Here is a 127,088-nt window from a genome sequence, read left to right on the forward strand (position 1 = left end):
TCTCCCACTGAGCCCTTCCTCCAAGTGGGGCGGGTGGTATCATTTCTGTTAGTATTTCACCTCTCATTTTCTGTTGACCAGTTCCTGCTGATTCTATTGGCAGCCTGGCTGGATAAAAGTTATTAACACATGTAGATTTCCCTGCAAGTGTCACTCTACCCAGGAGCCTGTCCTAAAGACAAAGAGGATGAACTGAGAATTAACCAGCACCCTGAATTACAGCAATTAGGAGTACTTGACATATAATAGCAGGATTGTTCTGAATCATTTCTCTCTCCAAACCTTGAATTACTCCTCACTGCCAAGAGATGTGAAATTTTGTTTCAAAATGAATTCCCTGCTAAAGAAACTGACTACCCACCCCTACACTCTGTGTTTTAATAGATTTATGCCTCCGGCACTTTGGCAAAGACTATTAGGGAAATGATTTCCTAGGTCAGCCAGTGCAGTTGAGTCCGCTGCTCACTTAGGAGCCAGCGGTTACCAGGGCTCTGTGCAATTTTCTCTCCGTCTCCTGGTAAATTGACTGGCTAAGCCGAGCTGTTCCAAGGTTCGCAGTTAGATTAAAACAGAAAACGGTCTTCCAGCCGAGCTGCTGGTTTGAATCCATTGAAAGTGCTTGGGCTGGTTCTGGCTGAAACATTTCAATATTTCAATGTTAAAAATGATAACTGGGAAACAGGCTGATGGCATTTGGGTGACATTTTTCCTTTGGTTTTCAACCAACAAGGCAGAGCTGGGCTTAAGTTTTAAAAAGATTCCAGGGTTGGGTTGTTGTTTTTTCTAAATGTTTCATTTTGAAAAATACGGCAAGCCATTTCAAAAAGATGATGAAATGTTCTCCTGGGGTTTTGACCAGTGCTAGCGAGGTCTTGGTTGGAGGGTGTGAGGCAAGGGGTCCGTGTGACAGACCCGCACGCTTTCCCACACACTTGGTCGGCCCCATCAGTGTGGCTCGACCTGGGAGATCCCACCGATGGAAGATGGAAGGAGTTCAGTCTCTATGGCCCACCCAATCCTTGGCCTCCCAGCGGAGACTCCTAACAGCTAGCAGCCAATTATAACAGTTGTTTTTGTGATGTCACTGAACATGCTGACTCATCTATTTTTGGTCACTACTCCCTCTCTCTCTTTCACTCTGTCTCCAGGCCTGTCCCTGCCTATCTATCTGCCACTGTTCAGGTCCAGTGCTGCACTCATATCATGCTCAGCGTGTCATCTGAAAGCCTAGGTTTAAACTCAAGACCCTGATGTCAATTGCTCTTGCTTTGCATTTGAATACCCATCAACCGCTCAAGGACGTAGCCTCGTAGCCTCGCACAGGGTAATCCTTCACTCTCCAGATGTCAGACAGTCCTGATGGACGTCTCCTATTCCCTCGGCTGTGTGCACGGCAAAAGCTTCTGTGTGCCTATTTCATTCAATGGGGGGCAGATCTGTGTCTCTGGCAATAAAAAGCATGCTGGCTCCAGCGCAGGGAGGAATGCTAGCCTGGAAATGGCACAAGAGAACATGGGCTCAGGAGGAAAATGACAAGTTAGTGAAAATGCAAATACGACATGTTCAGCTGTTGGCAACATACTATCGCAGCCAAACTCAGTGATTTCTAACTTGCTTCACCTGACTCCTGTTAAGGAGGCTCAGAAGCTGGTCAGATCTCACAGAGGTGCACCTTAGAGAATTAAGCTTCGTATCATCCCCATGAGGCATTGTAGACTTTACGAAGGGAAAAGACCTTTTAGGGCTCCTAGCCCATCTCTGTCACACAGTATTGTTCCCTGTTGCACTTTTACACTTCTTGTACGTCTACAGGTAGCTAAATACTTCACATCCATTTTGCAGATGAGTAACTAAGCACTTTGGGGCAGGGCCCATCTTTTTGTTTTGTGTTTGTACAGCACCGAGTAGAGGGGGACAGTAAGCTCTTTGGGGGGACAGTAGTTTTGGCCTGTGTCTGCACAGAGCCGAGTAGAGAGGGGACCTGGTCCATGACTGGTGCTCCTAGGCACTACTGCAATACAGATAATAAATGATACTCACTAGGGAGGTTTGACTAAGGACACAAAAGCCAGGAGTGGAACGCAGGAGGCCTGGCTCACAGGCTTGGGCACCCGCCAGGAAGTGCTCTAAGTAACATGAGCAGAGCTGCTTGTTTTATTGTTATGTCTTTAACATTTACAGAATTTATTGACTTATAAAAATCTATCTGCGTTTTTTGCAGAACAGTCAATCTAAGCTGTTAAATCAGAGCTGCTCTTGTCATGGGGTACTGGGCTACAGCTGAGGAGATCTGGGTTTAGTTGATGAGATACCACAGCCCTTGAGCTAAGAGAGGAAGGTCTTTTCACTCAGGAAGTAGAGGCTCATGCTTTTAGACCGACAGGTCCTGAGTCTGATCCCAGCAGCTGATGTTTATCTGTGTTAGGTCCTTGTATGGTCTCTGTAGTATCTGAACTCCTCACAGTCTTTACTGTATTTATCCTCACAAGAGCCCGATGAGGCAGGACAATGCTGTTGTCCCCATTGTCCAGAGGGGGATCTGAGGCACAGGGAGTCTAAGCGACTTGCCCAAGAGCCACCCAGGAAGTCAGTTGTGGAGCAGAGAATTGAATCTGGATCGCCGGTTTGTGCCCTACCACTGAAAATTCTCTCCTCAGGCAGGGGCATTGCGTTACGGTTGCTGTTATTTTCACTCTCCCATTCCTCTCCGGACAGCTGGGCGCTGTCCAGACTGATAGTTCGGAATGCGTGGAGGACTGGCTTAATCCACTGCTGGCAATGCATGTTTTATCTTATTCGCCATTAGACTCCGGCTGGAACAAATCAAGTCTCAGGTCAGTGCTGACAGTCAGAGCATCTGCTTTGAATCCATCCCTTGCGTGGTTGCACCTGTTTTATCTGAAGAGAACTTGACACCGAAGATAAATAATCACAAGCAAAACGGCTGAATTAGCTGCAGTGTCACCTGCAGGGCTGAGGCGAGAGGAGACTGAAAGAATCAGGGATTGTCTGTGGAGAGAGGACTGGCCTGGCCCCTTAGCTACAGCCCTAAGCAAGGGGGGTTGCATAAACAGCACCACTTCAGGATCGGCCCCAGCAGTTACCCCGCCAAGGTACAATGGCTCCTCTGCCCGGCTCTTGCTCTCAGGAGGAAAGCAGGTTACTGCAGCCTTTGAAATTGCCTTCCCCCACTGCTCCTTTGGGATTGGGGGATGGAGCCCTGTAGTCTGGATGTGGCTGGTTCGACTATCTGGGAAGCCCTAATAACCACATTTGATCCTGCATCACCTTTGCCAAAGCATAGCCTCTCCAGCTGCTCACAAGAGAACTGCCTCTCGAACACCATCCACCAAAGAGAAGAAGAAGCTGGGATGCCAGCTCTGTGCTCCTGGTGAGCGTTACCATCCTTCCTTCCACAGGCACAATTAACTTCACAGCGAAGCCATTAACTGAAGACACTGCAGAAGACTAGCTCAGCTTTGTAACTTTCCCAGGCACTTATGCAGATCACTGCACAGTAATTAGATATTGACATATCTCCTCCCACACCTCTCCCTGCCTTCAAGCTCATTAAAAGCGATTCTGTAGCGTGGCTCCCCAAGGAGCTGGCTGCCAGTGGCTTGTGAAAGAGAGAGATATTTTCTGTAGCACAAACAGTCTCACCAACATCTGGGTTTCTAGACAGATAACGGAGACCTGATGTGGCTCTTTCCAAAATGAACTGTAAGATGGACCAATGGGATGATCTGGCATAGCAAGTCCAATGGATTTACCAGCAGCCTGCCCTGGTCAGGGTGGGTGGGATCAGTCAGAGGGATCTACACCCAGGTGATCCGCTCCGCCAACATGGGCATTGCTAGGATGTGTTCAAAAATAGTTATTTATGTTGTCACCATAGAAAGTGAGATGGCTCAGAAGGTTCACAGCTCAATGGAGTTGTGCCGGATTTATGCCCACGTACTAAAGCAGAATCAGGCTCAGCGTTTTCCTAAGAAGCCCTTAAAGCTTTTTTTTTTTTAAAGGACTCCATAGGGATATAATTAAATCTCACCTGCTGTAAACAGGTGCAGTAGGCTTGGTGGGCCTCCTTGTATGTGTGCGTCCCAGCTTCCCCCCGAGCACAGGGAAAGAAGCTACCTTCTGCAGCAAAACAGCAGTCTCTGATAGGGTTTCTGAGTGAGTTGCCCGTCCCTTTAGAGCACTCACAGGGCATGCGCAGCTGCTTGGCTCGGTTACCTGCTGTCGAGTCGCAAAGGCGCCACCATGGAATTTTAGCGCCCTTTCCCTTTGCTGTCATTTACACCAGCCCCTGGAAGGTTGGGTATGAAATCTGCTCCCTATCATGGGCTCAGAACATCCCCACATCCTGAATCCAGCTCCAGATCTCCCATCCAGGGCCCTTCTCTATCAAAAGAGCCAGGAGCTTGGAGTAGCCGAGTTCACCCGACAGTAGCCTCAGTCGTGCAGCACAGATCTGTGCAATCTGGAAATGGCTAGTGAAGATGCATTAGCTAGGTCAGTTTGCTCTATGCCCAGACAGTCAGATCCCCATCAGGCCCTGGGCCCAGTTTCCAAAATACTCTCACCCAAAATGTATCCAGCCCAAAACGTCTCAGAGGAACCCTCAGGAACCAAGGTCCTTTCCTGGCTGCACAGGAAGGGTGTTACATATATTTGGCCCTGTAATTGCAACATTTAACGGGGTAAATCTATGGCCTTGTGATCCAGACTAGGAGAGGGGAGTTCAATGCTTAGCTCTGCGTGGCCTTGGGCAAGTCACTAATCTCTCCGCACCTCCGTCCCCATCTGTGAAAGGGGAATAATGATCCTTCCTTTGGCTGACTTGTCTAGGAGGCAAGTTCTTTGGGGGCGGGGCCTGTCCCACTATGTGTATGTACAGCACCTAGCACAGAGGGGCCCTGATTTTCATTAATACAAGTAACGAAGAGTACCACAGGTAAGTGGTGAGAATGCAAAGCCGGCACTTTGCACTGGGGTGGCTCTAACCCTGCCTCTCTCTAGCAGCCCTGCCTTTGGGATAACCCAGCTGTTGCAACTTAGCTGCTGTCTGGGTATGCTGCTGCTCCCTGAAACTCTCCAGGCAGAAGCCTGGATGTGCAGAACACCCCGTGGCAGGGCGCTTCTCCTTCTGAGCGTGGCTCCGACTCACGCTCGGGCAGTCCTCGTCTGGCCCGGATTTCAAGCATGGAGCCGTTCGAGGGGAGCCTCCCAGGAACGCAAGGTGCTTTCCTGTAAGAATCATGCCCAAGACAAGTCCTCAGCATGAGGAGAAAGGAAAGTCAATGGGGTGCTGCTGCTGGGGAGACAGCACTTGTTCCGAGAACCCGATATCATGTCCTTTGTCTGCGTTCACACACGTGCATGCCGAAAAGACCAAGGACTCTAGGAGACAGAAGGCTACACACTTCTCTGCTCCCACAGCTTAGCTGTGTGAGACACAACCCATTTCTGAGCCCACGCACGCTACAGCCTGGTTTTCCTTTTCTCCCCTGTGCCAATCAAACTGTTATTCCCCATTCCCTCCCTGAGCTTTCCAGTGTCCCCATCCCCAAAGGGTCCTGCAGCCACTTCTCAGGCTTCCAGCTGGCTGATAAGACTCTCTGGCCAGCACCTCCCAGCAAACTCTGGCTACTCTATCCAGTCCTAATATGTGACACTCATCACCATAGCCACTGGAAATGCCACAGGGGCTCAGAGTACCGACGAAAAGATGAAGAGAGTTCTCAGGGTCAAAGACACCTGTGTGGGAGCGGATCAAAGATTTGTCATCAGAATGTTTATTTCCAACAGAAAAAAGCTTTTTTGCCAGCATGGAAATTTCCACGCAAAACATTTGTTTTTGTTGAAAAATGTTTGAGTTTATATCAAAGGCTGGAAATCACCGCAGGAATTTTGACATTTTTCCTGGAGGAAAAATAATCATTTCCTGACGAACTTTAGTCTGTATCTTAGAAACCACATTTATTTTTGAAGCATTGTATGTAATGGTTGATCTCACACAAGCTTTGTATTGTCTGCTCGGTCCAGTGCAAAGTGGTTCGAAGGAACGAGCATCGAGCTGCACTCCGGCACTGCTGAATTCCACTCCCTGCTATGCCACTAATTAGCAGTTCACCTTGGGCCAGATATGCAACTGGTGTTTGCCTCAGTTTCCCCATCTGTTCAGTGGGGATGTTTCCTTGCTCCCGGCGTGCTGATAGCATGTATGTAAAGTGCAATATAAGTGCTAAAGATCATCAGGAGAGACAATCTCCATTTCTTTACGTGGGGTTGATCATGAGCCAAGCAAAAAGACCTCCATTCATTGCAGTTCTTGTTGCCTTAAAAGAGAGTTACTGTTTGCAGAGCATGCTGAGATCCCTGTCTAGGAAGTGCAATGATTATCGTCTGTTACAGTATCCTAGTCTTTTATCTGCAAAGAAATTGTGGCCGGAGAGTTGAGAACAGAGCAATTTCAGTGTCAAAAAAGACCATCCTAACCTGGGAAGGTGGGGAGAGCGTGGTACCCAGGCACTGCGTGCTAAGTGGCTGGGGTGGAGAAACAAGCTGCAAAGGATTGGCTAGCACAGGAAGGAAATCTGATAAAGCCACTCGAGAGCCAGCAGTATGAACAGTGCGGCATTGCACAGCTCCAGAGCCAGCTCAGAAGGGAAGACGCTGCTCCAGTCTGAGTGCCTGTGAATGCAGACAGTTGTGTGCACCAAAACCACACACGCTGCTCCAGTCAGCTTGTGTCTCTTTGCTTTCAGCACTGCACAGCGCAGGCAGGGTTTCCAACAGGACGAGGGAGAAGCTGCTCCCGCTTCTTCTTTTAACCAGGCACGCCAATTGGAAGAAAGTTGGGTAATTACTTGGCTCTGGGATACTGGCCACAAATAGATGATTCAAAGTCAAGGAACAGTCTCTGAAAGGGCCTGAGCTTGACACTCTTAGCCAGCAGGACTACTAGGCTATCTCCAGAGCCGTGCAGCATATCCAAGCTAGGGCAGAAACTCTTGGGAACTCCTTGGGACCGTATCCCCATAAGGAAGAGCCCCAGAAGACAGAGAGAGCGTGCAAGAGAAAATAAGGAAACACCGTGGATTCAAAAGCAAAGCGATAGCCCGTAGCTGGTTCCGGACCAAACTTCCAGCAGGTGCATCTCTGTTCTCAGACTGGAGGAGAGGCAGTGTTGGAGAATATACTGCAGGGCATGATCCTGCCCTGGCCAGGCTGGGGTGCACCAGGTGGCCCAGTAGGGCCATTCCATCTCTAGGGTCCTTGCTGGTGTCTGGCTAGCCCTCCTCTGCTGGCTTCCGGCTGAGAAAGGAAAGCCCCAGAGCTCCACGCTTGGGTTCGTGGCCAACAGCAAAGGCAGGAAAAAAGAACAAGGGAAGGAGGGGTAAAGAAACTCCTCTGAGAATGTCCGACCAGGAGATCGAGGACTTTGAAGTGGACAATCTGTCCGACACGTCCCGGATGATCCCCGGCCTCCCTCCTTACGACATGGACGACCAGCTTCTTCCCTTGGAGCCCCGGAGCACCTGCTGCTGCTGGGCTTGGACCCTGCTGATCGTCGCCACGAACTCTCTGGTCTTCCTCGTGAACTTGCTCCTGGTGGTCACCATCTTTGCTGTCGTGCTGCTGCCGACGATCGTGGTGGTGTACTTCGGCTTCCAGTGCCACTCCCGGGTAAGTGAGTGTGGTCCGGCCCCTGCGTGGGCCTTGGCACCCCGAGCCAGGACAGGGCCCCGGCTTCCCTGGGATTCTTGACTGAGCTCCTCTAAGGAAAGAGGGCGGGACAGTGGCTTTAAAAACCAGGTTGGGATTGCTGAGCTTTAGCTTAGTTTTCCAAAGACGTGGTTGAGGAGGGGGGAGAGAGTGTGTGTGTCTGAGTCAGTGGAGGTGAGGGACAAATGGACAGACAGACAGAATGTGCTCTGGGGTGTGACACCTTTGCACACCAGCCATTGTAACTGCTTCCAAGTCGCCCAGGAGAACTGACTTTAGCAACAGGTCCCCTGTAGGGCCTGATCCAAAGCCCATCCAAATCTCTGGGAGTCTGTCCTTTGACTTCACTGGGTGTTGGATCAGGTCCTTATTTGAACCCTTGCCAGGTGCTCCTTGCCTTCTCCTCTGAGCAGAGGCCACTAAGGTGGGATTCACGGGTGGGAGCCACGGGGTTGGTAAGAACCTAAGGAATAAAAAAAGCTGGAGACCAACTTTCTAGAATAACCAGTCCCACCCCAGAGTCCTCGCTTGAGCTGGCTTGGTTTTAAGTCGATTCCTAGGATAGAAACAACAGATTTTTTTTTCTCCACTAGTAAAATATTTCCTAGGCGAAAAAAAACCCGGTTGTACTGTTGGGCCAGGCCACTCTGAGCCTGGCGTGAGGGGTGGGATTAGATAAACTCCGTGCACTGGGGCAAGCAAGCATCCCCTCTCCTGCATGCAGAGAGTTTAGATCCAGCCTCTGCGGCTTGAGATTTCAAGTTCCCTCTACACCAATACTTGAATCTTGACAAAGAAATCTCACCTTTACCCCGTCCGTCCCCAGCTGCAGGATTTTGTTCCCTGGACAGCGGGCTGACAAGCTGGCCGTAATGATTCATAAAGAGATTTTACAGCAAAGCACTCCCCACTCGGGCAAAGCTCCCGTAGAAGATCATGGCAGTTTGGGGCACACAGCTGACACATGGGTGGACCTTTGGGGTTTACATTGCCCTGCAGCCTGTTGTGCATTCGAGGGGGTCCCCTCTGCTGGATGCATGTGGGGTGACTCCCATTCACAGGGCATGATAGAGAAACATAGTGCACCAGAATTCCATACGTCCTTTGATCTACGGCTCGCCAAGCACCTGACAGACGTCCCGTGCACCCACCTTCCAGGTCAGGCAGCACCCAAGTTACACGTGTCGCCCAGTGAGCCAGCGAAGAGCCAAGATACGAATGTAGAGCCCTGAGCCTCTGTGGCTTTTTGCCTTGTGTTGTCATTGGCGCGAGCGCACAGGGGTCCTCTGTCTAAAGGGCTGCGTTTTACACCCGGTGCACACTGGTGTAAAAGGGCCAGGCCAAGGGGGATGCATGACGCTCTTTACCATTTATTCAGCATACATAATCGTTGCTTCTTCCAGTGCTGATTTCTTCTCTGACATGCAGATTTAACAGAGGCCGTGTGTGCAGTTTGCATGATGAGGCAGTCCTGGGCTCACATACATGGCACTTGTCCTGTGAATTCCTTTGTCTGGCCATCTGCAAAATGCCCTCAGTGAAAGGGTTAAAGCAGTTCTCTGGGATGCTCTCTCCTATTGGGGCTCAGTAGCTGATGGGACTTCCCCCGCAGTGCCGCAGGGGATCTCACCCCTGCCTCAGAGGTTGGGCTCCTACCCAGCCCTGGCACTCAGTGCAGGACTAGACGGGTGCTAGTCTTTGGATGAGATGTTAACATGGAGGTCCCTTTGGGGTTGAAAAGGGGGAAGTGAAAGATTCCCTCTCTGTGGCATTTGAGGAGAGGTTTGCAATAGCCCCAGTGACCTCGACACAGGGCTTTTCCCTAGAGCTGTGTAAAGCTTCCTGTCTCTGAGCTGTGGGGTCAAGGCCAGATGTGTTTGCAAACTTCAGCCCCTGCTTGGGGAATGGGAATGCGGCTGGGCTGAGCTCTGTTCACCCAGAGAAGAAGCCGGCAAGCATCGCATCCCCTGTGTCACACCCTCATCCCCCAGCCCCAATAACAGCATCCCCTGAGTCCTGACAATCATAGGATCCTTCCCCCAGCAGCCTTCAGGATACTAAGGGGATTCCCTGGAGCTTGTGGGGAGATCCCCAGTCAAGTCTGTTTGTCCCCCTCAAACATCCAAATGAATCTGGAAGTCTCCAGCCCCTGTGACCCGAACAGCTCGGCTCAGCTTGTCCTTCCTGGTGTGAGCTGACCCCTGCACAGCTCCCATGGCCCACAGGTGCTGGGGGGGCTCATGTGGGTGAACCACACATGCCCCCCCATATAGTGTTCTTGCCTCCTGGGACACTGGCAGGTTGCAAGTTGAGCTCTTGCTGAGCACATGACAGCTACATCTGCTGCATTTCCCATCTCTTCTCATCTCACCTTGACACACGGGTCTACAGCAAACCAACCCTATTCCGCACGGAAGTTCTTTTTACCCAGTCTAGTCCTGTTTTTTATGGGAAAATTCCAACTCACCTACCTAAAGCAGGCTACATTGATGTGCCCTCTGTGAAATACATTGGAGACCAGAACTCCAGATCTGAAATTCTGAAGGAGTTCAGCTTCCGATGCAAATCCAGAGCCAGATTCAAAGCTCGGATCTGTCTTGTCTTTAATTGTGTGGGGTTTCATATAGTGAGAAGAAATTGGGTCAGTTTCCAATCTGTTTCGTATATTTTATGTGTGTCAGCAGTATTTGAGCAGGTCTGGAGGAAAGGCAGGTTTCGGTATTGCTGATTTCTCTGAGGGCCCAAATCTGAAGACGTCAGTTAGTGTCTACTCTCCGCTTGCTTAGGCAAAATTCCCTTTGAAGTCCTTGGGAATTTTGTTCAAGGAGTGAGAAAGCCCTCCAAGATTTGGCTCCTTGTTATTCAAGGAGCTTTTGCACCAGTTTTACCCCAGTGTAACTCCACTGACTTCCCTGGAGTTCCTCCCATGTGAGACCAGAATCAGGCTCTGCAAGATGCCAGTCATAGGGGACCTGTGCTTTGCTCCACATAGGAAGGGTTTAACCCCTTGAATGCTGGCAGGAGTGCTCTGGATTCATTCTGACACTCCCCAGTGTGCTCGGGAGCTGTAGGTCTGTCAGGCGTCATTTTTTATTCCTGTTTTAATTAACAAGCAGCCAGCTGTGACACAGATCAAGTAAATACACTGCCTGGGTCGACAGAGAATTCTGTGTAGCTTCAGTTACTCACTGCAGTTTGCATTTTAATGTCACAATATTTCTCTGCAACTCCCCTGCACCATCTACACTACAGAGGCAGCGATAGCAGACGGCTCACAGTCCTCCCCTGTGATTTGCAGCCTCCCCCCCATGGACTTTAATTTGTTTTGTTAATTTCATTTTAACTAAGCCCTCTTCCTGCAAGTTTCATTCTCTGTGATCTATCTAATGATAAGAACAAGATCTAATAAAAGATACACACACACACACACACTCCCGTCTTGCAGATCTGGGCCGGCTTCCCAGACACATGGGCTGCAGTTTTTTATTTATTCCCATTGAAAAACTCATTTTGTCCCCATTTAGTACACTGTCTCTGTGCGTGTCAGTTTCATTTGGATGCTCTACTCTTGAGTGTTTTGGGGGATTTTTAAAGAATGTTTATGGCTTTCCATTTCTCATCGTATTTTCCTGTTTTGCTCCAGCATCATCTGTCCGATGTGGGGATATGATATGACCCTCTCTGTCCTTGTGCCATCACACATTTGTTTTCCTGTCTGGGTGAAAGGAGACAAAAGAATATCTTGGCAAATAAAGACTAAGGCCCAAACCTTCAAAGGTATTTAGGGAGCTAACTCCTGTTCAAATCAATGGGAGCTAGGCACCTAAGTACATTTGAGGATCTGGGGCTAATGCTCCTATCCTGCTTTGAGAAGTGGCGGGGCACGGTCTGGAGTCTATGCAGAGCTCCCCTGATATGAATGGGGTACCATGTGGGCAGAGGGGGGTCACAAATGCCAATCTCAAAGCAGGATCAGGGCAGTGTATGGCTTACATTTTCAAAAGGCACTAGTGATTCTGGGTGTCTCCATTCTTGGGGTGCCCATCTTAAAACACCTGAAAAGGAGCTGGACTTCAGTCAGTGCTCAGCACCCATCCTCTGAGAAGGTTTCCATCCAAATACTGATCCAGCCTGATGACGAAAGTAAACCTCAAATGAGAGGACAAAATCTAATGATGCTGCAAGGCTAATGGAAGCCAGGCTGCGTCACTCTGTAGTGTGGAAGGGATTAAAGTCACAAGAGCTGATAAAAAGTCAGAACCTACCAAACGCTGCTCTGGTTTTTGCTACTAGCCTGAACTCCACAATTCGTCAGATGCTTAAAGATAGCAATAACCGTAATAACGATTCAAGATACACAAACAAGACGAAGTCATTGTGTGACCAGTGTCCCCGGATACGTCCAGTGAGGAAACCTGCAACCTCCAGTGTTTTCTCTCTATGACCCTGACCCAGCACACTCTGAAATCAATGGCAAGACTCTCATTTGACTTCAGTAGAGGTGGGTTAGGGTCTAAATTATTAAATATATTGTAGTTCATAAAAAGCCTTATCCAGCTCCCAAAGACAAGTCTTTCCATTGATTTGACTAGTAGTTGGATCAGTCTGTATAATGTGCTCAATTTGGGCTCCAGTCTCGGGGGTCCGATTCTGCACATATGCACGACCTAATATAGTGCTTATTACCGTGACTAATCCATTGAAACCACCCGGGAATACTGTGTTTGCAAGCCTGGGATGTAATCACCAATCAGTCATTGTTAGAAATAAGCTGTGTAGGAACTCATTTCTTCTCTCTCTCTCTCTCAATATTAGGGATGGATCCTGAATGGCTTACTCAGGGAAAACGCCCATTGACTTCACTGTGAGTTTTCCCTGCAGGACTGGGCCCTTAAGTATTGTCAATTTCAAGTATGTCCCAGCCTCTCATTTGCTCCCTGTCCAACAGATCCTAAGCTAAGAGCACCCACCTCAGCCTGATTTACTCAGCTCTCTGCACTGAAAAATATTGAAAATAAGTTTTTTCCCTTTTAATAACTTAAACTGCATCTCCTACTTGATCTGCCGCCTCCCATTGCGTCCCATCTTAGTCCAGTTTCACAAAGCACCTGGGAGTAGGGCATGAGAAATTATCCAATCCATGCAGCAGGGTGACTTTAGAGGAGGGCTTAAATAAGAAGAGAGAATTAGAAGCTCTTATTATTAAATAAAAAGACACCCCTGGGCCAGATAGCTGGTGTAAATAGTATAGTTTTATTGACCTCAGTGGAGAATGCAGCTTAACACCAGCCGAGACTTGGCCCAAGATTTACCTTCAGAAACACTGAGCTTGGGAGTTTACCTCATCACCTATTATCCTCAGAAGCACCTCTACGAAATGCCTAGTATGGTCAGGAACATCTGCTAGCCAGAGGTGAGGGCTGGATGGGGTTAGTGCTGGCAAAATCCAGGCAATCTCAACATGGAAATAAATCACCTTCAAAAGATTAAACTTGCCCGTAATTAAAATATGGCATCAAGTTAAATCCCTGTGGCTTTGTGCCCAAAAAGTCTGCATCTGGTTAGCCTCCAGTTTGCACCAGCATAACTCCATTGAAATGAACAGAGTTACTCCTGATTTACACCAAGGTTAGTGAGAGGGGAGTTACCTGCCCGCTTCTCTCCACTCTGACCATTGAGCTTGTGCCTCTGCTACACACATTTGGCCCTTAGCATACAGAGGGCAAGAGGACACAAGGTGATGTGCTTCTTTCCAGGCTCTGGACATTTGCTTTGCACCTTCCTATTACTTTGCCCACGGCAAAGAGTTGGGAGTGAAGGCATATTTCACCCTGATAGAAGCCTGCTGTGAATGTTAAGAGTCTGTTCTGATGCTATTTACCAGCGTGAGTGTACGTAGAACTGCACAGATGTAGGAAATTGCAGAGCAATCATGAGAGAGAAAGAAAAAGAAGAGATAAAGTAACTAAAAGTCTAGAAAGGCGGTTTGAATTGCACTAAACCTGTACTGACAGAGGGGAGAGTTAACATGGAAATGAGAGGCTAATACACAGGAATAAGAAAAGATAACAAAAAGTTATCAATAAGTTTGTGTAACAAAGGGAGGTCGAAGCTGTACTGTCCGGGGCTGGAGGTGACTGTGATAGGATCAACCTTATGAGCTTCCCACTTGCAAGTAATTGATCACTACGTGCTGAGAATATTGCCTTAATAGAGATCTGTTACTACTGAGTAAGTGAATCTTAATCCAACACAAAATACTCTCAATCCGTTGCTCTGAACACAAACGTTCAGGACCCCGATGCAGACTGACAGGACCTGAAAGCACAGAAGCTAAGGGTCTTGTCTTCCTTCGGCCCTGGGGAAGCCACCACTGTTCTTAACGGGAGGCGTTGATCAGTAACACCCATTTCAGTAAACAAACGGCCACCGGTTGGTTGAGAATCTATCGCTGAAATAATAACCCCTCCTACCCGCACGAATCAATGCTTTTGTTCAGCAAAGAGACACTCACTGCCAGTGGAAACTAATGTGGCGAAAGGATCTAAAGCTTTGGTTGTAAATACAGCTAACACAGGGGCACTCAACCTGTGGTCCGTGGACCCCTGGGTATCCACAGACTATGTCTGAAGATTTCCAATGGCGTCCGCATCTCCATTTGAAATTTTTTAGGGGTTTTCAAATGAAAAAAGGTTGAAAACCACTGATCTAACAGATCTCTGCCACCCCCCCAGGATCAACCCTGGCTAGGGGTCGACACCACCATGTTGAGCGATGGACACTTGACAAAATTACTGTACTTAGTGACGGACGTGTGGGGGTGGTCATGTCATTCAGTCATTCAATTTTGTGAAAAATTACCACAGACCTCAACATTTTTACCACCCTGTGTACGGACACATTGCTGACCCCGACCCTGGCCAGCTACCATAGGGTAAAAGGCGTTAAACTGTGTCTGAGCTAGGTGCAAAGTCTGGTTTAGGAGGAGTTCGTGAACAGGATCATAAATAATGCCTTTCCCCTGAGTCTAGACAAAGCCTCAGGGTTTTGCACATTACAATGCTAAATGTAGGATGTCATGTAGCCAGTCAGCCAGCCCTCCCTTCTTAGTGTATGGGCCTGGGAATCAGAACTCCTGGTTCTCTTCTCAGCTCTGCCACTTGTGATCTTGGGCAAGTCACATAATTCCAGCCTACCTTATTTTTCCTATTTACTCACGTACCTCACTGGCATGCTGTGAAGCTTAGCTAAGGTCTGTATAATGCCCTTGACCTCCCGGAGGGTGTGGGTGGGCCGTTGCTGGTGCTTAGCAAAGCAAGAAAGGTGGACTTTGTGGTTCGGGCACTGGGGTGGGACTCTGCTACAGGCTCCCTGTGTGACCCCAGGCCAGTCACTCAATCCACAGAGCACACCTGTAAAACAAAGATAATAGTACTTCCTGTCTCCCCTCCTTGTCTATTCAGACAAGCTCTTTGGGGCAGGGACTGCCTCTTACTAGGTGTGTGTCCAGCACTGAGGGCCCTGATCTTGGTTGGAGCTTCCAGGTGCTGTTGTAATAACAGTATATGCCCCAAACCACATGCTGTCCTTAATGCCCCAAGAGGATCTCCTGTGGGCATTGAAACAGTGGAAGTCCAGCCCCTGAATACACCAGCCCAGGGTTTCCCCAAGTCCCAGGGATGCTGCGACGGGATGCGTTTGGCCGTGTTCAGTGAATGCCATGCAGACATCCAGCCAGAGCAGACGTACGTTCCGTGAAGCAGCTAGTTCGTCACACAGAGCCTTAGTGCATTCATTCGACGCTCTTCGAGACGCTCAGACACGCAGAGAGCATACTGTTGGCTGCAGGCATTTATCACCGTGCCCGAGGGGCGATAAAGCCTGGTGATGTAGTATGCAGCTAACGCACCAAGGACTGAAAGTGGCCGGCTCCCCCTGCCTCGCGCTTTCCCTGAGATGGTTTTGCTCTTTCAGTAGCTGACATATGCGCGGTTCCGGGCATTTTAGCTCGTCACGTTTACAGCCCTGGAATGTTCTGACAAAGCGGCGAGCTGCAGTTATTACCCAGCGCATCCGTAGATCTTGCTAGCTCATGAACAGAGAGGCCTTTGTCGTGGTAATCACTGCTCAGACGTCGCTGCTGCTAACAGACATAAAACTAATAGCCAGCTCTGGCACAGAGCCAGATGTGCCATTGAATTGTCCAGCAGCACCCCAATCTCTCACCTGTCTCCTTACCCCTCCTGCTAGAACGCTTCCTCCTGCAGGAGACAAGCAGCCCCTAAGGGATCTATGGTATTCCTGAGCGTGTGTGAAGGGGGAGAGGGGGAGGCAATCCAGCTGTAGGTTTCTTGACATCTCTAGTGAGCAGTCTCGGATTCATTAGCCTTCACGGCTGCTCCGTTGTATAAAAGATACACCCCCAAGGGCTGGGCTGCAGTACCCTGCCTCTCACCGAACAGTCCTGGCGCTGTGAGTCTCCATCGGGAAGACCTGTGGAGCAAGACATTACTGGCTATGCATAGAGCAACCACAATCTGGCCCCAAACCGGCTGAATGGCCAAACCCAGCCTTCTGTAGCTTTCCCCAAAGCCTCTGCCACTGGCGACATGAGGTACGAATTGATTTCCTACCACTCCCTGCCTGGGATTGTTGGAGTTATTTTCCTTCTGCCACTCAGTAGCTCCTCAGAGGAGGTAAATTGCTAAACTGGGCATCCAAGGGGAGCGCTACCTAGTAACGAAATGAACAAATCACCCAGGCTTTGTCAGAATGAGTCTCTGCAGAACAGCGATTGCAGCCGGGTGCATCATATTGTCTTTGGTGCAGTGTGCATTTGCCTTGTAAACACGGAGGCGTCTGGCTCTCGACATTGATCTCCCTGCAGAGATATGGAAGTTTATCTTTATTCCCCTTACCTTAATTTCCTATGGTGACTTTTTAAAGGGAGAGAATCTCATTTGCCTAGATGTTGATCCCCATTAGAGATGGGCCAGTTGGTTTGGAGCAGATAAAAACTCTGCCCTATCCCGAACAATGGTCCCTTCCTAGAATCAAACCAGTGCAGTTCTGGAGGATCTGAAAAGGTTTCTCCTCTTTCACTTCTGCATGCCCTGGTGCTGCCCAGATCCAGATAAATCTGGAAGAGACTGACTGCCATGAGAAAACTTATTCCCTGTCATGCTTTCCAAATATCAGTACAGGACTCAAAGCAGAAGAACTGTCAATCTCACCAGCAAGCCTGTTCTCCTGAGGTTTGTAGCCCACTTTAGCAAACTGAAGAGCTCCTGGTAGCTGGGACAGGATGCTTTATGGATAAAGCAGAACGGGAACGTTATTGATCTCCACTGAAAATGCTCCACTGGTACGAGCATTTGCAGCTCCACTGAAGGGAATGGAGTTGCAGCTGCTCACATCAGCATTCAATATGTCTCAGAAACTTCTTCAGTAATAACTGTCACAGTCTGTACGTGCATCGTCCCTCTTTTCCCTAACTCCGCACAATCCTCCCATACTCCCATGGCTCTCTCGCCACTCCGGACCTTCAGTGTCCCCGGCCCTCCCTTGTGCCCCAGGGCCCTCTTGAAATAGATGACTCTCTGCTATTGTCTGACACGTAGCGTGACGGCTGAGAGGTTCATAAACTCAGAGTCCAGAGATGGGCAGGATCTCTTTGGTGACCCAGTCCATCCCGCTGCCAGTGCAGGAATGCCCAAGGAAACTGCTTTTATGACTTCTTGTTAGCCAGTGTGGTGAAACAGGAGTTTACTTTTGTTGCTGGTCTGGTATAGCCTACGGGGGATTAGCCACCAGTCTTGGGGGTGTATCTGCCCTATTTCTCAGCAGTTGGTCCTGAATTTGGCATCCTGAGCTGTGACTCACTGTGGCACGGTTACACCTTGGGCATCCCAGTCCTTGTATTATCACCAAAAACACCGGATTTAAAGGTTAGTGGTTCTTTACAACCAGTCTCAACAAATAAAGAGTTCTTCTGATCCCAAAGGACCAGCCACACACCCAGGTCAATATATAGCTTAGATCTTACCCAAAAATCACACTGTTGCCAATCCTTTAGTATCTAAAATCTAAAGATTTATTCATTAAAAAAAAAAAAGAAAGGTGAGAGTTAAAATTGGTCAAAGGAATCAAATACATACAGTAATTGCAAAGTTCTTGGTTCAGGCTTGTAGCAGTGATGGAATAAACTGCTGGTTTGATAAGTCTCTGGTTGCTTCCAAATCATTGGATGGTCTTCAGTCGACTGGTTAGAATGCTCCCATTAGTATAAGTTCATAGACCAGAGGGTTCGGAAGGATAGAGGCTGGAGCAGGATAGAGGCAAAATGGAGGAGTTTCTAGGGCCTTTTATCTTTTCCCCCGTTGTTCTTACTGTGGAAAATTACAGCAACAAGATGGAGTCTGGAGTCCCGTGGCAGGTCCCATGTCCACGCATTTCGGCTCGTCACAGCAGGAAATTCCACTAAGTGTAGAGGGGTGTTTCCCATAGTCCGTTGTCAGTTAAATGTTCTCTCGATGGGCCATTCCATTTGAATAGTCCCTCCAAGATGTGCTGCCTAGCTACCTTGTGGGCTGTACCCCAGGAGCAAACATTTGAAATCCAAGTCTAGAGCCAATACTTATAATTTCAAATACAAAAGTGATTCATGCGTGCAGATAGCACAGTCATAACCAGCAAACGCTAACCTTTTCATAGACACCTCACTTGACAACCTTTGTACAAGATTTTCTGCAAATACATAACAGCGGTTGCAGCAATGATCCGTATGGTCATATTTTGATCAGAGAACGTCACATGTGCCTCTTCAAAGCCCTGGCACATCAGGCATGCCAGGTACCCATGACTTCTTGCAGGCGGCGTGGGTCCTACACGGAGGAGTCTATTGACATCTCAGACCCAGACAGGAGATTCTCTGTGGAGATAGCTTGGATGGGGATCTCTCCCTGCCCCCTCAGGAGGTTTCATTGGCAGACATTCCTTTGTGCTGACATTTTCCTAATGCAGGTGGCTGCGGATGCTCCCAGGCTCTGTTTACCATGAGCAATCCAAATCAGGTGTGAGCTTCCTAGTCAGTTACAGCCCCTAATTACATGTCATGCTTTCCAAATACCAGTACAGTCTCCCACGCTGCGTCTTGACAGCGTCTTGCATCGACTCTAGCATTTTGCTGGGCTAATGAAGCCCCATGACTGCTAGCTCGGGGATTTGGATCTGGTCAGGAGAGGTGGAGCGAGAGGTGGATGGAGTGATTTGCAGCGTGTTTACTGCATCAGCCAGTTCCCTGATGCCTGAGCTGAGATCCTGCCTCGCAGCGCAGGACCCCTGCACTGACAGCCCATTAAACCTCCCGTTACATGTCCAATCACATTGGTGAGCTTCCAGTTGATGGTTCCCTCTAGGCCTGACCTGCCTCCCACCTGATCCTTTGATGCCTAGTCATTACCCACAGGTTCTTCTCTCCACTCTCAATCGTTATTGTTTAAAAATGGAAACCATTTGGAGAAGGCATTTTTTCACCTTAGCTGCGGGGACGATCCATCTCCCAGCTGGTGCCGTCAGGTCCCCGCCACTTGCCAGCCAATACCGAAAGCTCCTCGCTTTGCCTGCAAAGTGCCTTGGCATGTTTGTCTTAGGGAATTCCTTGTGGGAGAAAACGTTCCCAGATATCACGCTCCAGCCCATTCACCACTGGCTTTTTTCATATTAATTATTACAATAGAACCCAGGGGCCACCGTCTTGGACCAGGACCCCTTTGTGGTAGTGTTGTGAACTCAGAGAACAAAAAGTCCGTGCACCAATTGTTCTTATCTTACCCCATTTGCTAAGGGCAGAGGCTGTTTGTGTTCAAACGAGGGCTTCCCCGCCTCTCAGACGATAGGCTCCCTTGTTCCCAGCCAATTGGCTTCCTTCGCATCATCCCACTGGAAGGCCACATGGCTGGATGTGTCAGGAGAATGACTTCCCCGCAGGCCAGACAGGGGGGACGTGTGACTCAGATTCTGCTCCCACATACCCTGGACCACTCAAGTCAATAGATTGTTTGCAGTATTGTTGTAGCCGTGTTGGTGCCAGGATATTAGAGAGACAAGGCGGGTGAGGTAAGATCTTACCTCCAGACGTGAAGAAGAGCTCTGTGTAAGCCTGAAAGCTTGTCTCTTTCTCCAACAGAAGTGGATCCAATCAAAGATATGACCTCACCCACCGTGTCTCTCTAAGGTCAATGAGTTACCCTGGATTCACATTGGTGTAACAAAGCAAAATTCAGCCCCTTATTCCAAGCCCTAACTTCTTTCATAAGAGCACAGGGAACACTGGCTGCTCACGCTTCTGTCGGCCCAAACATTGTCTAACCTCCGGTTTGCTCCCCTGTGAAAATCCATCTTTAAGGAACATGCTTTAAGTCACAGAGGTGGAATGGCTTTGGAGAGCTATCAAGAATCGAGCTGGGTGACTAAGCTGTGGGGCTGCTCTAGAGATGAAATGATTAACTGCGCTTCGGTGGTGCCTTTCACGCAGTGATCGCGAAGAGCTCACGACAACTGAGCTTGCTCACTTTGCACATTGGGGTGTCACCACGGACGTCAGAGTCACTCCTGATTTGCACTGGATTTCATTCCAAGATCCACCATTGCCAATCAATTCAACAAAGCTGGAAACAGAACTTGCTCCTTAGAGGAGCCATGGAATGACTGTGTGACCTGGGGCAAGTCACTAAACACCTCCGCGCCTCAGTTTCCCCATCAGTACAATGGGGATAATACATCATCAGATTCAGTTATCTTACAGGAATGTGATGGGGCTTAATTCATGCTTGTGAAATGCTTTGAAAGCTGAGGAGCTGTAGGAGTGCAAAGAATTAATAGTTTTAATTGCGGAATCATTAGGAGTGGGACAAAGCCTGCTTTTCTTAGTAAGTCCTTACTCAGGGAAGATTCCTTTGAGAATGAAAGGGTCTGGCCTTTTATTATTGTTGTATATTCATAAATACAGGCTGTTTTGTTCTAAGCCTGAGAAAAGCTAGATAGAAGCCGTGAACCAGCCTCTGTGACACCTCACTTCAAAGGGAGTTTCTCTTGCAGCCATTATGGCAGGAGCTATTTCTGAAAGCTCCAAGGCAGATGAAGTCCCAGCTCTGTATTGGTTCCTCTCCTGCTAATAGACAAAACGTTGGATGAATAACACTCCTCTGACATTTTGACCTCAATTATAAAAAGAAAAGAACAGAATTAGATGTGAAATTCAGCCAGGTAGAAATGCAAAGCGGCTTTCTGTGGCTGCTGCAGGGGCCAGGAAATGGGCTTGATGTTCATACAAAGGGTAATTTCGTTATAGATGGCGAAGTAAGAACTGCCACCCCAGATCAGACTCGTGGTCCATTTGGTCCACTGTCCTGTCCCCAACAGCCACCAGTACCAGCCCAAACCCTTCCCCAGTGGCCTCAGCCCCTTTTCCAGGTTCAGACAGGGATCCTCTCCCCGGGATCCACTCCCCACATCCATGCTATGGATGGGCAAACCCGGGGTGAAGGCTCCCCTCCCACCTGCACAGAACTGAATCCAACTGAACCTAGCAGAGGTTCTGAAATGCTGAGCCAACCCCGCAATCATTCATTCCAGTTGTTGCTCCTGCCTCTTCATTGCGGACTTCTGGCCCCGACAGGGACCCAAACACCCTGAGGTTGCCCAGGGATGGGGAGCTGCTGCCTGGACGCGCTGCCCCCTTCTTTTCTCCTGAATACCGGGTGTGGCTATTGCTGCTTGTGGTGTGTGCCTGTGTCTCCCCCAATCTACCCACCCAGTTGGTGTCTCTACTTCCCAGCAGTTCCCTGTGACGGAGACAGTCCCGATCCCTCCGTGGCCATTCAGCAGGGAGTGGGGGGGGGGGCATAAGGGGTCTGTCCTGCTGTTCCTAAGGGCCCTCAATTCCCACAGCAGGAGCAGGCCATTAGCTATTACAGAGCATCCCATTTGTCAGTCAGGCTCATGTGGAAGTGTGGCCTGCCTGTGATCACAGCCAAGGCCTGAGCTGGGACCTTCACAGTCCACAGGCGGTGGCTGCTCTATCCCGGACCCCGGGAGGCACCCACCCCCTTCTGGCTTTCTCCAGAGAAGCCGTACTAAGCCGATCTCTCAGCTGGAGGCTAAGAACCAAGAGGGGAGTCTTTGGCCTCATTACGTCCTGTTCAGTGCAGCCATGAACCTGTCAGACCTGGGGCTGGCTCCCTACCAGCCAGGGTGCGCCTTCCTTGTCAGCCAGCTCCAAGACTGGGGAACCTCTTTCAGTTCCGCAATGGCTGCTGAAAGGCTGAGATTCACCCAGCGAAAGGCCTATGTCCCCCTCAACACAGGGTGTAGGTGGGACTCAAACATTGCACAGACCCCCTGCTGCATGGGGATGAATTTCACCCCCGTGGGGGGCTGTTGTTACCATGAAAAGGTGAGTTGTACATTCCCGCCAGCTCTTTGTTCCCACCACCCCGTCAGGGAGAGGCAGAGGTGTGGCCGTTAAGGAGAGCAAATAGGTTGCCATGAAGACATTATATTCACATGCGTGTTGATTTGTTTAAATTCCAGTCCCAAGGAGGCTATTTGGAGTTTTTCTTTAACTCAGCGGATGGCTTGTGAACATGCCGCGTCAGCCCCACTCCCCAGGAAAAACAGCTTCCTGCAGGCCTGCTGCAGCGATGAATAACCCTCAGCCCCACAGAGCCCGGGCACTGATTGTCGCAGAGGCTCACGATCAGTAGTCGTTCAGTAAGTCTGCTGTTTTTATTATTATCACCAGGCAACAGCCTCAGGCTGAAACGCTCAAGCGGGGCCATGAATATTGGGTGCCTGGCTGCCTCCTGATTTCTACCCACAATTCCGCTCAAAGTCAGTCGGAGCTGGGGATGCTCAGCCCCTCTGCAAATGGAGCCCGTGGGAACCAATGGGTCATTCCATCCTGCCGTGTATGTGGCTGGATCAGACGCTACATGTTGGCTCCCCGGAGCCAGAGGTCCTGTACCATCCCCGTGGCTTGTTCTCTTTGCAGTGAGCGAGTGAAAGGGGGGCGCTCTCCCCAAAGAGCAAGTCCCCCAAATTGGAAGCCTGTGATGTGCATGCTACTGAACAAGGCCAAACCTTGTTGCTCCTGATGTCTCCTGTTGCTTTCCAAAAGGGAAAACGTTAGCCCACAACGGCCCTGGTATCACGGCCCTAGCTGAAAGGGGGACATGGGCCACTGGGTTAGACAAACATCCCTTGACAGGGAGAAATCAGCCCTTGGTTTCTCACACAGCTGTGCTCTGGTCACAAGCGAGCTGTGGTGGCTGCTCTAGAGATGAAATGATCACTGCGCTTCGGTGGTGCCTTTCATGCAGTGATCATGAAGAGCTTACAACTGAGCTTGCACACTTTGCACACTGGGTGTCTCCATGGATGTCAGAGTCACTCCTGATTTGCCGTGGTGCGAGTTCAGAGCCAGGCCCAATGTACACTGCAACCCTCTGTGGGCGAGATAGGTATCTTTAACCCCTGCTTTGCAGAAGGGGAAACTGCGGGCTTTTCTACATGGGAAAGTTATTGAGAAATAAGCCTGAAGTCAATGGCACAGGCAAGAATACAACCTTGGGGTCCTGAATAGACCAACTTGCCCCTCTGGAATGGCAATGTTGGGACTAGAAATGGAACAGAATTTGAATTCACCTGCTTTAGATCTTTCATGGCATATTTGTCCATCAAGATATGGATTCAATTGCTCTCCAGACATGGCTGTTGTGGGCCTGGTTCTCTGATGCCCTGCACCTTGTGCTCCTGTGTAACGAGTGCAGCAAGGGATGTGAAGTGCTACCGAAGCAGAACCACAGAGTTTTGGTGCAAATGAGTGCACACGGGCAGGGTGACTCAGAATCGGGCCCTGCCTGCATGAGATATAATTGACATATATTTGGAAATGAGGCCTTTTTTACGTAACGCAACATGCCAGCCTTCTTTAAAGTGTTGTTAAATGATCCCAGGTGATTTTAGCTCTTTGAGTTGTCTTGATAAGAGCCAGGATTGATGGCAGTGACTTTAAAGCAGCTCTTCCCAGCAATTTGTGGTGATTAGGGGATTGTCTCTAAAACTTCACTGGAAGTTTAAAGACCTCCCTGTGAATTTGTTCTGAGTTAACAGAGGATGATGGGCAGATTTCCACTGATGGCTCCCTAGGGGCTGGAGAATACAGCCTCTCGGAATAAACCAAAAAGCGACTTTCTATAGCTTATCGCTCTTGCCTTTAACAGCCAAGAAAGGATATTTACCAAGTGCCACAGTCATTTAAAGAATTTGCATCGGAACCAGCTCAATGAAACCAATGAGACAAGAATCACTTTCTTAATGTGGCTTCAAACTGTGTTCAAACGTAAGTACCCAAAGGCCGAGTTTATCTTTAGAGATATCTCAGGAGGAGACCAACATATGTACAGGGTTGCGATATAGCAGGCCAGGACTGGTGTTTGGGAGGATGTAGAATCTCCATCACTGGCAGGTTAGACAAGCACTTGTCAGGAATGGTCTAGATAAAACTTAGTCCTGCCTTGAGTGCAGGGGACTGGACTAGATGACCTCTCAAGGTCCCTTCCAGTCCTGTGATTCTATAAACCGTGCAGGCATCTGCTTCAGCTTTCCCTGCTCTTTGGAGCTCCAAAACAACCACTTTGAGGCCCACTGCACGCATCTGGCAACTTCCATTCTAGTCTGATCTGATCTACCTTCTGATGGTAGGACTGCTATAATCACAGTAGTACCCGCTGTCACACAGATTGGAGAGAGAGAGAGAGAGAAAGGAAGGATGAAGTTCTGAATCTTTGCCTGGTGGTAGGGCCGAAAGAGGACATGCGAGGAGAAGGAAAAGCCATGTGCTGGAGAAGATCGCTCTTGTGCATTACACATTAATAATCACCAATTACTGTTGATCCCACTCTGGAATCAGAAGCAAAGCCCCCAAGGTTTGAAATAATGAGAGAGGAGCGTCTTCCCGGATTGCTGTCTCAGTTGGAGATAATAAAAGTACAACACGCTGAATGCATTAAAAGATTTTTTGCTCCTCTCGTTCCGAATTATATGTATAAAATGATCTCTCTATCTCAGAGGAGTCTTTTGGAAATTTGCTATTACTGATTGTTTGGTTCTAGCTTTGCCTACATATGCAAAGACTTTGTAAGTCACAAAGCCAGCTACAACTAAACATGTTTTCAGTGGCCTTCCTTAAATTCAGGCAGGATCCATAGCTGTGAAGTCTTTACAGGGGAAGAGCCGAGCTCATGAAAGACTTGTCTGATGCCATTTATTCAGTGCTCGTATCTGTGCTCTCGGTTATTTCCTCACAAGCTTCTGGCAGGTCCACCAGAGAAGATAAAACTACACATTGTGTGGACATTGTCTAATTAAATAATAGCAGGAGTCCTCTAGAAACACTTATACTGTCCACAACAATGTAAACCACGAACATTTTTTAACAAGATGAATAGTAATCCAGGGACTGAACAGTGGAGACAGCTGTAATGAAATGCCACTCACCTACTACAAATGGCTGGTTAGGAAAGCGAGAGTAAAATGCAACACATAAAACAGCACTTTGTGCTGGCTGGTCATTTGAATAGTTTAGCAGAGAAAAACATTAGGACAGTCTTTAGATCTGAGTTATAAGGAAGTGTTTAGTAGATAAATGGATCTACAGTTAGCTAGCTATATCTATTTGAAAAGAATTGTCCCAAAGAGTTCAGAGACTGTCCGTCTATTGTGTGTCTTGATTGGCACAAGCTGAAGTGGTAACTGTATCTGTAGAGCTTAACAAAAACCAGACAAGCCTGAAGCAAACCCTGGCTGAGCTTCAACTGGAAGACCACAAAGACCGCACCCAACTGCTGGGAAGGTTCAGATTCAGATTTCAAATCCCTCTGTTCAGGCCCTGGAGTTTGATGCTGCCTATGATAGAGTTATATTGAATCCAGTTCCAAATCTGGAGTTTGGAACCCTGCTTCTGGCTTGGGGCCATCTCTTAAAAGAGCTGTAATAGTGCACATCCAGGAAAATTGCTCGATGGATGGGAGCCTAGAGATCTAGTAACAGCATTTTAGTCCCGCAGCTGTTTCTGCAGGGCTGAAGTCCATTGGGAAGTCTCCTTTTAACAGTGGGTAACCATCTGAGGTTTAGTTGGAACCTCAGGAGATGTTTGCTTGTCCTTGCAATGGCGCAAGTCTCATAACAAGCCGTGCCATGTGCTATGCCTGTCCGGCGTGAGATCCAGGAAGAGAGCTTTTGACGCCGCTGACTATTTTAGGAACAAACTTGCCAACACAGGAGTAAAAAGAAACAGGCGACAAACCCATAGGGAGGAAAACAATAGAAGTGAAAACAGAGAAGGAAGGCGAGTGCAGCATGTCACTGTGACAGGCACTCCTCCCTCCTCCCCAAGCCCAGAAGGGAGAACACACAGCAGGCATGCCCATTACATCAGAACTGAGCCTCAGGAGTGCATGAAGGAGCTGGGATGCTTTCTGCAGCTTTGCAACCCATTTCAGAGCATCCTGTTTAAATAGCCCCTTGCAGAGATAGGCCACAATAGCTCCCTATGGCACCTGTGCAGCCCCATTACCATGGTACCTCACAGCCTTCTCCCTAGCCAAGGAGGGAGGGAAGGACCTCATTTTACAAATCAGGGAGTGAAGCAGAGAGAGACTATGTGACTTGCTCATTGCCCCATGGGTAGTCCGTGGCCAAGCAATGAATTGCCCTAGCCGCTGGGCCATCCTTCCGAGGACCGTGGCAGCCTTTCTGTGAAGCATGTTGTCTATTGTGTGACCCTCACCCCTGTTCAGAGAACCAGCCCAAGGCCTCTGCACCACGCAGGGCTCACTCATTGTCCGTAAAGGGATTTTGAGCATCTCATTGGGCAGGTTGCAAAAAATTGCTCTTTGCAGAAACAGCTGCTGCTTGTCCTTGAAAGTTCTGTGTTAGGGGAAATTTCTGTCATCCTTAACTCGACAACATCCCCTCTGGTGGCTAAGGGCACTAGACCATGGCTCATGAGACCAGGCTCTGCCCCTGAGCTACTGGGTGACTTCAGGCAAGGCAGTTCCTCTCCCATCCTTTGTCTTGTCTGTTTGGCTATAAGCGCTCTGGGCAGGGCCTGTATCTCATTATGGGTATGTACAGACCTAGTGCATTGGGGCTTCACTCTTGGTTGGGTCCTGAACATGATACTGTAATACAGATAATAAGAGGAGCTTTGGTTGATTAACAAGCACAGAATTTGGCCCTTAGGCCAGGATGATGTTGAGAAAGGACAAAAGGCTGGTCTGGAATTTGATGCAAAAGCTACCGACAGTTTTTGGAAGTTTAGGCTTTGTTATTCTTTCCAGCCATTGGAAATATTGAACAGATCAGGTGCTGGAGACCTGCAGGAGAAAGAAGAAAGATGGTTGAAAGGGAAGTGGCCTGGGCTGGCAGGAGACAAGTTAAGTGGGCTATTATTTATTATTGTTTATATTGCCGCGGAGCTTAGAAGCACCAGTTATGAAGCAGGGCACCACTGAGGCACTGTCCAAATCCAGAACAAAGAGAGGTCACTTCTCCCACAGACCTTACACTCGAAGAAGAAGAGACAACAGGTGGACACAAGACAGGCAAGTACCAAGGAACAATGAGACAGTGTTGGTCAGTATGACAGGCTGTGGTCTCAGCACACCAGCAGCCTAACCATTGTTAAGCTTTTCTTAGGGATCCTGGAAAAGGAGAGCCTTAAGACGGGTTTGGAAGGTGGATAATGCATTAATTTTGTGGATGTTTATGGGGCGCTCCATGGGAGAGGTAGCATGGGAGAAAGCAAGAAGGTGCTTGTTTGAAAATTTAAGAAGGGGGCAATGGAGGCTGGGGTCATGGGCCAATCGGAGGCAGGAGTCGACCTCTCAGTAGTGAATGAGAGATGATAGGGTCAATGGGGATAGGCCGTGAAGAGCCTTGAAAGTGAATACAAGCAGCTTGTGTAGAGGGGTGCCATGGTCAAAATATCTGGCTAGGAAAGTTACCTTTGCAACAGCAGCATTCTGACTGGATCTGAATGGGGCAAGACTGTATTTGTCAGGGCCAGAGAAAAGAATATTGCAGTAATTGAGACCACGAGTGCGTGGACAAGAGGGGTAGCTGCGTGGATGGGCAGGAAAGGCTGTATCTTAGAGACGTTCTGCCGAAAGAATCTGCCAGACTTAGATATAGCCTAGATGAGAAGACCTAGAGAGAGGCCTGAGTCAAAGATGATGGGCAGGATATAGGCAGGTTGGTGGTATTGTCCACAGTGAGGAGAAGGGAGGTAGAAGGGAGGACTTGTGGGGGGATTAAAAGCTGTATTAGGAAGAGATGGCTAGGACAGCAGGGGAGGGAACATGAACATCAGAAACAGAGAGACTGAGCTAACAGCTCTGCAGCTGCTATAAACTGACATCACTCTAATGAAATCAACAGGGCAGATGCCCAGCTAATGCAAAGCAGCATCACTCCATTGGCTTCAGTAGAGCTATGCCGATTTACATCAGCTGGGGATCTGGCCCTTTCCTTTTCAAAGGCTGAATACCGTCTGTTAATTGATAGAGGTCACTCTTTGAACTGCCATCAGAGCCACAAAGATTGAAGGTTAAGTGCCCCTGGAAATTACTGCTGTTGCTGGCCTTTCCCATCTTGGCTTTGGCTTTTGATCCAGCCTAATGGTAATTAGTGTAAATAGTTTTGACCCAAAGGCTTTAAAAGAATCATGAAGTGGCTTCAGATGCTCTCAGCCCCTTTCTTTTATAGAGCGCTGCATGAAGCTAATAACAAGGCACTTGCAGCTGGGAAAGGCTCCCCTGCTGTCTGGAGTGAGTAGCATAGAATTGACAGCATCTGGCAGGGGTGACTGAAGAGAGCACATCAGGAAGATAGCGTTGCAGTTAACGGTTCTCCCAATCTCAGAGGTCATGGGCAGAGTGCTGCTGGCTTTGGGGGGAAAAGCCAGAGAAAGTAACCGAAAACCAAGGTTCTAACAAAAAAACCCAACCCTCCCTGTTTTTTCTGTGCTTTAAATGGCAGGATCAAACAGTGGTAAATTAATCTGCTTAAAAAAAAATCATAGTTAACAGCCAGCATGAGAAATAAAGATCAGGGCTTGGAAATTAGGAGCGGAGTGGCTGGTTATTGCAGAAAACTAATGAGGGTCAATGTGATACTCCCACAGAGGGAAATGGCTGTAAACTACATACAAACTACAGAGCAAACTACATACTCTAGTCACTGGATCCTCTGGCAGGGAGCTGAGAGGCTACAGCAAAATGGTCTGGGTCCCACAAGCCTCACCACTGAGGGGACAGATGTGTGTGGCAGGAATGAATGAACCAGACGCAGCAGATAGCTGGAACCCAGCCATCGGGAAAAGGGAGGACGAGGTGGAAAAAACTGATTTTTTAAAAAATGGCCTTTTAAAAAAAAGAACAAAAGTTTTTGCAGAAAACTTTAGTTACTTTCAACAATTTCAGTTTTTTTCAACAAAAAAGCAAATCATTTTTGAGCTTTAGTTGGCTTTGATGTTCAAAAACCAGAAAGTTTGGGGGTTTCATGGAAAAACTAGAGAATTTCACCCCCACCACCTATTGATAAAAATGCTTATCTTTCTCTGACCAGCTGTAGTTCAGAACCATCCCAATCCCTTTGAATTCAGTGGGAGTGGGGTGCTTACCACTTTTAGGCGCCTTCACGAAACTCAGCCATAATAATTATCTTGCTTCCATAGCACCTTCCATCCAATAGACCTGTCTTCTGTTCCTAGCTCTGCTACTGACCTGCATGACCTTGGGACAATCACTTAACCTCTCTGGCCTTGTCTGCACTAGGAAAAGAAGGTGTGTGGTTTTTAACATGTTAGTTAACTCGTGGTAAGTAATGTGTTAAAATTAGTGTAGACAAGGCAAGTTGCAATTGTCACTCATTAGCTGGTGGGTATGAATCCCCCTAGTAGTGTTAAGTACCATATACGTGCTGTTGTCTTTGTTCTTCAGCCCCTGCAGTCTGCAGAAGAGACCACCCTGTCCACAGCCTGGGGTGTGCTTGTGTATTTAAAACGACCCTGGGCCACACAGCAGCTTGGTAGAAAGTGCTGAGAACCTGGTGCTCTGCAAGGCTAGACTAGCTGAAGGTATTATTGGAAGGGTGTCTGTGAATGCACCTTTAAGGGGAATATGGAGAAGTGCCTCTAGATGGACACAGGTGTTCATCAAGGACCAAATCATGGCCACCTTATTCAGGGCTTGGTGCACACTCTGAATACCCAGTCTGTGCACTCCGGAGATCCCTCGGGGTCCATGCCCCAGGGCACAGAGAACCACCCCCCAAAGGGACCAGGGAAGCCATAGGGGGAAGGGTTACTTAGGAAATCTTTGCTACGCTGCAGTCAGAGGGGACTTTGGGGGGAAGACTGGGTATGATGCTCCAAAGGGCAGTTGTGTGTGTGTGTGGTAACATCTTTTCCCTGGCTGGGGCATTGGCAACAGGGATTGAACCGGGGATTTCTGGCTTTAAAGCAGGAGTTGCTACTGCCTGAGCTACCAGGTACAACTCTCTTAGGTGAGACTGTAGCGGACTCCTCAACTGCTGTGGGGCCCAGCCACGACTAGAGGGGGATAGAGTGGCACGTTGAGTGGGTGTGGCTTACATTAGCTTTGGTGAAGTGGATACCAAAACCAAAAGGAACCAATGCAAAGTCCCCACAAGGGAGCACACCACGCTGAGCAGAACACAAAGGGTATGCCTACACTGCAGGGAGGAGATGTGATTCCCAGCCTGGGTAGACGGATGCCTGCTCGCACTTTTTTAGCTAGAGCGCTTAAAACCAGCAGTGTGGACGTAGTGGCATGGGCAGCAGCTTGGTCTAGCCACTCGAGCTCGGACTCAGGAGATTGGGTGGGCTTGGACTTGGGTGGCTAGCTCAAGGTTTCCAGGAGATAAACTGTCGCTGTGGAGCATAGCAAGAGTGGTGGTAAGTGTAAAGAAAGATGGGTCTCTGGGGTAACCGGGACTGTTCAGAGCTTTGGTTCAGTAATGTCTACAGAACGGACTCCAAAGTTCTTGCAAGGGGCTGCAGGCGAGCTAGAGCTCCGTACTTAGCAGCCAAATGTGCACTGAAAGCTTTCTAACCACGCTTGCAGTGGCTGGTGCTTCTGCTGCTAATGCATAAGCCAGACAGGGTTTTGGGTTGCAAAGGGATTTTCCCAACAGAATGCTGGGCCTTTGTTATTCACTGCTTTATTTCTGCCAGGAAATATTCTGAGCCCAGGCCCTTTCATGGGAATGACATTTAATCATGCACGCACAAACACGTACAAAAACAATGAATTGGCAACCTTGATGAAAGGATGAGAAATGATTGCTGGCGAAGCCCAGCGGGGAGCTGCATGAGCTAAGGCGCCCGTGAAGTGGAACCTGCTTTTCCTTGGGGTCCCCGGTCTTTGTTTGGTTGCCCTGCTAATTTCTCTGCTCTTCTGAAGATCGTGCTGGTGTTTTGCTACTAAAGCGAAAGGTGCCAGCAATTTCACTTATTGGGCACCAACGCTCGCAGTCCTCTGGGGACATAATATAGTAGGGGCGGGCACGCACCGCCCAAGTAATCACTTAATGGGCATAACAACAGCAAGCAAACCGTCATTTTCCTTCAACATTCAATCCGATGAACTCTAAGTGGCAATATTACATAAAGTGTGACGGGGGGAAAGCAAGGATCTTATTGGTTACTAAACATTCACCTTGGAAGCCAGGGAAATGAAAGCAAATATTCAAATTGTTCCCTTCAAAAGAGTGCTTGGTTTTAATGGCCTTTGGTTGAAAGCTTTAATGGCGTAAAGCCATTTTATAATAGCAAGATGAGGAGGTAAGAGGCAGAGGGTGCAGCTCAGAGGCAGAGGTCCCTGATGTGTACAAGAGGAACAAGAGTCTGAACGTCAAGAACAAATTGCCATTTAGTTTCACTGCTTATACCAGAATCTAAGAGGTTGACACGAGTCCACCAAAGTGCTTAAGTACACGCTTCTAGCCCCGTTGAACTAGTCTTTCATTAGGGACATGGGATTGAATGGATGCTCTGTCTCATACAGCTGGCTCACTAGACCAGCAGCCCTGCTGAGTGCTTCTCTTTAGACTTCTAAATGGGTTAGGTTGTCAATTATTAAAGCAGAAACACGATTAGCCAAAGGTTGAGTATCCTAGGGGATTGATTATTATACTCGGGCTGCTGGATCCAGCCTAGGCTGGTCCCAATACAGGCACTAGTTGCAGATCCATCTTTGGGGCTGTTTTTTTTTTTTTCTGACCTTCTATTCTGGGGAGAGGCAAATTGTTTCAGGAAAAATGCAGAAACCCTGTTGAGCCTTTGCATGATTTTAGGACAGAAGATGCGCTGAGATACGCCTGTTTCTGAAATGCTCCAGGAACCTTTTCTTTTTAATTTGTTCCATTCTGTTCTATCCTATACAGGCTCTTACACCTCACGTCTCTCATAGGACCCAAGGTCCAGATTAGGCACCTAACTCCTGTGAGGATCAAAGTCCAACTGTCTTTTTTCTCCTCATTTTCAATGTTCCTGGCTGCTCCTGCACTTCCTGATTCCATCTGAAAAAGGAGCTGGAAGCATTCCTGAGCAAAGCATTTCCCATGGCATTTCCTCCTGGGATGGGTACTGCAAGCCTCAGGGGATCCCCCAAACCCCCCGCCCCCTGCCTAAATCTGCAGCCCCAAGAAGTTCATAAAAGCATCCAAACTCGGTGGTGTTTCTCTGAACCCGAACACTGATCCTTTTGAAGTTCATCCATCACTGGATGAACTCATGTAGCCTGTTGGAAATTAGTTTCTTGTACGGGGCTGGACTTCAGCCGCTCCATTCCAGTAATGAAGCATAGTCAGTGCTTCCGCTGCCGTGCTTCTCTTCCAGGGACACAAGGCTTTCGGAAAGAAGAGCAGAGGGTCCTTCATGCCCCAGGCCTTAGCAATCCCACGCCTGCTTAAGTATTGACCTTTGCCCTCCGATACCAATGTTACACGTCCTAATTAGGCCAGTACATTTTCTTTTCAGGCCCAGGCTTTGGAAAATTGCCCTTCTTGTGTCAGTGTGTAATGAAGTGCAGGGTGATCTCTGCTCCGCTGTTTTCATCCTCCTTCACCCAATATTCTTCCTCCGCTCACCTCATTAGCGTTTTCCTTCTGACAGCGTCGGTGGCATCCGCTTGGCGTGAGCACTCCCAAAGCCCTAAGCTGTACGCCGAGCAGCAGAGGCCAGGCAGAGTACGTGGGAAGCGGGAAGCAGTGCAGCAGGCTGTGTGCGGGGCTCGGGGTACGTCTGCGCTGCAATCCTGGACATCAGGTGTCAAACGCGCCAGCTCCCCGGGCCGGCACTGGAAACGGCTCTCCCGCCACTGCTGAGCGCCCGGGGAGTGCTGAGCAGCAGCCAGGAGCATGGAGGGAGAAGCAGCCCACTTGCATGAGTGGCAAAGCAAAAGCGGCTGCTGTCAAGTCCTTTGTGATGCTCCTGGATGAAAGACACAGTAGTGGCTTTTAGCATATTGTTGCCCTTTGGCCTGAGCAGTTAGCCAAATTCTAGGGCTTTTGCAGGGTTCTTCCCATTAGGTGGAGAAATCAGTGAGACGACTCTGGTCTGGTCTTGTATAATTGTGTTGATTTACACAAAGTCCTGCATCCCTGAATGCAGCAGACACAAACCACAGCAGAAACCCCCAAGTCCGCCACTCCAGTGAGCTGTGCCCAAGAAGCTCCGTCTCTGCTTCTTCTCCACGTCACACTCACAAGTGCCCCTCATCGCTTTTTGCCTCTACCACACAACCTGCAACCGATACCCGAGCCCCTGTGTTTGCAAAGCTACCCGGGCTAGCTCTGGCCTTGCCGTGTGGCTCAGTGCCTTGGTGGCTACCATCATTGTCTGCAGGTGTTTTTGCTGCATAAATTGTGCCTTCTGCTGAGTTTTTAAAAGTACTTGTCCCTCCCTTCCTCCCCCATTGGCTTTGTGTTTGTCTTTGGATCTCAGACTGGTGCTGTTAACACCTTTCGGCATAGCAATATGTATGGGACAGATTTTGGCACCCTTACTCATGCAGAGTAGTGCGCATAATGCCTTACTTATTCAAGTAACGCTACAGAAATCCTTCTGGAGTAAGGCATGAGTGAAGGGACCCAGATCTGGCCTTATCTTTGCCCCCTGCACAGCAGCGGGTGGCTTCATTCTGGAGAGCAGGTGCGGCGTGGCGAGGGAGTCCTGAAATCCTGCTCAGCGCCCATCGCCCGGTCGCCAGCCAGTCGCTGCGGGAGTCTAATAGCGTGAGCTGCAAAACTCCAGGTCCTGTGTGAGGCCCAGCTCAGATTAGATGATCACAAAAGTTTCTTCTGACCTTCTCAGCAATGAATCTATGCAGTGGGTAAAAATAAATAACCCCCAACAACCCGGCACATACCGCCCAGCTCCTAGCTTTACTCCTCGTCACACCCTAAGGCCTTGATGCCCCCCAGTGGTGCTGGCACATAGTCTGAGGAGAGTCTGGAGTGCGTTGTCCCAGTGGTGTTGGGGGCATGGCACACGGAAACCCCTGCTTAGGAAAGGGGGGAAATGACCTTTGGGATTTCTCTGACGTGGCCGTCAAAGCACCTGTCCTCACTGCCCCCAGGTTCCGGTGCAGCACAGGGCTCCTGCTCTTTCTAGCCTGCTTTCTGGAGAGCTAGAGGTGGGCCTAAGTAAGGGGTCGCCCCCAAGAGTGAGTCAGAGACTGGCTGTGATCCAAAGTGACAACTCCTGCCCTGCTCCCCACTTGCTCCGGGGGTCAGGAGGAGCCAGGGCTCAGAGAAGTGTTACCAGCTCTCTCCTGGCTCCCACTTGGCTTTTTAAGGATTGAAATTTGCCCTCTGGTAAGGCTTTTAGTCCATTTATGGGTGAACTTAATGAGAGATGAAAGCGCAAGATGTGGACTATTTCAGGGGGCCAGCACTATCCAAACGTCACTGCACCCACAGCCTTCCCAGCGCACTGCAGTAATGACCACTGAGCTGCAGCCCCCCGCTATTCCAGCCCTGGGCTCCCCACGAACAGCCCTGACGACACCCCTCAGTCCTGACCTGCAGCCCCCCGCTATTCCAGCCCTGGGCTCCCCACAAACAGCCCTGACGACACCCCTCAGTCCTGACCTGCAGCCCCCCACGATTCCAGCCCTGGGCTCCCCACGAACAGCCCTGACGACACCCCTCAGTCCTGACCTGCAGCCCCCCGCGATTCCAGCCCTGGGCTCCCCACGAACAGCCCTGACGACACCCCTCAGTCCTGCAGCCCCCCGCGATTCCAGCCCTGCGCTCCCCACGAACAGCCCTGACGACACCCCTCAGTCCTGACCTGCAGCCCCCCACGATTCCAGCCCTGGGCTCCCCACGAACAGCCCTGACGACACCCCTCAGTCCTGACCTGCAGCCCCCCACGATTCCAGCCCTGGGCTCCCCACGAACAGCCCTGATGACACCCCTCAGTCCTGACCTGCAGCCCCCCACGATTCCAGCCCTGCGCTCCCCACAAACAGCCCTGCCGATGCCCCTCTGTCCTGACCTGCAGCCCCCCGCTATTCCACTCTTGCCCCTCATGCCCCACCTTTCTGTCAGTTCATCTCAGTCCTGATGTACCTACTGCTGTTTTACTTCCCCTGCCTCTCCCCCATTGCACCTTTCTCCTGAGCTGGCCCAAAACACCCCTGTTCTCCCACCCCACAGCCAAACCAGCAGGGGATGGTTCACACCTGGGAATTCAAATCCAACACCCAGCTCTCTCCACGCTCTGGGGTTGGGCAGGAGGTTGGGTTTGAGGTTCCAGTTTGGGCCCACCTCTGAGTTTATCTGTGACAAAGTTTCAGACCTACCTCAGAGGATATGTAGTTGAAGCATCTGGGTAGCAGCATTTAGTAACACCCCCCCCCCCCCCGCATCGGGGCTAACTTTCCATTTTGGCTCATGCCACTTGCCTTCTGCAAACCCTGCTGAGATTACAGAGGCCACCCCACAACCCCCTCCCCCCAAATCCTTTCCCAAGCTTGGACCTGCAAAACAAATGGACTGAGTCGGTGATAGGGGACGTTGATCTGGTGCTGCAGGGGTTAAAAATCCTGCCTCACCAGGGACCCCACTAGGCTTGCGGTGGAATGGAAATGTGGCCACCAGTGAGCACCGCTGCCTGCAGTCTACTAATTAGGGCTAATGGCTCATCACAATCCACATGGGGGACATTAAGCCCCACTTCCTCCGAGGGCAGCTCTAAAGCAGAGTGAAGCGGGGGCTGGCTGGGCTGTTAGGGTCTGCCCTGTGCTTAAAAATCAGCAGCATTTTGTCAGTGGTGGAGGGTCTCTTGTTAGTTGCAGATGCCCCAAGAGACTGTTCAAGAGATTGTTTCACTTGGTCAGCAATGGGGCGAAACCAAGGGGCTGGGGGTGGCTCAGGGCATTGCTAATAGGATCCAGAACCTATTGAGCCTTGTGTGAACCCAGCCCTGCGTGATAGCGACTGAAGGCTGCTACTGTCTGACAGGGCTGAGTCTGGTCTCGGTTTGCACCGTGACCTGGCCCTGGCCCTGGCGAGAGCCTTGCCTGCTCAGGATGGGGCAGGGCAGGGCCATGCTGGGGGAGAGCAAGGTTGCTTTGCTGGTCTTTGTGCTGCACCTGTTCTGTGGCCTAATGGAGGATTATTTCCGCCCAGAGGCCGGCATGAAGTGCAATGTGCTGACTGCTTCCTGAGCAAACCCCATCTGCCTGGGTCTCTTTTAAAGAAGGCTCCCCCTCTAGTCACTGCCTGCCTAAAGCAACATGAACCCCTTTAAAACAAACTCTCCACCCCTCTTTCCTGGGTGCTTCTGTCCCCGCAGACACACAGGGCTTCTTCCCTGATCTATGACTGTATAGTAATTATATTGATTACTCGATGCCCAGTTCTCACTCTGAGGCTTTGTGGGGTCTAGTCCCAAGGTGAGGCCCAGAGATATTAGAATTATTCACACTCAGGACAAACCATTTGAACCGGCAATCATTTTAGTAGCATGACTGGTAAACACACAAACCCTCCAACCCAAACAAGTTGGTAGCAATAACAGAAAATTGGTTGAAGTCCAGTGTCATAACAAACGTAGAGGCACTCCAGCCTTGAGGTGAGCTAGAAGCGATGAGATGGATGGTGACCCACGAGGGTCCGATCCTAGCTCTGGCATGCCACAGGTCCCGACAGTCTAGGCTGTGGCAAGCTCTGTTATAGGGTTCAATGTCCACCATGAATATTCATAAAAATGTCCAGCCTCCTCCATCCAGATCTAAACTTTCTCACCCTGGTAATGTTGGTATGTCCTTATCCTATAAGTTCGGATATGACTTATTGCAAACTCATTAGCATATATGTCAATTGGTTGCTATAGCCATTTTGTGGTTGAACATTTGCTTATGTTCCTGTCGTAAAACACCCAAACTGACATGAAATGATTTCTTGTGGTGACCTGTCAGCAGTTGGGCTGACTTGTTTATCACAGTGTTATGCCTGATGTCTTGTGATTTAAGGTCACTTCTTGTTAACTTACTTAGGCTAAGGCTTGTAGGCTTCATATCCTTACACTAAGAGCCCAGCTAACATCTTACAGGTTTGGGCCAGCCCGGTAGGTCTCTTGCATTACTGCCTTATATCTTTTATCTATAGGTTACAGGGGACTTGTACAGCCCAGGGCTAATGTAGCCTGTGTCTCTAACACAGCATCATTTCATGCAAATCCCCATGTGACGAACCGTTCCTGGAGACGGTGTGATTGACGTGGCTATGCGGGGGCGTGACTTAGGGGCACAGCATGCTTTTGGAATCCTCCCCTTTGCTGGCATGGGGTGGCAGGCATGGGGCACTGATGACCCGCAGAGCGGTCTGTGCAGAGGCACTTTCCGCTTTCAATGTGTTTATAATGGTTGGTGAATTTGTGCCACATCAGGGCACCAGTTAGACCCTTCCATATTACAGGTCTCTACAGACTCACATATATGATGGGCATGAACTGCAGCGCTCGCTGCTCTTCCAGTCCTAGGCACCGCTCCCCAGCTTTGCCAATGCACCTCAAGCCTGTTCGGCAGCACCCCTGCTGGTCCAGCACTGCGCTTCCCACACAACAATGCACGCCTGACCAGCAATGCTCACTGCTAATCCAGTCCTGTGCCCCCACCTAGCTCTGCCAACGCCCCTCGATCCTGGCCTGCCTCTGCTCCTCGTGCTCTCCTCACAATCCCCAAAAGGCCCATGTAACTCTGCCAAAGCCCCTCCTTTCTGACTTGTGACAACAGCCGGGGCTCTCTGGAGCACAGGTTAGCAGTTGTCACTGCAGCATGTGCCCAGCATCTCTAAGGGTATGTCTACCCTGCAGGCTCTCCATGTGTGACCATGCGCAAAGGTGCCCAGACCTTCATACAGCCCACACTCAGAGCCTTTCGCCGTGCACCTCAGGGCAAGAAGCTCCCGAGCTGGTGAGCTCAGGTGGGTAGAAGTGCAGGTTGAGCTGCGACCTGCCCCCTCCTCACCCACTTTGCAGCCGGCTGGTAGCAAGGGTATGGGTCAAGCCTCGCCGGCACTGCCATTCCCACAGTTCCCTGCACACATCCCTGTGTACCTACATCTAAACTTCTCACTCGCCCGCCGTGCACTGGAAGCTCCCTCAAAGACTAGGCTGGAAACATCAGGACTGTTCCCCACAGTGTGATCCACCAGGCAGGATTTGAATCCAGGTCACCAAGCGGTGAAGGAGTGGGGCACTGACCCACTCTGCTATTCAGACCCCGGATCTCAGCAATAGGGAATCATTTAGCTACAATAAAAAGTGTCCCGGAAGCATTGTCCATAGCTTTCCCTGTTTCTTCTGCAGAGGGTTCTGAACTGCATGGAATTAATACAGAGACATTAAAAGGCAATTCCTATTAGACCTACAGACCCCTAAGATGAATCAGCTGAAAACATTCTGCAGTAGGAGTCAGGGAATGATCATTTGAATATTTATCACTTACATTCAAATAGGATAATCGGACTGTGCTTGGGCTGTGAAGCGAGTACATTACACTAGCTGATAAGGGAGAAGAGTGAAGAGTTCAAAAACCAGAGAGGAAAATAGCAGAGGAGGGCTGTCTAACGGGGATACTATTATATCCTCCAGCTCGGTGGGAGAAGCCAGTGGGGTCAGCTGTTCTCACCAAGTCAGAGTCATTTCCCAGTCATGTCAGTGGCAATATCGCACATTTCCAGCACTCCTTCCGCCCCTCATGATAGCGATGCTCTTTGAAATGCTGCTGCAGTGCTGGGGGGATTATGCTGAAGTTTTGTTGTGGGCCTGGCTTGGTCTCTCGGCCTGTTTTCCGAGTGGAGATCACGTATGTGTGGGAAGGGCTAAGGAGGCCCAGCCTGATGTGACTATTTCCCAGTGCTGCAATTTTGTTCAGCTCCACACGGTTAAGCAGTCTTGAGGTAGATCAATGATTTACATGCAAGATCTCGGTCCACAGCACATGCTATTGGTGACTTATTGGTGGCCCTTTTCCAGTCATGACATGTCATGAAAAACTCCAGGACACGTTTTTTTTGGCAAGGCGAGGGGTGTTATCCCCACATGTCTCAAATACCATAGGGGTGGGGGACCTTTTAGAAACCAAGATAGACAGTCTTGAGCAAATTCCATGCTGGGTGATTCTGTTCTGCTCATCCCCTGACTGTTCCAATTTGATACAATGTCCTTCTTTACTTCCTATCCTAAATGGCTGTGTAACACTCCAGCTCACTTTCTGAACAGCTTCCATGGTCCACTCCAGCTGTGGCTCCTATTTCTGCTTGACAAGCATTTTTTGGCAGGAAAAGCACAATGTGAATGTGCCAAAAACTCCATCATCCCCACCACTGGCATGGCTAATAGTATCTGATTAACACGCTATTGTTTTTTATTGAAGAATATAAAGTATCAACATGCTCCTGATTTGTAGCAGGCCGCCTATCGGGGGATGTATTTAGTCTCCAGACTGCAGGCTGAGCCTGTTTTATTGCCAAAAGGATATAACACCTGTCAGATTACATGTTTAATTAGACCATTATGTCCATGTCCCTCGCTTGTAATTCTGCAGACCTGTCCATTGCTTAGGTAAACACATATTTTTTGCCATCTGACAGGTTGGGTCATTTTACAAGGCCCCTGTGAAAGGAGGTTGGTTTGATGGAGGGGTGGGTAGGAAGGGATCTCAGTCCAACTCCTGGGGGAGAAGCTTCCAGGGTTTCCCACAGCACAGTCAGTTCCCACATAGCAGGAAGTAGGCAATGTCTTTAGGGCCTGATCCAAACTCCTTGGCAGGCAACAGAAAGACGCCTCCTTGGATCAGTAGTACAGCATCATAGAATCACAAGAATGTAGGGCTGGAAGGGACCCCAAGAAGTCATCAAGTCTAGCCCCCTGTGCTGTGGCAGGATCAAGTAAACCTAGACCATCCTTGACAGGGGTTTGTCCAGCCTGTTCTTAAAAACCTCCAGTGATCAGGAATAAACCAAAGATCTCACGGTCTAGGGCTTTCCATTCAGCATCAATCACGAGAACTACCGTCACTTGGCGGGGTGGGGGTGGGAGGAGAGGGCTAAGCAAAGAAATGTTTCATCCTGAAAAGAAAACTGACATGCTTACAGCCTTAACCACTGGTTTGGGTGCCCTCTCTCCCATCACACATGCTTATTCCACCCCCGCTGGTGTACACATTAGGAACTGAGTCAGACTTTAATCAAAATGACATGAAGCCGCACAGTTTGTTCACAGCCCAACACTACAGAACAAACCCTAGTTCTGGTGTCTAATGACATAAGAGACAAAGAGATAAAATAACGTAAGAGAGGCGCAGATTTAGGACTCAGATGCAACAAAGGCAGCCCCCCTGCTGTGTGGCAGGCACCGGATAGCGAGTGGGAAGGTGGGAAGAACTGACATTTTCACATAAAGTTCTACTTGAGCTGCCTGAACCCAAAGAGCTCTTCAGGGTGTCTTTCGCTGCTGAGTTCACTTGGATCATTGGTGCTCAGGTGTGAGCACTGGAGGATGCTTAGCCCAGGGGATAATGGCCAGACCACAAAGTCAGACCTGCGGTTGTCCAATTGACTGCATCCACGTTGGGTTGACAATCAATAGTGTGAGGCGCTCTAGACCTCCTGGCTCCGTGTTCCACGGTTCTGAGTGCTGCACTGGAGGAATTCCACCCCGTCCAGCTTCTGGCAGAGTGGGCACAGTCTCGGGGCATCACCAGACTAGGCATTGTGGTCCATGGTCTACCAGTATAGATTCTTCAGAGGTTAATTTTCTCCCCACACTAACATCCCATCTAGTGGGTCCCTTCCTCTGTCAGCTTCTTGGAGACGGCATCATAGCATTATAGATTTGGGGTCCTGGTCCCAAAATCTGAGATTTTACTGGCCTTGCAGTGAAGATCCACTAGCACCCTAGTTACAGCTTCAAGCCAGCTGGCAGCATGCTGGGGGGATGGTGCCCCAGATGCCATCTGTTCACCACCAGTTGTACAAGTGCTAGAAACATTACATGTATAGCAGGGCACATGTGAATGTGGGGTGCAAAGGCCAAACCAGACTTTGTGAATGGGCAGGTGACTTCTGGTTGAATGGGAGGCAAAGAGTAAGTAGATGGTGAGAAAATAGTTCCCAGGTGGAATTGTGGGAAAGCCTTAGAGTACTGTCAGCCCTCAAGGGGCTTAGGTCCACATCCACATTGCAGATTTGTTGGGTTACCAGCTCAAGTGTTGGTAGTCCTCAGGCGTTAGCCTCTACCACTGGACAAACCAGTGAGGGAGAGGTTTTGGGGATAGATGGGAATCGGGGTAGGGCCAACAGTAAGAACCTGAGTTAACTTTGCAGTGAAGACAAGCTCTTAGAACACGTTATCAGGTCTGAATGCAAACTTTACAGCTGGCTTGTGTTTGTAAAGGGCTGAACCACAGCCTGGGATCGGAATACATTATTGTCATCTTGTTTGCACTGCGATAGCATCTAGAGACCCCAGGCAGATATCACGCCCCCATTGTGCTAGGTGCCCTACCCACGTACAAGGAAAAGATGGTCTTTGCTCCAAAGATCTCACAGTCTAAGTAGGGCTCACATTCCTTGAAAGCTCAGACTCAGGACAGGCCTATGCTAAAACATAAGTTTGCCCCAGCAATGTAGCTCAGGGTGTGAAAAATCCACATCTCTGAGCAACGTAGGTAAGCCGGCCTAACCCCCAGTGTAGACTCTGTCCACCAAGACTCTGCCTCTCCCGTCGCTGTAGTGGAAGCGTCTGCATAGTTGCACTGCTGTAGCGGTTTAAGTGTAGACAAAACCACAGAGTCAAACTATGCAGCCCAGACCCATCCAGTTTTAGCTCCCTGCTGGAAACAGAAGGGTTTGCAGGCACTTATGACAGTGGGGTTATTACCAGAAATATTTGCCTCTTCTCTTCTGAGGTTTGTCTGGCACTGGCTCGCGTAAATATTGTTAAAAGATGGACTGTTAATGTTAAACATCCCACAGTAGGGATTTCAAGTTAGCTGGAACCCAGCCACACTACTACAGAATACAGATGGAGAGGAGAGCTACCTAATTTGCAGGCTACAGTACAAATGCATTTATACCCTTCAAGGTCTCTCCCCTTAAAAGGACGGGTTGGGGGGCTCTGCATCTGATCTATTGCTTGTGTCATGTACTGAGAACCCTTTTTCTTTGTGCTAAAGGGAAAAGGCCCAGTAGGAAGGCAGACAACACAACAAGTTGACATGCCCTCTGCTGAGAACCTGGCATGAACCTTTCTCTGCTTGAAGAGATTTTATTCCAACTTCAAAACAATGAGGTTACAAAATTGGACAAGGTCATTTGCCTTTTAGCAGCTGGATGCATCGGGAGGTATGGGGGGAATCCAAAGATAGTGAAATTTGGGAAGAAGGATGTTGAATGAGATTTTTATAAAAGCTTCTGATTTACTTGTGGTGGTGGGAAGCTGCCTGCTTCTAAATAGCTTTTTTGGCTGCCCTAGGAGGTTTCAGAGGTTTGCTGTTTGCATTTTGCTTCTCCTCATTATGGCTAAAGCTGCCTGAATTGTGCAGTTTAGTTTGATACCAAGGCCATGAACTGCACAAAAAATAAGTAAACTTCTTAGTACTTAACATTAAGGTTTTATTCTTAATAAACCTGAGAGGTTTGTTGGTGAAATCGACAAATTTCTGACAATCAATGTGTCATAAAAGACTCTAAGTTTTAACCCCGTGAAGCAACCAGGCGAATGCTGGTTAATAATGATCAGAGACAGGCAGAACCAGAGATGGCTTTGGCCTACGTTTTGCAAAACCTCACTGGTGGGAATTTGGTGTTAGCAAAATCAAAAGCAAGGTTATTTAGACTTGTTCCTGTTTTTTCCAGACACCCACAGCTCATTGGGTTTGGATGAATTGCTCGTTTTGGCCCCGTTCTCACAACTTTAGGGACATGGGAGTGCACTTGCCATGGTGGGAAACTCTTTTAACTGTGAGCTTAACAAGTTCTGCTCCAGATTCTGCTCCTGGTATTAATGGTTACAATTCCATTGAGAACAGAGCTCTCCACTGACTCTATTTACACCTGTTGTCTACTCCGTAATGCATTCTCTGACTGGCTATTCCAGGCCAGAACTTTGGGAGAGCCTGTATGTTGACTGTGTTAGTCAGTGTGGGAGCTAAGGACCCCAAGAGAACCACAGGGTCTGTCAATATCCCACATCCCCAATCACCTTTCTATTCACCATCACTAAATTCTGTCTTTTCTCTAGCCCAAGAGATACTCTAAATAAGCCTGGTCAGCCCAGGGCTGAATGGGGTCCAGTGTGAAATGAAATGCAAAGGCCCTGAAGGAGGAATGCGAACCCAGAGGGAAGGTGTGGAAACTGCATCAAAGGCAGCTGGCAGAAAACCAGCCAGCCAGTGAAACAGTTCAGAGCGCTTTACCTTTTTGAGAGATGGCTTCATTTGACTGAATCAGCTTGGGTTGAGTTTTAATTTCTTGCTTGGCTGGGTCTAAGATCTTTCTAGTGGCCAGCCGCTTTCAAGCTGGGGTGGGATGGGGAGGGGGAACATATCCTTGAGCTTTCATTTGCTTCCGTCACCAGTAATCAAATGACCTTGACATCAACCCCATTAGCTATTCTCAGAAAACATCCTCGCTCCCCTCCTTACCTCCTATTAATTCTGCATTAATTGTACAAGAGAGTTGCCAGCCGGGGGATGGGGGGCGAGATTAAAAACATAAAATCAGCCATTCAGCTCAGTGCATCGGGGAGGAGGGAGAGAGAACCATTTTGAAATGGCACGCCCTTGAAAATGAGCTCTCAGCTAGGAGAGTGATTGAAAGAGGTCAGCGCTGCAGAGGTTGAAACCAAAGGGTCCACCAAAGAAGGCTTTTCAGACAAAACCCGCAGCTTGTAACTGACCAGTCAAGACTTCCTCCAGATTGAAACCTCGCTCGTTCCGGGAGCTTTGGGGAATGCTTTTGCTGGGCTTGGATTGCATGGGCTGCCGTTTGTTTGTTTGTTTGTTTGTTTGTTTGTTTGTTTGTTTGTTTGTTTGTTTGTTTGTTTGTTGTGTTTGGCTCAGTTTAGGGGCCCGAGTGGCAGCACCGTGTGGACAGGATGCAGCAAAGGCAAGGGACAGAGGGCTTTGCTCGGCTGCAGTTCAGCCTCCAATGCAGGTATGACTTGGCACGGATGAAGCACTTTGCATTTTCAAAGTGCTTTGTGTGAGTAAGTGCCAAGACACCCTTGTGAGCTAGGGAAGTGAGTGAGCATTAATGGTGGTGCAGCAGGGATGACTTGCACCAACCAGGGGTTAGCAACAATGCATACAAAAATCTGATAAAGATAAGCCCGCCTCTCCCCTGTAACTCCCTGCTGAAATAATGCTAGGGAGAGAAGGCAGCAGAAAAACTCTCTGTATCTATCTCTCTAGCTCTCCTTCCTATACCCCTCTGTGGTATCTAACAGCCCCTTCTTCCAGATGTATGAGTTATAAAGAAATGTCCATTGGCTAAATATGTATGGGCCATGCATTAATTATGCCTAGTTGAAACCATCTAGGCTGGAGGGTGTCATGTTTTTTTACATACAAATGGTAATCAGGTAGGTCCAGACCCAAAATGACTTTTGTTTTAGATTAAAGAAAAATGACAACAAACATTAGCCATAATAAAGTCTCCATGAGAGAGAGCACAGTATGTGCGTTCCCTCCATAACCGGGTGCAGCAGCTCTGAGAACAAAATGGCTTCGCTTTCTGCTCATAAGCAGAGCAACATCCCCTTCGGGGCAGTGTGAGTTAGGTTTTATAGAAGAGTCTTTGTGCTGACCTTAAATGTTGGGTCTCCTGTGACTTGACAGCCTCCCTGTGAAATCATAAACCTAGCCCACAAACTGAGCCCAAGTCACGAGAGATGAGACAGCAAGGATTGGAACATTAAGCTCCCCCATTAAACTCTGCGGTGCCTGGACCATTAGCTTAGAAGGCCTTGAGTTCCAGTTCGTAAGCATAGTGAATTGCTTCCAGCTGAGAGAATATCCCTGTATCCCTTTGTGAGTATGTCAGTCGGATCAGAAGAGAAAGCCAGGGACTGCCTTTTCCATAGCTGGAGAACACAATTATTTTCTGCCTTTGAACGGGTGCAGGAAGGAACTGTGCTCTGGCAAGGCAGTAGCAGTTTGGCGAGCACATTCCTTCTGTCTTTGGGTTGATGCTTTTCAGTGCTTTTCCTTTACTTATAGGTTGCCCTTTACGCTGCGTGGAGCAAATAAGGATTGTTTAAAACCGGATGGGTTGTGTTTGCTGTGGGGACACTGAGAAAGAAAGAGAAGCCTTCTAAAAGGGAAAGAGACGGGGGAAACTGCTGTCGTCCACTCATGCAGAGTGTACGGGTAGCTGCACTTGGAACGCCTGTTCTTTTTATTAGTGTTGTAACGGTGCTTAGAGCCCTTAACTGAGATGGAGGTTCCATTGTGCAAGGCACTGTACAAATACGTGGTGAGAGACAGTCCTTGCCCTGAAGATCTCCGAGTCTGAGGAGGTGCTGGGTAGGAGAAAGGGATCTGATATGTGAGCAGAAGATTGAGAGCTAGGGTAGCGCTGATGTGTGCAGGCAGTGTGTGCCAGGGCTGAGAACTGAATGGATGGCTTGGCTGGGGGTCCCAGACCGCTGCCTTAACCACAAGCACATCTATTCCCCCCTTCCGCCTCCTCTTTCTCTGTCATTAGAAGCTAAGATCTAGCTGTATTTTCTTTATTTTTCTATCATTGTCAATGTGCTTTTGCAGCCCGCGTCACTGTAGCATCAGGGATCTTTGTAGCCAAAAACTAGCAAATACAAAAGTATATTATTAGGGATGAGTCAATACAATTAACATTTCCTGCTCCATTATCTGCATGCAATGCCCTGGCCTTGTAATGATGGTTGATTAACTAAACGCCTGATTAAAGAGGTTCTGTGAGGCAGCCTGGAAATTGCCAGGCCTGGCTTGGAAGAGAGAGGAAGGCTGGTCTTGGGGCTAAGGCGCTGGATGGAGACCCAGGAGGAGTCCAGTTACTGGTCTGTGGGACTTTGGGCAAGTCCCTTCATCTGGGCAGTGCGTCTTCACTGCAGAATTGGCCCGGGTGATCAGCACCTGGGTTAGCCTCGCTTGGGGATGAGCAGCCACGCTGGAAAGCCCTGCTGTGCTACCGTGTCCTCCCTCGCGCTGCACTCTCCCGTGTGTGTTGCTAGGACTTCTGGGGACATATATCCCATGGGTCTCTGTGCTGCAGTAAACTGAGGCCCCCCCTAGGATTCTTTCCCCGTGAATTGCTGAAGAACCTGTTTGCCCTTCTGGACACACGGCGGGATTGTGGGAAGGCTCAGGAGGACTATCAGCACTGGAGTGGGTTAGCCTCTGTCCATAAAGTGGCACGTGACCTCTAGGCTAGCTGGGCACCCCAACATTCAGGGGAAAGGGCTGTGTGTGTGGATAGGAGCAGGCTTAGGGGCAACACCCAGGCAGCCCAGGCTAACTGTACAATGTGGACACCACCTGGTGTCTCAGCTCCCTTCTGGGAACAGAGCTAACTGTACTTCCTTTAGCTGTCTAGCCTGGGAGGTCTTTGGGGCAGGGATGTTTATTCTGTGTCTACTTAGCACGGTGGAACCCTGACCTTGGCCGGGCGTCTTGGAGCCATTACAAATAGTAACAGGATTCTGTTGGACCCCACCTGCAGTGGGGATGGGCTTTTTGCAGGGAGCATTTTGCCCCTAATACATGTAGGCCACAGAGCCCGGATCTCCTGATTCCCAGCCCCGTGCTTTTCCACCCCTTCAGTTGTGGTATTATTCAGCTTTGGGGCACGGTGCTGGTTTCTGAAGCGCTTTCATGGATCGTGCTGTCCCGAGGGCCCTCGCTGTTGAGTTTTCCGGCTGTGCATCTGGTACAAAGGGCACTAGCTGTGTTTACAAACAATCCTCTGAAATTCCTATTAAAATCCCATCGATCCAAGTGTCTGGCTGCCGGGAGCAGCTGTCTGGCTGAGAACAGACAGACCTACTTCAGGCCAGGGCCGGTACCTACTGGGAGCCTGCCAGGAGACTGAGAACACAAGAGTGTGATGGCGCTAAGGAAGCCTGGCTTCTGCCCCAGGCCTCTGACCCGCTTTGCCCTTTCTCCCGTCTCTTGCAGGTGCTGCACTCCTCCGCCGACTACTGCAAAACCATCCTGGATGACAACAGCTCCTCTGCCCTGATCATCCTCGGCTTCGTCATCATGTCCCCGCTCATCGTGGTGGCCATGGCCGTCTACTGCAGCCTGGCACGGCGCCTTCGCCTCTTCCTGTGCTTCCAGCCCTACGCCCGGGCCGTCTACAAGGGGGTGAAGTGGCGCTGGTACGGGGAGGGGGGGCTGTGCAACTGTGCCAAGGAGTGGAGCACTCAAGTCAAGGCCTGGGTATGAGCTCGCTGAAGCGGCTCCCCCAGGCCCCTCCCCCCAATACATCCCCCCTTGGCACCTACAAAGTCACCAGCTGGAGTCCCGGTAGGCATAGGCTCTCAGGGTCCCTAGGGCCAGAGGAATGTAGCTGGGTCTGGAATGAACCCCTCTGTACCTAGGCCTGTAACCCTCAGCAGGTTCTCCCCATTGTGATGGACAAAAGCATGTCAAAGGGGCTTGCCCTCCTCCTACTTATGCAGGGCCAGTCATGTCCCTGCTGGCACCGAAGAGACAGGACTCACTGACATAGAAAGGGGGATACTTCATTGAGGCTGCTGGACACAGACAGACCCTGTGCTTCTCCCTGGCTCCCAACTTCGTGCAGCTCGGTCTCAGAACACGGGATCTCCTTATGTCGTGGACTAGACTGAGCAGTAATGGAAGGGGCTGCTGATGGTGCCGTGTGCTTAAAATGCTCCGTCCTTTGTCCCAGAGAAGTGGCCCCCTGTAAACCACACATTCAGCCAGGATGTGCCCCCCCCACTTAGAATCCTATTGTGGCTGCACAGGTCTCTGGCCCCACAAATGCACCTGTGAGTCTGGGCCTATACGACACTCAGGAGCCGTCACCTTGTTGCACTTTGACTATGTCCGTCCCGCTTTGCACAGCTGCTTTCGTAGCAGGTGATAATGGTGACTGTGTTCCTTTGTGATTAGTGGGGACCAGGTGGCTTGGGGGATCTCTACCGGGCTGTGGGTACCTTCCCCCCAGGGTGCTGGCCTGAACCCTGCCTTCTTCGATGCTGGTTATTGAAATCTGATGGCCACGCAATGGCCTGCTAGACATTGGGTATTGTCCAGTGCAGTGTTTCCCAGACGGTGGATCCCCACCTGCCACTGGGTCGCAGGAAGGTTCTAGATTGGTACGGAGGGAGGGTTGCGGGGGGTGTGTGTGGAGAGAAACCTCGCCCCACACTCACCCCGCAGAGGCTGGGACTGGCTCCGCATTCTGGGCATTGATGGCGGGGCAGCTGAGTCAAACCTGAGTGGTGCTGCGAACTGGCGGATGGGGTCGCAGGGCCCGGAGCAGGGAGCTGGGCCCAGCTCTGCAGGATAGCAGCCGTTGCCCCCCACCCCCTTGGGGCCTCCCCTCTGCAACCAGCCAGGATTTGGTTTGGGAGACTGGGGGACAGGGGTTACTGCGGGTGGTCTGTGCCCCTTCGGTGGGGGAGGAGGGGAGGAGACAGCGGCAGTGGAGGAGGACCCTGCCTTTGATTTTGGGCCCCTCCCATGAATCTGGACCTTTTGTAGACACAACGGCGGGTCTGAAAAACAGACAAAACGCAGTTGGCGGGTCATCGTAGTAAAAAGTTTGGGAACCACTAGTCTAGTGGACAGGGCTCGGCAGCCAAAAGCCACTCCGGCAGCTGGCACTCGCTGACCCATCTCGTGCCCAGTCTCCACAGACAGGCCAAGGGTTGAATGGGCCACAGAGACGACATTCCCCACCCCAGCGCAGAGCTGAGGCCCGTCGGCAGGGCAGTGCAAGGGACGCGGCCCTCACTGATATCCCAGATGCACCTATAGGCACAATGGGTTTCATTCTCCAGGGCTCTCCGGCTGGCACCTTTCACCCGTACGAGGGGTTTGTTTCTGGGGGAGGGGGCCACACATTCTAAACCTACCCCTGCAAGAGATCCAGCCTGGGTTCCCATCCTCACCCGGTACCGGAAAACTAACACAGGGCCTGGTCCATTGCCCAGCAACGTCAAGGAGAGTCTCTCCCTTGGCTTCAGCTGGCTTTGGACCAGGCCTGAGGAGGGCCTTTCCGAGCTGGATGCCATTGACCACTGGAAGCTGTGTATCCCCAGTCGCCGTTGTTCTTCTGTCCACTGTAACCATTTCAATTGCTGATGTGTAAATAAACCCCACGCTGGGGGCTCTGCCGTGGGGGCCGCTCTTCACTTGCTGTCTGAGCACCGGTGGTACAGGCTGTTCATGTGTGATGCCCATTGTAATGTCACCGGGCCATTGGAGCCCTCACTGTATATTAAAGACTAATTTATGTATTTTCCCTGGGCTTTGGTTTTCATTCTAAGGGCGTAAGGCCCTGGGGCCATCCCTGGAAATGCCATGGAAGCAAAGTGACCATGGGAAGCTGAGGGGGGTGGCAGCTGAACACCGGACAGCAGGAGAAGGCGAACGCCATTGGGAATTCCATGGCAAACTCAGGTTTAGTTCCCCAAATGTGTGCGGTCAGCAGATGGGCAGCAACCGGGCCCAGTCCCGCCTGAGGAATACACTTCAGGAGAATGGCTAGGGGCCTGGAACAACTGTTGGGGAAGAGCGATCACTGACGATCTTAGGAGACGAATAAGAGGGGACGTGATCAAAGTATTACTGTGAGAGCAACGTGGAGGCTGTGAGGTCTGTTCCATGAAGTGTTCTGAGATTTTTAAGCTTTCAAAATTCTCTGTGAAGGCAAATTCCCCCAACACATCCACTCTGGGTCAGCTGAAATGTTGCGTTTTCAGTTCTGTCTGTTTCATTTTGTAGATCAGACAACATTTTTACAAATTTGAAATGAAAATTGTTGCAAAACAAACAATCAAAATGGTTCATTCAGAAAATGTCAACACATTTCCCCCTGTTTTTTCCCCAAACACAACGCTGGTAAAATTGACCTGATTTTGTGAAATGGTTTGATTTCAATGGAACTGTGTATTCTGATGGAATATGGGTCCGTTGAAGTTCCTTTGGCTATCTTTAATTGTTGCTCCTTTGGCCCCAGAGGTTAGACAAAGCGGGGCCTTGCAGGGTTGCTTCCATGAAAGGATGAGAAATTGATGCTCTGAGGCAGGTCTGTTCTTGGGGCGATCTTATTTATTTACCCAAGATGCACACAAAGTCCTGTTTCCCTGAACACAGTAGGAACAACCAACAGCAGGAAGTTTCCTTGCTCAGAATCCCCAAGTCTGCTACACCAGTGAGCTCTGTGCCCAAGAAACTCTGTCTTTCCACTTCCTCTCAGGGTCACACTCACAACTGCTTCTCCTGGCTTTCTGATGGCTTTCTCTGGCTTTCTGCCTCTAATGCACACTGGCTGCAGAACCAATATCCTAGCCCCTGTATCAGGGTTATCAGGGCAACCCTCTCAGTCCACACAGCTTAGCTGCGACCTGCCATGTGCCTTGAGTGGTCCCTCCATTGCTTGTAGCTGTCTCTAGTACATAAAGGGGCTTAATTTTTCCTTCTATGGAGTCTGAAAGAGTGCTTGGCACAGCCATTGCAATTGTTTTTGGATCAGAGACCCAACGGATGGCAGCCATTAGCAGCTTTCAGTGTAACAGTACAAATAGTGAATGGGATCAAGAAGGTGGATCATGATTTTCCATTCAATCCTGGCTCATAGTATGAAAACAAGGGAACATTCAATTAGATTGAGAAGAGAAAAGGAAATACATTTTCTTACCATTGGCCTGTGCAACATATTGAGGACAAGAGTTTAGCAGGATTCAAAATGGAATTGGACATTGATATGGGAAACAAGAGCCATAGTTAGAATAATAAATATTACAAATAAACAAGAGGTTTAGAAGGGCTCCAGGGCATAAACCAGCCTTTAACTATTGGTGGTCAGGAAGACATTTCCACTGAGCTCAGGTCATCCCATAATTGCCTACTGCAGGGTTTCTTGAACACACTGTGAAACAGCCAGTGCTGGCCACTGTCAGAGACAGGACACTGGATCAAGGCTGTATCAGTCTGGCAATTCTTGTGCAAGTCAGTGCTTCAGTGATGCTTCTCCCCATCACCAAAGTGGCAGGGTCCTCAGTGAACAAAGGTTAATCTCAGCTCAGCTGCCTCCTGCTTTTGCTCAGGGGAAGGGCTGGAGGAGGGGTTGTTTGGATGGCAGAAAGGGGAGGGTCCCTGGGAAGTTTATGCTCCTCACATCAGGACAGAAAACTCTGAGGAACCCCTAGCTAGGAGGGAGAGAGGAGTTTTCTGCTTTCCTTTTTGTAGCGTGAACTTATTTTGCTTCCCCATTCTGAGCTATTATTCCTAGAGAGAAAGACCTTGCTGGCTGCTTCTGTATTTCCTCTGCTGAGTCATTCCACGAGCTTGTATTGTGATTCTTCCCACCCTGGCAGCTGAATTAAACCAATGCCTAGGCAGGTTGCCTCCATAACCCTGAACCCTCTACTCAGCACGGGCTTCAGTAGTATAGCTATTAACCCAGCTTCCAATTTACTTGCCTGAATCCAAAGAGATGCACACAGCAGAGCAAGATCACTGCAGGCAGCTGAGCGTCAATCCTGCAGCCTGGGTGTAATCCTTTAATCCATGCCTCATTGCGTCAACGGAGAAGGGCCGGCTCTGGCATTTCTAGGACACCTGATCCAATCAAAACACCCACTGAGTAATCGGGCAATCTAGCCCAGATGGTGGCAGACACAGGGCAGATCAAAGGGTTAGCCTCTGCTGGCCTGCTGGCCCTTCTGTTGTCTTGGCTGCATCTAGACCTGGTCCACAGCATGGAACAGAATTAAACGGCAAAGAGGAGGATGGGAAGAGAGAGAACTACACTCCATGCTGCTGGTGCCCAGAGCAACAGCATTGCCCTGGGAAAGGAAGGGCTAAAAGCAGCATAGAACTTGGTTGCAGGAGGGGTAGCAGCCGTTGCGGATGGGAAAGGATGTACACCATGAGAGGGTGCCAGGGAGGGACTGGCAAAAAGCCTGTGGACGGTGTGGTGCTGAAGAAAGAGGGTGTGCCTTGGACACAGCCAGACTGGGGCACACTCAGAGCAGGTAGAAGACAATGTGATAAACTGGGTAACACCATGTCGGGTGGGTCAGTCTCATTCATGGCAGCGGAACGCAAGGCAAGACCCCGTCAGCCTCTGCAACATAACAGGCCAGGCTGGCCGGGGGGACCCATGCTGCTGGGCTGACCTCGGAGTGAGCATTGGTATAAAAGAGACATCAATCAGCGTCTATCCAAATCTGTTACCGCGATCGCTGGGTCGCAGCCACCCCACATACCGCATGGGAGGCAGACCCTAGGACCCGCAGTTTGTGCTGAAAGGGACAATTAAAAACTTTCACACTAGGTGGGTGGTGCATGTTTCAGAACCTAGTTGCAGGTGTTAACTGCCCTAGGCCTGCCCTCAGCACACAGCCTCCTAGTGTTGTTTTGCCTCTGGCCCTGAGGGACTCACAAGCCAACATGCCAGTTAGGCAGCCGGGTGCAATTCATGCCCCTCCAGATCCTCTCAGGACATCTCCTGTGGGGCAAGTTCAAATTTGCCTCGTTACGCAATTTCTAAGGCATCACTCTGCCGCTCCCCAGGAATCTTGCAACACTGCTTCGGAATGTGGCCCTTAGAGAATAAACAAACCCCACCTACGTGGCATAAGGCTGCATTTCCTATCCAGCTTTCAGAGTAACAGCCGTGTTAGTCTGTATTCGCAAAAAGAAAAGGAGGACTTGTGGCACCTTAGAGACTAACCAATTTATTTGAGCATAAGCTCCGATGAAGTGAGCTGTAGCTCACGAAAGCTTATGCTCAAATAAATTGGTTAGTCTCTAAGGTGCCACAAGTCCTCCTTTTCTTTTTCCTATCCAGCGTTTCTGATGACAAACCACAAGAGTCTCCTACCTCTCTGAGTGAAATACCCAGCTGAATAGTGGCATGAAACTTTTTCTCCAAAATTCTTGGGGACCAACAACCATGAAAAAATACAATAGATACGCAGCACCAAATCCTGCCTCGACTTGTGCCCGACTTAGGGAGAGTTTGTTTCCTAATGATCAGTGTGGTGTCACCAGTCAATTTTCCAGTCACCTCAGTATTCCAGAGAACAGCATCACGCTGGGGAGGGGCAGGCTGCACAGCTGTGTGGTTTGGTCCTTGACCAACGCTTCCCCAGAGACACACGCAGCAGGAGTTTGGAAGACTCAACAACAGCTCTGTCCGGGGGTGGGTGTCTCTAATGTGCACTGCGGCATAGTCTGTGTGTATCTTCTCCTCCGGGGAGAGGATGTTAATAACAACATACTGGTGATCAATATCAACAAGGCTGATGAAAAATTGGCGAGAAGCTATGAGAATGATTAAAGGATGGGAAAACACGCTTTAGAGCGAAAGACTCCAGACACTCAGTCTGTTTAGTCTATCAGGGAGAAGGTTCAGGGGTGACTTGATCATAGTCTATCAGTATTTACGTGGGGAACGGATCTTCGATATTAGAAGGCTCTTCATACTAGCAGACAAAGGTGTAACAGATGCAGTCGCTGGAAGATTGAAGCGAGATAAACTCAGACTAGAAGTAAGGCACAATTTTTTAGTGAGAATAATTAAAAATTGGGACAACTTACCAAGGGTCATGGTGGCTTTTCCATCACTGGAAATCTTTAATCAAGATTAGATGCATTTCTGAAATGCTCTGCTTCGAACAGGAGTTACTTCAGGGAAGTTCCATGGCTTGGACTATACAGGAGGTCAGACTCCTAATCACACTGGCCTTAGAATCTGGGAATCTATCCATCTGGCAGGGGATGCCCTTGTCTGAATCAAACTGAGACAGCACCTCAGCAGGGTAGTATGGGGCACTGGGTCTATTGCATGAAATGTAAAATCGATATCCTGACCACTTGTGGTCACTAACGTTTCCATGACACGTTTCTCACAAGTAAGGACTTTAATGCCAGCATCCTGTCTGGGTATTTAAATTCTGCCACCCTAAAGACCTCCCTCAGGCTCAGCTGGCTATGGTACTTGTCACTTCCTGGCCTAACTGTTGTTTAATGCTTCTGTGTAATGCTAAAGAGCAGTTATGTTCCACTCCAGAGGTGGGTGCATGTCTGTGATGGGTAAAGTGATTCTGTGACGTGATCATGGACTTGGGTGTATATGAGATGAAGGATCAGGCCTCTAGTTTGTACAGAATTTTCCAGATGCTTTTCAGGGACATTGGGGAGGATCTTCCAGGGTGAAAGGAGCCGATTTAATAATTCTCACGATATTCAGCAGCACCAGAGTTTGCGCAGGACGATTAAGCCTGGGTGAGGGACACCCTGACTAAAAAAGGAAAACAAATCCAGAGTTGCTGAAGGGAGAATTGCCTTAGGCTCGTTTCCTTTGAACTAGAGACATCCTGTCCTTGCATAATAGCACATTTGTTCCAAAACTTCCAGGATTAGCTGTTATTATTATGTCCTTAGGCTCTCAGTAGCAACAAGAGGGGTAGGTTTCTGCCCCTTAACTCCTTGGGTGCTGGCAGATTTATTAAGCATGGCTGCAAACCTCAGCAGAGCACAACAGTTGATTAGGTGCTGCTTTTGCATCAAAGCATTGTTCATAGGGATTGGATTAGCCATTGCTGTGCCTATTTGGTGTTTACGTAGCAAAAATAACATGAAAAATGACAAGGCCGCAGTTGGGGGTCCCAAATAACCACGTTTACTAAAGACACACGAACATGCCAGACCTAGCTACATACCTGGTGTGGTCTGGGCTGCTTTCTAGAGGCTTCTAAAAGCACAGAACATGGGAATGGCCACTAACGGGCTCACAGACTATCCAAAAGAATCCTACCTTATGCCACACCATTGATGGGTGGGTTTGGAGTGAATTTATGAGAGGCGGGGAAGCCCACCTGGCCAGAATCTCCTCTTTGCCTTTTCTTTTGTTGGATGTTTACAGTGATTTCCAGCGTCACTAGCCTGGGAAGAGTTTAAGTAAAATCTATAGTGAAACATCCTCATTCCTTCCTTCCTCCTTGAAGTATGTGATGTGGTATTTGTCTGTAGGATCACATAGCTTTCCCCTGCTCTGGTTCCTGACTGACTCTGGTTCCTGGGGGGAGGATAGCTCAGTGGTTTGAGCATTGGCCTGCTAAACCCAGGGTTGTGAGTTCAATCCTTGAGGGGGCCATTTAGGGATCTGGGGAAAAAAAAATTGGGGTTGGACTAGATGATCTCCTGAGGTCCCTTCTAATTCTGATATTCTGTGGTGTCCCAGTCTTTGGGGGTGGAATAAAAGGCCAGCAACTCAACCGAATGGCCAAAGGTAAATGTCACGTTGAAGCTGGTTGTTCCCAATAAACCACTCAGGTGACTATCCAGCAAAGGGTTTGCTACCACCATCTGGGCAGACTGGTCCCAGAAGCAGTAGGGAAGGGACCCAACCTGATCTGAAGCTGACCTACAGTCCTGAAATCTGGGGTGTCTGAAATCCAGCTCTAGAATATCTATTTCTGGCCTGTTTCTAATTTAAACACAGGATCCAGCCTGGAAGACGCATAACTGACTGTTCTGTTTGCTACAGCACACCTGGCAGATGTGCCCCCATCTGCGGGGGTTCTCCTTCCTGTTATTACGCATTCCCAGAGCAACAGGAAGTGGTTTTTCGGCAGCAGGGCTTTCCTGCGTTCAGACGCTGATTGCAGCCTTGCTCTTGACTCTATTATGCATGTCTGTAGCAACCTGCATTCCTAACCCAAGCACAGGTCCTGTGTAACTACGAATCAGACCCATCAATGTCGGCAAGAGAGCAGGATCAGTTCCTGGATCCTCAGAGCACCTGTGTGTTTTCAGACGTTGTAGTTAGTTCTCTGATCTAGCCCAGCGTGTTCCGTGGCCCTGTTCCTGAGACACGTATGTGATCAATGACTGCAACTAACACATGCTTATTGAGTCAGTTGCTCGCCTGCCACTTAATCAAATTGGATTTATAAAACAATATTCTTCAATCTAGTTGGGCGATGCAGAATAAATTAGCAGTTACCTGACAAATAGCCCTGTTCATAAAAACAACTCTGATTTAATTTACTGTTTTATAGAGAGTTTTAATATCAGTGGGGAAATGAATCCATCAGAAACCACGAGCCATCTCTCTGCAGCACGGGAGGGATGTTGTTAAGTGAAATAAATTGTATTCTTTCATAGACAGGGGGAATTGGATTCTCCTGGTGCCAGTATAAATCAGGAATGATTTCACTGAAGTCAGAAACAGTTACACTGAGGTAAAATTGGTGTAATGACAGCAGAGCCAGAGCCAGCACTGGATACTCCTCACTGGGGACTTGTGAACAATTAGATTGTAAGCTCCCTGGGGCAGGGATTGTTCCTTTGTTTGGTGTTTGTACAGCGTCTAGCACATTGTGTCCAGTTCTGGGAGTCACATTTCAGGAAAGATGTGGACAAATTGGAGAAAGTCCAGAGAAGAGCAACAAAAATGATTAACGGTCTAGAAAACATGACCTCTGAGGGAAGATTGAAAAAATGGGGTTTGTTCAAGCTGAGAAAGGGGACGTGATAACGGTTTTCAAGTACATCAAAGGTTGTTATAAGGAGGTGGGAGAAAAATCATTCTCCTTAACTTCTGAGGACAGGACAAGAAGAAACGGGCTTAAATTGCAGCAAGGAAGGTTTAGGTTGGACATTAGGAAAAACTTCTTAACAGTCAGGGTGGAATAAATTGCTTAGGGAGGTTGTGGAATCTCCATAATTGGAGATTTTAAAGAGCAAGTTAGACAAAGACCTGTCAGGGGTGGACTAGATAATACTTAGTCCTGCCATGAGTGCAGGGGACTGGATTAAATGACCTCTCAAGGTCCCTTCTGGTTCTATGATTCTGTGATTAGGGTCCTGGACAAAACCTGGGGCTCCTAGGGACTACTGCAATACAAATAAATAAAAATAATCTCTTCTGGTAGTGTTGGTGCCTGGTGGGTAATGCAGTGGACTGGGACTTAGGAGTCCTGGATCCTATTCCCAGCTCTTCCACTAGTCTGCTGGGTGATCTTGGGCAGGTCACGTCACCACTCTGTGCCTCAGTTTCTCCATCTGTACAATGGGGACAATGATACTGACCTCCTTTGGAAAGCACTTTGAGCTCTACTAATGAAACGGTATATGTGAGAGCCAGGTATTATTATCAATTTGCTCATTTAAGGGCTATTGGCACAGCATCCAGTTTGATTATATGGTTTTTCATTAGTCACAAGGCCCACAACTAGGGGAAATCTGGAAGCACCTTCATGCCATTTCTAAGCCATAGAAAGAAGGTCACTTAAATGTAAACAGCCTTGGAGTTTTCAGGAAAAATGTCCCCGGTGCAAACTCTGTGGTAATTAATAATAATGATTTGCCCCACCCCCTGCCAAGGTTCCAAGCAGACAATTAAAGTACAGTCAGTGTTCCTTTAAAATGCCAAAAAGAAGTCATTCCCTGTGTAGGCAATGCAGTGCAATGCTTAGTGCACCTGAACTGGGAGTCTGTACTCCTCCTGGCTCCTATTTCCAGCTGGGTCACTGTCTGGCTATCTGTCGAAGGTTTCATTACTGTAGTATGTGAACACTTCTCCACTCTTTATTTATTCGCACAGCAACCCTGTGAGGCAGGGAAGTGCTACTATCCCCATTTACTGATGTGGAAACTGAGGCATGGGGAAACTGAGGCACGGTCCCTCAGAGATATTTAGGCGCCTAACTCCCTTTGTGGATCTGTGTCCCCTTTGGCAAATTGCTTGGTACCTGAGCTTCCCAGTCTGTAAAATGTGGACAGTGAGCCCTTAGGTGGCGCACAGGTGTTATCTGAGGGTTAACTGTGCTTTTCGGACATTTGGGGGGTGCTCAGATGAAAGGTACTAGATAGTAAGTGACAACCATAGTTATCATTGTGCATTAAGTGCCAACCTTGCAATGGTTCAAAGAGCTGGGTTATAAATCTCTTAGACAGCAGATGCACATAAAGCAAACAGGAACTGCTATCACTCGCAGCCACATCACGTCCCGGAGATGAATGGACGAAGTTAAGATGAATTGCAGACACTGTTGCTTTCTGAATGTGAGCGAGTGTGGAGGCTGATGGGAGCTGTCAAGCTCCTCACAGCCACGCTTCATTTGCACCGCACGACCCACTCAGCCCCCAGGTCTGCGGGCTGCAATCCGCTGCCTAGCAGGTACACCGCAGACAGCAGCGGGGCACTCACACCACCGCTGCCCAGATGCTAGCCCTCTAAGTGAGAGGAGAGCCCCTGGCCTGTTCTGCCCCTGGTCTCTCTGCGGAGGCTGTGAACCAGGGTGTCATTCAGAAGAGGGTGGACGCACACCCAGCTCATTTCACACAGGGTGTTGAAGCCCATCAGACAGCCAAACGGGGATTCACCAGCCTGGTTCCAAAGACGACAGAGGTGGGTGAAATTCACTCCCGAGCACTCAGCTGTCTCAACCAGCATGTTGAGCCCCCTTACCAGCAAGGAGGGTATTTTTACAGCCTGCCCAATCTCTAGCTGCCACCTCCTGGCTGATACTGTGCATCCCTCCCCCGTAGTTCCCACCCCAAGGAAACTGAGTCACTATCTGGTGAGCTCCCACCAGACTGCCCCCACCTCACTGGCCATGGGTGATGGAGTGAGACAGGCTGGCATTGGGCACAAGAGAACCACAAAAACATGCAGAAAACCTCTGAGTATCTATGGGCCTGACTGAGCCAAAGCCTCCTGGAGTCTCACCATTGACAGAATGGGGCTTAGGCTCAGGCCGTGTCTCAAGACACTTTAAACAAGTGGCTGTGACCGAGGGACTGTTCAATGGGCCTTTGAGGAACGCCTTCGGGGAGGGTCACAGCCCAGGTCTTAGTGGGAAAAACATCCACCACAAAGCCACCACCACAGTCCGCACCAGCTGGCCTCTTTGCGGCAGGCTCAGCAGAAAGGCCAATGACTGACTAGGCCCTGGAGACTGAGCTCCCCTCTCATGCCTAGAGGGGGCCCACCCCCGTCAAGGTAGAGCCATCCCGACGACTTGTGCGTGAAGTGGCTGCTCATACAAGGGAAGCGCTGTCACTGCTTTCTTATAAGCCCGTGAACTGCTCCTGCGGAAGTGTGGCCGACACGCCCAGGAGTGGGCCAGGAGCCTCCAGAGCTAAAAGCCAGGTGCTGCTACAGAATGAGCTAAGGGGTCAGGGCTTCTTACCTGGGGGCTGTGATAGACTTTTACCGTTGACTTCAATGGGAGCAGAGTGGGGTCAACCATGAGTGCGGCTGGAAATCTCCCCCTACAGACTTAACCCAAAATTCATGGAAGTCAGTGACTCCAGCTAACTCCAGCGGGCTTTGGAGCAGGCTCTAAAAGCACATGGGTTGGCAGCTCCGTCCCTTGGGTATGGCAAATCAGGGTGACCGCTCCGGGCCCCAAGCTTTGGGGGGCCCCACGCTTCAGTGTGTTGTGCAAGGGGCACTAGGCCAGCCCAGGGGTGGGGTTAGGGGTGCCGATTGCCCCGAGAACAGGTGCCACCTGTGACTCTCCATCGTCCCTCGCCCCTCAGCACCTCTGTCCCCTCCCCACACCAGATTTCACCTGTATAAAAAATGTTAAGGGGGACCCATACAGGCTGATTTGTCCCGGGCCCTGCACTCTCCCTACGAACTCTATGGGTGCCGGGTCTCAGCTCAGTACTGCCTGTCTTCTCCGCGAGCACTGGGGCAGGGCTTTCTCATGCCTTACGCTCTCGTTCCCAATGCATCAGAAGAGAGACATCTATTTGGGGGGCTCTTTGGCCACTCTTTTAAAAATCCCACGTAGGCAGCTTGGGCATGGATTGAATTTCCCTGCAACATGAAAGCGTGCACGTCATTCAGAGTCACAGCATTAGAGGGACACTGACGCACCATGGAAGACTTTGAAATGCATTCCCCCGCCCCCGAAATTATTCTGTTCACATCTCTCATGTATTTTCTGTATTTTTCCTCTCCTCTTCTGTTCCTATATGGGCCTGATCCAAAGCCCATTGACATGATTGGAAAGGCTCCCGCTGACTTCAATGGGTTCGGGATCAGGCCCTTGTTTCATAGAAACAGGATTCTAGTTCCTTCAACAGACGCTGCTGGTTTAATTTTAGCCCCTAAAAGTTAGATTTTCACCAGGGAAAAAGGGAGTGGCTGAAAGCTAATATGAAGAGCGTACTGTTTGTCCTGGGTTTTGTTTTAAATCAGCTACCCCCTTTTGAAATGTGACCATTCCCCTGAAGTACGGGAAGCCAACAATTGCAGGTTTGGGATAACGCATGAAAAACAGAAAGTGATTAGAAACAAAAGTGAAATTGCCCAGTCTCAGGTCACTGTCCAGGCCAAGCAAATGGCAAAAATGAAATATTCGTGTGTATATACACACAAATTACACGAAGTAAATGAGACTTAATATGATGTTCACTTTCATTTGTCTCAGGTGTTGCTAATAATAACAAAGATAAGGATGCTTTGTTTCTCAGTAGGATTTTTATCCAGCAGTGTTCCTTGATTTTTTTATTCTTGCAAATTCCATGTTCCCTCTTTGGATTAGGTTTTGCTCACAGATAAATGGAAGTTTATAAAAAGGCTATTTCCAGGTGCTGATGGCTACTGTGTGGAAAAACCCAAGGTAGAGTCTTCTTTTCAAGTCTGCTTCATTCACTGTATTATTTATTTATTATTGTAATTTAAGCCATAAAGCTGAGCACTGCAGACCTTTCTAATGAGCCTTAGCCCTTTGCATCTTCAAAGATCTGCACCATCATTAGCTAATATCCCCATAAGGCCCTTGTGAGACAGATCCATCTGATCCCCGTTTTACAGGTGGGCAAACTGAGATGCAGAGGTTAAATGACATGCCCAAGGCTACACACTGAGACAGCGTTGGGGCCAAGATTAAAATTCAGTCACTCCTGATTCACAACCGCTTGCAAATGTCGTTAAACTATGCTGAGTTCCCAGCCAAGGATGACGAAGAGAGACAAGATTGCAAGGCACTACCCATCCCCGCTGGACTGATTGGTCCTTGTAAGGTAGGGTGGGATCTTGTCACAGTGCCATACCTGGTGGAACTCTGATGCCCTGAGCCCAGGGTCTGGGTGCTTTGACCAGCACAGCAGTTGTAGTCTCGCAAAGAACTAGGGGCCTGATTCAAAGCCGCTGAAGTCAAAGGGAATCTTCGCATTGGTGCTACAAAGGTGACGCCAATGAATACCTGGTGGCAGGTGGTCAGCCAATTCATGCTCGCCGGGCTCCACTAGCCTGGATACCCAGCTCTCCAAAGGGCTGATCCTATTTGCAAGTCGGTGACGGTGCTGGGTATATTCGACATGCCTTCAGTGGAAACAGAGCAGACCCAGTTCATGACAGGTGTCGGTCCAAAGTTAGCCCAGCTGATTATTTTTAGACATAAGAAAGTGCTTCCATCAACCTATTGGGTCCCCTTGACTGTCTCAGAGTGGTTAGCCTGGCTAGTGGACGGTAGCTATGGTTACCAGCCATTAGTATTTAGCTCACTGCTCCTCCCTCCCTTATTTACTATCAAGGGCCTGCACTACCCCTAAGTGGCTCTGATGTATTTTGTCAGGGCATAATCAACCACTGTGCTCATCGGGTTTCATGTAATCAGGGCGGGTGCTTGCCTTTCAACTCGAAGGAGCCTTGCACCCCAGGCTGGGTGACACAGGGCTCAGTTGCTATAGCGATGCAGCTTTCCTTATCACCTTGATTGCAAGACTTTATTGGCGTTTGCCACTCTGATTTGTAAGGAAGAGGTCATTGCTATCCAGTCCCTTAGTATTTTTACCAGAGGGCGGTCGTTTCTGTAGGATAGTGCAGCATTTCCCTTAGGCGAGGTTAGTGCTGCTGTATTTTGAGGAAGTATTCTTTTCACAGGGGCAGGCTATTCCTGCCCTCTTGTTATAAGAGGAACTTGACCTTCATGTTCCTCTGCCCTGTTTGCCATCAGCTTGAGACTCAGCTCTCAGGCGCAGGGACATCGGCATATCCTGCCTTGTGGTTTCCCTCCCCTCCTTCTCCCTTCATTCCCCTTTGCTCTAACTTCTTATCCCAGCCGCACATCAGCCCTGTAGCCAAGAAGATAGCAAAATCCATCCCTGGCCGTGGAAACCCGCAGGGGCAGCAGAGTGGCATGAAGCAGAAAAGAGGTCACTTTCACTTTCACCCTCTCTCTGAAACCCTGGTACTCAGAGAGGGATAGAAATTAGAGACGGGAAGAGAGCCGGCGCTAGGCATAAGCAGTCTCAGCAATTACTTATGGCCCCAAGCAACTCAAGGGGGCCCCCTATTCACTTTTGATTATGTGCTGGGGTGGGGGGGATATTCCTGGTTAGGGTCCCCGATGGTCTAGCACTACCACTGGTCAGTGGAAGTGGTCATTTCAACTCTCTTCCTGCAAAAACAGATTCCAGGAGCCCTGCATCCCAGTCTCCTGCTCTAACCCCTGGACAACACCCACTTACAAAGCAGAGGGGAAGAGGAATCCTGGTGCTTTGGTCACCAAGTGTCACACCTCGGATGCTAGGTAGATGGCACTAGAATGTTCTCCTGGGGGCTGCCATACCAATGTGTCTGGATTTCAGTCCTCCTCTTGGCCAGAGACACTTGAGCAGCGGCCAGTGCTGTGTGGTGGTGTAGCAATGTACAGCTCCGAGCTCCCTTCGCACTCCAAGGGGCCACCTGTGTTTTGTTTTTCCTTTAAACTTAAGAGAGAAGGGGATGCCTGCAACAAGAGAAAAAGGAAGGTCAAGTGGTCAGAACGCTAGCCTGGGACTTGGGTTAAATTCCCTGCTCTTCAACAGACCACCCTGGCCAACTCACTTAGTCTCTCTGTGCCTCAGTTTCCCATCTGTAAAATGGGGGTGACAGCACTGCCCTGCCTCACAGGCAGGTTGTGAAGATACATTAAAGATTATGAGGTGCTCAGTAAAGGGGCCAATAATACCATAGATTATAGGGGACCATCAGGTGTACTATAGGTCATTTGACCCAGAGATTCCCAAATTACAGACCTTGGAAGAAAAAAACACTTTTCTTAAAGTTGACATATTCTACCAATGTATTTTTGCCCTGACCTGGGGATCAAACCATGGCGCTGATCCTGGCACAAGGCAACGCATGACACTCACTGGCCCTCTGGAGGAGCAAAATTCATAGAGAGAGAACAACTTTGCAAGCTAAATTCAATCAGCTTGTGGCTGTTGCCTCTCTAAATGTAAGTAGAGGGAAGGTCTCAAAGCAAGAACATCATTCTCCTGGAACCTTCCCTGAAAGGGCTGGATAACGTTCTCCCTTCCCTGTTATTTTCCTTTTGTGCTCTCGCCTCTGTTCTTCTGCATCAAATATATTGCTGAGTGGGATGGGAAGAAAAGAGCAAATGCTCAAGAGTAATGGAAAGAGGGCCAAATTTCATGCTGAAAACATTGGTTTGTGTTTTGAGAAATTCTCTGGCATTTCACCGAGTTTAGTCTTTGCTGCATGAATTTCAAAGGTTTTTTAAAAGAAAGAAAGAAAGAAAGAAAGAAAGAAAGAAAGAAAGAAAGAAAGAAAGAAAGAAAGAAAGAAAGAAAGAAAGAAAGAAAGAAAGAAAGAAAGAAAGAAACCACCCAAAACACAGCAGAAGTTCTGCCTCTCTGATCCAGGCAGTCTTGCAGCCAATCTGCTGGAGATAGGAGCTACTAGCCTCACTTTTAATCATGTCAGCCATCTCCTCTATGCAAGATTTATAGCCAATGGTTTTGTGCAATGCAGCTTAGCTCCAGATTCTCCTCCACGCAAAGGCAAGGGATAACAGAAGCAATCAGGGAATAGAAAGTGGGGAAAACATAACTAACCCAGTGGGATTTACACATTGTGGCAGGGAATAAATCACCCCCAAGACATTCCTTCTGTGCATGTCCTTGAACTTGATGCATACTGCAACATTCTCCTTGTGCCTTTCAGAAAGGAGCTTTTCCTCCTATGGAGATAGATCTAGATATAAATCAGATCTTCACAGTGGGCAGGGGCGCTGAACAGGTATTTGGTCATGTTTGCAAAAGAGAGGGGTGGGTATCTGGTTGTGTAGGGAGAAATAGCACCAAAATGTTTACAAAGCAAAGCAGAAACAATAACTTGGGGAGAAAAACAACAGCTGGGATGGATACTTAACGGGTTACTCAGCAAATAATAATATACTGCACAATTGCCAGTTTCTCCAGGAGACACACTTCATTGTTTCCCCTGGACCTTTTTCAAGGAAAGCTCTAAGTTAGCTTCGGGAAGATGCTCTGCCATCTTGGGCTGAGATTTATACCAGCTCACCCAAGCTAAGCAGCATCTACGCTGATGGATATGCAGAGGGAAGGGCCAAGTGATTTAAAAGCACGAACCCAATCTGCGGGGTTAGAGGCACCACTTGGACCCTGGTCGCCTGCGATCATTAGAGTTCCCACAAAAGTTTTCATGAAAGTAAGGGGGTTAGTGTGAGAGGGCAGCCCGCCCCTTTAAGGGCCAGCCCTATTCAATCAGGCCCACCTGTGCCATAATGAACTGCCTCCCAGCCGGAGGGGTGGAACCAATGAGGTCAGGTGACAGCATGGGGAACACCTGGGCCCATATAAAGGCTTGAAAGGACTCTGCTGGGAGGAACTTGTGACAGAAGGTGCAGAGAGCAGGTTAGGAGTCTGTGGGAGCCCTGAGGTAGGGGCTGTAAGAACAAGGGAGGATGCTGGGAGATGCTGCTGGAGTAACCAGGGAGGGGAGGCAGTGGGAAACTTGCCAGGAGGAAAAGAGCCTCTGGGGAAAAGCCCTGGCGGATAGTGCTCAGCTTACGGAGCAAAGGAGAACTTGGCAGGGCCTAGAGCAGAGAACTTCAGCATTGCCTGCGAGCAGCGGAAGAACCCTTTGTTAGGATGGTTTTGCAGTTTTCAGTTGGACTTTTGTTGCCTAAACTGGAAAGGTGACCTGGCTGGAGGGCTGGGCCGTGGAAGATGCAAACTGCTAGAGAGCCATGTCGGTGCAGGAGGGGAAGAATTCTGACAACACTGTCCTGGCTGGCAGAGGTGTCCTGGTGGTGAGTTCTTTCTCCCCCCCCCCGCCGACTGCTGTTAGCCAGGGTGTCCTCTGCAAACTAATATTTGGGTAAATACATGGGGTGGCTCCAAGCCAACAAATTGTCGTGATTGCACACAGGACTGGGTGTCAGGACTCCTGGGCTCTGTGGCCAGGTCTGCTGCTGACCTGGGATAAGCTGCTTAACAATCATAGCCTCTAGTCTGCCCACATGTAAAATAGGGATAGTGAGAACAACCAGCTCCTGGGGGAGGAGGCCAAGGTATCGAAGCTTCAGTAACTGTTGTTTGCAAAGCACTCCAAAATCCTTCTCTAGAAGAGGCTAGAGAAGTGCAAAGTGCTGTAGACGGTGACGCAGAGTTCAGGCCATTGCTTTGCTTCTCAAGTAAGCAGCTTCCCGAGTCAATAAATGGCTCAGATACCCCCCCAGCACATTACAATGGCTGGGGGGGTAGGTGTTCTCTGTTCAGTCAGGAATAGCCTGCAAAAGGCTCTCTCCCTGGGCTGGCTGCCCATACTGGAAGGGAAGATTAAGGAGCAGCAGGGGAGAGGCCCCTGGCCAGTGTGAGCCCATGATGAGTTTGCTACTTTGCCATCTGCAGATGAACAGGGATCTTGACCAGGCTTAAGGCTCGGTCCACGGCTCTAGGTGCTGATTCATTTCAGTCTCGCTCCAGTGACCCATCGCTCAGAAATCCCCCTCCATCAGGCCCAGCACTGACATCTAGCACATCTGTGTTCTTCCCTCTTTGGACTGGCTGAAAACTCTGCCTAGTGCTGTTCAGAGTCTGAGCCTGACTGAGCCTCCTTCAATGCCAGCCCTTTCAGTGAAGGATCCCTTCCCGTCTCCTCTGCCTGGGCACATTGTTGGTGTTCCTCCTTCACCAAGGGTCTCCCAGCACTCCTGTGAAGCTGGGCAAGCGCTGGGAAACTAGAGATTGCTTGGTCCGCTATGGGGTATGTGGCCAAGATCTCTCAAAACTCTGTCTCTCACACTGTGCTGCGCTGTCCAGGATCTCACCCTCCATGTTCTGCTTGTTCATTTCTCCCACAGCCATCTTTCTGCCCCTTCCTACCCCCCCAGCATGGAGCACCACCCTGTCTGCTCTGCTCCGCTCCACAAGCCACTTCCTTCTCCATAAAGACTCACTCCTCCTGCCAGGCCAAGGAGTGAGCAAATATGTAACAAGCCTCTTCATGGTTCATCAGCAGAACCTTCAGCATGTCAACACAGGCCTCTGCCACTTAATACAGCCCCGTCGTTCCGTCCTGCCAGCTCCCCGACCCCAGTGTTACGATCTCTTCGTGAGCGCGGTAGTGTAGAACTTTGGTAGACCCACCTGTCTGCTCCTTGTCTGTTAGATGAGAGGCTCTGAAGAGTGGTCTGGGTTTTATTTCTTGGACTGCACCAAGTCTACTGACAATGCTTCACGGATCATAATAAACAATGGAATAAACAAGTTGATAAAAATAACCATGATGAAAACCCTTGTGTAATTAGTAGGAAACAATCAGATGTGATTTCTGCTCATGCATTGTAACTTTAATGTATTATAAATGGGCTTATACATTATTGAGAGACGCTGGAAACCCTTAAAGTTTCTGCTATTCCTAGTTGTCGAGGTGTTTTGCCTGCTCTCCTGTTAGTCGACCTAATTTTGTTTTCCCCTCCATGCTGTAGTTGCTGGGATTCATGCTGGTTTCCAGTCAAATGAGAAATTTAATAAAGCAGAATTAAGGGAGATAAAGCATCTTTTAATAAAACTGAGAAGGAGTTGATGGCACGCTCTTCTGTAAGAATGTTTCTGTTTTCTTGCTCCTGTCCCAGTGAAAGCTGGGGCACTCCAGGTTTGATTCTGATTTCACTTATGCCAGTGTAAATCAGGAGCAGCTCTGCTGAGACTGATGGAATTATACTGGTGTAAACCCCAAGGATCTGAGATGAGAAGGAGGCCTGGAGTATTTACACAACAATTTACATCTGCAGTTATTAACTAACAGCCCCACTGCTGGAAAAAAGCAGGTAGGTATCATTGTCACTTTCCGAGGAAGGGAAAATGTGGGCAGGTTCAGGGATTTGTTCAAGGCCACAGCAGTCAGTGGCAGAGCCAGGATTGGAGCCACTTGTGATTATTCCTGCAGACCAGTTTTCCCTTCACAAATGCTTATGCGTAAAGTACAACTCTCTGACTGCACTGAACGGGGCTTGTCTACCCGAACAATTAGACCACAGCAAACTGGGGTGTGAATCTACCTGCCACTAGCCAGCTGCCATCGGACTGTCCAGGTGCACCCTGCTGACACCCGTTACTGGTTTGTTAGTGCTTGGATCCCTCTTTGAAGCTTGGATCCCTCTTTGAAGCTTGGATTCAGAGGAGAAGCCGTGTTAGTCTGTAGCCGCAAAAAGAAAAGGAAGACTTGTGGCATCTTAGTCTCTATTTATCAGTCTCTAAGGTGTCACAAGTACTCCCTTTTTATTTTTTTAAATCTGGACTAGCTCAAAGAGCAGCAAGGCCCACGCAAACAGGCTAGTGTAGGGTAGATTGACATCCCCACTTGCCATGGACTAATTGTCCATCTAGACAAGCCCTTTGTCTCCAATGCAGTCTCTCGTCTCTCCAGGTGTAGGGACCGATTTGGAGGGTGCAGGTGTCCTTCCACTTTGCAGACGCTGAATAGTTTGTTGCTGCGACCTTTTGTGTGCACCCGTCTCGATTCCACCCCCCCACCCCCTTCTCCGCATGATGCCCTCTTGTATGCAAGCAGCGGGCCTGACAAAGAACCCAGGGAAGTCCGTTCTAGGCAGTGGGACAGCAGTAGGGCTGGAAAGATGCTCGTAAACAAAGGCAGAGGAAGCTTTGTTGTAATACCGTACGTGGGTCCCTCAGCCCAGCACTTCAGACATCAATGGCGGAGTAACCAGGGTAGAGCGGAATTCAGAGACACTTGCTCCAATTTTCCATCAACTCTTTGATCCGTGCTGGGGAGGTACGGGTAGCGTTCGGGGGCTTACCCTGCTGCGCCCAGGTGGCTAGTGACTGGAAGCTATGACTACAGGAGTGTGAGTTCAGTGGGTCCTACGGGAGGCACCCTTCAATTTTCACCTATCCAGCTGCAAAGCCTGTTACGACAAAAGGTTCCAGAGTTCAAACCCCAAAGCAGAATGAACCCAGCCTGACCAGCTGGGCTCTCCGCAGGGGGACCATTGCAGTCCAGGAGACCCGAGCTCTAAGGCTGGCCTGTCGGGCAACTTGTGCCGCTCACTGTGGCTTTGCTTTCCGAATTGTGCAATGGGAATTAAGATATTCACCAGGCCCCCTGGGAGATCCGGATGGCAAGAACTGTGGAAGAGCCGAGTCTGATTGATTGTTTTCTCCCATGCTGTAAGGAATGCAGTGGAGGTTGTTCTTTATTTATCATCCTTTACAGACCATCTAATGGCTGTTTAGTAGCAGAGCGGGTGTGAGCAGTGCTGGAAATAGGTATTTAATGCATCACATCCACCCTCACCAGCATCATCAACCCTCTTGGTAAATGTTGAGCAGCTCTGCCAATATACCGCAGTCGTCCTCATCTCCCACCCCCTGCCCATTCAGTTGGGGGTGCTAGGCCGGGGGCTTCCATCTTCACCTGCGCAAGGCTCCTCCTGAGCCGACCCTGGTTGTCACTCCTTGACAAGGGAAACTGGGCTGAGAACACACAAGCTGGGTTTAAAGCCAGGCCTCCTGCTACCTAGACCAAGGGCCTTAACCTGCTGCCTTACAGGTCAGCCTGTCTCAGGGAGGCTTTGGTGGGGTGGCACATTTGATCTGCGCAGAACAATGCCGCTTACTGAGCGTCATTGTCAGAGGCCACCTGTCCTTACAAAGCAAAACAAAAACCTCAGGAGCCGGGGGAGAGGAGAAGGTGACACCATGATGGCTACTGGGCACAGCAGGGGAAGTTATTAGTCATTTCTTAACATACAGTGAAACCTCTCTATAAAAGAAAACAGGATGGAACGCACTAATTACGTGGATGATAAAGCAACCAGTTCCGCCCATTAATTTTAAACCTCCTTTGTCCGTCTTTGAGTTTATACCAGTGGCTTGAACACCAGTCACCTGGGAGGAATGTGGCCCAACAGCATGTGCCGGATGCTGCCTGTTTCTCCGAGGAAGTGTGGCAGCAGGAAGACGAGGGTTACAAAGATCTGGAGACGAGTCCAGGGGGATATTCAAAAGGGCTCGGCACTAGCCTACCAGTGCTGCCAATGAGCCCCCGGGGCATCGGAGCCATTTGGAACATCCTGCCTGCAGTGTTAGGGATGCTGAATATGACACTGAATCCATCTTCCTCTGTGATGTTGTTGATGTGACAACGTTTCGCTGAAACCCGCGACTCCTTGTTTCTTTACCAATACACAGAACCCTACCAAATTCACAGCCATGAAAAACATGTCACGGATGGTGAAATCTGGTCTCCCCTTGTGAAATCTGGTCTTTTGTGTGCTTTTACCCTACAGTGTACAGATTTCATGGGGGAGACCAGATTTCTCAAACTGGGGGTCCTGACCCAAAAGGGAGATGCAGGGGGGTCGCAAATCTGTTTTAGGCGGGGCTGCAGTATTCTGTACTTCTGCACTGCTTTCAGAGCTGGGTGGCCAGAGAATGGTGGCTGGAGAGTGGTGGCTGGTGGCAGGCACCCAGCTCTGAAGGTGGTGTCCCGCCAGCAGCAGCGCAGGAGTAAGGGTGGCAATTCTGCAACTCCCTGACAATAACCTTGTGACCCCCCCCCCAGCCCACCCTAACTCCTTTTTGGGTCTGGACCCCTACACTTACAACACTGTGAAATTTCAGATTTAAACAGCTGAAATCATGAAATTTACTCTTTTTTTTTTTTTTTTTAAATCCTATCACTGTGAAATTGACCAAAATGGACTGTGAATTTGGTAGGGCCCTACCAATACACCAGGGGAGAAGGTTCAGAATGGAGCCCAGGGCTTGGAAATCTCTTCTGCTCCTGCCATGCCCAATGCCTAGGAGTTTATCCACAGGGCCTGTAAATAGCCCTGATAAAGTCTGGGGTGGGATGGAATCTGGGGCAGGTATCAGCTCTGGGAGTGAGTGAGTGGTCAGTTATAAAGACTATCAAGATGCTTTAACAAATCTGTTCTTGGCAGGCCACCAAGTCACTTCCTTTGATTTTACTCATCAATTGGCTTTCCGGAAAGTGAGCAAAGTGGAGACACAAGCAACCTGGCATAGGCCACAACTGGGGAGGGGCTCCATTCTGGGATGCCCAGGGCAGCGAAACCTATGATCAGATTTCTAGCTGATGTGGCAAACGACCAACCCTAGTTAAGCATGATTAAACTCAGTGACACTGATTAATCAGATTCATTTGTACAACAACTTCCATAAATAAGACCAGAAGAACAGCAGGATATATTAAAATAAAGATGAATGTCGGCAGCAGGAAAAACATCCACCGGGAAAAATAAATTTGAGAAATGTGTTTTTTATAGGCTTGGCTACTTTTAGTTCAAGGTTTTCCATTATGCTGAGCTAAGCATTCTGCTTCCAATACAAGGCCAGAGAAACCAGCTCTAGGGTTGATGTAAATGACTTGTCCCTGGATAATTCAATGTAAATACATATTCATTAGGCTCCCTCGGCTCTAAGGGAGGATTGTGTCTCCTGATCTGTCAGGTGCTCAGTCCCAAATGGGGAACAGAGGTTTCATTGGAATAATGATGGTTTTTTTTTTTTTAATTTGTACACAACTTTCAGAGAGGCCCGTTTTCCAGATATTTAAATTGGGTGGAGGAAACTGTGAAGCCGCTGGGATAATGCTGGAGGGAGCGAATTATTGTTTGACTTAAGTGCATTGTCACCATGTGGTGGTATTTATTTTGTGTATTACGGTAGCAGCCAACGATCCCAGACAGGATCAGGGCCCCATTGTGCCAGGCGCTGCGCAAACCTAGGAAGAGACTGTCCGGGCTCTAAAGACTTTGCAATCAAAGGCGCTGAAGCTGAAACTGCTTCATGACTGGATTTTTGTGCCCAAGCAAAGCCCCCTTGACCTTAATAGCAGTCCATATGGGTGCAGGGTTCATACATTGTTCATTGCCGGATCAGGGCCCAACGTGATGCCTAGCTGCTGGTATGGACTGAGCGTGGAGCTATACGTTAGCTTGTATTATACGCTTGAGTGTAGTGGCTTTGCCAAGTAGTTTCCAGCCAGTTAAATCTCCCCCATTGTCACTGCCTTTCACACATGCTATTCTCCTTTGGCCATTCCCTGTGGGGCATTAACACCAATGAAGGGTGGGTGAGATACAAGGAGATTTCTGGGGTGCAGGGAAGCAGAGAGCAGGTAGAAGAAACAAACAACAAAGCGAATCCAGTGTCTAATGCAGTCAGAGTTGGGATTGTCCTTCAAAGATCTGACGCTAGAGAGGACCAAACCCCAGGCCAGAGGTCAACAGCTTTGGGAATGAAGGGGGGGGGGGCACATAATCCATACCTTGATTTAGACATGAATTTACCAAATGGTCTCTCCCCTGGTAAGGGACCATATTTGAACCCTGGATCCAAACCGTCTAGGGAACTTTCCCAATCTAAACTTTCTGCCTTGGGCCCATTCTGTATGTGAAATTCCCTATGATTTATAAGAGAATAAGCCAGGCATCTGTTCTGGCCTTTAAAGGCTTGATCCACAGCCTACTGCAATCAGAGGGTGTCTTTCTATTCACTTCAATGGGCTTTTGATTAGGCCCTTAGTCCTTAAGTGCATTATCCTGCTGTACTAAATGCTCAGCAGGGTTTGCTGGCAGAGGAAACTTGTCACATGCATCCTCCTCTCCCGCAGGGAAAGGCTGGGACGAGCGTATGGAGGATGTCTCCTGAAAGGTGCTTCCTTGGGATCCCAATGAGGCATGTGTTTGCATTTCTTACTGCACGGTCCAGCTCCAGAACTCTGAAAGCGTGACCCCAAAGTAAGGAGGCAGTTGCAGACCCAGTCACATAAACTTCCAGAGACACTGTTCGTGTCAATACAAACCGCTGCAGGGCGGCGTCAGCCCAAAACAGAAGGATAAAAATAACCGGGCTGTCCCTCAATGGTAACTCATCCATCACAAGGGCGCATGGGGTTAATACACCAGCTGATTCCTTCATCTCTAAAGCGATTCAAGCTGAGCAGGTCAGTGGTGGGGCAATCACCCAGCTGGGTCAATCACCCTGCTAGTCAATCTTAGTCTATGCTAGAAGAGGTTTGCTGGTGTAGCTAGTCTGATAACAGTGTCTATAGTGGAGATGCCGTGTATTCTGGCAAATAAAAGTGCTTTTGTCAGTGTAGCCTATCCCGGTTCCCTGCATGAAGGGAGTTATTCTGGAGAAAGCACTTTTCTGCCAGTTTAACTGCATCCGCACTAGGCTGTTTGTCGGTGTAGAAATGTCTTTGAATAGTCACCCCCTAGCTGACATTGACAAGCTTCTAACACAGCCATGGCTTCAGTCACTGCCTGTGGAGGGAGACGTGAATCCTGGGGACCATTCAGCCCAGAGCTGCTGCTGAAAATCATAATCACAAAGCTGTTTCTTTCCCTCCAAATATGGAATTTCCCCCTAAGATTGCAGAGGTCCGAGCCCACAATTTACAAAGCCGCTCCAGTGACAGGCTCAGGATCCTGCAAACCAGCAGGACTATCAGTGTGAGCTTCTTCTCCTGATCTTGCCAGCGATAGGAGGCCCTAAGTCCTATCCCAAGACCTTGGCATCTTGGAGTCTTTGTGCCTAGAAAGTAAATGTCTTTTAGAGGTTTCTCAAGTGCGCTGTAATTTTCCCTTCCCATCACAGCGTGTACCAAGCCCAGGTGCTCAAAGCTCGGCTGGTTTTACAGGTTATGTCAAGAAGCACTGATCAAACATTCCCATCCCCTTTCTAAATCGGCTGGTCTGTAAATGACGTGACAGATACGAATGTCCTGCTGGTGTGGCGGGGGCGACGGTTCTAGCAGTATTAGGCCAAGGTGAGCTGCAGAACCCGTTCCTGGGAGGCTTTGTGACCCGGCCATCCCAAACTCCTGCTGGCAAAACCTCTATAGCTCACCTTGCTGCCCCGTGCTGTGCATATGGTGGAAGCTGCCCTGGAGTTCCCAACTCGAATAGGCCACCTAGGACTTAAAGCAGCCAGCACCTCTGGATTTGATCCGGCAGGGTGGCAGCTGGGGAGATCTGCAGGGCGGTGGTCCGGGGGTGAATCTAACCCATTTCTCTGGCATGTGCCGTTTTCTCCTGTTTCTTTGGCTCCTTGCGAGGTTCATACAGACCACTGCAAAACAGGGCTGGCCCGGCCCACCTCACCTGCTCCAGACCAGCTGCCCTGGGGACAGGCACCACACACCTCAAATGCCCTGACCCAGCCCCCTCAAGGGACACGTGGTTCCCCTTTTGGCCCATCTCTGGTTTCTTGTGTGGTTTTGATTGACCTTGATAGTTAAAGACTCACCAATAGTTGCTGGCCCAGTGGGCCGGGCCAGAAGGCGGAGTTGGCTGCTGTCTGTGCAGAGATGCACTGAATCACTAGAGATGATGGCTAAGCCAGGGTGACAAAGGAACAGGATTTCATGTGTCCATGACTTCGGGCTCCCTCTGAGACAGGAACAAAGCTTCGGGTCCGCCCTGTCTACTTTTAGTCACCTTCTGATTAGCAAATGAGTGTTAATTGGGTGATTTGCGGCCATGGGCTAGGAACACTGGGCCATTGCCTTGCACGCTGTCATTTGCACGTGTGCGAAGTGGGTGCAAAATTCTAGTGAACCAGTACAATACACCCCTGCCTCTCAGTCCCTCTTCACGGTTGTAATGACTACACTGGCTGGAGGACAGTGCAGCATCAGGCCTCATGCCGCTGGACTCCGTTGCAGTAGCAAACCTCAGCCCAGGATGGTCCTTATTCAACCACTGGATTTGAAATAAGCCTTGTCCTCAGCCCCGTTAAATATTGTATGACTCCCATTGGCAGCTGAAGCAGCTTGTATTATGAAACTTTTGTCAGCTCACGCAGGCTGGGGGTGGGTGCGGGTGGACTAGCCCGTGGCCTAACGGCTTATGCTTTTAAAGCTGAAGATGGAGGCTCTGTAGTGGGTGGGTTTACTTGACCTCAACACAGGAAACTATTCTTACTGCAGAATGAGTGAATACTAATGTGCTTCCATGAGTTGAAAATCGTTATTCTGTTGGTGGAATGGACAAGCTTTCGAGGCACACAGAGCTCCAGATCTGAAGGAGCACCCTGTGTAGCTCGAAAGCTTGTCTTTCACTAACACGAGTTGGTCCAATCAAAGAGATGACCTCCCCAACTTTCTCTCTCTCCTGTTTCAGAGGAACAGCCGTGTTAGTCTGTATTCGCAAAAAGAAAAGGAGTACTTGTGGCACCTTAGAGACTAACCAATTTATTTGAGCATGAGCTTTCGTGAGCTACAGCTCACTTCATCAGATGTTTACCGTGGAAACTGCAGCAGACTTTATATACACACAGAAATCATGAAACAATACCTCCTCCCACCCCACTGTCCTGCTGGTAATAGCTTATCTAAAGTGATCAACAGGTGGGCCATTTCCAGCACAAATCCAGGTTTTCTCACCCTCCACCCCCCCACACAAATTCACTCTCCTGCTGGTGATAGCCCATCCAAAGTGATAACTCTTTACACAATGTGCATGACAATTAAGCTGGGCTATTTCCTGCATAAATCCAGGTTCTCACATCCCCCCCACCCCCATACACACACAAACTCACTCTCCTGCTGGTAATAGCTCATCTAAACTGACCATTCTCCAGGTTTAAATCCAAGTTAAACCAGAACATCTGGGGGGGGGGGGGGGTAGGAAAAAACAAGAGGAAACAGGCTACCTTGCATAATGACTTAGCCACTCCCAGTCTCTATTTAAGCCTAAATTAATAGTATCCAATTTGCAAATGAATTCCAATTCAGCAGTTTCTCGCTGGAGTCTGGATTTGAAGTTTTTTTGTTTTAAGATAGCGACCTTCATGTCTGTGATTGCGTGACCAGAGAGATTGAAGTGTTCTCCGACTGGTTTATGAATGTTATAATTCTTGACATCTGATTTGTGTCCATTTATTCTTTTACGTAGAGACTGTCCAGTTTGACCAATGTACATGGCAGAGGGGCATTGCTGGCACATGATGGCATAGATCACATTGGTGGATGTGCAGGTGAACGAGCCTCTGATAGTGTGGCTGATGTTATTAGGCCCTGTGATGGTGTCCCCTGAATAGATATGTGGGCACAATTGGCAACGGGCTTTGTTGCAAGGATAAGTTCCTGGGTTAGTGGTTCTGTTGTGTGGTATGTGGTTGTTGGTGAGTATTTGCTTCAGGTTGCGGGGCTGTCTGTAGGCAAGGACTGGCCTGTCTCCCAAGACTTGTGAGAGTGTTGGGTCATCCTTTAGGATAGGTTGTAGATCCTTAATAATGCGTTGGAGGGGTTTTAGTTGGGGGCTGAAGGTGACGGCTAGTGGCGTTCTGTTATTTTCTTTGTTAGGCCTGTCCTGTAGTAGGTAACTTCTGGGAACTCTTCTGGCTCTATCAATCTGTTTCTTTACTTCTGCAGGTGGGTATTGTAGTTGTAAGAAAGCTTGACAGAGATCTTGTAGGTGTTTGTCTCTGTCTGAGGGGTTGGAGCAAATGCGGTTGTATCGCAGAGCTTGGCTGTAGACGATGGATCGTGTGGTGTGGTCAGGGTGAAAGCTGGAGGCATGCAGGTAGGAATAGCGGTCAGTAGGTTTACGGTATAGGGTGGTGTTTATGTGGCCATTGTTTATTAGCACTGTAGTGTCCAGGAAGTGGATCTCTTGTGTGGACTGGACCAGGCTGAGGTTGGTGGTGGGATGGAAATTGTTGAAATCATGGTGGAATTCCTCAAGGGCTTCTTTTCCATGGGTCCAGATGATGAAGATGTCATCAATATAGCGCAAGTAGAGTAGGGGCTTTAGGGGACGAGAGCTGAGGAAGCGTTGTTCTAAATCAGCCATAAAAATGTTGGCATACTGTGGGGCCATGCGGGTACCCATAGCAGTGCCGCTGATCTGAAGGTATACATTGTCACCAAATGTGAAATAGTTATGGGTAAGGACAAAGTCACAAAGTTCAGCCACCAGGTTAGCCGTGACATTATCGGGGATAGTGTTCTTGACGGCTTGTAGTCCATCTTTGTGTGGAATGTTGGTGTAGAGGGCTTCTACATCCATAGTAGCCAGGATTGTGTTATCAGGAAGATCACCGATGGATTGAAGTTTCCTCAGGAAGTCAGTGGTGTCTCGAAGGTAGCTGGGAGTGCTGGTAGCGTAGGGCCTGAGGAGGGAGTCTACATAGCCAGACAATCCTGCTGTCAGGGTGCCAATGCCTGAGATGATGGGGCGCCCAGGATTTCCAGGTTTATGGATCTTGGGTAGTAGATAGAATATCCCAGGTCGGGGTTCCAGGGGTGTGTCTGTGCGGATTTGATCTTGTGCTTTTTCAGGAAGTTTCTTGAGCAAATGCTGTAGTTGCTTTTGGTAACTCTCAGTGGGATCATAGGGTAATGGCTTGTAGAAACTCGTGTTGGAGAGCTGCCGAGCAGCCTCTTGTTCATATTCCGACCTATTCATGATGACAACAGCACCTCCTTTGTCAGCCTTTTTGATTATGATGTCAGAGTTGTTTCTGAGGCTGTGGATGGCATTGCGTTCCGCATGGCTGAGGTTATGGGGCAAGTGATGCTGCTTTTCCACAATTTCAGCCCGTGCACGTTGGCGGAAGCACTCTATGTAGAAGTCCAGTCTGCTGTTTCGACCTTCAGGAGGAGTCCATCTAGAATCCCTCTTTCTGTAGTGTTGGCAGGGAGACCTCTGTGGATTAGTATGTTGTTCAGAGGTATTTTGGAAATATTCCTTGAGACGGAGACGTCGAAAATAGGATTCTAGGTCACCACAGAACTGTATCATGTTCGTGGGGGTGGAGGGGCAGAAGGAGAGGCCCCGAGATAGAACAGCTGCTTCTGCTGGGCTGAGAGTATAGTTGGATAGGTTAACAATATTGCTAGGTGGGGTGAGGGAACCATTGCTGTGGCCCCTTGTAGCATGTAGTAGTTTAGAAAGTTTAGTGTCTTTTTTCTTTTGTAGAGAAGCAAAGTGTGCGTTGTAAATGGCTTGTCTAGTTTTAGTAAAATCCAGCCATGAGGAAGTTTGTGTGGAAGGTTGGTTCTTTATGAGAGTATCCATTTTTGAGAGCTCATTCTTAATCTTTCCCTGTTTGCTGTAGAGGATCTTGATCAGGTGATTCCGCAGTTTCTTTGAGAGCGTGAGGCACAAGCTGTCAGCATAGTCTGTGTGGTATGTAGATTGTAATGGATTTATCTGGCTCTGGAGAAGTGCAGACAGCATGTTGACCAGTGCGTGCTGGAACTCCTGCCCCCCTGCAGTGCGACTCATCCCCTCGTGCCGCCCAAAATCATCATGCAAAGCATCTGCCTGGGCGTGACAACATCTTTCCCCAAACGACTGTGTTAAAGAGCCGAGTCTAATCGTGATTTATTCCCACTTTGGTCATCGTGAGGCCAGTAATCAAGCAGGGCTAATTCAGCAAAAATTAATTCATGCATAATTCACCAGGCTGTCGCCACTGTGTGGAGCATTAATTGATACTGACATGCCGTAGAATCCCCCCCACGCCTGGCAGTGGGCCGGCGTGCCGTTCGGCTAGCTTGGTGCCGGCCTGCTCTACAGAGCTCCCACGCTCTGCCAGCGCCTTCCCACCCTGATCTGCCAGAGCCTCGTAACCCCCACGGAGCAACTCCCTGAACTGTAACCTCCAAGGAGGGACGCCTTCCTCCACTGCGGCACCAGCACAGCAGGGAAGGGCCAGTGCTGAAAAGGACTTGACCATTGTGAAATTGGGGATTGTTCCTTCAAGGGCTGAGCTTCCCAGACACAGAGTCTGGGCAGGGCTCTGTGAAGCTCTTGTGCGGCACAAGCCACTTGGTTGGCACCAGACCCAGAACAAAGCAGAGCTCTTGCCGTACCTGAAGCACTGAGTGATCGCAGCCTGGCGCCGGCTGAGCACACGGGCCACATTCGCACCCTGCCGGGAAAGGGTTAACTCTCTTGGGTCACCCCTCTTAGAGCCACTCCAGCCTGCCACTCTCGCCCAGGCTAATGTGTTTGCTCCCTTCACCCGCCACGCGGCCTGTGCACCTGCCAGATGTTCCACCAGCCGCTGCTGTAAAATGAACTCGGCCCCAAGCGCAGGGCTGAGCTCTGTGTTATTTTTTTGTTTGCTCCCAAGCCAAGCCCAGTTTGTTGGGACGATGCTGACTGGCCAGGGCAAGAGACCTCTAGATGGCAGAGATGAAGGTGCCAGTGTAGGGCTCACAGGGTGGGTGAGGGGATGCAGCCAGATGTGGCCTCCCCAGGGCGGACCCAGGAGGGGAAATAAACACAGAGAGCTGCAGTGGTTGTAGCAGAGAGAGACGTTCTCTGCCTGCTCTGCCTCCTCATACAAATGAAAACCCAGGGAAGGGGAGCTGCCTTGGAGGAGCTGGATGGCTCAGGAGCGATGGCAACGGGATACAGAGGCTTCCATCCTGATGCCGGCTCCCACCTGACTGTTATTCAGGCCCTAAGAGAAATGAATCTGGTCACTTCCCCAGCAACCATGGTTCTCAGCGCAAAAGGCAGCATCAGATTGTCTCCTTTGCTGGGAGTCTCGGAAGAGAAGCCAGGGACTGAAAGGTGCTGCAGGCCAGGGCTGAGGGGCGCTGGCAGAGCTGGCCTGCTTCCTTTGCTCCAGCCCCTGCTTTCTAGGTATTATGCAATCTCCAGCTGCCTGGGCCTGAGCTCGGCTCCCGCCCAGCGGCTCACACGGAGCCATCCAAGCACGGTGAGTTCCACAGCCGGAAGCTCCCTGCGTGTGTCAGGGTCGGGGGCGAGGAGGGAGCAGTGAGCTCACCAGGCAAGCATCCGGTCAGTGATCTCTCCCTTGCAGCGTGGTCAGGTGCAGGCTCTGAAGCATGAACCCCCCCAGCCCTGACCAGGATGGTGTCTCAATGCAAATCCGCATTGCTGTGAGCAATAACAAAGGGACACTGGCATTGTCATCAGTGAGGGGTTTGTTTCAGGGCGGGGGTGGCCAACCGGGGGCTCCGGAGCCCCAGGCGGCTCTTCAGAAGTGAATATGCGGCTCCTTGTACAGGCACCGACTCCGGGGCTGGAGCTACAGGTGCCAACTTTCCAGCGTGCCGGGGGGTGCGCACTGCTCAACCCCCTGCTCTGCCCCAGGCCCTGCCCCCAATCCACCCCTTCCCGCCCCCTCCCTGAGCCTGCCGTGCCCTCGCTCTCCCCCTCAACCCCAGAGCCTCCTGCACGCCATGAAACAGCTGATCGGGAGGGAAGGAGGGGGAGGCGCTGATGGGGGGGCTGCTGGTGGGCGGGAGGCGCTGGGAGCAGGGGGGGGGAGCTGATGGGGGGGCTGCTGGTGGGCGGGAGGCGCTGGGAGCAGGGGGGGGGAGCTGATGGGGGGGCTGCTGACCTATTCCTGTGGCTCTTTGGAAATGTACATTGGTAAATTCTGGCCCCTTCTCAGGCTCAGGTTGGACACCCCTCATTTCCGGGGGTTTCTTGGTAACACTCACTCTTTGGATTTGGAGCCTTCATGTGCTATGTAAGGGGATATTTAATGCAGAAGGACCACATTGGGGGCCGATAAGCCGGGGCACAAATGGGGTAGGAAGGAAGAAAAGCCCCGACTTCTCGCCAGACTTGCAGCCTCCGAATTTGTGGGAGCTCCCCTCCCCTGTGCAGCACCAAGCTCTCCGAAGCAGAATGGCTCTTGGTTCCTCCCCTGGGGCAATGTGTTTGTGCCAACCACATTACAGAGCTGTGGCTAACCACCAGAATCCAGCCCTGCCCTCCGGAAAGAGGAAATTGCATGCAGATTTCCAGCATCCACCGGCACTGCAAACACGTATGCCTCATTTCAAAGGCTAATGCTTTATGAAGCATCTTGTTAGACAGTGGTGTCAGTTTAGCTTTTTGTCTAAACCCCAGGTAATTGGTAGCTGCAAATACAGGCTCAAACGATCTGTTCTCTGAGCTCACTGCAAATATAGATTAAATTCCCAACGGGACCTCTGGCAGCTTTGTGTTTATTAGAGAGAAAATGAGAAAGCAAGGCCTCCCGTCTAGTCTCAATTTCTTTACCCTGCACGATCCTTTCGGGGCAGAGGGGATGGGGCTTCGAAAAGAGGAAGCACCATCACTATCGCCAAAGGGCACCGGGAATCAGACAAGCCAGGCCTCAGAATGTGCCTTATCCCATGCATTGCTCTGTCTCGTATGGCTTTTAGCCTCTCATGTCTGTCTCATGGAGCCCAGGGGCTTGGGGCATGTCTGGAGAACATACGAACATAGAACATAAGAACGGCCCTACTGCGTCAGATCAAGGGTCCATCTAGCCCAGTATCCGGTCTTCCGACCGTGGCCAGTGTCAGGTGCCCCAGAGGGAATGAACAGAATAGGTAACCATCAAGTGATCCATCCCCTTTCGCCCTTTCCCAGCTTCTGGCAAACAGTCAATCTATTGCCAGTCCAGGGAGACCCTACACATGTGTCACGTCATTGTAGGATCAATTTCAGTCAATGGAACAGCCTCCCTGTGGGGGGGTAGATATACAGAGGCTGCCTGCCTGCTCTGAGATATGCTCCCAAAGTGACCCCTATCTGAGGCACATGAGCTCAGTGAGCATCTCCTGGGAAAGGCCCCCAGACCGTCGCCCCCTCCAATGCTGAACCATCCAGCTGCGCTACGTTCGCTTTTGTTACAATCTAGAACGCTGCCGCTGGACACAGAGACTGAAGAAGAGAGCCCAGAGGCAGGCAGAGAGGGATGAAACAAGGGATGGAGAGAGAGGCCGAAAGACATGGACTAACAGAGAGAAAGCCAGATGGACAGAGAGAGAGCCACACAGAAAAAGAGAGTGTCTCTAAAAGTTCTGAACTTCACAACAACATCCAAAGGGCCAAGTCCACGAAGGCTGCGCTAAATGGCACAGTAACTATCAGAGGGGTGGCCGTGTTCGTCTGTATCCACAAAAACAATGAGGAGTCCGGTGGCACCTTAAAGACTCATATGCCACAGTAACTATGTAAGTTTCAGCGGCAAAGAGTCCTGTGGCACCTAATAGACTAACAGACGTATTGGAGCATAATACCCACTTCGTCAGATGCATGTCATGTAAGTTCCAGCAGCTGCTGCAGATCAGATTGCCCTCTGCTAAGGCTGGAGGGGCAACCCGCTGTAATCTCTGCTCACGTGACTTGCTGTGCTGGTTTAGGTTATGCTTCCTTCGAAGCACCGATTCAGAAGGACGCGGCTTCTCTGCTCTGCATGAGGCAGACCTTGTCCTTGGGGGGCTATCTGGGGCGCAAACTTCGAAAAACAGCCTTGTTTCCCGACAACTGTGTTTTTCAAGAAGAAATTAGCCAGACGTTCCATTTGTTGTGTAATCTTCAGTGATGCTATTCAACGCGTTATTGAAAACATGGTTGACGTTTTTTTCATTTACTGAGAAGCCAGTTTGGGCCCATGCTTCTCTCGTATGCTAATAAGGTGCTGGAGCAGGAGATGAAATCGCCTGCTTTGAATAATGGGCTGAGAATGAAGTGTCTGGTCTGGGTTTCACATCAGGTCGAGATGTGCTCCGCATTGCTAAGCAGTGGGAGCTTTGTGTGAATCCGGTGCAGTTAGTCTGGGACATGGTCTGGAAATTTCCTGCTCTTGATGGGGCATGGGATTTTCAGGCAAGACCAATGGAGGCTGGATTTTAACCTGCACATGCTTTCAAAACAGCTGAAACACCTTCTGGTCTAGCCGAGGAAAAGAAAGCCAACCCGGCAACCACTCTTGCATTGCTGCTGTGGCTGTTGCCTCCCCATTGTTTTATCTAGGCTTTCTTCCCCCTGCCGCAACAGAGCCCGCTCCGCACAAAAGTAATAAACCTAGTGCTGTAAAGAGGCAAAAGAGGGGAGCAGCAGAACTGGCGGAAACGTGGGCTATTCCTACCACACTCAGTCACACCAGGAACATTTTACCCCATGAGCCGCTGCATTGGATCAGCGTAAGGGAGGCAGAGCTGGGCCCAGAGATAACAGAGTCCCTGAGTTGGTCTGCCACCTCCGCGGCTTCATGCTATGATTATGATTATTTAGTACAGCGGTGCCTAGACCAGTGGTTTTCCAACCTTTTTTCATTTGCGGACCCCTAAAAAATGTCAAATGGAGGTGTGGACCCCTTTGGGGAATCTTAGATGTAGCCTGTGGACCTCCAGGGGTCCGTGGACCACAGGTTGAAAACCACTGGCCTAGAGGATCCAGCTGAGATCAGGGGACCATCGTGCTAGGTGCTGTAGAGAGGCCTGGAGGGAGACAGGGCCTGCACCTAAGCGCTTACAGTTAACCAGATAAAAGGTGGAAGGGGCAACAAAAGTCACAGAATGGTGTCCAAAGTCTCAGGGCGAAGCCATCCTTCTGACTCCTTTTATAAAGGGCTTTGGGAGCCTCCATTCAAACTTATCATCAACATTTTGAATAAAATAAAAAATAAAAGGAGGCTCATGATTAGCCTCCTCATTTGCCAGATAGGGAAACTGAGGCACAGGGCTATGGGCTAGCTAGCCCAAGGTTGAGGGCGGAGATGAGGATAGAAACCAGGATCCGTGGCATCCAGGCTTGTGCCCCGACCCTCCGGCTAACCCCTCACTGCATGAAAAATAATTAGCACGTGAAACAAGACGGCCCTAATAGCAGGGTTGAATGTCTGATTTTGTAAGCAAGTCATTTTTAAGTGAGGTGTAACTTGGGGGTACGCAGGACAAATCAGACTCCGGAAAGGGGTACAGTCGTCTGGGAAGGTTGAGAGTAGCAGACTTATCCATGTATTTCTCCTAGACACCACTAGAGGGGGACAGAGCGCCACACAGAGCGGGTGACCCGAGCACCTGGACGGAGGCCGTTGTAGATTGTCGAGATAAAAGGGACTGGACGTGTAAGGACGGGAGTCTGATCTCATGGACCTCCCCCAACGTGTGAATCTGGAGTGAATTGGTTACCACACTTCAGATTAATGCCGGTGCCACCGAAGGTAGGGTTTAGCCCAAAGAATTACTAGTCCAGTTGACAGCCAGGCCAGCGTTCTGTAGTTTGTGTTTGAATCGGTCCTGTCGGAAATGAAATGGGAGTCGGAAGGAAGCAGACATGATCAGGGACAATGTGGCTTTCAAAGAAGGGCGGGTGCTGTTGATGTGGTGCCTGGAATCACAGGGGAAAATTCTCCCCTCACTCACATGCAAGGCACACGAGTGGGAGCCAAGAGATTTGGGTTCAATTTCCGGCTCTGTCCGAAACTCTGTGCATGACACTGGGCGAGTCACCTAACCTCGGGGCCCCTTTTCCCCCATTGCCAAATGAAGGGGGAAGAAAGAATTCCTTTCTCCCACGCTTTGCCTGTCTTGTCTGGTTAGGGCTTGTTCAGCAGAGCCCTTTAAGCGTGTGTTTTATCCTAACTCAGTGACGTTAATGGGTCACATGTTCAAAGCATGTGCTCCAGTGTTTTGATGACTCAGGCCCCAGGACCATACGCTGGCCAAGACAGGCACTGTCTCTTGTATCCGTACAGCAGCTGGTACAAAGGAGCCTTGATCTTGCACATTAAAAAACAAAGGTAGGTTTCAGGGGAACAGCCGTGTTAGTCTGTATCCGCAAAAAGAACAGGAGGACTTGTGGCACCTTAGAGACTAACCAATTTATTTGAGCATGAGCTTTGTGGGCTACAGCCCATACTAAACGGTCAAATGCTTTCCATCAAATCGAATGAGATGGGTGCTTTTGCTAGCTGTTGCTGTGTCCCCCTTTGTTTTAAACGCCACACACTCTTCCAGCGATATGCTCCCTGACAAGCCCCTGCTTCTCCTTGTCGCCATTCAGATTGTAGCACAGCTTTGATTCTCCTGCTCAGTCCTCTTGCTCCACGTGAAACAAGCTTTCAATTATCCTTTTAAATGATGGCTTTGAAGAACAATTACAGGGAGCTGCATCAAACTGTTTAAATACGTCCCGCTTGGAATCCAGAGTGAATTCTTTGCAAACGTTCCCGAGAGTCAGCTATTACTGAAGGCTGCTTTGTAACGATTGCAGAGTTGCCACACGAAATCACATTTTCTCTCATCCTCTGCTATGCTCTGAACTGGGGTCGCCTGGGATACAGTCCCCTTCAAAGTGAGTATTTAAATGGATGCTGCTAAAAGGTGGCAAGGAAGTTTAATTCCATCGCCAAGGTTTGCAAAGCCTAAATCGAGGCTCCCAGATCCACGCTTAGGCACCTCCAGAGGCAGTGTGGTCTAGTGGATAGTGTGGGGGGGGCTAGGACTCAAAATTTGATTTCTTTTCCCAGCTCTGCCACTGATTTACCATATAACCTTGGGCAAGTTACTTCATCTTTGTGTGCCTTTGTCCCCCACCACACATACCTTGTCTGCTTAATCTGTGAGCTTGTTGGAGCAGGGAGTTGTCTCTTGGGCTATGGCTACACAAGAGATGCAGCTGCGCTGCTGTAAACTCTCAGCCAATTCACACCCCTCAGTGACATATTCACACCCCTGAGTGACATAACTTATGTCAATTTATGCTGTATTGTAGCATTGCCTCACTCTCTGGTGTTTGCATACACAGAACCCAACGCTCAACGGGGCCCTGCTCTTGGGGCCTCCCAGGGCTACAGGAATAACAAATAAGTGGCATGATTTTCAGAAGTCCCCCAGCTCACTGAGAACTTGTCGGGTGATCAGCACTTTTGAAAATCTGAGAACTTGTTAAGGTGCTTAGAGGTGGATTTAGAAGCCTCACTTTAGGCTCCTAAAATCTTGGACATATTTAAAAACACAAAGTTCTCTGAAAGGGAAAGCTGCTCCTGTTGTTTTGATCCAGTCCTTCTTCCCAAGAAACTGCAAAAAATGTCTTTAATCACTGTGTATCTAGTACCTAATTAGAGAAAAGAAAAAAAGACTTTCAACAGAGCACAACACACAGCAGCGCCCAGTGAGAGCATCTGGGACTAGCTCAGCACTTTTAAAAGTACGGATGCTTCCTATGAAGCCCTGGAATGGGTTACCTAGGGAGGGGGTGGAATCTCCATCCTTCGAGGTTTTTAAGGCCCGGCTTGACAAAGCCCTGGCTGGGATGATTTAGTTGGTGTTGGTCCTGCTTTGAGCAGGGGGTTGGACTAGATGACCTCCTGACCTCTTCCATCCCTAATAGTCTGTGATTCTACAGGTCAAGCTCTGTTGAAAATCTTACCAGATCAATGGTGGCTGCTGAACACTTAAAAAAACCAAACTGGTACCCAACGTTTTGTTCTCCTGTGCTCCCTCTGCTGTCTGACTCCTACACTCTCCTTAGCCCTGGGTTGGCGTCGCTGACAAAAGAAACCCTTTGAATACGTATATACGTGCTAGCACGGGGTGATGTATACAGTAGAAAGCTCTGTGTTCATTTTAATCTCTGTTAGCAACAGAGGAGGGGGGAGGGGAGAAATGAATCCAGGGGCTGATGTGTGAAAAAGGGCAAAATTGGGAGGAAACAAAATGTTCTTTCCAAGGACGTGCCCAAAAACGGTTAAAAAGAGAGACAGCCAAGCCCCTTGTGGCTGATAGGATTATTGTTCATCAATGGAATAATGAAATCCTCATCTGTGCGCATTGGCTTCTCACATACATTTCCCAATCCCATTACACACTAATGGAGAAACAGAGACAGACGAGACTGGGGTGGGACCAAGCTTTCAATTCTCATTCATGTAGGATGCCTGCGTTAGCTGCAATGACACTGTACGGTATCTATGATCAGCCAGCAGGACAAGGGCCCCTCCGCCTCTATGGGACGACGGAAGGGGGTCATGTCATGCTAACGCAAAACATGTATGGAGACCATAGGTAGGGATTGATAATTACGCAAATGAGCCTTCGCCCAGCCCCACACGTAGCAGAGAAGGAGCACTGCCCCGTTTAATGGCCCTTTCGGGAGCCTGGCTGACGTGTATGAAACGCAGGAGCTGGCGAGTGATGGATGAGCCCCAGGCAATCCTGAGCGAAGGATCAAATTCTGCTCAGGCACTGGTGTAAATCTGGGGTAAGCCTGTTGGAGCCTGTGCTGCTGTGATTTACAGCCACGTAAATGAGAATAGGTTTTGGCCCCAAGGACAGCAGAGCCTGTACAAAGCGCAAGGAAATCCAGGCCAGTGAAGCCCAGGGAGTTGGATAAACAATACTTCTGTCTCCAGCCTTTGGCTCCTGCAGCCTTTTAGCTTAGAGGAAATTCCAGCTGAAATGTTTAAATTAGTTCCCACTGGATCCAATCAGCCAATTTGGGTTTGGGAACACAGCAGTGTGTGTATTGGTCAGTTGATTCCCCTGGGACTACTGCTCCCCCAATCGAAACCTGTGCAAACAAGAATAAACAAACACAAAGTCAATGGCAAAACTCCCCTCGATTCCAGAAATGCCAGGGTTTCACCTCAAGAGAGGCCAACTGAAGGCTTGTAATGGAGTTCATTGTAATTGTCACTAGGATGAAGTAAAAGACAAACCATCTGGGTTAGCAGTCAGCCCAGATTGCACTGTGGAAGGATCCTCCCAATGCAAGAGTACTCCTTCGCGAGCAGAGATGGGCTGGACTGGGACTAGGTTCAGTTTTGCAAAGCCTGGTCTGCTGGCTTTGCTGACCCAAGAGGGGAGATGGCTCAGACCCAGACCCCGCATATGTGAACACCGATACTCTTCCCCAGAAGTACTGAAGGAGCGTCTGGTTCCAGCCAAGGTCAAGGGAGCTGGTTATATATACATAGTCATTTCTCTTTGTGTCACTTTCACCCCCAAGCTACAGCATGTGGTTACTCAGGTGACCTCCTTGAATCCGCCTCACTTGGTTTGGGAGCACAAGCACTGAAACAGATTCAATGGCCAAATCCTGAGAAGTGCCAACCCATCATTAGCCATTGTTCATGTAGGACCTACCCAAAACCATTCCGTGGGAGCTGCCTCTCAGGATTTGGCCATTTCATTCTAATAAAACAGTGCAAATTATTGGCCCCTTGCAAAGTGCCCTTACGAGATTGGCTATTACATTCAACACCACCGTGGGCAGATTAACACGGCACTTGCTTAGCCTTCCCTGGGCCATTATTTTATGTTAATGTGGCAGTGATTTACACTGTAATATAATTCAAAAGACATGACGTGGGCAATTTCTTTTGCTCTTTATTTATGTTGCCAAGTGTTTAACTGGAACTTGAACTTGAATCCTTTTCAATTCCCTCCTCTTTGCTGTGCTAACTAGTCACTAGTGAGCGTTGCTTGCAGCATTGCTGATATGTTTGTAAACTTGATTAAAACTAATGAAACAAACAAACAAAAATCCTATCAAGACATCCAAGACACAGTTCCCTAATATAGTTTAGCAGCTCGTCAATATGGTAATTTGATTCTATAGCCATCAGTCGCCTTTTTATAGCATCCCCCTTCTCTGTTTAAAGAGACGAGAAGGCTTTCAAAGGTATATTTACATAGCTTGCTTCATCCCAAAGTTTTTACATGCATAAAAAACTGAGCCATAAGCTGGCCACACGAATAATTCCACCAACCATTGCAATGCAGATGCCTCTGCACTGAAACACAGCAGCTGTTCAGTAACAAGGTACAACAGCATAGGCTGGGCATGCTGGGGCTCCTGCAGGTTGGAAAATATTTACCAGAACTTCGCTGAATTTAAGCCCTGAGTACAGGATAGAACGTGACAAAGAAAATAGTTGGGACCAATCCTGTATTGGCAAAGAGAGAGAGAGAGACTGGGTGGTCTAAAGAGGTCTTAGACTGTAAAGTCTTCAAGGCAGGCACCATCTCTTGCTGTGTGTCCTAGCTTCCTAGTTTCACAGAGTTTAAAGCCAGGAGGGACGATTCGATCACCAGTCTAACCTCCTGGGTACCACACCCCATTAGTCTTTGCGCAAAACCTTGAGTTAGACTAAAGCATTCCAGTCCTCAGGAGACTAAATTGTGAGCCACAAACACAGAACCAACGCCCGAGGCCCCCTCCAAGGTCTGTACCGCACTTTGGCCTAGCTCCATGGGGCCCGAATCTCAGATGGGGCCCCTAGGCCCTATTGAAATGTTACGACTACTACTAACACTGTCCTGGGTCCTAGGAACACTATATCCATTCAGCACCGCAGGGGAAGGGAATTTCCAATGTCCCAGGGTAATGGGGCTATTAGTGCCAATACCCAGGAGAAGTCCCGTGATTATTACTTGCTTCTCTTGGGGTTTGCTTTGGTTTTTTGCTTAACGGCAGAGGCCTGATTATGAGTCACTTTTAATCACCTAATTCTATTGCAGTCTTAACAAGAAATAGTGAATAGGCATCGTAATAGAATCCCATTAAACGGCCTACCTCATTTCATAGGGACCCAACGATCTACCCTAGCACAACGATTCGGAGACAGCAAACCTTCCTCGGCTGGTCTACACCTAAAACTTAGGTCAACCTCGCTACTTTGCTCAAGGCTGTGGGAAAATGTTGCACTCTGTGTGATGTACTCAGGGCCCCAGAGCAGATACAGCTGGGTCCATGGAAGAACTCTAGGATTGACCTTGCTACCAACTCTCCCACATCAACGGAAACCCCCCCACCCCCCCGCCGTCTATGTAGGAAGCGTCTACACCACGGTGCTGCAGGAACACCACTGCAGCACCCTCACTGCGCCATTGTAGCAGCTGTAATGTAGACGTGCCCACAGCATCACTCCCTGGTGCTAATAGGCAGGCTGGCTGAAGGGATCTAAGCACATTTCCAGAAAGGTAGATTTGTTCACCCTGGCAGCTACACTCCTGCACCCCCCTACCCCAGTTTCAGCTGGATTCAGTGTTTTTCTGCACGTATTGCTCTGAACCACCATGTAATATTGCTGTGCAGCAGCTGCCATGTGTCACCCCGGAGGTGGCTGCGTTTCATGGTGAGTGAGGTGATCTTTATGCGACCTCTAAGGACTGTGCACTTCTGCGAAAGCCAGGGAGTGGAAATGTTGCTGATCTTCCTCCAGGAGTTTTCTGGGTGGTCCTTTGTTCTTCCTGATGAGAGGACAAACTGAGCCAGGGCCGGCAGAGGGTGGTTCATTTCACGCCCAGCCAACTCGACAGGGTCCCTTGAAGGGCAATATGATAATGAAGCTGCCGTGTCTAAGATTCAATGCTCTGCTTAGCTTAGGGCCTGGTCCAGAGCTCAGTGAAGGTAATGGGAAGACTCTCATTGGCTTCAGCGTGCTCAGCCCTGCTCCTATTATAGTCAATAGTGAGATTCAAAAAGGGTAGGATCAGGCCCATAGCTCATAAGTCTGGTCCATACAGACAGGGAAATCTGGGCCTTGAGGAGGATGAGGCAAGGTCGGCACCTCTCATGGGTGTGTGGTGCATCCCATGATAGCTGGTGATTTTCTTAGAGCCCCAGCTCCTGGAGTCATGTGAACACCTGATAATTGCAGCTTCTAGTTATACAAAAGAGGACATGTCTAGCACTCATGGTTATGGAGCAATGCCTGAAGATGTGACCTGAGTGAACCTGAAAGGCTCAGAAGCCAGAAGGCAAAGAAAAAGAATTCAACATTCATTATTTTAAAAAATTTCCTGATTTTTAGGGCCTGACCCATGATTTTTGAAGGCTTGGGGTTTGCAGCGCTGCATTTCTAACATGGGTCACCTTTTCCACAGGTTGCCTTTTGTTTGTTTTCTTACCAACCAGGCCCACAGGGTGGTGGTGATTTTGAGTGACAGCCCCAGGCTTATAGCCTGAACAAGAAAACTAAATGTAAGATCTGTGGCTGTGGGACACAGGAAAGAAAGCAGAGTCTTGGAGAAGCAGCAGTCAATAGCCCAGGTTTTAGAAACCTGGGTCTGTGCATTCATAGATACAGAGAAGTTGTATGGAATAAGAGATTTCATATTGAAGCAGAGATGTAAGGTGGGTTGCTGTGCTTATCAATATCTATCTCCCAAGAGATCGGCTCCTTCTTTCCCATATTATTAAAACACAGCCTCCAAAACAGGCCTGGAAATCTCAGCTGCAAACTGGGAGATCCACAAGCTCGGTACAAGTGTATCAGTCTTGCCCAACCCCCAGCGACTGAGTTTGTGTTTCCTCAGGTGCCCTTCCCAAACCTGTCCATGGCTTCATCTGGATCTGGGATTCTTCCTCACCTGCTGTCCATGACTGTCACATAGTGTTGCTGTGCGCTGTTAAACAGTAGCTGTGTTCTGCCCAGGAGGTGGCTGCATTTACTAGTGGGTGGCATGGACAGTACAGAAAGCATGTCAGATCTTTCAGGCACTGCATACACCGAAGGTATTGTTTGAAAAATAGATATTATTTATTTGAAAACATATTCCATTTCAAGAGCAAAATGATCTGAACCGTAATTCCCAGTCTTCTGTCCGAGAGCTAACCTCAAATAATATATCAAGATTCTTTGTTGGATTTTTAAAACAACAAACCTTTGCTATTTCTGTACGTGCTTAAACACTGAAAGCCCGAATGTTCAAGTTTTTCTGGGGCACCTTTACTCTGACTCCTACAAATTGACTGTTCTGAAAGCTTCGTTTAGAGGAAATGCCATTAGAAAGCATCGTTCTTGAGAGACAGGATCCCCTGAACACCATTAGCCTGCAGCCATTGCATTTTTATTGGTTTTTCCCATTTGCCATTTAGCTGGGGAAAGGATGGATGGAGTGTTGCTGGAGGTTTTGTCTGTGAAGTGAAAACTGCCCTTATAAATAAGAGAACGCGTCTAGCCTCTCTGTTTCTCCCGCCTCGCTGTTACTTCGCTCCAGGGCCTAGAAGCAATGTGCAGTCAGCAGGAATGCACGTAATGAAATTCTTGCAGGCCACCGAGTTAACCTCTGCTTATTGGAAAGGAAAAAATCTATGAATGAAACAACAGCACTTAAGAAAAGCTCATTTTGAAAAACCCCTTCGGTAGTTTCCCCCTCTGTACCGCCGATTGCCTTTGGTGACAAAGAAATGATCACACTGCCTGCCACAAAATGTCTCCTAGTCCTCCTTGTCAGCTGGTGGCATAAGAGAAGACAACGTCTGTATGAAATATAGAGCAGTCCAGGGACAGTGCATGCAACTAAGGGGGATGGAACAATTTCTATAGTGGCGGGGGATGCTGAGAGCCATTGAATCAAACTGTAAGCCCTGGATATGATGGAAACCACTCCAAGCCAGCACACCCCTAGTCCCAGCACCTATGCATGCAATGTCGCTGGGTTGCCAGGTAGGGTGACCAGAGGTCCCGATTTTATAGGGACAGTCCCGATATTTGGGGCTTTGTCTTGTATAGGCCCCTATTACCCCCCATCCCTTGTCCCGATTTTTCACACTTGCTATCTGGTCACCCTATTGCCAGGTGTCCAGTTTTCAACTGAACACCTGGTCAAAAAGGGACCCTCCCAGCCAGGTGAAAATGAGCGAGTGAGTGAGGGTGGGGGAGAGTGAGCGATAGAGGGAGGAGGAAAGATGGAGTGAGCAGGGTGGGGCCTCAGAGAAGGGGCAGGGCAGGAGTGTTTGGTTTTGCTCTGTCAGAAAGTTGGCAACCCTATTTTTGGACACAGCCTAGAATGTGGGAGACCTTGCTTTGCTAAGCTTCCTGTGTGACTTGCTTGGGCAAGTCACTTGCCCTCTCTGTCTCCATTCCCCATCTGCAAATTGGGAATAAGAGCAGTGCTGTCCCTCACAGGGGCCTTTGGAAGTATAAGCCCACCAAAGATGGCGAGATGGCGAGACACTACAATAGTGGAGCCATGTAAATAGATGCAGGACGTGGGATGTTGTTACCCAGCAAATGTCAGAGCAGAGATGGGCCTGGATCTAAACTCCACTGAGCTCTGCTGGGTTGAAAATCTACCCGCAGGGTCTCGGTGTTTGCGCTGTGGGTCTGTCTCATGGGCAGAGTGTAATAACGATGCTGTGTAGTTCTACAGAGCCTTCCATCCACGGGAAAAGACCCTTTATTATTGATATTATGGTAGCATCTAGATCAGGACCCCATTGTGCTGTACAGATACCAGGATTCAAGACAGCTCCTGCCCCACAGAGCTCACAGTCTAAATACACCAAATGGACGTATCCCTGTTTTACAGGCAAGGCGCAGAGAGATGAAGTGATTTGCCCAGGAACTGAGCGCACAGTTCCTGAGCCCCAATGCACAACCCCAACTACACAACCAGCCCTCTCTGAGACCAGGCCCAATGCAGATGACACCCCCCTGCCACAGCTGGAAAACGGATGCATGGAGCAGCAGCTTGGGGATCACCTCAGAGCATGCAGCATTTCATTCGCACATCCGTCCCGCCTGCTAGGCAATCTATCGACCGTACGTTTCCAAAGGGTCATTGGTGGACGAACAGCAGGAGCCCGTAAAAATCACTAGAATCTTAATGCTAAAAGATCAATAGCCAAGCGAGAGGCATTTTGGAAGGCTGAATCTCACCGCTGTGTTTGGAGACAACAGTTCCTGGCTCTTTGTAACATGCAGAAGCAGTGAAGTCTGTCGCGTAGCGGGTCTCTGCCAGATCTACACAACTGACCCATATCCAGCCATGTGGCTAGGCAGAACCAATCAAAAAGCTGGGGCAAAAGAAACTGAAGGAAGAGGGCGGCCTCACCGGTGGAGAAGGTTTTCTCTATTGCGAAGAGCGACAAACAGGTGGAGAGCAGAGCAGTGGTCCAGGCTCACCGTGAGCAGCTGTAGGCATCATGGCAGACTTTTCAGAGGGTTGGTGTGTGTCATTCAAAGTGAGGAATTATCAAGGGGAAAAATTGCTCTGTCTTCCAAGGGCGGGGAACAAGTTTCCAAAGAGCTAGACCCATCTGTCTCTCCCCACCCCCACGCCGCTCTCATTGGAAGCTTTAACCCCTGGGAGATTTTCCAGTAGGGGTCCGGAGGTTTTGTTGGAGCTTGATCAGTAATGTTTTGTGAGCTCCCTGCCGGAGTGATGAACGAGTCCAGATTAGCTACATTAATTCAGCCCCACGTACCTGCTGTTGAACATATGTTCCAGCACTCCAGAGACATGAACACAGCCCAAACTGCCATCTAGCAAGACGAGGCGCCAGATGCTCTTCGCACTTGGCCAGAGGAGGGTCTGATGAGCTCATGTTCCCTGATGAGGTGGTTTTTTTTCCGTGGGATGATCACTCTCCAGAGCAGGCTAAGAACAGGATCTTTGGGCATCTGAGTATCAGGCCCAGAGAGTTTAGCTTTTCGCTTCCAAAGGGGCTTTTCAACACCGGCAAGCTACATTGTCCTGGAAGGTCCAGAGGGTCCCTCATTTGCCTCCAGTTTAGATTCCCCCTTCCCCCTTCCTCAACTTAAAAATCAAGGCCCTGCGTCATTACAGCATGCCTGGACTTCTGCAGTGTTCTGGGGCCGCGCTGGCCCCTGGAGACCGGGCATGAGCTCAGACTCGTCAGCCAGACAAAAGCAGCAGTTAAAAATGATAATGTGCTCTGCCAACCCAAACACTCCAGCTGTGATTCACTGGTCCCTGCGGGAACGTGGCCTTCTTATTGCTTCAGCCGCCTGGTGCATCGCAGGAGAAAGCCGTTAGGATGCAGCACATCACGCTCGGAAATTAGGCTGGGGGCAGGTCTTTGTTCAAGAGGCTTCTGCTGTTATGTGGAATACAGGGAGACTTGCAAACCCAGCACCCATCCTTCACGCAGCAGTGCCAGCCGCCCAGAGGCAGCCGGGGCTCCAGGATTCCTAACCCACCACCTGCTTTCTCGTCCGATGCACTCCGAGGAAGGGAGGCTGCAGGGTTGGAAGCAGCGTCCTCCCGGGCGTTCGCACGCCATTGCCAGAGCCCCGTAGCCCGTCTCTGTTGCTGCTCAACTAAACATGAGCGATCTCAGGGCGCTTTTCAATTCATACCGCCCTGGGCGCCCATTCTCATTCAAATAATAATACCGTGCATTTAGCGCGGGCCTCATAGCAATGCGCAAGCATGAGTGGCAGTAAAAAGCTAAATAAATCTCGCCGCACCCCTCTGAAATAGTTTGCCTTCAGTTTCCTCATCTCACAGCTGGGGAAATTGAGGCAAGGAGGGGGCCATGACCTGCCCAAATCCATGTAGCAAGCTAGTGGCATAGCCAGCAAGAGAGCCCAGCACCAAGTCCACCGTTCTAACCACTAGGTAGCACTGCAAGCCACAAGCTCTGTGGGAGCTATAGCAGAGGTCCTCTTTGCCAGCACAGTTACTATCCTGCTACAGCACATTGCTTGGGCCAAACCCACAGTTGGGCCAAATCTTTGCTGTTTAACTGAGATCACCAGTAAGAAACATGTGGGCAGGACTCCCTGCCTCTGTTCCCAGGGTCTTCATGCTCCTTTCCTGGAGCCTCGGCCCCCAGTCTGAGGGTTCCTTTGCAATGAGTAACGCCTCCACCCATAGGCCAGTTCGCAAGGTTTATCATTTCAATTTGCTGCAGTCAGAGCCAGGCAGGTGGGAAAGGAGTGCTTGTGAAAGGAGCCACTGAACCAAATCAAGTCCCTCGGGCTGTGGGAAGAAACACGGCTGAGCTGAGCCGTGACAAGCGGAAAGGAGCAAATATTGACAATACTTCGTGTTTCTGCAAAGCGCCAGGCAAACAGGAATTCATCATCAATGAGTCTGTAGTGGGTCACAGATGCTGAGCTGCTTGAAGCACAGTGAGTCTGGAGCATGTGTGTGTGGGTGGGGGGGTGGTCTCTCAGTCTTTGCAACCCATCGTCTCATTGCGGCACATGACAGCCAGGGGAAGGAGGTGGGCTGCAGATGAGTTGAAGATGCATTGGTAGACCAGGATGAGGTCAGAAGGAGGCTTGCACAGTTTCTCCTTATGCTGCACATGATCCTGGTCAGCAACCGTTGATTCTTCCTCTTGTGAATGCCAAATTCACACGCAAAAATCAAATAAAGAATGCAGCCAACAGTATTTGGTTAGCTTCGATGGCTAGGGTAAGATATTAAAAATGCAAGCCTTATGATTGGACACGTGGTATTGTTTCTGCTCCCTGATTGGAGAAGGGTGGCTCGGAGAAGCAGGCTTCTGGTTATAGTTACGAGTTCTGCATTCTATGTGAAATTTTCCCCCTTTATGTTCTGTTTGTGCCTTGCACAATGGGGTCCGGATCCGTGACTGGGGCTAGGCGCTATCACAAAGTAAATAAATCTTAATATATTTAATAAGAATATTCATATATACCACGTCAGCCCTGTACTGAGGTTTTAAGAGGCACCAGGGTGAATTTCACCTTGAAAACAAGCACACTAAGGGAACAGTGGAAAGCAGAGAGATTTCATTTACAACATGCAGTTATTCTTGGAATATGTTTTAGTCATCACCCAACTCTCCCAGTGAAGGGTTGTTGGTGAATCACCGTGGGATCCTGGGATAGAGGGTGCTATAGAAGTGCAAAGTATAATTATTCTTTCTGTCACTCTTTTGATCCCGTCTGAACATGCTTTTCACAGTTTCTTAGTCAATTTTTAACAAGGGATGGGCAAACGTCTTCAAATAAAATAAGAACCAACCTGCAACGTCACCCAAAACTTGATTCCAAACCTGGTTTTAAAGTTCAAAAAAAGTTGAGTTCATTTTTAATTGGGCGTAGGGTGGGGTGATTTTCCTTTCCTTTCCTTTCCTTTTTTTTTTTTTTTAACTTTTCTTCCAAACTTCTGAGTTCCAGCCAGGAGCAGAAGTGCTAAACTACATTCAACTGGCATGTTCTGGTTGCATCTGGGCCTCTGGTGTTCAGATACCATGAGGAGAAATCTTTTATAGAGATTTAACTCAGTCAGGTCAGATGGAAACATGGGCAGGACAGTGTCTCTCAAACCCCCAGCGGAAGCTGACATGTTGCCAGCAATGTGAACCTCCTGAACTACTGCTGAAAATCCCTAGCACCTGGATCACAGTTTCTGTAACTGTTGACAATGCCTTTGTCCTGTCTAAACCATCTTCCGCACCCGTTCAAAGACACCCATTGTCAGCAAGGGGTCAGTTTCCTAGTGTACGGGGACTAGGCTCTGGTTTGGCCAATCCACGAGAAGCAGGAAGTACAGACGTTACTCTGAAAATGTCACGTGGGCTTTTTTTGTATCCCCCCGGAAAGAGGGTTCATACGGCACGTTGCCATGGACCCAAGCTCAGGTGTAGCTGGCAATAGTCTGGGGCAGCTGGAAGTGGATCCTGTCATATCACCATTAAAAGCCATAGACTGGTGAAACCAGGCCAGTAACTGGCACTGACCCTGGAAATGAAACCTCCCAATTACACTTAGTCTCTGGGAGCTTGCTAACCACCCGGCCTTGACCTGTGTATGTGTTGACACACGCCAGCCTCCTGCTTAAACTTCTGGAGCCATGTGATGGCTCCCAGCAGGAACTGCCTCTATTTTAAAATACTCCTAGTCATATAGGCTACCTGGCTCCTTATCTGCCTTGAAGAGCTACGTTCTCCTACGTGCTTCATCCTCGAGGTGGCTTTGTGAGGCAGGTGCCGGGACACCAAGCAGAACCGCGATATATTTAGACCCGCACTGAAGAGTTTCTCTTTATTTCAGAGGCTCATCCTGGCTGCTGGTGCTGATCCGTCCATATGATGGTACTGCCGGCACCGGGGGTGGACTTACGGCTGCTCAGAATTAGGTTTAAAGTGAGATCCTGCTCGTCAACCCAGATTTATATCCAGTCTCAGAGACCACAAAGCCAAATGACCCCATGGAAGCTGCACGGAGTGAATGACCGGGCTCAGCTTTACATTTGGCGTGTAGGACCAGCCGTTCGCAGGGGCTCAGATTCTCTGTCACTGGTGCTTTCTGCTGCACAGTAGAGTGAAGCGAGGGGTCTTGGTGCGGGGTCTTTTTTGCTGCTGTTTTATAGGCATAAAGCCTGAAAGCTAGACAGTGCCGTGAAAGGCCTGAGCCCTTCGTGCCTCGTTTTACCCATCTGCAAGACATATATTATACCACTCACCAGCTGCTCCTCGCTGGGGGGAGTGTGAGGCTCAGATGATTTAAGGCACTAATGAAGTACACAAAGCGGTCCGCACAGTAGCCCTTGGGGAGAGCTCCCCCTCCCCAGCATGGTCAGTAGCCTAGTGGTTAGCGCCCTCAGCTGGTATGTGGGAAACTCAGGATCAGGTCCCTGGTCTGACTCGGACAGAGCAGTGACTTGAACCCAGCTTTCCCAGCTCCATGCTCTATCTCCTATTGGCTACTCTGGGGTGGGGCCCTGAGACACTTCTGTGAAAAGTTTTGGCTTTTATGAGCCATCATTTTTCATGGAAAACGGCGTCCCCCACCCTGGCTCTGGTTACAAAGAACCACACAATCCCTTTGCTGCCTCTCCCTCCAGATCCCGAGTCCAGGCTGTGCTGAGAGGTAGACGAGAGCCCCTCCATGATAGATGGAAGGTAACATTGCCAATGAGACATGGGCTCCTAAGTCACTTACCCGCTTCCATGCTACCCAGAGTCCCTTCAAGGGAGTCTCTGAAGCCATTGGCAGAGTTTCTGCCAGCAAACAAGTTAAGCCACCCGAAATCCCAGGGCTCGGTTAGCAAATTAACATGCCATCCCCTCTTACGGGCAACCCAGTGCCACCAGGCCCTTGTTCTCGTGGCACAGCTCTGGGAACGTGTATTAACTGGCTCGTTCCCAGATCGCACCATTAGCTTGGAGAGCGGAGGGAGCCTGCAAGGGGCAGGAATATGGAGAACCTGGTGCCTGGCGAAGAGGGAGGTCTCCACGGCTGTAGCCCTGTGTATCCCGAAAGGCCCATTGCAAACAGCAGAAAGCATGCAGAGAGTCCCCTCCAGGGAAATGGGGGAGCCGCCCTGGCAAAGATGATCCCCCAGCAGGAAGGCTGTGGAGTTCGCACTGGGAAAGGCAGGGTTTCACTCTCAATGGAAGGGCTGGGGTGGCTGTCCTGGTACAAGGACAAGAGAGGACTCACAGAGTGTGGGCATGCGTGAAGGTACCGGTATGTGGGGCACCAAGGGATGAGATGTCTTGGGTTTTAATGACTGCACTGGGGTGAGAAATGGACTCTTATTGTGGACTGTTGTGAATGATGTTCTGGTAATAAACCACGTTGATGGACTCGAGGATAAGCCTTGCACAGAGTTACTGGGTTACCGGAAAGGGGAAACTGAGGCAGGCATGCCTGTCTTGCAGCAGCCTGCCGCAGGAGGGTGCTGCAGGTGGGACTGCCCTATGACAGGGCCCTTGACAGCCACCAGGAAATGGCTGGAGACTACCAACCTGGTCCACCAAACGGCCATGCCTACTGGCCACTACTGACCCAGGGTGGAGTCCAGCAAGGACGCTCATGGAGAAATGCTCGTAGCTCTCTGCCAGTCTCAGGAGCTAGACTCGTGGAGAAATGCTGAGCCGACACGCCAGCCATCTCCCCCCTCGGTTGGAGGCGGCGGGGGACACTGCGCTCAGCTCCGCTGCACGGTGCCCTGCAAATTCTTATTTCATTTGTTTAAAATATCCGTGGCCTCACTGAGCTGCTCAGCAAATCTCTGGCTCCTCCAGAGCAGGAAACCGTGTGAGAAGTTTACAAGTGAAGCCTGTCGAGAGTTTCCCACCGGCTCCGGCCGGCCTGGCTCCTCCTTTGATGACGCTGAAGGTGACTTTTGGTGACTGGCGGTTTAGAGAGGTTTTTCCTCCTGTGTGTTGTGTGGTCTCAGCACATACTCAGTTCCCGCTGGGAAAACTGGGGCTTTTGAACCACAGCTAACAATGTGCTCTGGTGGCACCAGATATGTAAAGGGAAGTTCAAAAGCTGTGCAATCTGGAGCTCTCCGATGTGTAGAGGGGCTCCCTCCCTCCCCGCCCTAGCTAGATACTGGAGATTGCTGCTTGTACGTCCCTTGTTTGTTCAACTCACTGTGTTAGCCACTTATTTCTAGCCCAGGAGATCTGTTCTACGCCACCACCTTTGAGGTGTGTCTACGCCGCAAGGCAGGGTATGATCGTAGAATGGGGAAGCATATCCATGAGAGCTTTAATCTAGCTAGCACTGAACAGTAGCAAGGTAGATGCGGTTCTACCGGCTTTAGCATGGGCTATCAAGCAGTGTACAAGTCAGCTGGGGACCCTGGGTTCGTTGAAGGGTTGTTAGCCTGTGCTACCATCAGACCTTCCCTGGCCTTGTAGACATCACTGAGTGACAACCCAGTAAACGCTGCTAGGGCTTGAACTGTAAAGGTCAAGCAAAACTATACTGGAAACAAGAGACGGGCCAAACCAGGAACTGCTTGCTTGAATCTGCCTGGAGATCTAGGCTGGGCAGTGTGTCGGCAGAGGAGCAGCAGACAGGATGGGCAGTGCCGGCCAAGGTTTTCAGGGGTCTGTCATAACCTCGGTGAGAGATAAGAAGCAAAGCAGCAGAAGAGATGGGCTCGAGCCACAGGAAATCAGAACTCAGTCTGGCTTCACCTCCCAGCTTTCAGATGTCGCTGCTTACATTGTTTCCCACACACACACTGTCTAGCTAAGGAAATCAAGTCCTGGCCACTGAACAAATAAGCAGGAGTAAAAATAGAAAGGGGGAAATACACGCAAGCCTGTAGCTATTGGAAGTCAGAAAGCCCCCTTTCCCTGCTGGCTGTCCGGTCTTCTACATCCCCTTCCCTTTCAGACTGGGTGACCCAATCCCATCAACTGCCAGCGAGCGGGAGAGGCGATGTCCTTCCTTTATCCAGTTACTGGAACTTTGGCTTTTGTTAATTACAAAGAAGAGTTTTCGATCACATAGTGAACTGCTCTCACACATTGGTTGGTGTGTTACAGTGCTCTGGCATTGTGTTGCATACTGTACTCTGGGTGGTATTGTATTCCAGTGACGCCTGTACTGAGATCAGGGCCCCATTGTGCTAGGTAGTGTATACACACCTAGCGAGAGACAGTCCCTGACCCAAAGAGCTTACAAGCTAAATAAACAAGACAGACAAAGGGTGGGTGGGGGAAACAGAGGTGGAAAGTGACTTGCCAAGGTCCCATAGCAGAGTCAGGATGAGAACATTGACTTCCCATTTCCCAGACCTGTTTCCTATCTGCTAGGCCATGCTGTCTCTCGCTGATGGGGAGGACTAAGGATCAATGCTAGGGCCAGGGGAGGGGAATGTTCCCTTCAGGGTAGCATATGTTGCAAGACATGCTGAGCCAAATACCTTCCCGGTCCATTTCCATTGGCATCAGTGGAATTACAGCGGGGAAGAATCAGGCCCATTGTACCATCCAGCCGATAACCGCTCTGCCCTCCCCTTGCTCTGTTACTTTATTTTACATGCCATTTTCCACGTCCGAAAGTTGGAAACCAGGTGTCTCGCAGCTGCTGAGCTGTGCTTGTAAAGGCCTCTCACTCCCAGCTCCTGCAGCCGCCTGACGGCAGGCTGGTTATCTCTGAGAACCGGGCAAAGCGTGGGCTCCGAGCTATGGTGGGCTGAATTCACAACCTTACAAAAGAGCCTCTGGGTCCCAAAGGAAGACAAACGACATTGACCTGTGCTCCAGCCGGCTGGCTCGAAACACAGTGCCCTCCAAGTCTGCTGTGTTCAGCCAAACGGTCTCTCGGGAATCCCGTCATCCTTGTCTCCTTATGGCTGCCAATGGCCTGGATCTGGCAGGCGGAGTTTGAAAGAGAAAGCAGCGGAGTCACATCCCTGGTGATTGGGACTAGAGCAAAACCACAGGCAGGGAGACGGAGGGCTGGGAAATGAAAGGCATCTGTCAGCCTCTCCAATGGGCTGCCATGCCTGCATTTGGCACTGGCGACAGCCCTCCTCTGCTTGGGTCAGTGTCCTATTCTCACACCAGTCGCCCCTCGGAGGAGCGGTAGCCGATGGCTGAGACTTTGTAAGTTGGCTTCCCAGTGGAGGAGAAATCAGTGGCATGGCGTCTGGGGATATTCTCTGAGTAACTTCATTTATGTGCATGTATGCACCAGCCCTGGAACAGAGGTGGGCAGGCAGCTTGCAGGGCAACCCCTGCTTCTAGGGATCTCAGCCCAGCACCAGAGCCCCATTCCCAGAGAGCTACTTCGCCTGACACATTGACTCTACTCAGAGCCCAAGGCAAAGAGCAGGGCCACCTGCTGCGGCTGGCACAGCTCCCTCTCTTCCCAAGCTGCTTCCACGCTAAAAGCTTGTATAACTCCAACTAACAGTAACCCAGCATGTCTTCTCCAGAGTCCAAATGTGCTCCCATGCTGAGAACAAGAACTTGAAAGACGACGTGTAACAGCGCCTCCTGGTGATGCCGGACCTCACGCGAGCAAGACTGGGAGCGATGCGGACTAAGGGGCTCTGCCCTTAGGCTGGGACGGGAGCGCTTGGTTTAGTTCTGCAGCACTCTTTCTGGTCAGTGCAGCCGTGGCCACGTCCAGGCCTTAGGAGATGGCAGGATGTTCTGACCAGAGCATTTGGGACAGAGTGGCAATACATCCACATCCCCAATATCCACCCCTAGGGACCAGGCCCAGCTCTGCCATACTGACAGTCCAGGAGTGGCTAGCTAAGGCAAGCACGTCATGTTGAGCAATAAGCCTTTCAAGACAGTGATCATATCTTGCTCTAGGCCTTGGACACCTTGTATGTGTCCAGTGTTCTGCAAATGCTCATTAACAATGAGTAATATAATGTGCAGGTCCGTAGCTTGCCTGAGGGGCTGCAGGGATGGAGGGGAGAGCTTACATGGGGTCCTTGACAGTCCTTTGTGCATCTCGGCCTCCTTTCATCCAAGGAGCTCAAAGCAGATTGCAAACAGTAATTAACCCTCACGGTTATACCCCCATTTTACTGCTGGATAAGCTTGGGGCTCAGAGAGGTTAAGCTGATTTGCCCAAGGTCCACTGAGGGAGGCAGTGGCGGAGCTAGGAATTGTTACGACTGGTTAGAAAATGGTCCATAGTTTCCATGGCAAAATTCAGAAGAAACGAAAATCTTTGGGTTTTTTTTTCCCCCAGAAATGTTCTGGGGTTTTTTGACTGAAATAATTAAAAACTTTAAAAGTTGGGTTTGGGTTAAAATTCTCAGGTTTTTTTGTTGAACAAATGGAAAATTTCAAACAAAAGGAACAGTTTCCCTCCCAACTTTTCATCAAAAAACATTTTTGACTGAAATGTTTTGACCTGCTCTGGTGGAACTAGAACCCAGGAGTTCTGCTCTTAGTCTCCCCATCGAGCCATCAGACAGCGTCCTCTCCAGGCAGCTGGCTGACATTTCTCAGGGAGGCCAGAGTCGGCCATGATCGCCTGCAGCGTGGTGTTTTCCAACCAGTCACCTGGAACGTTTCATGGGCAATTGGTTATAAACAGGAAAATGGGACCAAATCTGAGATTGGAACAGATGTTTGGAAGGAACCATCCTCAGGCGGGTTTGTCTGAGTCCTGCACGAAGGGCCGATGGCAGCAAGCTAGCAGGGGAAAGGGCAGAAGATCAGCAGAGTGAGAGAGGAAATGGAGACAGGTGGCTGGAACAGACTCGACTGTGAAATATCCCACATGCACTGTGTAAAGTCAAGCTTGGCAGCCAATGGGCGTTTTTTCTTTCCAGTAATTCTCGCTCATCGAAAAGCTCTCGCCCACGTCTCTTTGTTCCTGGATCCCGTCCCACCCAGCAGGTGTTTGTTCAGAACTGGTGCATCGGGGCTCAACAGCTGGACTGTCTAGCCTCGCTCTCATGCCCTGGAGACACAGCACGCGGCTCTGTTCTTCCCTGGACACCCCAGGTAAAAACACCCCAGGCCACTGTTTGGCTGGGGCCTCTGCTGGTTCCCAGGAGTGCAGAGGGACGAGTGAGACTGCGGTGAAGGTGGTTACTCCAGGCGATTTTTGAATCCTCCTGCTGTGGTGCCCCTATTTGTGGCCTGGCTGTTTGTCTTTTTCAGATAGGGCGACGTTTCAATGACGAAATCCTGTGTTCTTCCCCTCCCTGTCTTCCGCCTGCCCTTGGGTTGCCTGCCCTCATCTCTTCTTTCCATTCTCTGCTGAACATCACGGAGCCTGATACTGTTCTCACGTACCCCACATACCTCTCCCAGTAAATCCAGTGGACTCGGGGGGATACATAGCACCACTATGACTCCACCATGAGGTCAGGGACAGGCCCAGGAAGTGTCTACACCGTTCTCCAATACACCACTAAGGAGCTGTCCTGGGCTTGCGTTAGCCAGCCAAAGGGGTCATTCCAAGCAATGTCACAGTCAGCGGGTTGCCAAGTTAAGAACCATTAATGATCCGCACATGCCGCTGGCTTCCACACCATGCTGTTGTGACTTGAGAGCCTCCTATTAGACACTTTCTCTTTGGCTTTCCTTAATAGCACCCAGTAAATACACACACACACACTATAGCCAGAGCCGCAAGGGATGGTGCAGATAACTGTGAAATAATGGTTGTCCTTAGGAGTATGCAGAAACCATCTGGACCCTTTGGGGCCAGATGCTCGACTGGTGTGAATCAGTGTGGCTCCCCTGAAGTCAATTGAAGAACAGTTGATTTCAGTGGAGCTATTCCCCACATCAACATTTGGCCCTTTTTAAACGGTACCAATCCCCCTCACCTCGTTCTTAATGTAGAGCTCGATTTACTTTTGTTTGGCAGCTGGCAACGGCGATAAGCATGTAACATCAATCCAAGATGATGGGATACCACTGCAGTGCAGTCTGCAATGTCATTAACGTGCACGTTCGGAGACGCAATTTCACCCCTTCAGCACTGGACACCTTCATGAAACAGGTGACTCCGGCATGACCAGATGGTCCAGTACATCCAGATGTCCTGAAGACAATCGTAGGAGGACTCGCCTGCAGAGAAAGGGTTACGGAGGCGAGGAATGTGTTTTTCCTATAGGCAGCAGGAAGAACTCCAAGAATGACATCATGAAGTGTCTTGTGACAAGGAAATTCATGGCAGCCATTTGGGAGAATAATAAATCTCCAGACCTGTTTGATGTCTTGCATATCCAGCAGCCTTGAGGTTGGGATGATGCATCTGTTGTGAGGAGCAGCTGCTCTGGAATGCAGACTTTCATTGCATGAGAAAAGCGTCTCTTGTCTTTGCACAGTGCTCAGAGCTAATTTATTTTAACATTCTCCTATTTGACCACCAGGGAATGTTGCTAGCACTGCAGGAATGGCTCAATTAAAATCTGTTGAGCTTTCATGCTGCAGATAGGACCAGACAATGGATGGAATGAAGAAGAATCATTTACTTGCTGTGGGCTCAGGAGTTGGGCTCAGCATAAGGCGGGTATAAGGCTGAGCTGGCTTTCAACTGAGCGTCTCCCAGTTCATCTTAATGCCACCCCTCCTCCTGCTATTGCAGCACTGAGCCTTTCCTGAGCAGAGACTGCAAACGGTGGAGAACCGTAGGGGATGTCTCTGCAGTGTGCACAAGCAGCCTCTAAGGAGAAGGTTGAGGGCACTAAGTTCATTTCACTTGTGACCTGACCTTTATTTGGACGCAGACTTCATGAAGTGACAGGACCTCTTCTGCCACCAAATCCCACTGTTTTCATGCTTCCATTTGCAAACACTAGTCCAGGGGTCGGCGATGGCACGAGAGCTGATTTTTAGTGGCACTCTGCTGCCAGCCAGGGTTGCAGGATGAGCAGAGCTGGCAGCTGGGACCCCAGACCGGCAATGCGGGCGGCAAACGGAACCCCAGACCAGCAGCGCGCTGAGCCGCTCAGCCCGCTGCAGGTCTGGGGTTCTGGCCACTGGCCCCACTCAGCCCGCTGCCAGCCCGGGGTTCCGTCCATCCAGGCCGGCAGCAGGAGGAGCCGCTCAGCCCGCTGCCGGTCTGGGGTTCCAGCAGCTGGCCCCTGCCAGCCGGGGTCCCAGCCGCCAGCACCTCTCAGCCCGCTGCCAGTCTGGGGTTCCGTCGGGGGGGGGGCCCTGTAAATGTAAAATTTATTACTGGCACACGAAACCTTAAATTAATGAAGACTTGGCACGCCACTTCTCAAAGGGTGCCGACCCCTGCACTAGTCCATGCTGGTTGACCTCTCACCAACAACCAAGCTGGCTCGAAGCACTCACTTACATAGACTCTTGGGGTTATTTTCCACCTTTGAAACATTGTGTTCTAAGAAATTCTGAGCTTTGTTCTTCTGGCTATTGAGTAATAATTAGTTCTATAAACAACTGTCACCATCTTGGCATAAAATCCAAGATGGTGGCACCGTGAAGACGAGGCGACAACAAACTCCATTCTCTCCTTTGTTATTTCAGGTATTGGGATGAATTCCCACCTGCAGCCCATTCAGGGTCGTAGTGGGGCTCAATTGAGCTGGGCATGAAATGCACGTGGCTACAGGGCTAAGCATCTGTTGTTATTATTATTCCACACTTACCCTGCTGCCATCTGCTGCAATGAAATATAGTGGTGGTGTTTTAAGTGCCTATTTACCACTAGACAGTGGCACTTCAGGGAGGACACCCAAGTTATAGGAGGTACCACCACAGAGGCATTTTCCCCTTCATGCCAGCACTGAAGTAGTTAAGATGCACAGTGTCCCTGAGTTGCTACCCTAGAAGGATTATAAGGAAACAAGCAATCAAAGTACTGGGATCAGCCCCCCCAAAACTCACCAGCAGAGAAACCCAGAAACTAAACGAGAACTTGTCCATGGTATAGTTGAAACCAGCAACCTGCTTGCATGGTTCTATCAGGTAGCTCGCATGGGCTGAGCTGCGGAGACAGGGATGCTACAGGAATACTGTAAAACCACACCTAGCTTGTGGGAATGGTAATAACATGGTTCTCAGAAACAAACAAACCCCATTGATCAGTGAAACTGTGTTAGGCCCCTAGTACTTGCACCAAGGAGAGCCTGACTACCCATCTGTCATGGCTATAGAGTGCACCTTATTGCTAGGATAAAGCAACCTAGGTGAGATATCGTACAACTCGGATGAAATGTTCGCCCATAACTTGAACCAAAACCTTTGGCAGGCCCGAAGAGTCAGGCTGACTGACCTCCCCGCCCCATTCCCATTATTTCTCATTTCTGCGGATGCTTCTGCTCATCTGCCTTCCAGCTGGAACCGTAAATGGAGGTGTCAAAATACCCCAAAGCAGGATGTTTGCCTGCAGCTTCCAGCTTGAAAGGAAACAGCAGGAATCCCAAAGAGCCAGATGTGCTCATGAATGCCTGAGTTCAGGGACTCCAGGAGGTTCAGAAAAAAGAAAAGGAGGACTTGTGGCACCTTAGAGACTAACCAATTTATTAGAGCATAAGCTTTCGTGAGCTACAGCTCACTTCCTCAGATGCATATCGTGGAAACTGCAGCAGACTTTATATATACACAGAGAATATGAACCAATACCTCCTCCCACCCCACTGTCCTGCTGGTAATAGCTTATCTAAAGTGATAGGTTCAGGTGACTTTCAGAAGCAGCCATTGGCTTTTGGAGAGGAACCTGAACCCCAAACGCTTAGACATTCCCCCATCACCGGTTACAGATGCCTAGGGGAAAAAAGACTTGAGGAACGGGAACCCCATTTTCAAGAGAAATCACACACACCCAAGACTTGTTTGTGGAAAGGACTTGAACTCTTTCTCCAGCTCCTACATGCCGCTGAGCTGCAATCTGCCCTTCCAGCGCCTGCAGTCTGCCTTTGGCATGCAGGCTCGGCCTGTGAGAGCTAATTTGGAGAGATAAGGCTGTTTATTTCCCAGCTAGGCTAGACTCGTGATTGCTGCCAGTAAACAGGGAGGAGGCAGGACTGCTCCATGCGATACCACTAGGCTCTGAGTTTACAGCTCCCGGAGTTTGCGGATGACTCATTTGGGTCAGGGCAAGGGATCCAGTGTGCTAGAGGGTTGCAGGTGCGAGGGAAGGTCTGGCGGCCTTGAGGCGACATGGACACCCAAGGGACAAAGGTCAGAAGTCCAAAAAGAGCTGGTGGAGTGAGAGAGTGGGAGAAGGAGGTGGCAGAGTGAAGCCAGAGGAAAGCAGGGAGCAGGAGGCAAGCTGGAGAGGAGGTGGAAATGTTGGGGGGGTGGGGAGGGAGAATGCGATCCCAGGGCAGTCCTGGAATTTCACGATCAAATCCACTTTACTCCCAGGATCCGCAGAAACCCACTGCCAGCAAGGGAGTAAATAATCTGCCAATTGCATGGGTGGGCTAAGAGCAGACAGGGTCTGAAGCCTCCAGCGCTGAAGCTCCATCCTCCGCAGGCAAAAATTCTGAGTTCCCCCAGCCCTCAGTCTAGGTCCCATCTTCCTGTTACCTCTCCCCGGTGCTGCTCCCCTTCCTGACACGCCTTCCTCTCCTAGCATCACCTTCGTGCTGACTTCATGCTCCTTCCCCACCCACGAGCCCACCCCAGAGACAGAGAACAAACCTTGCCTCTTTATATCTGTACAGCTCTGTGCACACCTGTAGTTTTTGGTGTGATGGTCTCGTCTCCGGCAAATGCAGGCGTTTGCAGTGAAGCTCCCCTGACCTTCGCCCACCTCAGTTCTTCAAGCTAGAAATATGTATCACCAATACAGACCCTTATGAAAGCTGGCGGAGGCCAGGCCCTTGGGTGAATGGCCGCTACTGTCTCATAAGAGTAAATAAGTTATTGCCTGGCTGAGCCCCGGGCTGATTTAACTGAATTCCTCGCCACGCCACGTAGCTCAATAACCAACACATGGGAATCAGAATAATCGGATACCCCGTAAGGAGATTCTTTCATTGCAGTGATCGGCTCCAGAATGGATCTGTTCCATCTGGCAGCGAGAGCGGGAAGGCATCTGCCAAATGTCGGGGGTGCCTTGCAAAGCACCTCCCTGCCACTTAGAGATGGCACCTGCCCATGCCCGAGCAAATGTTTACAGCCCTCATGGAGCTCGTTAGGCCAACCCTGCTCCCTAAGCCATAAATAATAGAGCCGGGGGAAGCGGAAAGCTGTTGAAGTGGCCAGCTAGGCAGCCCCTGACCTCAAGCCAACGCATTTGGAGTGGATGTGTTAGCACAAACTCCCTCTTCCAGTCACTAAATACATCGCTGGGGGTTGTAAGTGGTTCCTTACATTTACATTCTTACCCTCTCAGCGGCTGGTCTATGAGACACTGGGCTTGATTATCTTCTAGGATGACCAGATAGCAAGTGTTAAAAAATCGGGACAGGGGGTGGGGGGTAATAGGTGCCTATATAAGAAAAAGCCGCAAAAATCGGGACTGTCCCTATAAAATCGGGACATCTGGTCACCCTAGTCTCGTCTCATGTCACCAGGGCTACACTAGTGGCCGCTCTCCGTCGATCTCCATGGAGTTACACTTGCTGGGGCACACTCGGCTGGGCGCGAGGAGGATCAGGCCCAGGGTTCCACAGGCAGGCAGACTGATCTCTGCGCCGGCTCCCGCCTCCTTCTCGTCCCATCGGGTGAGCAGACCGTACCGTCTCTGCCATGCGGGTTGGCTCTGGTTAACAGGAACACACACGCCAACCCACGCCAGGGGCTAATTGGAAATCGGTGCAGAATGCACGTCAGCCAGGCCAGCTACGGTGGTCCTAGGGGTAGACTGGGGGGTCCTGAATTGACCCCAGTCCTGGAGAAAAGGGCTGTTGGGTAACAGTCCTTAGGGCATCCCCTCTGGGGAAGGGCAGAGGGATCTCCAAGTGTGAGGCGTCGATTGGCCCCCTCATCTGTAAATCCCTCCAGAGTGCAGGGCGCTGTGTGACAGATCCAGGGTTAACCCCCTACCCAAAGGGAACACGTACAGACATGGCTGCCTCCTTGCCTGTGGTCTGTTGTTCTCCCACACTGTACCTAGCTCCCATTAAATGTAGCTGGAGAATGGGTCCTGCAGGCTTCCCTGGTAGATAAGCACACTGTACCTTATAAGAGACGCACCATTGCGACTGTACTGTACTATACACCATTGTGAGGCAAACACCATTTTTGACTGGACCTTATACTGTTACAAGAAACACACCATTGTGACTGTATTGTACACCGTTACAGAGACACCATTGCGACTGTACCATACACCATCCCAAGGCACAGACCATTGTTACTGTCATCTAGCTAAGCTCCAGGATCTGATCTGGAAGGAATAGCTTTAAAACTATACAGCAAGGACAATGTCGAGTTTACACCTTGGCCAAAACTGGACAAGTGCTTGGGGAATTCTGGGCAAGGAGTGAAATTCCCCTTGGCCTGCACCCCCCAAGCCCCCACCCATAGTTTTGGTGAACTCCTTGGGGCACTATTTGCAAAAAGAGAATCCTTCCCCCCCCCCCCCCACGACGAAAAGTTCAATTTCCTCTCTGATTTTCTAGGTTCTCATTTGTCTTCCAGTGTCACCTCTCCATCACCTTCCTTCTGGCTCCCTTGAGAAGCCCTGCCAATCACACAGGTCAGCTGCTGCAAGGAGAAGAGGCTTTAATTGTTCCCATTCCAAGCATCCTGCCTGGCCTGGCAATAACACAATGCCACACGCACCATCTCCTTGACAGGCGCCCGAATGCAGAGGAGAGAGCGGAGGCAGCAACAGCCCCTACGTGGGAGAGATCTGCTAAACACCTGTCAGACTTCCTACACATGACGGACAAGAGGAGCAGGAGGTGTGATCTCCGCCACGTCACGGGGCAAGCGCTCCCTGCGGCTCAGCCCCTGCCGCAAGCCTGCATTTTTTAAAAGTTTCTCACTGTTTCACTGGACGGAAAAAAATAAGACACAAGTAGAAGGATTCTGGGCTGAGTCTATCTGGGGTGGGGGTTTATTTCTACCTCCCTATACACTTCCTCTGCTCTGCACTCCCTACAGCATCCTAGCAACTCGGCTGGCCCCATCTGCCTGTGTGCCCCACTCTCCAGCTGAACCCTGTCCTGCAGCATTACAGACTCAGGCACATCTGTACCTCAGCATCCCCATCTGTGAAGTGGGGATAATGACACGTGCCCCTCCTTTGTAAATCACACTGCGATCGATGGATGAGGCTTGATGGCCTCTGGACTTTGCTCTTCTCTTCTGGTGGAGAATGACTTCCCAGTTTTTCTTCAGTAATGGCAACTTAAATGGTTTTGAGAGACAGCCGTGGCATACCTCACAGGTTGGGTGGTCTTGTGGCTGATGCTCTGACCTGGGACCCAGGAGATCTGGGTTCAATTTTGAGCCCTCCTTGACCTTTGCTTTGCTCATGCTGTTAGTCCAAATTCGTTAGCCATTGCATTCCAGAACAGCGTCCGCTCGTGTGCAAGATACAGGACTGGACTTTCCAAGCCAGGAGCGAAGGATAACAGCCTCAGTGCAGCCCGCTGCTTGGCACAGTCCTGAAACATGGCAAGAGGAGACACTGGGGGATTAGTCCGGTGGTCGTGGAAGTGAAGTCTGGGAGCGCTGGAACCAGTGGGCTCCACCCACCCCACCCTGCCATCTGGTGCGAGTGAATGCACATTGCTGCCAACTCAGAATTCCCCACTCACGGGCTCTGTCTGCACAGGGCACGAGGCAGTGGGGAAACCGGCCCACCATCACCTGCGTCTCTGAGAGCTCATTATATTTTACTTGGGGGCCTAGAAGCCCCCGGCACGCAGCCAGGCCCCATTGGGCCAGGCCCGGCACAAATACACCCCCAAAAGATGGTTCCTGCCCTGGAGAACTTCCAGTGGCTAAACGTCACTGTAGGAGCAGACAAGCCTGGCAGGGGCAGGGGCGGTATAAGGAGGAGCTTCTCTCACATGTTCCTCTCCTCTCCACCTGGAAGAGCAGCTGATGGAGTGTGGGCAACGCTCATTGTCAGGACAGAGCGGGGAGCAGCTGGGACTGGAGGTTAAAGAGGAAGCAAGCTGGTGGGAAGGGGAGGAGATCAGGGGCTGGGTGGGGCGGGGGTTGGCCACCCAGAAATGTCTCCAGTTTTCTTTGGCAGGTGTTTTTTGTGCTGTAATCGAGTTCTCCTCGTCACAGGGCCACATGCCACTTGTGCACCTTCTCCCTGAAGTTTACATTACGCCTCTTCTCAGCCAACATTCGCTTAATCCTGTGCAATTTCACCATGGCAGGAAGCCAGGCTGTTGGTCGCAGAACCTCTTATTCCATAACTCTGCGAAAAGCAGCTCCCAGGGGCCCCATTTACCAAACCCCACAGCTCATGCCTCCAGCCTTTACCCATAGAAATAGATAGGTGGGACTCCTCGCTTCTCCAGCCTTTGCTGCCGGGGGTAAGCTGTGCTTGTAATTATTGTACGTTTTGCAGCATCAGCTAGAGGTCTGCCTGAGACTGAGGCCCCCTGGGTGCTGCCCATGCGCAGAGTGAGAGATCACCCTTGCCCCCCAGTAAATAGCTGCACTAGACAAGACAAAGTGCTTGCATCCCCAGGTCAGAGAGGGAAACTGAGGCACGAAGCAATGACACCCAGCAAGGGGGGCGGGTCCCAGCGCCCGGGCTCCAGCCTGATCCCAAAAGTCTACATAGCCATTTTATAGCCCCACAGCCAAAGCCCTGCAAGCCCGAAACATCTGACCTGGGCCAGCCGTGGCTGTGTTATCGGCCCCCCAGTAAGATATCGACTGTACCTAAATGCTGGAACCGTCCTGCAGCACTTCCAGGAGGGAATTTTTCTACACACCTAGCCAGGTGCATTGTGGGGGCCCCCTTGCAACACTGAGCGGTTCCGATGACAGCAGGGGGTGCAGGTCGACCGCTGCGGGGTCTTGCTAACACCCCCAAGTGTCAGCGTCACCATCCTCCCCTCTTACTGCATTGTGCTTCGCAGCTCACACAAGCTGGTGGGTTCATGAACTCATTTCTGCCAGGGACTTGAAGCTGAAAAGGGCAACCTGTCACTATTCACGCTGCACCATCGCCGTTGATGGAATATGGTTAATATTCCCCAGAACTACAGAGCAATTAGCCAGGGCAGGCCCCTGTAATTAACAGTCAGTGGGTGTTTCACAGCAGTTAGCTCCCTGTTATTATGAGGAAGATTTTGTCAGGGCTTCTCTGTGCTTTTCAGGGGGTGAGAGAGAAGCCATCAAATCGACACCAACGAAGCAGTCTAGTCTCATCTCATTGAATGTGCTGGAGTCCCCTTCTGATCTGACAGTTGCTCTGAGCTCCAGGAGGGGAAGAACAAACCCCGTGGCCCGGCAGCAAAGATAAGAGTCTGATTCTCCTGCCCCTGTATTAATTACAGACCCCCATGCAGTAACCCAGGGTGATTCAGGCTGTCAGCCTCATCAGTCCAAAGCATGAAGTAAAAGAAAGAAGATTTGGGGGTTACATTAGAGAAGGACCCAAATCACCCCTCCCCAGCCCCTCCAAATCCAGCCACCGCACAACATTGCAGGGTATTTGGAAGCCCAACCCAGAGCTAGCTCCAAATTTCACCATTGGCCCCTCTCTTTGTCAGGTGCTGAACCAAACCCCACCCAGCCCCCCACAGAGGTCAGGCTGTTAGGCTGAGACTCCTTGATGTGCGCCCATGCTGCCAGGCACTGAAACAGTTAATGCTGTAGGTCCCAGGGCGGCAGGGAGGAGGGCTGGATCGTGGCAGAGCCCATGCTAGGATTCCCTGCAGCCCATGAGGCATGGACACCTCCATCACCAGCACTGTTAATTCCCAATAAACCTTCTTCCCCAGGCGCAAAGCAGCCGCCTCGCTACACCCCTGGATACAGGGGCCCTGACACCCTGGAGATGAGACGATAAACTCAACTCAGCTCGTCTTTGCTGCTTGCGTTGAAAATATCTCTGTCCAGCCAGTTTCTCTCTGTTACACACGTGTAACTCCATGAGCATCCACTGGGTCACCTCACTGAACCCGAATCAGTGATGCTGGCAGGAGCTTGGCAGTTGATTTTGCCATTAATGCCGGCTTAGGATCTGAGTGAGAAGAGAATCGCTCTGTATATAAGCCACTTCCAGAGGCCTTCCCCATCAGGGCCAGGCACTAATCCCAGCATCAGGAGCATTCCAGAGGGAAACATCTGTCTGCACAGAGTCCCCAGGGGGCTGCACCTTTGGCTGCTCTGTCCACTCCCTTTGCTGACATGCAGTAACAGGGGAATGGCTCTTTTTATGGCTCTCCCGGGGGGATGCTGAGCAGCCCCTTTTGTTCCCAATCTTTCTTGCAAAGGGCAGCCAGTGGCCTTGAGCTCAGCAGCTGCAGCTAGCCCTGCCATCCATGGGGAGCTGCACCTCGCTGGAGCTCTCCGTTCTCACGCTCTTTCATGTCCTTGTGCTGAGTTCTGCGGGGGAGAGGGGCCGGGATAACATGCCCTTAGGAGAGACAGAGCCCGTTTGCTCCCTTGGGTCCCTGCTTGGTCTTCAGCAGGCTCAGGCCCCTTCTAGTCATTGCACTTAACCAAGGAGTGTTTTGAAATGCTACAAAGATTGTCCCTAAGATGATTTTCGAACAGCTGGACTCTCTCCCAGCACCGAGTAGCTGCTGGGAATCTCAGGGTGGGAGGGGACGGGGCCAGGAGGAGTTCAGCTGTCTTGTTTTACAAGGGTTCGTACAAACCCCTAACCCCCCCCCCCCCCCGCCAGCGCCTTCCCCCCACCCCTAGTAGGCAGTGTTTGCAGCTAGAAAAGAAAGCTCAGTGGGCAGCAGTTAGAACAAACTAACGGAAACCAGACAGGGCTTAAAAATAAACTCACATTCGAGTTAGGGTTGGGGTTAAAAAAAGGCAAGAGAGAAATCAGCTATTGCCTCAGAGATTTGACTGGGCTCCTGTCTGACTATCGCCTGTCTGGCTTGGCTCCAAACTCCCTCGTCCTGCAAACGCTTACATACACGCTTGAGCATGGGCAGGGTCAGCAGGTTGGAAGACAAGCCAGACAAGCACGAATAAGCAGGTGAGTTTTCCCGTTGACTTCACTGTGACTCCTCCCGTGCCTGAAGTTAAGCCTGCACGTAACTCTTTCCAGGGTTGATGCCTCCAATGATAAATTCCTTGGGGCAGGGACTGTGTCATTCTCTATGTTTGCACAGTGCCCAGGGCAATGAAGCCCCACTCCTGACCGGGCCTGTTGGGTGGGCCTGCACGCAACAAAACAATTACAGATTCCCTCTCAAGCTGGATGCAGGCCCCCTGCAAAAGTTGATGAATCCTGGTGCCCCCCAGTGGGTCTGCAGAGGGAACAATTAGCTCCTGATTGCTTCCAGCGTGACCCCTCTGCCTTGCAAGGACAGGAACTTGTCAGACTACGTTTCATTGCCCAGCACCCTCGTCCCTTTCTCTCTGCCCGGTGCATGGTGCTGCAGAGCCAGGGAGAGTATCACGCTTTCCCCTCTCTCCACACCACTCCCCACTGATTGGCATAGAGCAGTCACTCTGGTATTTCTACGCAGGTCAGCACACAGGTATTTATAGGCAGTGGTCTGAATTCAGGCCTGGCGTGAGATGAGATAGATATTGTGGGAGCCTCTTCCATCCCATTCCAGAGGGAGGGTGGGCCATACACTGCTGGGGGGGTAAATACTTACCGACTTCACAAGGGGGCATGAGCAGTGGTGGGGTGAAGGGAGGACGGTTCTCGTCCTGTGATTACTTATGAGAGCATGATATTTTTCCCACCTCAAATCGGGATGAAAAGCTGAATCTCTCTGCGACCCGGCAACCCGCTGTGGTATTTATTTATTGTCATTTGCAGTCCGTCGAAACATTCCCTCTGGATTTTGACCTTTTGCCTTTGCTCTTTTCTGCTGCCATTAGCTGAACTGGCTCAACAAAGAGTCACGTGGCACTGGAAAACCAGGGTTTTTTTTTATTATTGAGAAATTTGGAAATGAAACAGCTCGACAATTTCAAATCTTGCTTTTCTCTCTGCGCTCTTTTGAACTGGGCCGTTGGGCAAACCTGGGGCCACTGGGAAGTGAGGTTTAGGTTTTGACAAATCAGCACTCTTCTGACCAAAAAAACCCAACCCCTCTTTGTTGAAAAAGTCCCGACCAGTTCTATAAAGGCGCCAGCAAAGAGCTCTGTCAGCAGGAGCTGGGCTTTCCAAAGCTGGCCGCGCTCTGCTCCCATTGATGCCTCTGGGAGGAGAAGTGGGCCGATGCTGAGCACTTCAGAAAATCCCAGCCCATGGGCTCAGTTCGTCATTGTGCTCTGGCCCCCTTGCAGCAGTTAGGCCAGAGGGCAGCCACAAGGCCCTGCTGTGGAAGCCCCTACAACAGGGTTAGGATCAGTGCCATCTGGAGCAGCCTTCAGCACAGAGGGGAGCACAGGGCAGGCTGGTGGGGAAGGAGAGATCAGTGCTGGTGTTTGAGGGGGCATGGCTAGGGCAGACCTATGCTCTGAGTAATTCTGCACCCCGTCAGGGCCCCATCAGGAGTCACCAAAGCTCAGGGTTGCCTTAGCCTGCGTTGGGGACACATCAGCTCTGGTAGCTCCTGACTAAGGCATAAAGACCCTCTCCTCCATCCTTTCCCTGGTGCCTGCACAGGGGCGAATCTTCCCCTGCGTATTATGATCTGGCTCGTGATCATCCTTCATTCCAACCTGCTGACAAGAGGAATGGCTGCCTCCCAGGTAGCTGAGCCGCAACGTACGTCAGTCCCAACCGGTTCTGGGAAAACACGGCACTTTGGGTTTGATAAATATTTACAGCAAATAAACAGCCCTCAAGTAGATGACCTGATTGCACTCCCCTCTCGGGGCAGGCTGAGCATTCCTCCAAGATGCTTTGCTCCCTGTTGGTTTGACTACGGGATGCAAACCCCTTCTAGCTTGCTGGATCTCCGCGGAAGGAGCCCATGTACCGGGGTGTTCTGCCAGCTGTTTTCTCCCTACTTGAATCACTTGTTTGGGTGTGTGTGGGGGGGGTCTTTGTTGCTGGTGCTGTCGTTCTTTTCATTTAAGGCCAAACATTACAACACTGAGCTGCAGAACAAAAGTCCCTTCTTTTCCAAAGAGACTGGAATTGTTCTGCTTTTCTTCTTATGCACCAAGCTTGGTCTTTCTTTCTGTACCGGAGGAATTGCAACTATTTCCCTACCGCAGCGTGGGGGGAGAACAAAGCTGGCGGGAGCTGGGATGAGAGAATGATCAGCGATAACGCTTCCTGGCAGAACCTGCTGGCTCCCTCATGCCTTGCAGGAGTTTGGTTTTGTAACAGGATTTCCTAGACATGATCCTGAACTTCTCAACTTCTCCCCTCCCCTGCAACAACTTCCCAGTCTAATTTCTACCCATCTTGGGAACAATAACTCCCCGCCCCCAACCTTAAGGATTTTGGATCCACATCCAGATCTGAGTTGTGTAGCTGGTTCTCATCAATGGACTGAACCATGCTTTAATAATAACACTTTGCTCTTTCTCTGGCTCTAACTAATTTCACAGACATATTCATACAACCACCATAGGGGGGGTATCAAACCAGCAACCTACAGCACCAAAAGGGCAAGTACCACTTGGGCTAAAGGAATAACTCCATTGGCTGTTAGTAAACAGCAGGTTCTTGTTAACTCTGGGGCCAGCCACTAGAGGGTGACACTACCGCATCGCAATGCATTGTGCAACAGTTAATTTCTCCTCTGGCGGGTGGGAGGCAGTATGGATTACGCCCATTTCACAGGTAGAGACATTTAGCAGCTATGCCATGACTTGCCCAAGGTCACTGAGCCAGCGACAGAGCTGAAAATGGCCTTCACATCTCCGAATGCCCAGTCCTGAGCCGGGACCCACTTCCTCCCGCATAGTCAACAGCACCACGCTGTTAGATGATGAATTCTGTGTGCCTAGGATAACATGACTCACATGGCTTGGCCTTCTTCACGGTTCTAGCTTTTCTCTGAAAGCTTGGCCGTCTCCTTAGCTATAAAATTTCACCCGCTGTGTTCGGCTGAGCTCCCAGCAGTGCCAGGAGCCACGCAATCCAAGCGTGATGAACTTAGTAGCCACAAGCCGGGATGGGTTTGAACCACCGAGACCCAGATCCAAAGGTTTTGGGAGGGAGGGAGGTGGGTTTGGCTCTAGCGTTCTGGTCCACGCCACTCTCTGCTCATGCTCTGCCTGCGCACTGTGCCTGCCGGGATAAAGAAATACAACATCATTGGTTTAGATACCACGGCAGATGCAAGCCAGGTTCCCACTGCAGCGGGGGATTGAGACAGAACATTGAGTGGACAGTCCCGGCCCTGCATTTAGAAAAGGAGACTAGGGTGCTCTAAAGGGGATTCCCCAATTTTTTTTCCAGCACTAACTTCCCCCACAGACTCTATTTTCCTTCTGCACTCCCACCCCACTGGCCTGAGCGTGCAGCTGGGCTCAGGTCCCCAGAGAGTGGTAGGGGAGCCCTGCCTTGTTGATCAGCCTGGAACATATTTCACTTTAGCAGCAGCAGCCTGCCCCTGGCCACCATATTTTGCCCAGGTTCCCCTCAGCCCACACCCAGAAGCTGCATCCTCCTTTCTGTCCTCAATGTGTTGTGATCACGCCCTCCATTCTGCCCCTCTCTGGGGCTTTGACAGGCCTGGAGCTGACCCCGAAAGAGTTGGGGATTGCAAGCCGCAGCTTCTCCCTGCACGAATGTGGCCCAGGGTAAGGAGTGGAGGACTCAGAGTCATGGACCAGGGAGTCCCCAGGCCAGGGGAGGCAGGCAGCGATCCCGACCCCAATCAGCCTGGGAAAAAAGATCATAAACCGCAGCAACACTTTGACCGAGGCCACTGTGACCTTGGCTGGATAACACCAGTGGTGGATTGAGCGTTAGTGGGGCCCTGTGTGCAGCTTCATTTTTGCCCCCACCCCCACCCCTGGGGACCCAGCCAAGAAAAAGAACATTCTCTCTTATCTCCCCCCGCCTGCTTTTTCATTCTTTGTTTCTTCATCCTCCTCCTATATTATCAGTAATGGGAAGTAAATGAAAACAAAGTGTGTGCCCTTGATTGGGGCAGGGCGTTGGGGTGCAGGAGGGGATGCAGGGTGCAGGGGCAAGGCTCTGGGCTGGGGCAGGGGGTTGGGGTGCCGGAGGGGATGTGGGGTGCAGGGGCAAGGCTCTGGGCTGGGGCACGGGGTTGAGGTGCAGGAGGGGATGCGGGGTGCGGGCTCTGGGAGGATGTTTGGGTGCTGGGTGCCGACTCTGGGCCTGAGCCCAGCTGCGCTGCCAGCCGGAGGTCGGGGGCAGGTTGTCAGATGAGATTTGTCCTGCATTTTGTGGGGGCCCCTGTCGTTGGGGGCCCCGTACCACCGCACAGTTTGTTTCATGGTAAATCCGCTTCTGGATAACACAGGGCCCGGTGCCATGGTGAGGAGTCCCCTCCCCGGCTCCCTCCCACTCGCTCCCGGCAGCTGGCGCCTAGCTGGGATTAAAATCAAATGAGGGCTTTGTTCCTGGTCTGTGGGTTTTGTGCCTGATCAAGCACGTCACTCCATGGGCACAGTGTGAGGTGAGGGGACCTCAGGTGGGAGGGACCCCCAACCAGAGCCACATGCACGTGAATGAACCCCCCAAAGCAGAAACCAGAGCTGAAACCAGGGCCAGGTTTGCCATGAGGTTTGGGAGGCTGGACTGAGATTGCAGTGGGATAGGGGCTGAATTTCAAGTGCAGGCCTGAGGCCAACTTTCCAGTGAGCTTGGTGTCGTGTTTGGAACAGATCAGGGGTCAGTTTGAGCTTATGGGGCCGTTTGCACCCATCATTCCAGGGGAAGCTCAAAGGGCTGAGGACCCAGAAAGCTGAAAGCAGAGAAAAGGCCAGGGACGAGGGCTGCCACCTGGCCAGGTTTCCCCAGGATCATCCCTTTTGCGAGGCAGCTGCCCCAGGACATCTGACAGGGTGCTCAGTGCACACGGCCAGCTTCATGAGCTCTCAACCATCCCAGATGTCCCGGTGGTTTGTCCCTCAGAGGTGGGAACCCAGATCCTGGAGCCTGCTCCCGCTCTGGTTCTCAGATGCTGACAGACGCTGGCTCTTTGTTGAGCCATTTCCACCGGGGCATGTTCCCATTGCCCGTACTGGGCTGCCTTTCCGGCTCACCACGCCCCCTGTGCCAGACCGGGGAGACGGCTAACAGAGTGCAGGGGCAGAGTCATCCCAACCATCGCTTGCCTCGCTAAGGCTCATCCTGCTCCCCGACTCTTCTAGGCCACGAATGGGGAGCTGGGCTCGGCTGCTGTCCGCTCTCCTCTGCCCGCCCAGTGCAGGACAGGACCGTACAGCTTGTCGTGGTGGGAACGCACGTGCTGAATGGGCCATTTCTCCTTCCTGTTTCCACTGGACGGATGTTTAATGAGGGCTCAGTGGCGCATTCGTCAGTGTTTCCTCCCTTCCGTGGCAGGCCGGGAGCCCAGCTGAGCAGGGCAGGAGTTATCCTAGTGTCTAAAAATACAGCACAACCTGGCAAGGCTGGCGCCATTCCAGCCTGCTCCTTTATGAGCAGGACCTTTCCCCCGCTATGCAGTGCCTCCTGCTTCCTCATCGGAATGAGACACAACTCAAGTTGACACCAGGCCTGAATGTAAAGTGTGGGGGTGGGACGGGAGAACTAGAAGGTATTTTTTAGAGCTGACCTTTTCCAGGAAGCCTAAGGGAGTTAGGTGCCTATTGAATTTCACTGGTATGCAAATCCCAGCCTAGATCTTACTTGCGCCTGAGACTGGTCCAGTTCAGCTCAGGGGCGCTCCTTTCTGGTTCGCCTGGTAGGAAAAGGCCTGGAGGCACGTCAGGGTCCCCTGCCAGGCTGGCGTGGCCTCCCTCTGGTGGACATGGCTGGCTGTTTAGCTGGCCTTGTCACTGCAGAAACCGAGAGCCTCCACGGTGTTAGCTTCACAGCTCCTCTCTGGGGCAGGGAACTGTCGTCCCCAGCTACCCAACGGGGGACTGAAGCCCAGGGCAGATGGAATGACTTGCTCAAGGTCGCACGGGTGAGGATGTGGCTGAGCTGGGACTAGACCCAAGCCTGTGTCCTAGCCACTGGACCTACCCTATGAAGGGGGCCCAGGCATGAAAACGGGGCCCCCCAGTCTCAAGACACTTTACGGCGCAAAGTAATAGCCACGAGTCAAAGGAGCGAGAAGCAGCAACATGCAGGCCAGGGAGAGGAGAGGGGATGCCAGAGGGACATTGGGACAACAGCTGGCACAAGGCCGAGAGGCCCTGCAAGGCACTTCCCGAGTGCGGGAAGTGCGGAGGAGAAGGCCCTTTCACCGGCAGCGGGGGCTGTATAAAGGAGCCGATCCGCACCAGAGACTCCCCAGGCTGGAAGCCGGATGGTGCGGAGTCAGGCATGAGAGGCGGATGCTGGGCCAGTGCTGGTTTCCCCAGACGCTGCAGCCACCTGGCCGGATCAAGCCCTGCATCTCCTTGTGGAAAATGTCCGGTGAACTGCGAGCCATTTCCTGGGCTAGGGGCTGCCTGCGTTTCCATGCCAGGCACCTGCACTGCTTGACCTGCTCTTGGCCCCCTCCCGTCACTTCCCCGCCCCCACCTTGCTACAAAACAAAGAGCGGAACAATAAACACCACAACCCAGCGCGGTCGGAGGAGCAGAGTCACCCTGTGATGTTGCCCAGACTGGAGCCCCTCCGGACGCCGCATCACAGGGGAGAAGAAAGCAGAATAAAAGCCACAAAGGATTGGGGCTGGGATCAAAGAAAAGCTCTTGGCGCAGAGGTCCCCAGCAATGTCCTGCATTTGGCTCCTAGCCCCGATGCGGGTGGGGCAGATCGCTGCCTGGGGTTGTTTGGTGGCTTGTTTGTTGTTTTTGCAAGAAGCAAAAGCTGATGGAACTGCCCTGCTGCTGGGAGGTTCTACCCTGTGCGTTGTCCCCATGGGGCAGCTGGCCCCGTCCCAGCGAGGCGCTTTCCCCTCTCCAGGGTAAATATTGAATTTGGCTGGAGGTTCCAAATCTTTGGGGGGGATTTCAAAGGTGGATTTTGTTTACATGTTTATACTGGAGTAAGGCCGGGCGAGAGCAGATTATCCACACAACACGCAGGCCCCAGTCCTGCCCAGCCCTCTGCTGTCTCTCTGGGCTGCAGGGGCAGAGCAGCAATGCTGTAAGGAGCTTTAACCCAGGTGTGAGCAGAAATCGTCAGATCATACTTAGCAGTACTTATCTGGAACTCCACGTGTGTAAGAAGATCAGAATGTTTAGCTGGACGCGATCCGGTTTATTTTTTAAGGCTTGTGGATCTCCTCTGTGCTAACCCCAGATGCTTTTGTTTGCTTGTAACCTTTAAGCTGAATGTCCAAGAAAGCTACTTTGGGTGCTTAGTTTTTGTAATTGTTTCTGTTAGGATCTAGCAAAAAGCCCGGCGGTGTGCTGCAGCCTTCCCCTGGAGGGCCAGTAGAGTCAGAGAACCAGGGGCTTGGAAGGGACCGCAAGAGTCAGCTGGTCTAACCCCCTGCACCATACAACACATTCGGTTGCTTCTCTAAAACCCAGGAACTCTGGTCCACGTTTGGGAGCGCTGTCTGTCCTTAGCGATTAACTGTTTACATGCACACAGAGCGAGCACCTCCGCCCCGCTACAGGTACGTCTTGCAGGTGTAAGTTGCAGCTTGAGGAGCTACCCATGCTAGCCTGCTACAAAAGACAGGGCCACCGCGTCCTGGCTAGCTAAGTACTCAGGGCAACTAGCCCCTCCCGTCACAGCTACGCTCTATTTTTAGCACCCTAATTCTGATCCCACTAACCAGGGGCAAGTTTGGGAATGTCACAGAGCCACATCTGTCCACACACCCCACCACACACTGTGCCCAGTCTGCAAATGTAACACAGCTGCACAGACAGACACATCTCTCCCTCCCAGCTAAACAATTGCATATCTCACACAAACACACACACTGCCATGCACGCACACGGCTCTCTCACCCGCTAACAACTGCTCATCTCACACTCCCAGATCACTCACAATAACGCTTCCTCTCGGTATGTCATGAGGCGAATGACCTTGAACGGAGCAAGCCCTCATTGCTCAGAGGTAAATGCCCGTTTCTCCAGTGACCGTGACTTGCTCAGGAAATCAAATCCTGATGCGGTTCCTTTTCATTTGGCCTTTCCAAGCGGTTCATCTCTGTGCTCTCCCAACAGAGCAGAGCAAGGTAATAAGGAAAAGCCAAATTCTCCAAAGAAGAGCTCTGAGGAAAAACTAAAGGGCAGATTCAACTCTCACTTGACAGGAAGGAGTGGGCCAGACTCAGATCGCAGTTAACATTGGAAGAGCTACTCCAGATTTACACTGGTGTAACTGAGACCAGAATCTGATCCTAAATCAGGAGAAACTTAATGCTGTAAAACCCTGGGAAATGAGGGCTAGGAGATCATTTCTGGCACTGATGTTACGAAGGCTTGATTTCACGCAAGGGGGCTGGAACAATTTGTATAGTGGGGGATGCTGAGAGCCGTCCCACCAAACTGTAAACCCTGTATATGACGGAAACCACTTCAAGCCAGGGGGTGCGTCAGCACCCCTAGTTCCACCACCTGTGATTTCACGTGGGAGACGTTGCATAGCCACCAGGGGCCAGGTGCTGCTGTCAGTTAAACTGCTGTCAAACCACGAGAAACCAGTGTCAGTCCAGATCTTTGCACGTTTGGAGTTTGAAGTACAATAAAACCAAATTCTGCATGATGAATTGCAATGGCTGAGCTGCGACGCGGGCCTGCACCTCATGCTGCAGTGCAGTCTGGCCGGGCAGAAAGGAGCACATTTCAAGATAAACAGGCAGGGCTCTGTGTCCTTCCAGAGACGGCCCAAAATAATTCTTCGCTGGGACTGTTTCCAAATCCTTAAACTGGAACGACGCCTCTCCAGAGCTGCTTGCTGAAACCATGGTACGCAACGGGCCCGTAAAGGCTGCTGCTGTGGCTGTGTAGAGCGAGAATGGGAGTTAAAACTGGATTAGATCTATTGAGCGGGAGCCAATCTTCTGTAGACCAAAGGAAATGCATATTGCAGGCCAACATCTCAGCTATGTGGGGAAATCTTTTTGTGAGAGGGATGTATGAACTGTCAGAGTCTTAGCATATCCTCTCTGCTGTGCGTGAGAATGAAGCAATTGGGACAGCAAGTAGGATGGTGGATAGAAGAGAGAAGTGTTGCCTGGTAGGTTAGACTAGGGGACAGGGAGTCAGGACTCCTGGGTTCTTTCCTACCTATTGCAACTGTCACTTGATTTGGGGTGAAATCCTGGACCCCGGGGAAGTCAGCGGGAGACGTGACTCCCTGATGAGCTCCACTGTCATTCAAATGAAAAAGTAACTTTCTAGCCCTCGTGGCTGCAGAGAAAAAGCTGGAGAACATGACCCCTAAAGATTCAACACCCAGAATTCAAAGAAGACACCCCCTCCCCCCACCCATTTATTCTTGTCAGCTCTCGTGAGCCTGGAGCCAAGCTCATAATTTCGGGGGGGGGGGGGGCTGTCTCATGCTTTCCGAATGCCAGGGGATGGCCACATTGCATGTGTCCTGCCCATTGATTCAGGGAGTTAAAATGACTTCCTCTTGGACCAGCATAAGCAGGGCCAGGAGAGCGGGGCTGACGTGCTCAAGCATAAACTGATCCGTGCAGACAACCGCTAGCGTCTCCTGTGGGGCGTAGGAGGGTGCAGATCTGCTGTGACAACGCAGAGCTATTCACAGCCTGCTGCATGCAGGGAGGCGGGAGTGGAGGTAACGGGAAGCGACGGCTGTCGGGGAGAGGTGGGCCTACTCCTGGCCCACCCGAGAAGAGGCAGAAGCCAAGGCGCCCCTTGAATCCATGATGACTTCCCATAGCACTAGTCTCACTGGTTAACCCCTTCAGTGCTGCCTCACTGTGCAACCTACGGGCTGCTCTCCGGTGCTGCTCCCTGTGCCTGGTGGACCAAATGCTCTGCTGGAGTCAAAAGATGCAGCTGCATTAGCTTGCCCTGTTTCCACCAGCGGAGAATCTGGCCCAGCAGGATTTTGGTTTTGTTGTTTGTATTGCAGCAGCGCCCAGGAGCCGCTGTTGTGGGCCAGGACCCCATTGTGCTAGGGGCTGTACAAACCCAGAGCAAAGCTCATCCCCGCCCCAAGCACTCGCGGGCCAAGGGGAAGTGCAGCGTCGGCGCTCAGGAGCAGGCCGTCCCCTGCCGCTGCCCCACAGCAGCTGTGGTAAAGCCACCGAGGCTGCGAAGCGCAAACGTTCCGATGCCAAAGCCAGTCCCGGCTTGTGCACCAAGAACCAGCACCCACGTGACCCTGGGAGCCCGGTGCCCACTGAAAGGCTGGAGGACTTAGGCCACGGAGAATACGTCTACACGGCTGCCGGGAGCCAGGCTCACAGCCAGAGTCGACAGCTTCTCGCCAGCGGGGCCCAGGCTAGCATGCTCGAAATAGCAGTGTGGACGTTCCGGCCCGGGCTCTGACACCTAGGGAGAGGGGCTGTCTTCAGAGCCAGCGCTCCAGCCCGAGCTGATCGGCAGAGCAACGTCAGCACCGCTGTAAAAATGGTGGGGGCCTCATAGCGTTCCAGAATGTGCCCTCTTGGGCCTGGGCTCACGGGCGGAAGTGAGGAGCGGCGGTGCAGAAGCCAACGAAGTTACTCCCTGAGTAAGACCAGGATAAGCAAGTGGAGAATCCGCCCCTTTCCTGCAGCTGATTCTCCCCGGCTGAACGGCTATTTATGCCTGTGCAACGTGGCCGTAGACCGCCACCCAATCACAACTCCCAGCTCGCTTACAGCAGCGGTAGCATTTGACGCTCATTTTGCACAGGTGTAAATGGAGACACAAGGGGCTTGGCCAGGGAGCCCCGGCCTGCTTTCATAGGGGAGGTCTGCAGTGGTGGACACCTGAGCTAGCTCCATCCAGCTTGGGCTCCACTTCAGGCTGTACAAGGGGCCTGGGAACGTACTCGGGCAGCTAGCCCACGCGGGAGCCCGGCTGGCACTGATCTGCCGTCCACGCGGGACAGAGTAATACTTGCGCAGTCATGTCTACACAGGCTGCGACCATGCCCCGGGACTGCAGTGTCCACGTACCCAGAGAGACGCACCGGCCCCAAGACCCTCGCTCTGAAGTCCCCTGAACTTTGATCTCAATTTTGTGAATGGCCCTGTGTGTATCATGAGCCACGAACCACTCACAGACATTGGGGTGTTCAGGATCTGGGCCATCTCGTGTGGCTTGAATCCATCTCTTCAGTGGCTGGCTGCTATTCAGAGTGCAGCTGTCTTTGCAGAGTGCAGCCCGGCGAATGCCTGTATTGGCCCCAGGAACTTTAATCTGAAACCCACAGGCAAGGTGGAAGGGAAATCCATGCGTCCATGTGTGTTTAAAAAACTTATCGTCCCCGCTGCAGTTCAGGAGTTCAGGGGCCTGATTAGCTGCCCAGACACGTGATAAAGTTGGCTGACCCCGAGCGCCTCTGAATTCAGAGATCTGTCTTTCTTTACACAAGGCCCCGTCGTCCCTTCACGCCTGTAGTGAAATCATATGTCACTAGCCTTTAACAACAGCCAATGGAAGCATTTATGGCTGGAGGGGCTCATAAATAACCCGAGGCCGCTCCAAACCAGCCCATGCCAAAGCACTCGCTAGGGAGTCTAAGGGGATGCAAATGCCTTTTGCAAATGTAAAGGAAAAACAGGAGCTACCAGTGGCAATGAGCCAGGCTGCCTGAGCACAATAGACACATTATAGCTTTAAAACACAGCTCCCCCCCCACACACACACAGTGATGCAGTCTACAGTCTCCCATCCTGATGCACGGTCTGCACTGGACAGAGGGGGCTGCGCTTGGCGTCCTGGAGCAGTCTATGCACTTAGGTCAGATTTTCCCAGGACTGAGCCTATTTTACTGGCTGGTGACTGGGGCTGGCTTGTAGATAGGTGACTTGAAACCAGGGGCTTTGCTGAGCAGGCCGGGGCTGTCCATCTCAGGAGGACTTCGCCTCCTGCAGGGGGAGAGTTTGCAGAAGGATGAAACAGGTGGTGTGATGCATTATAGGAGGAGGCAATATCCCAGGCCTCTTTACTCCCTGGTTGACATTGTAGAGATGACAGAGGCCCAGGGCACTGTGGCTGGGGTGAGTGCCAGGTTGTCTTTATGTCCCGGCCGGCCTGTCGATAGGACTTGTGCATTTCCACTTCTGATCCCTCCCTCCCCAACACTGCCCTGAGTTTTTAAAATGGGATTCCACAATGACAGCTGGATGAGGTTGGGTCAGTTTCGACAGAGACCTCTGCCCTCACCTTTTCCCTGGAATGCAGTGCTGGGAACTCTGCGTCCTGCAGACGAAGGACTCCACTCCGCTGCTAAGGAATGCAGGGCTTGCAGACAGCTGAGTACATCTGGCGCAATCTG

The 127,088-nt window shown here is 50.3% G+C and overlaps 1 protein-coding gene and 1 long non-coding RNA gene across 2 annotated transcripts; both read left to right on the plus strand.

Annotated features, from left to right (window-relative positions):
* The first annotated feature begins 6,598 nt into the window (after nt 1–6,598).
* On the plus strand, nt 6,599–48,736 carry TMEM278 (transmembrane protein 278). Its single transcript, XM_073316529.1, has 2 exons — nt 6,599–7,692; nt 47,550–48,736. The coding sequence occupies exons 1-2, from the start codon at nt 7,423–7,425 to the stop codon at nt 47,817–47,819; spliced, it is 540 nt and encodes a 179-aa protein (XP_073172630.1). The 5' UTR covers nt 6,599–7,422; the 3' UTR covers nt 47,820–48,736.
* Nucleotides 48,737–107,579: 58,843 nt separating this feature from the next.
* LOC140900040 (uncharacterized) lies at nt 107,580–111,660 on the plus strand. The gene is made up of 3 exons (XR_012155536.1): nt 107,580–107,752; nt 109,096–109,245; nt 110,165–111,660. It is a non-coding gene; the product is annotated as an uncharacterized lncRNA (long non-coding RNA).
* Nucleotides 111,661–127,088: the final 15,428 nt, after the last annotated feature.

Source organism: Lepidochelys kempii, chromosome 18, assembly GCF_965140265.1.
Source record: "Lepidochelys kempii isolate rLepKem1 chromosome 18, rLepKem1.hap2, whole genome shotgun sequence".
NCBI classification, from domain to species: Eukaryota; Metazoa; Chordata; order Testudines; family Cheloniidae; genus Lepidochelys; species Lepidochelys kempii.

Excerpts from the sequence above, each read along its gene's own strand:
- TMEM278 (XM_073316529.1), top strand. The coding sequence starts at position 7,423 with ATGTCCGACCAGGAGATCGAGGACTTTGAAGTGGACAATCTGTCCGAC. Across the intron at positions 7,693-47,549 it reads GCTTCCAGTGCCACTCCCGG|GTGCTGCACTCCTCCGCCGA; the intron begins GTAAGTGAGTGT and ends CGTCTCTTGCAG.